Consider the following 142,753-nt stretch of genomic DNA (forward strand, 5'->3'; position numbering starts at 1 on the left):
GCTTTCGTGTACAGGAAGTCAGATAGATGTGCGGCCGATGATGAGGTCGTGTCGCAAAATGTTCCCATCATGGCATAACGCATTTAAAGCGGCACTATTTAACGATTAGGCCGCGCGCGGCTTGTGCGGCGCATTGTCGCCCGGCATGACTGATATGTCAAAGTTGAAGACGGGGCGGAAAAAGCGGAGAAAGGAAATACCACACAGGCGCTGACACGGGGATCAATCCCATTGGCGTCATTTTAGCATTTGGACGTTTTGAATAAAAATGAGCGCGCTAGACGGTGGAGCGGTTTGATGAGGCCCGCGCAAAAGCCTCCGGGCCTCCTTTCTCTGCTCCTTCAGCGGCTCAAGAAAAGTCTTCTTTTTCACCCCTTTCACACGTCCCTTCCTCGCTTGCCCACTGTTGGTATTACAAAATCCCCTTTCACTCGCACCCTTGTCACCTGTCAGCTAAGCCAGGCCCGTTTGCAAGGTCTTTATCCTCCGTGCGCACACACACACATTCACAGATACATAGACACAAATCCCAAACGCACACACGCCCACCCACTCGCGCCCTTGCTCGCACACTGAAACCGCATGTCTGAGAGCTGTTACTCTGGCAGTTTAAAATTCATTACCCCTCTTCACTTTAACCAACGTCCACACTGGCGCAGAAAGGAGGGAGGGAAGAAGAAGAAGAAGAAGGGAAAGGTGCTCGCGTATCTGGTGTGTGTTGACCTCACTTGCGTGTGGAGCTGCTCTCTCTTAATGCACGGAAGCCCGAGCGCAATTAATACAATTGTACAAAAAAATAAATGTTATGATGACCGCCCTGAGCTTACAGAGTTTAAGTGTTAATAGTTATGATAATGCTAATCATATTGACAGAATGTGCGTGAGGTAATAACGGAATAATATGTTTACTTGTAGTGGTGAACCGCATTGTGGTTAAAGTTGTTAAAGCTAACGCTAAATGTTCAACTCCTCGAGAGGGGCCAAACATAACATCGGTCAATTTTCACATTTATTCACTATATTCCGAGCTACAGCAATTTAAAAAAGAATACAATTACTCTTATGTGTTTATGTTATGGCTAGGTCATTCATTTGAAGGATTGACTTTCCTTATTAAAAAAATCACTTAAAAACAATGTATTTATTTATAGATTAACATGCTTAAGTAACATTTTGGTAACTTTGACAATTGTATTAAAATTATACTTAATATATTAATAAACAAAGCAATGTTACATGGCTATTGTTAATTGTAATATTCCTAAAGGGAAATCATTTAATATATATATTTTTTAATTTTGAATATAATTTACAATTATTTTTTCCCCCTTCATATCAATCATTTTTGTAAAAAAAAAATGTTTCCTTTATCTTATTTGGTATAAGTTAAAATAATAAAATATTAATAAAAATAATGATAAAATAACAACCATGTAATATGTTAACAAATGTACAAAATATAGATTATTATTGTTAATAATAATAACAATCTGGACATCTGTTTAAATAGTTTTTTCCTTAGGTTCTATTTCCTTTAAAGGCATATCAATACATTTATTATTTATTTTCGATTCTCAATCCATCATTCGTGACATTTTGTCAACTTTAATGATTGTTCTCAACATTCAATGCAAAAGCCCCCTGCCCCCATTGCATGCTATTACTAACCAGTAGCATTTAACAGAAAAAAGGCATTCATTCATTCATTGAGGTTTGACTAATAATCACAGTTAGTAAGTGATTTAAAAAAACACACAATTATTTAGTTATTTATTCATTTATTTCTTTGTCCTGTTCGGCTGTTAGGTCAAGCAGAACGGAAAATCTGTATACCTTTTATGCCGGAACAGTCTTACTGTGTCACTTCCGCTGTGGTATTATAATTGAGGTTTATTGAGAATCAGACTTGATCAGTCGAACAGAACAAAGTTTCAAGAAGGGAGAAGAGAAACAAAGACACAAGACAAAGCGCTAATTGTAAACAGGATGAGAGAAGTTAAATCACGACATAATCGACAACAATGAAACATTAAATATGAGTGTTGCATGGGGCTGTAGTGCGACACCCTGTGAGGGAAGGACAGGACAAGATGGAGTAGTTAGTAGGCGAATTATACCCCAGGAATATGGTTGTACGCAGGCACATGCCATTCAAATGTGTGCACTTAAACAATAAGTATATACCTATGGCATTGTGATTGCTCATATGCGTGATCAATATGATATATTGTTATATTTGATCTTTGTTGGTTATTACTGTGTAATAAAGGATTATTGTGTGTTAAATTGCACCCATCCGTTTTCTGCAGCGCTTGTACCCATTGGGACCGCGAGCAAACGGGACAAGATTCATTCCAAAGCATGAGTTTAAATGTGATTGGTTCATTCTGAACGCAGCCACATCCCGGGTATAAGTGGGTGTGCGCACTTGTGCAACCACAATATCTCACTTGTTTAATTTTACGTCCCTCTTGGGAAGATTTTTTTTTCCCAATTGAGTTGTACAGGTTATAGGTCACAGCGGTGGTGGAAAAAGTTTGTAAATGTTTTATATTGGCCTCATTTATTCATACCAGAAAGACCTCGCATTTCTACCGGGGTGTGTAGACTTATTCTTTATTGATGGGATTCTTTGCGGAGGTCATTTCCGTGAAAGCCTGCGCAGCAGCTGTACAGATGTGAGCTTAAGCCGTGAGGACGGCGCACGGCGACGGCCGTAGCGAGGCTGCGGGGTCGCCCGGCTGTATCGCCCGGCGCGCCAGACATAAACACACACGAGGGGGGTCACGGGGTCAATCGGGCCTTCTCTGCGGCCGTCGAGACGAGATGGATCCCTCAATCAATGGGTCAGCGTTGCATTGTCCAGGGACGCAAATTGATTTATCAGGCCTCGTCGTACTCATGGACCTTTAAGGTTTTCACGCCGTATTTCAAGAAGCACATGCACGCGTAGGAAGACGTCCTCTTGTCACATTTGCCTGTGTCAACCTTGAAATGAAAATATTAAGATGTCACAAAATCAGAGGAAAATTATTATCATCTTCATTACACTTTGTAATTGCATTTTGGAATAGAACGTAAAAACTGATATTTCACAATTATCAATTTATAAAAACCTCCATTTTTTTTTTTGCCACTCCCAGTTGAAGTTTCCTGTCATACTCAACATGAGACAAAGGAATACACATTGAATCTGCTTAGCTCAATGTTAGCAAACATGCTAACAACTAGCATGTATGTGGGGTGTGTCATAACGCAACGGATATTTGAAGACAAACGTGGGGCAACATGTAGGCAGACAATATCATAACACTCACAGGCATATATTCTTTATTATTTGCGTAAAAAAAACGGATATAACTGCAGCTCCCTGAGTCACTTGCAAAAGTTGTGAATGTCTTCTTCGTTTGTGTCTTCATGACTGCATTATACTGCCGCTTGGTGGCCAAGTCGTGCAGAGCAGAAGGCGAACTGTTTCATTCTTTAAATGCTATTTAATTTTGTCATTCTGATTTAGTTTTATGAATTACAATATAATACAGTGCTATTTTCCTTCTGAAATAATGACACATCCCAATTTTATTTTTTGGTGGGGGGGGGGGGGGGGGGGGGTTGGAACAGATTAGTGGCATTTTCATTCATTTCAATGTGGAAGGATGATTTGCAATCCGGCTTTTTTGGAGTAATGAGCATAGTCACGGCACAACTCAAACTCGCATCTCACGTGTTGCCCACTGTAAAATAAAATATTATTCACATCCTAAAATGCTAAATATCAATTAAAAAATAAAAAATAAAGTAATAAAGTAATAAAATAAAAAAAATATTATTTTATATTATATATAATAATATAAAATAATATTTTAAATAATATTTTATATTTAATTATATATATATCATCATATATATAATATATAATATTATATATATATAAAAATAGAGTTTAAATCCTGTGTGTGTGTGTGAAATGGCATCATCAAATACGTTTTTTTAAAATTGTATTTCTCGTCATACAGATAATTAGTAAATAAAAGATAAAATGATAGAAAAATATAAAAATATAAACATTTCTTGTAATATATATTTTAAAGGAATAGTCACTGATGGTGTTGTGGTACATTTTCCTGACTTGCTGATTGGGTAATATAATACCCTCCAAAACAGATCTATCCGAAAACATTTGTCTTCATGGGTGGCTGATATATATTTTGGGAAAATGAAAACCTTAATTGTTTGTCTACATGTGCTGTTGCATGGTTTGTGTTCAAATATCAGTTGCTCAAATCGTTATAACACAACACAACGATGCTAGTTTAATGAGCCCGTCTATGCCATTTTGCATCGTGTGTTAGCACTAAGCTCGTGGACTTTTGTAAGTGTTTGCACGTTGATTAAATACACGGCGTGCAATTCTCTTTGTTTTTATGTTTAGTTTTACAGTAAAGTTCAAGTGGGCGTGGCAATCAACAGCTTGAAACCAGCACTTGGCGTCTTTTGTATTGCAGGTCAAAAAAGGTGGCAACTCGGAAGTTGGGATACCCTGTACGTGAAAATAGACTGTGTTCAATGTTTCCATTTATGTCCAATGTGTTGTTTTTTGTGACAGCGGTAGTGTTTTCTGGTAAAAAACAAATAAAATAAAATAAAACAAATGAATTAAAAAAGAAAACCTTCCCTTTAATTGGTCTCCTTTATAGAAATGCTCGTTTGTTGCCACTCGTGAGCGTAACGTGGTAGAAAAGCGAAACTCGAACATCTTCCCGTGCACAGAAAGGAGTGCGGCCCCATTACGCGCTCACTCCACATGAGATGACTTCAACCTCGTCCAAGAGGGTCCACCGCGCATCTTGAGTGGTCCTGAGCCCTCGGGCCGGGCCCGCTGAAGAATGCCCTGAATGTCCCGAGCGCGCTCGCAACGCAAGACGGGCCCATCGCCTACCAATATACGAACACTCCACCGGATTACTCGCCGGAATTCTTAAGTGCGTGTGTACGAGGGGTTTGTGTGAAAAGAAAATAGGCGCGAGTGCGCAAGGTGAAGACGACGGAAACGAACAACTGAGGTTTTGTTCTGGTTTGAACGGAACGGGGGGGGGGGGGGGCTGGGATTGGGGGCGCGACGTCTCCTGGCCGCTAATACAGCTGCTAATTGTTGCTAATCACATGCAAATGATCACTTCGCACAAGACTTTCACCGGCGTTGAATCAACTTGGATTTTGTTTTCATCCGCAATACGCACGTGACAATGATTGACTTGAATTGGATTTTTTTCAGGTCGACGTAAGGCACACCTGCACAAACTCATTCATCTATTTATTTATTATATTTAGAGCTAAGCAAGTGTTTTATGGTGAGAGTCGTATTCACTTTTGAAAAATCAATATGTGTTTATTCGATGTTGATGGGCGAACGTAACTTTAGAAATAATAATAGAAAATATGTATTTTTTGTGGGTTTGATTTATTTATTAATTTATTCCTTTTTCTGTACAAAGATAGTAGATCTATTTTTTTTTATTTTAAACTTTAACCACGTATATTTTTAATGGATTTGTTACTTGAGTAGTTTTATCGGAAACAATATATTTTTTATTTCTTAATTCATCTATTATTAGTGAAGCTACTTTTGTAACTTTTTACAAAAAAATACATTTATCTGCTGATTAATTTTGGCAAAATCTATATAAACTATATCTATATAAATCTATATAAACTATATAAAAAACCAATTCATTTTATGCTGATTTCCTTTGGTAAATTTGGCAAAAATAATATTTACTTTCATTTGTTACGCTATATATTAAGTGGCTTTAATAATAAAAACAAATATTTGATCATTTATATGCTGTGTTACTTTAGTTACATTTCATGAAACACTGCATTATTTGTTATTATTTTGTTGAGTACTAATTGTACCTTAGTAAAACATGTATTTACATGTGTGTTGAGGTACTTATTAACTATTTCTTTTCTTTTTTTTTTACATGCTGAGTTACAGTTTTAAAAGTAAGACAATAGTCTTACTTTATTGTTATTAACACTTAACAAAAGCTCTCATCATAGTTGGACTGTTTTGTCTATTGTCAAGTAACTATCATCAAGTTTTTTGTTTTGCTTTCGTTTTTTTTACGGCCTGCGCATGTTCACGAGTACCTCTCTGACAGTGCCAATCATAATTGAGTATGAATTTATTTATGTTTTTTAATCTTTCAGTGGTGGAATCTTCGATACAACACATATATCGCATGTCATTAGATTGCCCAAGTGTACCTAATGAAGAGTCCGGTGTGTGTATTTTCAAGCTGCACTTTTCCAAGTGTCCCCGGGCACACGTGGATTCCAGCTTTGTCTTCTGCGGGGACTGATCTTGTTACCCTGAAGATGGACTGTGAACAACGTGGACTTTGACTCCTTCATCCAATTTGCTGGTGTTGATGTACAAAAGTCGTGCGTCGCCCCCCGACAGTGTAAAGAAAGACTTTTTGAACCCGGACATACTCCCAAATTGTGCCACAAAAGGGACTGGTAGACATTTTCGCTTTTGTTCCCCCCCCCCCCCCCCCCCCCCCCCCCCCCCCCCCCCCCCCTGGTTGATAGCACCTTTGGAAAAGTTACACTCACCTTGGCTTTATTGACAAGTGGTTCTAACACTGACGAGTGAACAGATCACATGACAACAATGCACAAAATCAAAACAAAGTTAGGAAAACAAAAAGAAATTGTGGAAAGTAAGTGAAGGTAAGTCTTTTGTTTCAGGCCTGTTGGAAGAATCGTCATTATTATTGTTGTTTCACTCTTCTCCAAAGACACCAGCCATAAAAAAAAAACAACCACACGATTTTAGCAAGTGCAAACGATCATGTCATCGATACTCGCTATGCTCATTAGCGTAGCATACACAGGAAGTCAGCTATCTCGCGTGCCGCGTTGGTCACGTGACGTTCCGCGTATGGCGGGACTGACTTGGTGCTGGAAGCGTGGCCGCAGGGTTAGCGATGCTTTTAGGGTTCGGGTTAAGGTACGTTGAGCCTCGGAGTTCGGGTTAGCGTTATGCACCCTAACCCCTAACCGGAGCAAAAACATCACTATGCCAAACCCGAACCCCGACCCAATCGGTTATCATTTGTAACAACTGAAAATCCCCAAGAATTCCCTCGTACCTGTCTTCTTTCTATTGGTCCTCGTTTCTCACCGACTTGGTCTTTCAATGTCCCCCCCGTCTCAACCTCCACTCCAATTCCTGGCCTGCCCCGCGGACTGCGTGTCTCCAGCTCTTCCTGATTGGTCACGGGGATTTTGTGTGCGCGTGAAGGCACCTTGGCTGCTCCGCCCTCATACGGTGGAGGTTTTTAACTCGTGTCAAAGGCGCACGCGCATTGTCTGCACATGACTTCTTTGGCGTTACATGGAAAGAGGCCAAGAGAGGAGACATAATCAAATAATCTCCCCCCTCCCGAGCCTCCTTGGATGCGAGAGCCACAGGCTCGTCTTCAAAGAGTTGTGGGATTGCGCATTGTTGAGGAATGAACGAGCAAGATGAGCTTTTTTTCCTTCTTTTTGTTGTGGTGGAGGGTTCAAAATACGCGATGCCACGTCGACATTCATGTCAAACTGAAACCGAAGCTACGAAACGACGACTGTCTCTCGAGGTGAGAGAGGGAGCGACGCCGTGAGAAGAAATTCGATGCGACGTGACATGAGACCAAATCGGATGAGGCGAGATAGTTGATCAAACGGGATGGCATGAGAATCAATCGAATTAGATGAGATGAAACTCATTTAGACCTGATCAATCGAAGTGAGACAAAGTGAGAGGAAATGGAATTCGATGAAATTCGATGCGAGCGGATCAGTTGAGGAGATTCGATCGATGATATCGGTATCGTCGTGCCGCGAGATGAGAGGAAATTTGGTGAGTTTCGAGATCGGGAGAAAGGTCGGGATGCCATAGATATGATATGAAATTCAAGCGTACAAAATGAATGTTTAAGTGGATGAAAATCAATTGACATGAGAGATTGAGATGGATTCATAGTAGATTTCGATGAGATGCGCCGAGATGAAAGGGGACAAGGCACGTTCCGAAGAAATGAGATTCAAGTCGCTGAAGTGAGAAAAAGTCTGGGTGATGTGCGAGTAAAAAAAAAAAAAACAACAAAAAAAAGGAAGAAAGTAGATGGCATGAGATTAATCCAAAATCAGATGACATCAAATAGGATTCAATGAAATGAAATAAACTTCAGATACATTGAGATGAGACGAAATGAGAACGGGTGACCAATCGCGTCGCTCGTATCGCAAGGCGCCGCTGCCTTCGCCGCGCCCCTCGAAACGATTCATCATACGTAATTCATTTGACACATAGCAACAAAAAGCACAGAAGCAAAACAAACAAAAAAACACAAGTGGCAGTCTCACAGTTAAATGTCAGTATATCATCATAAATATACCCAAAAAAAATGCATGCCGAGATGTATCCCGCGCTAAAAAGCAAACTTTCAATGTGTTTGCTTTCAAATCTTAACTAAACATTTACAGCCAAATGCAACTAGTAATCCCACACTGCTGATTCGTCACCCCCACACACACACACACACACAAACACACACACACATTCCCATTCGTGTGTGTCATCATCGTGCGAGTGGATGTGCGACGCTGCTCGTGGCTCTGCCGAGTGTTTTCCAACGGTCTGACACCTGCAGCTCTTCATACTCAAAATGCAAATCCCCTCCGTGATCCGCTCTCAGATCATATCAAGCTACAGTTTTCTTTTTTTAAACCGCGGCTAAAAAGACCATATTACTGTATATGGAGCACATATCAGAAAAAAAAAAAAGCATTTTCTTCTTGTTTCGTGCTAAAAGGGAGTCAGCACCTCTGATCAACCCCAGATAAAGTTCAAATGTTCTAGTAGGCTTTTCAATCAATGGGGGAAAAAGTTTTGAATTGAAAAATCTTGGTTTTGATATCACCAGAACCTAACATTTGAACAGGGTGTGTAGACTTTTTCTATCCGCCGAATGCATGCAATGCAACGATACTGTCGCCGCCTTGTTGGCAGCGCAGGACGTGGAAATGAGATGTTTACCGTCGAGAGGGTGAAATTGCGAAGATATACGGACCATTTGAAGTTAGACTTAGAGACCTCGTTGAACTCCAACGATGAATCGATTTTCCAAAACAGTTGTTAATTGTTGCTCCTCTCATAACAATTAAGCGGAGCGAGAGTTCAGTAAGGAGCCAATGGCGAGCGGAGAGGCGAGAAGCAGGTGCAAGCAAGCAAGCGAGCCTGAGCCTGCTGCAAGAGGAGCTCACGTGAGCGCGACGCTCAATCCCCGACAAACCTTCTGTGTCTGGCAGCTCAGCTTCAACTCTGACCTCACGAGGGGGGGGGGGGGGGCTCTACTCAGAGAGTGGGCTTCTCCTCCACACCGGAGCCGAATAAAGTGCGGCGTTATTTGTGTTAACGTGTCGCCCAGTAAAAAAAAAAAAAAAAAAAAAAAAAACGCTTGTTTGAGAGTTGCCTCTCAGCTCTCTGGTGCCACCAACTGGCTGGTGTGGGAAGTTCACGGACTGGTTTACAGCTCCACGTTGTGGCTGTCCAATGAAAAGCATTTGTTATTATTATTTAGCTCAAGGGCCTGCTCTGTTTTTTTTTTTATTTATTTGGCCAACAGGGCATTGACATTATTAAGAGTCTAATAATATTTGCTGCATTCATTTAGCCTTTTATTCCCCTAAAAAGGGCTATTCAAAATGGATTATTTGTTTATTAATTTGTCTCATTAGGTAATTGTTTGGTTGATTTTTTTTGTATATAGAAAAACAAGTAAAGTGTACAATTTTAGTAATTATTTGATTAAATAATCGGTTGATTAATTTTGATGAAATGAAATGTCAATAGCTATAATAGATAAAGAATGAAAATTAATTATTATTTTATTATTAAGACATATTTTTGCATACACATCTGAAACTTTTTCATTTTATTAAATAATTGGTTAATGAATTATAATTAAATTAATTGTGAATAATGTCACTGATAAAAAGCCAAATGAATAATTTTACACATTGTATTTATTTTATGAAGCAATTTTTTAAATTAAATTAAATTAAATTGATTACAAAAAAACATTACAAATGAGAATGAATTATTACTCCATTATTAAATAAACAATTATAAAAAGTTAAAAATTATATTATGAAATAATTTGTTCATTATTATTTGTATCATAATCAGCAATTTGACATATTTAATGTATACTTTGTAATCATTTGGTTTATTATTCATATTTTTTTTTCTTCAACATATTTTACATTTTTAAACGGTGCCATGAAAAAGTATTGGCCCCCTTCTCAAGTTCTTCTATTTTTGCATCGTGTCCCCACTTAAATGTTTAAGATCATCAGACAAATGTCACCCAAGTGCACTTAAAATGCTGTTTTCAATCAGTGATTTTTTTTATTTGTATTTCTTTTTCTTTTTTATGAAGGGGGGACAAAAACTATTCAAAGCTATCAAGTCCTGTGTGAAAAAGTAACGGCGCCCAAAACCTAAGAACTGCTTGGGCCATCCTCAGCAGCGACAACTGAAATCACGCGTAATTCTCCAAGTGGCGATGAGTCTTGCAAATCTCTGTGGAGATCATTTTGGCGCACTCTTCCTTGCAGAAATCTTGGAATTCAGCAAAAATGGAAAGTTTTTGAGCATTCTCCTTCACGATTTGCTGGCAACGAGCAGAATTCATTGTTCTGTCAATCACAGCGAGTTGTCCAGGCCGCGAAGGAGCAAAGCAGCCCAAGACCAATCGCAGTTCTGAAATGTCTTTGGATTGCTTGAACGGGTCTGGAGGTGTGGAGGTAACCAGGCTTGGGTGTGATCAGTGAAAATGAACAGTTGTGATGAGCCACGATTAATTCATGATATAACAAGGGGGGTCATTACTTTTTCACACAGGACCAGGTAACTTTGAATCGTTTCCCCCCCCCCCACCCCGTTAATAAATGAAATGAAATGAAATGACCAAAAACAGCATTTTAAGCTCACTTGGCTTGTATTTGTTTATTGGCATCTGTTTGACGATCTTAAACATGAAGGTGGGGAAACTATGCAAGAAGGGGGGCCAAGACCTTTTCACGGCACCGCAAGTGATCATTTTTGTATTTCGCCTTTTGTGAAGGTGTACCTAATGAAGTGACCGGTGAGTGCGGTCGACGGGCGCCACCGTGCGGTGAGAACGTGCAAGCTGCATCACCCTTGAAGAGGAGCATCAGTTTGGATCATGTCGAGGGAAAACCTATGCATGGTACCGCGTTGTTGTCCTCGTAAATACTATCTTAGGTTGTTTCTATAAAGTGCATTTTTCCAGATTTACATTTTGTATTATCACTGTCATATCTTAAATGGTCACATAATCTGTTCCCAGGTCGTGGTAAAACTTTACTAACGGTTCTTAGTAGGTTTTTTGTCATTGTTTTTTTTTTTTTTTAACATTCTTAAGTGTAAAAATAAGCTGGGCACGGTGCATGGCAAAAACAACACAACACTACCTTAACTTTTGATGAAATTTTGCGGCCTGTTTAGCATCCTTGGAACCACAAAGGGGCCACTGAAAGCCAAAGAAAAAGCACACCCCGAGAGCTTGTCTTGATACCGAATGGTGTGAAATGCATGGGTGGACGGACAGATTGAATGAATCGTGTACTTCAGGGCATACGTTTTGGTTTGTTTGTTTGTTTGTTTGTTTGTTTGTTTTTCCAGAGCCGTATAGCTGAAGTGTTTCTGTTTCTCTACATTCCAAGGTCGGTTTCAGCACATTTGGTGCGTTTTTCGGTGCGCATGTTGAAGACTGGACCCACGTCGACGTTCGCGTGTCTTTTATGACCCCGGCACGTGCGTCCTTTAAACGTCCCCCAGCGGTGTGAGCTGCGCGTCGTCGGACTTCCTCGTGAACTTCAACCTCGGATATTTACTCAGCCTCGTGCGCGGGTTCGACCGGCGGCGGCTCCATCAGCTCCGAACTCTCGCGATACGACGACCCCTCCTTCATTTATGAAGGCGCGCGTGAGGGTGGGGTGCGCATCGCCCACTTTCCGGGAGGATCTGCGTGCGTGTGGTCTCCTAAAAGGTCTCGTGGAAGCGCGCAGCCATGTCGGACGCGGTGATCAGTTTCATGAAGGACTTCTTGGCCGGCGGCGTGGCCGCCGCCATCTCCAAGACGGCCGTGGCTCCCATCGAGAGAGTCAAACTCTTACTGCAGGTAATGAAAAGATCAACTGTTCGGCCTAATAATTACGTGCGTCATTTGTGCGTCAAGCGTGTCAAGATGGAGATGGGGCCCAAAAAAAATAAATAAAAAATGCAGCTGCCGAAAATAATCAACCACATTTTGGTGCGTAACCTGTGCGTAAAAAGTGAGAGCAAGTGCTGAAATGAATCAAGCTACTCTTCCCGTGCGTCATTTGTGCGTAAGGGTTGGTGACGTCGTGTGTCGGTTATTTTTTTTTAATTATTTTTTTACGCACAGCATTGGTGGCGCTCCCGGTGGCGAGTTACGCGAATCCGCCGTTGAAGCGCCCGTCTTACGCACAAACTTGAATATTGAACTCAGAAGCAGCGAAAAGCGACGCGCTAAATTTAACTTCGGTGAGCTGTAACTTCATACTCGGACCGTTCTCGAGTGACACTCGGCGACCCACAAATATTGGGACACTGGCAGGAAGTGACAAATAGAGGTCAGTGATGTGTTGGACTGTACTAATAACTCACTTCACCATATTTTTTTCTCTCCATAGGAAGTCATGGGGGGCGGGGGGAGGGGGCGCACCTGCAAAGTCCATAAAAGAGCATTTTCACTGGTGGTGGCAGCACTTCCTACTTCATACATCAATGACTGTGCGGCTCCGGGCATGCGGTGCAAACGAGATGAGAATACATTTGTCATTTTACAAGTGGTAGATAAAGAGGATGAAGTTGCAATACAGTATGACAAGAGTCAAAGTAGTAGTGTTACACCCATAAAGTTGTAAATGATACAAGAAAAAGTTGGCATTCTCAAAGAATGAAGTCAAAATTGTGCAACAAAAATGGATCTTAAACATGAGAAAATAATTGTAGTAATATTACAATCATACACTTGCGCAAAAACAATTCAAATTTTATGAGAATCAAGAATAGTGTTGTTATATTACGCCAAAAAAAAAAAAAAAAAAAATCAAAGTAATCGAGAATAAATTTGTAATATCACCAGGGAAATGTTGGCATGTAGCGGGAATAATGTTGTAATATGACGACCATAAAGTTGTGATTATACAAGAAAATGTTGGCGTTCTACAAGAATCAAGTCAAAATATTGTGAGAAAAAGTTGTCATGTTATGAGAAAATTCGAAAATAAATGACAAGAATAAAGTTAGAATACTAGGAAAAAAATGTTTATGTTGAGGAGAATAAAATGGGCACTTACAAGAGAAAAAAACATGAACATTTATTGTGAATAAAGTCATAATATGGCAATAAAGAAAGAGTTGGAATTTGACAAAAATCTAGTGAAAATCTTCTTCTTGTTTTCCTTTGGGCTCGTCCCTTTCGGGGGTCGCCCCAGCGCGTCGTCCTCGGCCGTCCCTCTGATGAGCTCATTTCTAAGTTTATCCAACCCGGTCACTCCGAGAGCGAACCTCAACATCTTCATTTCCGCCGCCTCCAGCTCTGCTTCCTGTTGCCTCTTCACTGCCACTGTCTCTAATCCGTCCATCGTGGCTGGCCTCACCACTGTTTTATCAACTTCTATATATTCTGTATAAATTGACATATATTCTGTTTTACTTCAGCTCTTTGCTTTGCAGTGCATGCCATCATGCTCCACGGGGATTCCAGTCTAACCTCATCTGTCAGCCTATCCATCACCACTGCAAACAGGAAGCCACGCTCTCCCCTACTCCCCTACCCCTACCTTACATTCGGTAACCTCCTTCAGATGACATCGTCTGCACAAGATGTAATCCACCTGCGTGCTTCTCCCTCCGCTCTTGTAGGTCACCTTATGTTCCTGCCTCTTCTGGAAAAAAGTGGTCACCACAGCCATTTGCATCCTTTTTGCAAAGTCTATCACCATCTGTCCCTCCAAGTTCCTTTCCTGGATGCCGTACTTACCCATCACTTCTTCATCACCCCTATTTTCTTCACCAACATGTCCGTTACAATCTGCACCAATCACGACTCTCTTTCTGTCCGGGATGCTCAGAATTACTTCGTCTAGCTCCTTCCGGAATTTCTCTTTCACCTCTCGGTCACATCGTACCTGTGGGGCACAGCCACTAATCACATTATACATAAGACCCTCAATTTCAAGTTTCAGCCTCGTCACTCGATCTGATACTCTTTTCACCTCCAAGACATTCTTAGCCAACGCTTCTTTTAAAATAACCCCGACTCCATTTCTCTTCCCATCTCCACCATGGTCAAATAATTTCAACCCTGCCCCTAAACTTCTAGCCTTACTGCCTTTCCACCTGCTCTCCTGGACACACAAAATATCAACCTTTCTCGTAATCATCATGTCAACCAACTCCCGAGATTTTCCTGTCATAGTCCCAACATTCAAAGTCCCCACGTTCAGTTCTAGGCTCTGTGCTTTCCTCTTCCCTTTCTGCCGAAGAACCCGCTTTCCACCTCCTCTTCTTCTTTGACTTCGACCCACAGTAGCTGAATTTCCAACGGCGCCTCTGCATTTATTCGGGCTTGGGACCGGCCTACAGTTTGCATTGGCTCGGGCTGCATTAAAATCCAGTCAAAATACAGTATTATATTTTAAATAAACATTTTGTTTCAGGGTCAAAGCTTTTTTTTTTTTATATATCTATAACTATTCAGGCACTGTTTTCAACATTCTTAACTGTCCTACAACTGTAAAAAGAAGCTAACCATGTCATTGACCTAATATTGTCGTTGCTTAAGTCATATTTGAATATTTTGGGAAAACAAGAAAAAACTCAATATTAGCAACTTCATTGTTATGTTTTTTTTTTTAATTGATTTGGTAACAGTGAGTTAGATGTGATTTAGGCAATTATGCTACTAGGCTAACAATTTACAAATAACGGAAATAATTTCCACTGGTCAACATTTGTAACATTCTTAACTGTCATACAAGTGTAAGAATAAGTTAACTGCTGTTGGTATGAAGACACGTCCACTCCGGCTTTTATTTTATTTGTTTTCATACGAGGGTACTTTTTTTATAAACTCCGAGGGCCTCGGAAGGAAACCCAGAAATGGCAAAATAACCGGGTGGCGGCGAATTTCATCAGGACGGGAAATATTTCAAGTTGCCGCTGCGCCAGGAGTGTTGCGAAAACTAGACAAGCATTTTTTGTCGAGGCTTAGGACAGATAACTGCGTGCCGACCAGCTGGTTACTCGGAGTGGGATTCGAACAACGGCCCATTTGAACGTCAGTCCAGCGCTTGAACCATCTCGGCTATCCCGGTGGCGATGACGAAGGGGGGTGGGAGGACATTCCAAGTCCGTCCAAGATACCGGCCTTGATTTACGAGCATAACTTCTTCTTTGGCCGCACTCGTAACTCAAAACACTCGTATCTCAAATGTCTTTTTTTCAATGTTTCCCAAGGAAATGAATAGAAATGTAATTCATTTGTTCCAGCCTCGATTTAAAAAAAAGAGAAAAAAAACACTCAACAGTTTTGTAATTTATATATTTAAAAAAAGTAATAACATGATTGAAATGTAAAAGAAAGAATGTAAAGAATTAAACAGTTTTGGCATCATGATTTCATGCTTCAATTCAATGGGCATTTGTACTGCTCCGTGTGCGCACGCTTTGGCCACCAGGGGCAGTGTAACACTTAAATAATAAATACACAAATAGGTTGCAGTGAACTAGTGAGCATTGAACTTCAACACCGACTTGAACTTGCACAAATTGAGCGTCATTTAACTCGCGGGAGCTCACAGTATACCGTGTTCTCTCGCAATATCGCGGTTTCACCGATTGTGGATTCAGCGCGATGCCTGATTTTCTATTTTTTTTTTCATAGTCATATCACACGTAATTCGCCATATCGCGGGATTTTGAGCGTATGCTGTAACTTTTCTGCGGTAAAATAAATACTTCTTGGCCTAAAACATTTAATCTGTAAAAAAACAAAAAAAAAAAAAAAAAAACTACAAGATTAAAACACATATTACACGGAATACAATTTCAAGTGTACAGTGCTACTGTATATGTTTAGTATGTTTAAGAATTTAAAGTGTGTTTAAGCATATCGAAAGGATAAGAGTATAGTAGAGGTTAACGGGAGTGTGGAGAAGATGAATTAGAGTGTAGGGAGGGTCATACTACTTAAAAATATGGATAAATAAAATAAATCAAAACAAATATGGTCGCTAGTTGGCACATTTCAACGGGGAATTACTGCTTCAAATGAATGTATTCCATGATTTATTTGTGCAGGTCCAGCATGCCAGCAAGCAGATCACAGCTGAGATGCAGTACAAGGGCATCATGGACTGTGTGGTTCGGATCCCAAAGGAACAAGGCTTTCTGTCCTTCTGGAGGGGCAACCTGGCCAACGTCATCCGGTACTTCCCCACCCAGGCCCTCAACTTCGCCTTCAAAGACAAGTACAAGAAGATCTTCCTGGGCGGCGTGGACCAGAAGACACAGTTCTGGCGCTACTTCGCCGGCAACCTGGCGTCGGGCGGCGCGGCCGGCGCCACCTCGTTGTGCTTCGTCTACCCCCTGGACTTCGCCAGGACGCGGCTGGCCGCCGATATCGGCAAGGGCGCGGCCGAGAGGGAGTTCACCGGCCTGGGGAACTGTATCACGAAGATCTTTAAGACGGACGGCCTCAAGGGGCTCTACCAGGGTTTCAACGTGTCCGTGCAGGGCATCGTCATCTACAGGGCCGCGTACTTCGGCTGCTTCGACACAGCGAAAGGCAAGGAAATCTACAAACTGTCGTGTAGTGGTTCACATAGCTGACTCAGTCCTGGGTGCAGTCGTCTGGGAAACTGGAGAAATGTAGGGCTGCAACGATGAATCCGATAACTCGAATAATCCGATGACAAAAAAAGGTTCAAGCAGAATCTCTGCCTCGAAGCTTCACAGGGATGATTCCACACGGACTAATGTCACTGTAGTCGTATGTACTGAAGGCTGGTTAGCGGGGAGCCAGGAGGAAAGAGTCCGTCAACGACAAATTCAAATAGTGTAGTTGCGCTAGCAGACGGCGTCAAATGGTAAGTTGTAAATGAGTTTTGCGACGCTACCCAAGCAACTACCATCACCACAAGGTAGGTAGCTTAACTACACCCGTTTGTAATTGACCACATCATCGCTACGTAGCCCAACTCCACTCATTCGTAATTGATCACGTCGCCGCAAGGTAGCGCCACTACAGTTAATTTGCCGCTTGCTACATCACCGCAACTGCACGTATTTATAATGTACCACCTAACCACTGGGTCGGATAACTACGCTCGTTTGTAATTTACTACCTCGGCACTAGGTAGCACAGCTACACTCATTTGTAATCGTACCACTTCATTGCTAGGTCGTGCGACGACACTCATTTGTAATTTAATACTTCACCGCTAGGTAGCATGACTACAAAAATATGTAATTTAGGGCTGGATTGCACTGATTATGTAACCTAACGACTTCATAATAATAATAATAATAATGTACCACTTCTCTGTGAGGTAGGGCAACCACAATCATTTGCAATTTTTCAATTTACTACTCGGTCGCCCAACTGCACTAATTTGTAATTCACCACTGCCCCATGAGGTAGCGCAACTCCAGTAACTTTACTGCCTGGTCACACAGCTACATTTATTTCGAAGTTAAAGCACAAATTACAACTTAATATAGTCGTACTACCTAGCCGTGACGTGGCAAGTTACAAATGTGTGCAAAACGGGCCCATTGGTTACCTCGACAGTAGTCAAGGAGCGGACTGACATATCTTCAACGAGTTGCCATTTGTGCGTCGCGGAACCTCGAACCGTGGACCTCGGGTTGAAAGGCCCAAATCCTTACAGATGACTAGTATCAAAAACGTTTCCTTATCAACAAAAAAAGGTTGAATCTTGTTGTTTTTGATCATACTGTAGCTAAGTCAGGTAACCAAAATATAAGGAACGGCTCTCCTACAATACAGTGCACTTCTATTAGTAATTGTATGACCTGGCTCAGGTGTGCCTAATGCTTTGACTTCTGAAGGTATGCTTGTGGTGACTGAGCGCTTCCCCCACTCCCCGACAGGAATGCTTCCCGATCCCAAGAACGCACACATCGTGGTCAGCTGGATGATCGCCCAGACGGTGACGGCCTCGGCCGGCCTGGTGTCGTACCCCTTCGACACCGTCAGACGTCGCATGATGATGCAGTCCGGTCGCAAAGGAGGTGAGCTCGCCGCTAAACACGCGACTTTGACATCGCCGCGGGCGATTCATCGATTTCATTAACTCGAGCTTGCTAAGCAGAACGATTTTGTTTTGAAATCGGCTTGATTGACGGCGTCCGCAGCTCACGTGCACTTTGCTCGCTGCTCAAGCGTGCTATTTATTTAAACGCACACAATAGGTAAGCATAAAATGTACAGAAAATACATAATGCTATAAACATGTTTTATTAGTTTAAGCGAGTGATTTTCGAGCGCACTGTTCGTGACTAATGTTATCCAGTGTCGTGCAGCTGACATCATGTACAGCGGCACGATTGATTGCTGGAGGAAGATCCTCAAGGACGAAGGCTCCAAAGCCTTCTTCAAGGGCGCCTGGTCCAACGTGATCAGAGGAATGGGCGGAGCCTTCGTGCTGGTGCTGTACGACGAGATCAAGAAGTACACATAGGCCAGCCCGCGTCGCCACGGAAACCCTCCGGGATGCTCGCTAGTCTTAAATCTGCTCTTAACACGCGTGTGGCAGCCCCGAAAAGATGGTGGGCATATACTCCGCAGCCACAACATTAGGTACACCTGCATAATGCAATACATCGAATGCGATTGGATTATGCGGGTGTACCTAACGAAGTGGCCGGGGGATGACAAGGTGACCTCGCCGCTGCCAAGGTCGACTGTAACCAGCAACTGTCGGAAGAATAAACATTTACCGTTTCTCACCATTTGTTGCCATGAAAACGTGCTGTCAAATGAATACAAAGTGCTATTTACATTTGAAAATATATTTAATAAGAGCAATTTAATGAACACTTAAATTCATAATTTAATGTATCACACATTAGAATGTTTATTTTTTTGAAATATGACTATCACTTATGTAACTTTAATACATAATCAACATTTATTTGACACATTTTTCAACAAAACTTTTTTTAATTCGACACTTATTGGTATCTTTATGTGCTGTCAAATGATTACAAATTGGTTTTTACAATAAATTAAAATTCACAATGTTATAAACTTTAATACATTACTTAACTGCTGTCAAAGGAACACAAAGCGGGACTTACATTTGTTTTAAATCCCAAATTTATTGAACATTTCATTTGAACCAAATGTTTTTGTTTCACGACTTTTTAATGGCAATTTTGTCGTTAACCTGCTGCCGAATCAAAACAAAGTGGCATTTACATTGAATAAAGTTCAAAATACCTCGATACATTTTTTGACGTCACTACTTTTGTGCCGATTGCCTGGTTCCTTCTACTTTGAATTTTAGCCGATGACCACTGATGACTAGAAAAAGCAGTTGAATTTTCCACAGTAGAATATTTGGATTTTGCATTCAATAAATAAAATAAAGTGAAAACCACCACCATTCAAAATAAATTTACCGCGAGTGTTGTTTTCCTGTTCCTTTTAATTTTTGCCCCCCCCCCCCCCCTCCCAAAAAAAAAAAAAAATCATCACACAAACACCTTATTTAAAAGTAAATTAAAAAGCAGATATCCTTGTTAATTTGGCTGTTAGCTATTAGTTTTTTTTATTATTATGATTGCTAAATTGGTGCTTCTATAGCAGATTTTCCACACAAACACCAAATCAATGGAAACTACAATAAAAACAGGTAGGATTTTTTAAAAATGTATTTTATATTAAATTCTTGCCACTATATGGCCAGTTTAAATGCATTTTCTACAGCATATGTGTGAGTTTCTATAAATCACACACCTGATTGAATCAACAGAAAACATTTTTTTTTGTAAGTTGTCTGTTCCGCACCTTTTTATTTTTAAATTGGTGATGCCGTATGACCAAGTTTTTGATTTTTACATATACAAATTTTAAAAAATATATATTTCTGGTACATTTTTCAGTTCAGTCTTGTTTTGAAATAATCATTTCCTTAGGTAAAAATAGACAAGTTTATTCATTAAATTAAAGACACATGCATACTAAACTGTACATATAAGAAGCCTAACAACAAAATGGCGGGCGGGCGGCGAGGAGCGCTTTGGACCTGGCTGCGTTGGAGCTGACAGAGGTGGCCCGTGTTCCCATCTGGGACGCGCTGCCTCGAATGGAGCTCATGCCGGCCACTGTGGATGACGACAACACGACACATCTGTCACGTGGACACGGCACATCCCCCATTCGCATTCCAACATGTCATATTTCAATTATGGGGAACATACCTTGACAGGGGACATAAGTATGGAAAATGTACTTTTTAGGATGAAATTAAACCATCACCAACCGTAAACGACCACCATAAATCTCTGGCTCGTTTTGATGAAATGTCTGAGCAAAACAGTTCTGTGAATTTTGCTAGAATATGATGTCACAGTGGGCTCATTTACATAACGACCGCCTCCACATTGAGTTCCTCCACCAACGACTTGAGTGCTAGGCTGGGTGAAGATCCTCATTACACTGTCTGAAATACATGCAGAGGCAGCCGCCATCCCCCAGGAGTGTTATCGTGTCAAACCGAAAAGGTGAGCGGAGCTGTAGTGCAGATTATTTTAAGATTTTGATGAGGGCGCACATACTTAATTTATTGATTTTGATGAGGGCGCACATACTTAAAATGTCAGGCGAAGTTGTCGACTAGGAGAGGAGGGATTTGTGTTTGCGCACGCGTTTGGTGCACCCACTCATTAAGAATTGTATCGGTGCGTCCTCCTCCAATTACATTACACTGCATACTATTTTGCTTTTTTACTTCAGTCGGCAGCCACACTTCCGCGAGTAGTACCCTCTAACCTTGTCGCAACACCCAAGCTCGGGTCCCGGCCATCACTTCATCAAAAGCCATACTCGCCATTGGCGTCGCGTCGTGTTAGAAGGGGAAGGGTGAGCAGTGGCTCGTTTGCATGAGATCGGACCGCTCGATCAAAACAAGACGTGCCGAGCTTCATGAAACCTTTTGCTGACATTTTGGTGTGTGTTGAGGTCGTACCGCTGGATGGAAGTATGTTGGTGGCGGCGTCGCACACTTCACACGGCGTGGCCTGATATCTGGCTTGACGCTGGTAGTCGGACAGCTGGTTGGAACGCTTGAGCGTCGGCGTCGACTTGACGTACTCCAACCGCTTCAGGAGTGCCTGCAAAGAAAGCGACGCACATACAGCGCGGCGCACTCCAAGAAGGACCATTCAAACAAGCAACGCGTCAACATTAATTACTTATCCTGCTGTGTCAGTAGGCCACAACGCCACAAGACTGAAAAGCATAGCATGACGCCTCTCAAATCTTTAAAGTGAACTCACGCCGGTTTGTCTTAACATTAAGAGACGTGAGGGACCGGAGCGATGAACACACGTGACCACATATTCAATTACTGCGCCCCAGGAAAAGACCGCGACAATGAGGTGAAAGCGTGAACACTCTGCAGCATACAGTATGAATTACGACTAATCACTATCACGCAACATGTGGGGAGAAAAGATCAGAGGAAAACTAATTCATTTCATTCATTCATTCATACAACATATGACATAATGACATACATGTCATTATGGTGTTATGATCTATTTTGGGCCATGTCGCACAGCACTACTTGGGCTATTGTTAAAATCATGTTGGAAATTAAGTCAGCATACATTTTATACATCATATTAAAAATATGAGTGTTGTTTGTATTCTAAAAAGAGAAAAGCAGTACAAAAAAAATCCTAAATGGTGTTAAGTTAAAAAAACGTTACATAAAATCAAATATTGAAGTCATAAAAAAACAATACATTAGATCGCAATTCTTACCTTTAGTATTCCCCTTGCATTAGAGTAACAGCTTTTAATGTTTTGGTGTTATGATGTAATTCTGTCATGTTTGTAAAGGTTACCGTAGATTATGAGTAGTGAAGCTTGACTTGAGGAAAATCATGAATTGAAATCGCAATATCTGCAAGAAAAATCTCTTGAAGATAAGGTAGCGTGACATAATTAGGAGCTATATTGCAAAATCAATGTTCTTGGCCCACGCCTACGAATATTTAAAATACCAACTCGCGCGCATGACGTGACTACGGAAAAGCATCCAAGGATTCTGTTAAGCCACGATTCTGTGTGCTTAACAGTAGTTTTTCAGCTATGCAGATCATAAAGAGCACACCACTATTACCAATATGTATAAATGGGGAAAGGAAGGGAAAAAAACACAGAGGTTGGACTTTCCTATAATATCACAGTGTGGTCCTGCAGTGGTGCACCACCACCCTCGCCACCTGTTGCCATCCGTCCAGTGTCTTCTTTCGATGTGCCCGCGGTCGCTAGAACCCAGCTGAGCAACCACTTACACTAGAACTTAAAAGTCAGCAGTGGACTCATTCCAGCACTAGCATAACAGAAAATGTCATATACTGCGATAACGATAGGGCAAAATCTGTTATGACGTGCGCATATTTGGAAATCTAAAAGCTACGGGATCGAAATTTGACACTTGTGTAGTGATATGTGATTATACTAGACGATACGATACATCGCGATATCAATTATGTCGCACCTGTGTCCCAATCTCAAGAGGTCAAAATTTGTCATTTAAGTTTGCAGAGTTGGACATCAGACAATTTTACGAAATTGATATCTGGCCCGTGTGTAGCATTGGAGAGCAAAGACGCCGGACTCACTTGGTTGTCCTTATCGATGCGTTTCTGCTCCCGCATGCGGTTGACGGAGCTGTGGGGGACGTGGGGAGTGGTGCTCTTGCGGCTGAACTGGTTCACGATGGAGCCGGGCGCTAAGGAGATGCGGGAGAGCACCCGCAGCAGTCGCTGATTCTCGTGGTCGATGCGCCGCACCTCGTTGTTGTTGAAGGTGAAGTTCTTCCTGCTCGGCCGTCCTCTGCAGTGAAGGATCAGGTTGTCCTGCATGACGCTCCCACTGGCAAACGAGTCCGTGTCTAGAAGATTGGAAGTAATATTGTTCATCCTCGATGGCAAATTCACTTCATTCGCTTCTACCAACCAATCATCTGTGTGATTTATATTCAGTATACAAGTTTGTTATTATCATACTCATTTTTCGAATTGTGATTTATATTCATCTTTCAAGGAATGCAGAGACCCAACACATATTCACGTTTTGGCACCTGGAGATGCATCTAACGGCAGATTTTTTAAAAATAATAATTTTCAGGGGCGGGGAAACAATTTTATATCCCTGCTTATTCAAGAATTTTCAAGGTTAAACCAAATTTACTGTATTTATGTTTCCCCCCCAATGTAATTATAACGAGAGTCAATTATTTGCGGATTAGCAAAATTTATTAACATGTCGAGTATTAACAAGAAATCCAGTTGTTTCATCTGCGTTGCGTTTTGGACCGAAGCTTGAAAAGCGGCATCCTAGCCATTTACAACCCAAATGATCTTGCAAACCCGATGAAAGGATGTCAAATATTACAAATATAAAAAATGAAATTGAAATAGCTGTGGCATGGGACCTTTAAGAGCAGTTTTCCCCTACATTGAAGCGCATTGTTAATTTTCAAACTGTGGATAGTTTGAAGTTTATTGCTTACAATACTACATAAACGTTTAAGGACCCAAACCTGTCCCTCGTTTTTGATGAACACTTGTGCCTACTATGCTCCCGTTAATGTTGGTCATGGTGGGACTTCGAGAGCCAAGCAGCATATTTTCTCCATTGTTAAATGCTAATTGGTGTGAAAAAGGCTTGAGAACAACTCATGTCAAATATTTTGTTCCCCCCAGTAGTTGACAGTGTAATTTTGAGGACTCTTAGTGCACCTGCATTCAAAGTCCCCTGCGGACGAAGGATGCTGTTGGCTCGGGTCGGGGGCGCACTCCCCCGCCGCTGACCCTTGGCGCCGCCTTCCTCGGGCTCCGCAAACTGGAGGTGCTGGAACGTCGAGGAGACCGGACTGACCTCGTCCCTCAGCGTGTAGTCCGACGCTTCGGCGAGGGACGGCCTGTTCGACGCCCTGCTGGGGACGCGGGCGGACGGCGCTCGGCCTCTCCTCCGCGAGCCTCCCGGCGAGCTGAACCGGCTCGAGACGGTGGAAGAGGAACTCGGCGGCCGCTTGGCTCGGGGGGACTGCTCGCTGAAAGCCTCCGACGCCGAGTGCGAGGCTGCGGGTGGCTCCCGGTTGTCGTCCGTGCCGCTGTTGCTGTTGCTGTTCTCCTCGTCTCCTGCCGCCTCGCTGGCCAGAAAAGCCACGAACGAGCCGCTGGGCGTCCGGGCGGGCACGTCTTCTTCCGCTTCATTTTCCTCGCTGCCGCCTCCGCCTCCCGCTCCCGCTCCGCCTCCGCCTCGGTCTTCGTCGCGGTCACTGTCAAAAAAGGAGTGGTCGACGTCGCCCTCCAAGTCGCTTGGGTTGAACATGGCAGACCCGGCGACGCTCGAGCGCGGTGTTCAAAAGCAGGAAGACAAGCCGAGAGGGAGCCCCCTGACGTCACTTCCTGGCAACGGTTGCCAGATCGCTGCCTCGCAGGTGAACATTTCAAGCTCCGAGCGAGGCCGGAGCAGCCTTGAAGAGAGCCCCGACTCTGTTTTAAAAAGCGCATCGTCGCCCTCACGCACGTTGTACAAAAAGTGACACAACGGTTTTAATCAAAGCCGCACACCAATGACGGCTCACAATTACATCAGCGTGTCACTTCTGCCGCTCAAAGGCCTTACGTGTTGATGTCAGCGGATTTAAAGGCTTATGTCAACCCCTGACGAAGAGTCGCAGACGACGTGTTGTTGCAATTGCACCGTTTTCCCACTAGATGTCACTCGTAATCAATATACAGGGTCTCCTCGTTTTATGAGTTTGTACGTAGGTCGAAAGGCGCCGTGGTCTAGCACCAGTGGTTCTCGAACTTCTTACACAAGTATCACCAACATTCAAATACAGTCAAACAGTAGACCAAACTCAGTTGGCCGAAGTGTTCATCGAGGCAGACGTTTTATTCCTAAAAAGTGAATTGAATATTATTGTAAGCCGCTGTAACAATAAGCAGTTTGAACATTGCACTTGACTATAGGACAATAAAGTGTACTTAAATGATTAGATTAAAATGTATTGCACATAAGTTAAATACAAAATTGCACTCCAATAAGTTTTAAAACAAACAGTTCCAAACGATTAAATGCAAATGTACTGTATTTGAAAGTTAAATACAACTGAACTGTAAAAGTACATACCACTAGAAGGAGGCGAACTTTTAGAATCACTGGTCTATCACTAACACACCAGTTGTGGCAAAAGTACTCACTGCTGCACTTGTGTTTAAAACAACCCCCCCCCCCCCCCACCCAAAAAAAAAAAAATAACTTTGGTAAAAGTACTGATTAATCTCCTTTACATACGGAAGTAAAAAAAAAAAAAAAAAAAGTAGCCCTTGAGATATACTTAATGCTCCATGGGCAATGTTTCTCATCTATGTTGTTGCTGTCCCTGTTTTCCCACCTTGTAAGTCTCCATTCCCAAGATTTCAATCAGTCAAGAGCTCATCCACGGTTAACTTCACCTCTCTCTTATTTACGTCTTTTTGTTTTCGTGTCGTCATTTGCAGAGGTTGAAAAGAGTAAAAATCCTATTTTGACAAAGTAAGGCGTAAACTCCAAGAAACTTAGATACCTGGAAAATGTACTTTGGTGCAGAAACAAAGAAATTGTACCCCGCCTCTTGCCCAAATTCAATTGGCATAGGTTTCGGATCATCTGTAAGGACAAGATGATATTTTGTGTAATAATCAACTTGTTTGGGCAAAAGAAATCTGAGCCCATGAACATTCCAAAATAGAATCTTAATGTGAGTCAATTTTATGTGGACATAAAAGTTACATTACTGCCACCTGCAGCTCAAATGAAAGCAGCTGTTGAATTACTTTTGAGATTTTGTAATCCATTTCGGGTAGATTATTGGCAGTAATTTGATGGATCAATTTAATTGGTCAGGTCAGCGATGTAGACTTACCAGCCACATCATTAGCGCAATCTAATTAGATCCAATAAGATTACATTATGCATGTATATGCTGTAATTCCTATGGATGTGTTTCAAATCTTTTTGCCACCTGATGTAGCTAAAGTACTGAAAATAACAGTCCAGTGGACGCAGTGGCTATTTGCAGTGATAGCGTCTGAACAAAAAGCGACTGCAAATAATCGATGCTCTCCTAAAAGTGACGCTAACTGCCTGCATTGATCGTATAAGCAATAAATATACCACAAACTATGATCCCAAAACACTTGAATAGCATTTCAAACATATTCAAACATTGCTGTGTATTTCAAAATACAATAAACAGATTACAGCTAAGAAAGCACATAGAACTACGTGTGTACAGTACTTGTACGTGCACATCAACAATTCTTATGATGATGAAAAATGTGCTGGCGTTGAAGCCGTGTTTAGTCCAATTTTGGCGAAACTATCGCGAGCCAAAAGCAGCCACAGCAAACATGGGCTCCGTCATCTTATCGATCCACTCCCGTTGACTGTCAATCACAAATCTAATGCCATCCAACCATTTCCTGTCTCAATTAAAAAACAATTAAACACAGTAAGTATCATACATAGTGTAGAAAGTATTTTGCCACAAAAAAAACCCCAATACTTTTTGTTTTTTGCCGCGTTAATGTCTTGCAAATACCAGAGGTTAGTTGGGGGGGGAAAATAAAATAAAAATTCCCGAATACATGAATTTCCGAATGCCAAACCTTGAATATGCAGGGAGTGGTCCACTGTATTATAAACAGCTTTCAGTGTGATGCAGCGCAGTTACATACCACTCCAGACTAAAATCACAATAATAACCATGTTATTGAATGAATACCTCTCTGACTCACACTGGAAAATAAGCATTATTATCTTTGTAAAAGTCAAGCTCTTGTATTGGATCTTATAAGACTGTGCATCTAAGGTACCCAATGAAGTGGCTAGTAGGTTTAGCATGACATGATTTTGGTGATTTGGAATTTTACATCGTCATTGCTGTGCATCAGATTGCTTTTGGTCTCTGGGGGAGACACATATTATAATATGCGGTTTGATCCCAAAACTCTGATCCTTTCCAGCCACACCAGCCCTGAAGAAAACACCAGAGACACAAAAACCGAGGTCAACAATGTGTGTACTAGAGATGGACTGTAGAGAAGCAGCAATTGCTTTCAAGGCCCACCTTGTCTGTGATGACCTGCAAGTCCTCTGCGCCTGTGTAATGAGGGTCCAGGATGAGGAAGCGAATCTGCCCGGTGGTCTCGCTCCACGCAACGCCCAGGATGGTGTGGGCTAAGACCCCACCACCTGCAAGGGACAATGAACCTTTACATGGCAAACCTCAACGTATTTTCAACAAACGGGTGCGTGATGCATCTCAATACATATGAATAACATCACAACCTAATTCATATCTGTCGTTCGATTCAAAAAGTGAACCAAATTATTTTAATAATTATAACTTATATTTTAATATAATTATAACTACTACTGCACTCGCATTGAATATATATCCGATTTATATCCACACGGAAGATATCTGTGTCAGATTTGGAAAAAAATATGAAATGTACTATTCACATTGGCATGAGAAAAAAAATCAGATACGGGAATTTCTCGTGTATAATTCGCACCCATGTATAATACGCACCTCCAAAGTTGACCTAAAAATTCTGGAAAACCCTTCTACCTATGTAAAATGCATTTTTACAACGCATGGTTTTGCTTCTACCCATATGATCAAAACATTGAAGTGTTATCTGTATTTTGTTTGACTTATTCTGTAGTTAAGCACTTTATTTGAACATGTAATACTTTTTTTTATTTACTTGCTCTTATTTTGAAATTCACAGCCCTACTTTTATTTAGTAAATGAGAAGACACACAGGTGTGCTCATGTGTTTGATTACCCAGGCAGAATTTGGAAGATGGGTACAATTCTTTAAAGAAAACATGAAGGGCCAGGCGAAACACATTACATTTTATTTTAATGGGATTAAAATTAAACTCAAGCATTTCAGAAAAGCGTTATCATTCAACAAAACATAACCATAAAAAAATGTATGATGGTTGTTGTTGGGTGATCAGTCATACTTAAAAAACAGTATTTCACAAATTCTGGCAGGATATGTAAACTTATGAGCACAACTGCACATATATGCAGTCATACGTACCCCTGTCATATTGGAATGAAAGTGCAGGCTACACCTTTTTCGTAACCACTAGGTGGCGGTGGCATATGAGAATGAAAGTGTACACCTTTCTCATATCCTCTAGGTGGTGGCGGCATATTGGAATTAAAGTGTAGAGCTTTTTCATAACCTCCAGATGGTGACATACATTTATAAAATATGAGTTTTCTTTCCATTTGCCCCTATACCTGTGTATAATGCGCACTATTGACATTTTACAATTTGTTAGGGGGAAAAAAATGCACATTATACACGAGAAATTACGGTACGTAACATGGGCAAAAAAATAAATAAATCAGAATTGACATGAAAAGTGAACATAGCCTTATACATCACAGCAAACTAAAACCACATTAATAACCACCGCTGAATTAATACCTAACAGTGTGAATTAAAATGTAACATTATCTTTGTAAAAATATATTTTAATGGCTCAAATAAGATTGTAGTGGTGTACCCAATGAAGTGGATGCTGAGTGCCTATTTTCAAACATGTTTAAACCTCAAAGTGAAGAGCTCACCAATCATCACAGGAGTCCCCTCAGACAGGAAGTGGTTGGCCAATTCTCTGCCTTTGGAGGCCATCTCAGAACCCTGACTGAAAGTACAAGTGTTCATCATTACATAAGTCTGTGATATGAATGCATCAGACAGGCTGCAAAGCAGAGAGACAAACCTAACAAACAAGATCTTGGATGTGACCCCGAGGAGTTGGTTGAGGACAGCGTGAACTTCGAAGGATCCAATCCACTGACGAGATCCCACAAAGGATCCTGGTTTGTCTCCAACATCCACTAAAGCCTAAAAAAAAATTATATGCGGTAATAAACTACAATGGAAGTCAATAAAGGTTTGGTAGCAATGTAATTGCTCATTAAAGCTACAGTGCTGCCTGAACAATGTCAGTGTAGTATCGCAATTCACAAGATGGCAGGAAATGACCATGAAATGGTATCCGGGCACATTAAGTTCTTACAACATTTTACCTACAGTCATCATCGGCTGAGCTCATCATTTCAAGACTTTTTCCATCGATACAACTCAAATAAAAGAAAAAATGGAAATCTTTTCGCGATAATATATAGCAAACTGTTCAGAATTAACCAATCACATGCAAACTGTTGTTAAATGGGAGTCAGCACTCACTTGCCAAGATGCTACCATTTAGAAGAGCCTCTGATATACAGTAAATCAAGTTCAGATGTTCAAGTAGGCTTTTCCTGACATTTTTGTAGTCACATGTTAAAGCACAAGCCATTTATTTTTCAATAGCATGAAAAGTGTGTCCAAACGTTTGACTGGTAGTGTACCTGAATTAAGTTACAGTATTATTCACATTCCATCTATGGAGCTTTTTTTTTTTTTTTTGCTCATGTTTTTAAAAAACATTTTGGGACAAATATGATGCAGTATTTATTGGTTTCTTATGGGGGAATTCATAAAAAAAAAAAAAAAATCCGTCCCATTCACGGTACCTGCTGGATCTCTTTGTGAGTGGGCACGGCCCGCTCCACGTAGCCTTGCCGCTGGAACCAGGAGCAGATGGTCTGCAGGGAGCGATAAGCGCAGCCCCAGCCGTTGTCGTCCAAGCGGTCCTGCATGTAGTGGTGGTAACTGTACAGCCCCTGCACCAAGTACACCTGCAACACACAGAAATCATCAGCAATGCCATTTCGGAGCGCATCCGAGTAACTACTTAAATGGTTTTACCCTTCCGTCGTCCAAGGTAGGATGCGTGAGAGCCAGGTGAGGGTTTCGGAGGTAACCGTCTTTGTAGGGTTCATTGGGGAAGTGATAAGCGTTGGCTCTTCTAAAATAGGGTCGGTCTTCCGGTAACTCAAAGCGCTCGTGCAGCTCCTACTCAAGCAGAGGTTGTGTGCAAAAAAACAAAGGAAAACACTCAATAATCAATATTAAAATATGACACGCTTTGTGATGGTTCTGATTTTTTATTTATTTTTTTAAACTTGGAATTTCACTTCCAAACAGCAACGGGGGCTGTTTTTAGGGGGCAACCGATCTGCCATTGTTTGCTGAAAAACTAATATATTTTCTGTTTTTGTGCTCACAGTTTAGTCAAGGTTGATGTGAGATAAGGAATTTGAGACTTAGGTAATGATTTGACACTATCTGGTAGGGGTGGGTAAAAATATCATTGCAATTCTTTCCCTCGCAATTCAATATTGATTCAGCAAATCCTCTGAATGAATTCACCTCTTGTCCAGTGGGGGGCGCTTTGCGTGTAATTTGCGTTGTATGGACGGAAGCCGCACTCGACCAAATAACAACAAAAAGGCAACTAAAGCAAGCGGCTGAGGCAGCAGCACTGTGAAATGAGCAATTTAAACTTTTACATCTGACAACTGGGCTCACTTTGGATTCCTCTGTCAATCCGGAACGCAGGAAATGGACAAAAGATACACAATACACAATAACAAAAAAAAAAACACACATCAGAAGTCACCGTAGGTAAAACAGCCGTTTTGGAGTAATTTCAGTCGGCAGAATGAGCGGCACTGGTTTGACTTCCACAGCGACTGACCTCTATATGCGCAACTATCACTTCTCATTTCATTTCTAACGAGTCAGAATTCGTGTCAAATGTTCTGCAGACTCGCGCCCTGCACAATTAAAGTAACAGCAATTGTCACAATGCTACTTAATTGGGTATGACTTAAAAACCCTGCCAATAATAATAATAACAGTAACCCTAACCCTAATAAGTAGGAAATACTGTTTAAGTGTAATTTAACTGACATTTTTTTTTTTTTTTTTTTTTTTTAACCACGGCGCCATCTACTGGTTCTTGTGTGGCACTCCACCGCTGTCATTGACATACCTTACGCTGGGCCTCTAGCCGGCAGTCGGGCACCCCAGCAGGATAGACGGCCGTCACCAGTCCTTTGGACTCCGGAAGCAGGAAGTGGAAAGGCTCTGGGACCGACAGCGTCGATCCCTTCGCGTGGCGCAACATCTCTCGCTCCATATCATGCAGCTGATGTGTTAGCGCCTCCAACAGGCGCTCACAGGCACTGCATAATGAGATAACGGCACGATTAAAATGGAAGTTTTAGCCTGGCGACCAGTTCAGGGTGCACCCCGCCTCTCGCCCGAAGATGGCTGGGATAGGCTCCAGCACACCCGCGACCCTTGTGAGGATAAAGCAGTAGGGAGAGTAGCATCTGCTCCATTTGCACACTGATTGAGGAGTATCTGTAACATTTGCACAACCAACATTGTCCCAGATGATCGCACTACTCGTCACTTTAAACCGCATACACTCCTTGAAGTCTCAGCGCCCTTTGCACAATGGTCATTGCACCGGACTATTGCAATATTAGTCATTCGAACTGCTCTAAGTGCTAGAGGACTCTGCATCTTTTTGCACAATTGTTTTTTGTCAATGTCTTTATGTCTCCAAAGTGTTCTGTAAATTGACTGTCTGTTGTACTAGAGCGGCTCCAACTACCGGAGACAAATTCCTTGTGTGTTTTGGACATACTTGGCAAATAAAGATGATTCTGATTCTGATTCTGAAATTGGATGGATGGATTGACTGTTCTTTGAAAGTGAAATTGATCTTTTAATTGCGACCGTTACCCTTTGATGGTGTCAGTGCAGGAGATGCAGACAACACAGTCCATGGGAAGGACTGTAGACAGGAAGTAGGACTTCCGGATGGTTCTGCAGAGGATGGGTGCAGGGAGGGGACCGAGCTTTGTCACCTCCGTCATTAGGTTAAGGCTGATCACCCGCTAGTGGCAAAAAAAAATCATTAAAAAATGTGATAAGTACATATGTACATATTTCCACTGCTGTTCACATGTATATTCTATATAATGTTTTTTTCCCCCCAATAATTGCGATCAGCAATGAATGAACATTGCATAGTAGACTGTACATCGCGTATATTTATCTTACTCTATAGCGCTCACATTTTACCTGTAGAAATAGACACTCCTGCTGACATTTATGCTGAACATCAATCTGCATTCAATTGCCTTGGACTTGTGACGTGTAATGACAAAGTTGAATGTAATCTATTTCCAAAGTGTAGCACTGTTAATACAGCAGGAAAGAAAATGATAAAATACAGAATGCCCACATACCGTTGCAGAGCTCTTTTTGCCCTTCTTCGCAGACCTTTTGCCAGCTATTTCTCGTTCCTCTGTCCTGAAATGTAAGTCAAACATAGAATGGAAACAAATGGATTGTGCGTAAGAAAATAACAAAAACAACTTACTCTATCCACTTATGTAGCTCTTCACACGGTGTGCTTGGAGTTATTTCTTTCGGCGTCACGTGAACACGTTTGTTGGGCCAAATCACAACTGGGCTGTCCCGGACTCTCAGGACACAGGATTCAGAGTTCACGTGAGAACGTAGGTTCTCAAATGTTCTTGAGATGGCTTTGCGCATGATCGTCACTGAAAGAAATATTTAGAATATGCCTGATACATATTTATTGTTACATACAGTATATGAGAGGTAGTACGATGATAAAAATGATAGTTTCTTCTTAGAGTTGAGCTGTTTTCATCCATCCAGCCAATTTCGATGACCTCACGAGGGTCGCGGGCCTATCCCAGCTGACTTTGGGCGAGAGGTGGTTTACAACGTGGACTAGTTACTGGTTAACCGCATGGCGGGCACACACACACACAAAACACACTCACGTTCACACCAATGGACAATTTAGAGTCTTCAAGGAACCTAACGTGCATCTATTGTAAAATGTGGGAGAAAGCACGAGTGCCAAGAGGAAACTTGTTTTCAAACAATGTTAAGATTCGTTTAACCTTACAGGCTTCCGTCATTGAGTAGAGAACTACGTTTTTATTAATACATATTTGATGATGTTCCGCCGTACCATCTGTGCTGTCCAGGAGACATTTGAGCTCCAGAGGTCCTCTCACACGGAGAAAGTCTCCTGGCTCGAATCTGTTTGAATCAACAATCTGTAACAGAACAAAACAAGTCAAAGGTTTTGTATTCGCTGTAATTAGGCGGCTAGGGACAACGTGCTACCCACTTGACAGCTCTCTACGCGACAATAACAAATCGGGTTAACATTATCACAGTAACATGCGGGTTTTTAAATGATTTTGATGCCCACCATGGTCAGGTTTTGTTGGGGGAAAAAAGGCAGAAACGCGAAGCTGGGTTGTTTAGCCACAGGAGGCTGCCATGTCAGTCACGTGATAGTTTTCAAACGTGTCTCTTTCCGCGATAGCTGATTGGACCACAATATCATCGCACCCGCCCACTGCTGTTGCATTCATGTTTACTCGTAATTTTAACCGTTCGTCTAAAACTGGCTATAACGATGGAGTACTACTGTTATAAACGTAAAGATTCCTGAAGATATGAAAAGCCCTTCACACTTTATTTGACAAAAGTGCACACAAGACACAAATGAATAAAAACGATATTCCTACATTTCACTAGTTCTGTCTCTGTGTTCATATAACCCTAGGGAGGACATACTATGCATTTTATTCACAATTTAAAACAGTTCCCCGGTGTCCTAATAGTAGCTCTGTGGCGCTGTCGTCAAAATACCCTAAGGACAAATAATTATATGGGAATTTGGCCTGTTTTAGAGGGCAGATCTGTTTCATGCACTCACTCATTCAAGGATTCAAAATGTTCATTGTCATATGCAGAGTAAAAACACAACAGTAGCACCGAGCAAATATTCCGTCCCACACACTGCTGGTTTAGTGTCTTGCATAAAGTAAAAAAACTGAGCTGGATCTCGCCGCCGCCTTCCTACAAGCGTGTGGCCATCTCCTCTTCGGCCTTCGCGGCGGCCGGCTGCTTGCTTTCATCAGCGGAAGCAGAATCCAGCACCTGCTGCAGGTGTGGTGCATCATGACATCGCCTCTGTCACACTGAAAAATGCAACGGACAAGCACTTTGAGAGAAATGAGAGATGCAATTTAATAAAGAACAGTTCAACCACAAGCAGGCTAGCGGCTGCTACAGTAAGAAATGCCTCACTATTTTTCATAAGTGAAGTCATATACAAAAACATGAACAGGAGGTTATCCACCAAACATATGTTTTGCGATACTATATTGGTGAGAGAGAGAGAGAGAGAGAGATAGAGAGATAATGAGCAGAATAGAATACATAACAACTCAGCCCGAACATGATTACCACCATATTAGCAGAATGCCATGTGATTGGCTGAGAACACAGTGCATTGGTGTGTATTTTCCATCATACATAGTACCTTTATGGAAGTAGAGAAAATAAATAATGTAAGCATTCAAGGGGAATAGAGTTCATGTCTTGCCAGGTCGTAATGTATCTATTTGATCAACAACAATAATGTCTCCTGACCAGAGAACCCAGGGGGATTGAATAGGCTGTCATATAATGTATATATTCAAATTCAACATTTATACATGCGTGTCTCTACTGGTGGGTCAGCAGCGTCCAGTAGGATGGAGTGAGGCATACGATATCTAATTATTCCAGCATCAGTGTCCATGTCGCCCTTCTTATGCAACATGAGATAACGTGCATTAACATTTTTTTTTTTTTTTTTTTTTGCATTGACATTTGTAGTTTTTTTTTTTAAATTTCCTGCCTGTTCGTAGGGGGAAACCAATTCTAGGACAGTAGCGGCTCTCACGGAGAAGAGTGAAAGAGTTTCCTCGCGCACGGCCTGTTTGCCTCGGGCGACGACACGGCAGCCATGCATGCAAGACCGGCCAGATTGAGTGGACACAGCATTGGAGGTACCGCATAGTACTCACAAGTGGGAGCTCTACAGCCTCCATCGCAGCTAAAACTTCACCGTTATACAAATATTTTGCATTTCTACTGAATGCTATTTTTTGATGAATATTTTTTTTTAAATTCTGGCTAAGACAATGCTCGAGTAGGCATTTTAAAAGCTTAAAGAAAATACATTTACTGTCCCTTGTCATCACAACAAAGTGCATTAGGTTCAATGAAGATGGGCAATAATTTCAAATATTTACATGATGCTCTTTAAAAAGCCCACAGTAGGAAATGCAATGCATTTTTTACTGTTGAGGGACCCCTTAAAAAGAGAGCATAATCTTTAAAAACAATTACAAGATCCCAATTCTTGTTACAAGGAATTAAATGTTTGCCTTATAAGCATTCCGTTTATTTACTTAACTGCAGGGTGACCAGGCACTTACACAGCGGTTGACTAGTTAGCACGTCCACCGCACAGTTCGGAGGTCGTGGGTTCGTATCCATGTGCGATTTGCATGTTCTCCGTGTGCTAAACCAATTTCCTCCCACATTCCAAAAACGTGCCCATTAGGTTAACAAAATATTTTTAATTGTCTGTAGGTGTGAATGTGATGGTCCGTGAGTGTGCCACTCCTTCTGGTTTGCCCGTCTTGGCCATCTGGGGGCAGTATGAGACAGACGTATGGATATGCCTCTTCTCAGCTCCACGCAGATGATAAAGAATACATGACTGTGAGTACTGTTGTATTGTTTTATGTTTTTTTTTTTTTACTTGTTATTTCAACTCCAACAAACACGTCGGCTCTACAGATGCCACGTCTGCTCGACAGGAAGTGTGTAAAGTGATATTGCGAGACATGGTTGTGTCAGTAATTAAAGCTATATTTTTGTTGTGAGTGAAAAAAAATGAAGCATCTATTTGAAGTGTGGTATTTAAGTGTTTTCAAGCGGACATAATGAATTGGTGCGAAGGCCACTATTTGATGATATACGGTATGTTATTCTGCAACATTTGCATCGCAACATCGTCACGTCTCGGCTGAAAAAAACAAAACAATCGATGGCGGAGGATTTACTGCATGTATGTGTCGAACATGGTACAATCGGGAACCAGTTTTCGCTTGGCATCAACTGCGTGCAGCTCAAGCTGCAAGCTGGAATCTATTGCTGTTTATTTCTGGCGGAATCTCACCGTGTCGAGCTTGATTTGCGACAGGACCGTTGCTATCGTCATGGAGTTTTGTATCAGGATCTGGGCACGGCCTAAATATAGTATGTGGCTAGCACTGTGTGCTGGAAACGCAAGGCGCACATACAGTACACGACCAACAGGAAGACGTAAGCATAGAGTATATCTTTTCCTCGCGTGTGATGACACTTGGCCAGATGCATGTATACATTGTGAGCACGTAGTGAAGTATTTGTGTTATTTTTCAGCTCGAGAATTCCTGATAGATGGCTATGTAATGTGTATATACAGTATGTACATAATGTTTAGTAATGAGGCTACAAGGTGTGTGTGTGTGGGGGGGGGGGGGGGGGGGGATTGGGGAGGTTGGGGGGGATAAATAGCACGAGATAGTGATTGGAAGTACTGGTCCGAAGTTTGGAGACACTTTTTTTATGCTACTGGATGGGAAAGTGTATTGCTCAACAATACATGTCAATACCTGTCTAAACGTGCATACTCATTTTTAACATCTTAACCAATGTTTTGAAATGTGACATGCTGCTAATTAAGATAATAATTTCAATCTGGCAATCATTTTCCAATATTTTTTTCTTTAATTACACCAACCCATTACAAGAGTTAACAAAGATAACGGCACTTTAATTACAACGCAGAAAATTTCAAGTAAACTATAACAGCATTAATGTTACTCATGAGTATGAATCATTTAGATTAGTGCAAAGATTTGGTTACTCAGGAATTCCTGAACCTTGATTTTAACTGCAATTGCCCTGTTGGGCTCTACAAATGGTACAGTGGAATTGACCGGGGTGTTACGATATCACGTAAGTCACAGTGCAACATAAATCACCCGTAATTGTGACAATTAGATCAGACAGACATTCGACAAACTATTATTTACATGAACACACACGAAAGACAAGAATTAACATCCTTATGACTGCAACAATTCAACACTGCATGGTGCAATGCATTCTGGGAACAGTGTGCCTTCAGAGGATGTTTTTTTATGGCCACTGGATATTTGTGTTTTGTAACAGTTATCTGTAAATTGTACAGAGAAATATGACTCTTTTAACATATTTGTAAAATAGAGGATTTTACAGCATTTCGTTGTAAATATCCATCCATCCATTTTCTGAGCCGCTTCTCCTCACGAGGTTCGCGGGTGTGCTGGAGCCTATCCCAGCTGTCATCGGGCAGGAGGCGGGGTACACCCTGAACTGGTTGCCAGCCAATCGCAGGGCACATACAAACAAACAACCATTCGCACTCACAGTCATGCCTACGGGCAATTTAGAGTCTTCAATTAATGCATGTTTTTGGGACGTAGTAGGAAACCGGAATGCCCGGAGAAAACCCACGCAGGCACGGGGAGAACATGCAAACTCCACACAGGCGGGGATGGGGATTGAACCCCACACCTCAGAGCTGTGAGGCTGACGCTCTAACCAGTCGGCCACCGTGCCGCAGTTGTAAATATGTTTTTTTTTTTAACAGTGTGGGCAACACTGAACTAGACAGAGCCATTTTCGTTCGTTTTCCTCATTAGGGTTGAGGGTGAGCCCGAGCCTAGCCTGGTCGACTTTGAACGAGAGGCGGGCTAAACCCTGAGCTGGTCGCAAGCCAATCGCCAATCAAGCATTCCCAGTCACATTCACTCCGATCGGCAATTTAGAGCCTTTCAAAGAACCTGACATGCATGTTTTTGGAATGTGGGAGGAAGCTGGAGTAGACTGGAGAACACCCACGCGAGCACCGGGGAGAACATGCAAACTCCACACATGTAGGCTGGAGCTGAGATTCAAACTAGGACATCAGACCTGTGTGGCAGATGTGCTAACCACTCCCCCACCACGCTGGAGCCAAATGCACTAAAGTGAAGGAGGGGGGGGGGGGGGGGGGGGGGCAGTACATTGCATGCGAGAAGTCGTCTGGAAATAACGTCTCCTTGCTGACAGGTCGCTCAGCTCCACCAGCCGTGCTTGTGCATGGATTGGCCTGCAGCTCTTTTGCCTGCAACACACACACACACACACACACACACCTCCACCCCTCCTTCTGGTGCTTATTAGCTTTTGTGTGTGTGTGTGTGTGTGTAACTCACGCTCTGTACCCCCATCAGTCCAAAGAAGCAGCATCCAGGAGAACATCGCATCGCGCCTCGGATGAGGTGGTTGAGGATTTAGCGAGGGAGGGATGCAAAAATAAAAAATAAAAATACTACTAAAATGCGCACACCAGAGGATGGCATTGTGGAGCGTGTGTCTGCATGCACAATGAGCTCAGCGCCTGTGGGGTGAGGACATCGCAGCACCAGTGAAGATGTTCTGCGCCAGGCTGAAGGAGCTGAAGATATCCGGAGAGTGTCCTTTCTCCAAAAGCAACCAGCAGCAGAAGGAAGAAGATGAAGAGCAGCAGCAGCAGCGTGGAGATGATACCGGGGAGAGCTCCGCCGTGCACGGCAGGAGAATTGCGCACCATCCCGCTCCCAGACTGAGGAGCAGCAGAGCCAAAGTCAACCTACATACGCTCGGAGAGAGCATTCGCAAACTGGCTTGTCCCCAGGTGGGTGCGCTAAATCGAAGGAGCCTCTTTGAGAAACCAAAATCCAAATTGGCTGCCATTTTAGGATTGTTCTATTTATCAACCAACCCTCCCTCATTAAAAACGCATCTCATCAACTTCAACATACAGTTTCAGAGGCTGCACGCTGCCGTCCAAAGAATGATGAGGCAAAGCAGGGAATCTGAAAGGTAATATTTGAGATACAACTTCCATCAAGACGTCAGCTGCAGCTCTGCAGTTCATGAGAGCCCCGAAGAATAAGCCGGGGAACATTTTTTGTTTGTTTGTTATCAGGGGCCAGTTGACTTTATAAAATCCTCCAAGGGCCGTAACAGTAACAATAATAATGACTTTAATTATAAATTCAAAACAGAACGGCATACATGACATAAAACGAGAGAATCACATCCAAAGATCAAAATCCAAACAAACAGCCTCTATCGTTGGAACCAGAAGCTGACATACACTACATAAAAAAGACATGCATTCAAAATTGTCTGTTTAAAATCTTATGTTTCACACAAGACGTTTTCATGAGCTACCAAAGATGACTACTTCGGATTTTTAGGCTTTTCCACCATTAATGTGAGCAATTTAATTATTAAAAAAACATATATTTTTTTCCCGCTTTGTAGCAGAAGTTAGTAGGTTTTGGGCTAACACTGACAACTACATTAAGACATTTTACCCCCCCTCAAATATTTTTTTTCCTTCAGACTTGAGTTGTACATGTTATATGTCACATTAATGGTGGAAAAAGTTTTGGAATGATTTATCTTGGTTTCATTTTTGATAATCCACTGTTGACTCGCACCCATGCGTGAAGGATTACAACACAAATTTATTATGTCTGTGTGTGTATTTTGGGCAGGTCAGCCAAATAAATGCAGGAAAGCGTGGCTTTTGGCACGTTTCGGTCCATCGGGCAGACAAAACAGTCGAGTTGAGTTTTTGTTGGAATCGATAGTTAAATCACTTATTATTCCGCAAAGCTTAAGTTGAATCATTTCACAATTGCGCTGGCCTTGCTATTTCTAAACGACTTATAACGACAAATCCCGTTTGCGAAAATGTTGCAAATTCGTCTGCCGTTCATATTCTCATGCTCGGTATCATTCTTATATAACAATTCGTATCAGTTGTTCCTTGTGAAATCTGCTGCAGACGGATTTGTAGTCCATTGATGACTAATTATTGAAATTGTTTGCAGCGTTGTAGTTTGTTGCACAGACTGCAGAGAAGAACCGGAGCATTTATTGGAGATGATGACCGCTCACTCGGCCAAAACAGGTAACCTCAAACTGGACACCAATAACATAATCTACCAGTCAATATTTGGACTCCTCAACTTTTCATTCAATAATTTGAGGAAGTGAATCCAATCTTTTGGCTGATCCTGTACAGACATACTGTAAATCGAAAAAAAAGTTGTGTTGTTTGTTCGTTTGCGACTAAGAAACTGAAACTACTTCCTGGTTCAAACAGGTGAGCAGTGCCATCCTAATTGATGAATCCCGTTTATCCAGATCCTCACCAAAATGTAGTTTGTTCTACCTTGCGGCCATACACCACCGATTATATTATTCTTTTATGGCGAAACACTGAAGAAACAACATTTTGCTACCATTTAAAGTAGTCAGTATACAGTTTGAGGATGCGCCACAGATGCTCGGTTTCGGGGTGTCGGCCATCTTTATGTCGAGCAACCAGTCCTTTTGTGATTCCCTCAGACAGTTCTTTGCTGTCAGCTGCAACATCGAACATCCAGCGACCAATATGAGAGAGCGTGAGAGCGATAGCAGCAAATTTAACACACCTGCTCGCCTATTTCACTTCTGAGACATTGTAACACTAATGAGTCACATGACACTGGGGAGATTAGTGGCTTCATTAGGCTTTGGTGTCACCAGTTTGGACATTAAGAGCTATTTGTTGAGTTATTTTGAGGCTACAGTAAATTTACACTGCTTTCAAAGCTATGCTTTGACGACCTGACATTGTAGAAAAGTGTCATTTCTTCAGTGTTGTTCCAAGAAAAGATATGCTTAAAGATTGGCAAAAATGTGAAGGGGCGTACTCACTTTAGTGGGCTACTATGTGCAACTTTTTGTCGTCACTTCTCGTATCCCGCAGCGATCCCGATGGAGGCCTTGAGAGTGTCTCTCGGCGAGGAGCTCTTCCACATGTGCTACGAGGAGGACGGGCACATTTTGCGGGTGGTGGGGGGCGCGCTTCACGACTTCCTCAACAGCTTCAACGTGCTGCTGAAGCAGAGCAACGCGGCCCGAGCAGACGGAGGGGATTGTGTAAACCAAGCATCCGTGCTTTGCTTAGACAAAGATCCGGGTCTGCTCACTGTCCACTTCTTCAACCCTCGCGCCACCACCGAGCTCTTCTTCCCTGGGGTCATCAAGGCAGCCGCCCGTCTGCTGTATCACACCGCTGTGGATGTGTTGATGGACCCCCCCGGCGCCAAAGACAGCATCCTTCAATCCAACCCGCAGCACAGTCTTCTATACACAGTGGTTGTCAAGGGGGATAAAAACCTGAGCCCCAGTCCTCTGCGGGCGACCTCAGCTGGGACCCTTCCTACCTCTCTGTTTTCCACTATCTTCCCCTTCCATCTCATCCTGGACCAGGACCTGGTCCTAGTGCAAATCGGACACGGGCTCAGAAAGCGACTGAGCAGGAAGGACGGACTTCGGCGTGCTTCGACCTTCCAAGAACACTTCTCCATCGTGTGCCCTCAGATCAAATGTACATTTCAAGGCATCCTGACCATGCTCAACACCCAGTTTGTCCTTCGGATCAAGCACGGGGTCTCCGGATCTGACAACACAGTAAAGGTACGTCCGAAACTCCACCAATCAGGTGTCTCTTGGTTGGTTTAAGTCGAGCTTATTCGCAGCACCACTCAGCCTGAGGTGGAGATCAACATTCTACCACCAGCCGAGATCTCAGGCAAATGTCAGAGGCTTTTTCTCCATCAAAGGCTCAGTCTGCCTCGCGCTATTTATGGACGGGTGCAACCGGTCGCCATGACAAGAACTGAAAAGTCTCTGTGAGTAAACACTGATGCCTATTTGTTTGAATATCCTCACAGTAGCAGGAAGAGCTGTTTCGTGAGGCAATAATACAAGTACAGTAATCCCTCGCTATCCACAGGAGCTAGGGACTCAACCTTAAAGTGAACAGCGATGAAAACCAAGAGCTGTTGCCTATATTAATAGTTCAAACCATAAATACACCAGTAAATGAGTTTAATATCATTTCAAAGTCATCTGACAAAATTACCCTTAGAAATAAATGGCTGACAGATTACGGACTGATTGATTTGGGAAAAAATGTGCTGGAAGTGTGCATATCCAGGCAATTGCGGCGAAGAGGGTCTCTGGAACTTCCACGAATAACTCAGGCTAAACTTGGACCCTCCTGGCATACAAAGCTTATCTCTCAGTCGAGATGTATCACTTCAACATACTTCCTTGAGACCTATTCCTTTTTCGACAAGGCTTTGGCGCCATCTTTTGTCATCGTAGAATATCAGCAAATAGAGGAGTATAGGGTCCCTCAAAAAAATCTCAAAATTGTTTCCATCTGTAACTTAAAATGCCCTTGACTAAGTCTGTTAGTTCCAGAATTGGCCACGATTGATTACTGGCGCTGTGGTGCAATGCAGGCAGAGAATGGGACTGACGTATTTCGAGGCCGCGGATATACAACACAACTAGATCCAGTTCCAAAGGACGTGCCTCTCTTGCCTACGTGGCGGCCATTTGAATGTGGGGCAACGACGTGGCGGCCGTATGTCGATGGTTCTATTGTCTATTGTACATAGAGCAGAGAGCGTTAACTCTGAGGAACAGAAAACACAAACCTTTTGAGTCTGGACGTGCTATTTTTGGGACACTAAACGTTTTTTAAATGTTTTTTTTTTTAATCAAACTGTTCGCCTTTGACAATGGATATAGAACTAGGAAGCACACTAATTACTTGCCTATGATGAGTGCTGTATGGCAACGATGTCACCATGACCAAACACACCGACATGGTTAGTTTGGATAAAATGTGAAACTTGTTTTTAAATATCTTTTTAAAAATATTTATTGAAAATAACTGTACTGTACTGGGTGTTTTAGGCCAGGAAAATGTAACAGACAATCGGCTATATCGGACAACTCCAACCCCACTCCCCCCCATCCCCCCTCCCCAATGCCCCCCCGCACCTAATAGTCAATTCTGTCAAACGGACTGTTTTTTTGGGGGGACCCTATCCTCCATTGTTTGCTGAAAAACTCACCTTTTCACAGTTTTTTACCCTTACTATGACATTCTAGGCGGCACGGTGGACGACTGGTTAGAGCGTCAGCCTCACAGTTCTGAGGACCCGGGTTCAATCCCCGGCCCCGCCTGTGTGGAGTTTGCATGTTCTCCCCGTGCCTGCGTGGCACGGGGAGAACATGCCTCCCACATCCCAAAAACATGCATTAATTGGAGACTCTAAATTGCCCGTAGGCATGACTGTGAGTGCGAATGGTTGTTTGTTTCTATGTGCCTTGCGATTGGCTGGCAACCAGTTCAGGGTGTATCCCGCCTCCTGCCCGATGACAGCTGGGATAGGCTCCAGCACGCTCGTGAGGAGAAGCGGCTCAGAAAATGGATGGATGGATGACATTCTAAGATGCCACAAGATGGCGCCAAAGCCCTGTCAAAAAAGGAATTGGTCTCAAGGAAGTATGTTGAAGTGATACATTTCGATTGAGAGATAAGATTGTATTTTTGCTATAATGTAATATCTAGGTTCCACTATATATTGAATGTGAATTTTTACTTGCTATTTTGGGTGCCTCCGAGAGGCCTTGGCACCCTTAGCATGTGCTAATCTCACCTTGCGGGCGAACTGGCCCTGCTTTACTGTAAATAAAACAGTGTCATTCCAAATAGTTCCAACATAGCTGAGTCCGGGGGAGTTTGCAGTCATTACAGTGTGTTAAAACTGAGCATTTGAAAGCTAACATGGTATAAAGGTCATTATACCTCCTTGAGTAGATTGCGTTGGAATGAACTCAGGTCAATTCAGCGACCCTTACTCCTAAGGTCCTTTGCGTCACAGGTGAGCACAGCACAGCTTTTGTGCGTCTTTCCACCAGAGAGTTACGGTATGAGTCCTCCGTAGCAGCCGTGGGAGAGGGCCAGCATGCTCCTTTGGCTGCAACATTTCCCCATGTGTTCAGATCGTCAAATCGTGTTGGAGAACATCCTTGAGGCGGGGTCTTCCCCCATGGACCTGCTTGTGGTATAGAATGAATTTTGGCAAGCAGATGTCATCCATGCGAGATATATACAGTAACCAGTCAAGCGGAGAAGACGTATTGGGTATAAATTTGAAGAGCCGTTTTTCTCCCTACGCGACTGAACTTCCAGATTACAGCCATAATTATCAAGGTTAACCCTGATTTATAGCTGCACCGAGAGGTTCCATAGGTTGTTCCACTGTACCTTATGGTGTACAGTATTTGTTCCAGAAAGTGCATAAAGAAAAGGGACAACACAAAGTTTGGCCTTCATCCATCTTCTGATTCATGTCAGCCCATGAGAAGTTCAGATCGGTTCAGTATTTACTTTATTGTCCCAAAGGGAAAACTCGTTTTGTAGACAGGGTAAAACGACAGTCAAGACAGTTTAGAATCAGTTCACACAATGCAGTCAAGACTTTTGAAGAATACTGTCGATACATCATTGAGAAAAGACATACCGTTGCCATATCAAAACAAAGACACAAAAGCTAATGCACCGATCATAGTTTAGCTCTTTGTGGCATTGTGCAAATTTAGCAATGTTATTGCTCTGGGGAGAAAGGAGACTCCGATATATAGGGGCTCTCTATACTGTATATCTAGTTCTAACCTCAAAGGAAGAAGAGGATGTCCTTCATAGTCCAGTCTGGCTTTGGAACAGTTGCTTTTCAAAAATCACCATCAGAGGAGTCTGTTGGGCACTAATAAGCTTGCCAGCCACCTTCACAACATCAGCCATGTGCCTTTTTTCTGTCACCCCATTGCACGAGTCCAGAAAAGCAAAAGTACGAACAGACTAGATACAAGTCTCAGTTCCAACTTTTGGACATGTGTTGCCTTGGTTCAAGCAAGAACAATTGACTTAACTTACAGTATATTCGAACCAAGATGGTCAAGATAACTGAGTTTAGGTGTCAGCGCTATAATATAATATAGATATAGCTATAAATTAATATAATATCTAATATATATGTAGGTAGCTAAAGACAGACGCTGGCATGGCCATAGTTACCGATGTAATTATGAAGCACAACAGTTTTGTGAACAATGTCCCGCATGTGTCTGTTCTATCCGAAGGGCTCAGGCGAAGAAATGCTCACTGTACTGGTATGCCTAAGTGAGAATATTCTTTGGGCTGTTGGGATAAAGCATTTTTTTGACGTTGTGTACATACTTTCATAAATTACAGTTTTCAAGGTGTTGAAGAATTGTCTTAGTATTCCATTAAAATGAGCATAGTTTGTAGCTAAAGACAATGCATGATCTCTTTTGTAACTGAAGATAAGACCAAAGGTCTTCATCCAGATTCCCAGGACAAGACACTGGATACTCCAATCCGTAGCAGAATGGTGATGTTAAAGACAAAGTGGACTTTGGTTGGATGGCATTTGTCAAGTTTAGAAATAGGATTCCGCGCAATATAAATAAATATTCTGGCTCTGGCATGGCTGACGCAGTTGCACACTGTAGAGCTGCCAATACTTTGTGTTCCGAGTCATGCAGTATGTCCTGGGAAAGCTTATTGATTTGTGCGTGATGTCCAAAGGACACAGGAAAAACAATATTTCTTTAAGTGAACTAAACTGTGCATTACATTCTTCCTGACAGCTTCGAATCAACTGATTTGTCTTTTCAGCTCATGGACCTCAAGGGCCAAATGATCTACGTTTCCGAGTCCAACGTGATCTTGTTCTTGGGCTCGCCGTGTGTGGATAAGCTGGAGGAGCTAACGGGCCGCGGCCTCTACCTGTCCGACATCCCCATTCACAACGCACTGCGCGACGTGGTCCTGGTCGGCGAGCAGGCCAAAGCGCAGGACGGCCTGAAGAAGCGTCTCAGCAAGGCCAAAGCGGCATTGGAGCAGGCCCACCAGGCGCTTGAGGAGGAAAAGAAGAAGACCGTGGACCTCCTGTTCTCCATCTTCCCCGGCACCGTAGCTCAGCAGCTGTGGCAGGGCCAGACGGTCCAAGCCAAGAATTTTGAGCGGGTCACCTTGCTGTTTTCTGACCTGGTGGGCTTCACAGCCGTTTGCTCGCACTGCACGCCTATGCAAGTGATCACCATGCTCAACGAGCTGTACACCAGGTTTGACCACCATTGTGGGGAGCTTGATGTTTACAAGGTAGGCTAGAGTACTTTCTTTGAATAGTACAATGACGACATGTTTCCACTAAGGCATACATGTCAAACTCAGGCCCGGGGGGGGTCAAATTTGGCCCAGGATGTAATTCTATTTGGCCCGCAAGACCATGTTTTTTTCAAGACACTTTATCAACTCCTAGACTGGGACTATTAATAGTTTGAAGTTTGTTTTTTTATTGATCGACATTTTTATTTTGTTGGGTTGTTTTGTTGTTGGCCTTTGAAAAAAGATTTACATCAAAAAGAAAGGTAGTAGGAGATAGATAAATAGAAGATGAAGAGACGGATTCATGTTATCTATTTAAATACAAAATAACAAACAAATACTACTGATTTCTTTTATCGCAAATTTGATTTGTTCGTGTTTATAATATTAAAGTTTGTTTATTCCGGATTCAGTGTTTAAGCAAAAAGTAAGTTTGTTGTCATATGATAAACTTTAAAGCAACATTTCTGGAAAGAAGGGAAACATGCACATCGCAGTGATTTTTCATTAAATATTTGAGTTTGACACCCCTGCACTAAGTGGTACATCTGGAATCAGTTAATCCGCACAATAATATACGCAGCCTACTTCTGCATTCAGTAAAACAGGTCGAAGTACTTCCTCCCCCCGCTCGGGTGAGTAGCGATGGTGAACGTGACTTAGAAGCCATACGGAACTTCAAACATCTACAATGTCTTATTTTTAGCAGCATGTCACCACAAAGCCAACAAAGATAACAATAGCTGATGTTTAGGTTATGAAATGGAACTGAATTTCAATTTATTTCATGAGGAAAATGGATTTGATATGCATTCAGATGGCAATTCAGTTTGAGTTGAGCTTGGTCATGGAATGAATTAAACTCAAGTCACTTTATAGTGTAACATCATAAAATTACACCGATGGCTGCAAAGCAGCACTTTCACATTAAAACAGACACATGCACCGCGGTTCCCAGTGGATGAAAAACAAATCAAATCACTGACTAAAAACATGTCTGCCGCTGGCTGCTTCCATTCTTTCAACCTTTTATTGTGATTGGATGAGTAAGTTGAGGGCTCGGGCAAGTGGAAGGAGGTCGGGTATTGTGAGCGTGTGTCTACTGTTTGCGGGAAGAAGGTTGACGGTTGAGAGAAACACGAGTTCGATGTTTTCTTTGGCGACATTTACCATTCACTTTTACAAAAAAAGAGGTTATTGATCGACCACTACAGTGTATCTTCCGTCTTTTTACTGTTACAGGGTAGCGTTTGCCGTTTGATGCATTTTCTGATGGTTAACGAGGATTTATGGCTGCTCATCAGCTAGGACTAGCGGGTGCCTTTTCAGTTGCCTGTGGAAAAAAAGCACTTGTGCTTTTGTCATAGCATATTTTGCAAGGGATTGTGTTACCGTCCCCATTTTTAGTGATTATTGCCACACGCTTGAGGTACTGCTGCTAGTTTGCTGCGTGAACCCACCGCTTGTTGACTTCAGTGAGGCGTTTTGTGTCGTTGCCAAAACATGTGATTGGCAATTAATTGACCTCAAATTATCACGATCCTTGCTGAGTGGTAAAGTCGACACTTCCGCTCGTCGTTTCAACCCCTACTACAGCGTGCGTGTAGCTAGCTAGCTAAGCATACATTCCGAAGATGCATCTTCCTTTGATGCCACAATTTACATAACAGCGAATGGTTGTTTGTTTATATGTGGCCTGCGATTGTCTGCCGACCAGTTCAGGATGTGCCCCGCCTCTCGCTCGGAGATTGCTGGGTTTGGCTCCAGCACGCCCGCGACCCGAGTGAGGATAAATCGGAATGGAAGATGAATGAATGAATGAAGGAGTTCAGTCTTTGTATATGAATTAGCGAGGAGGTGATGGGGCGGACGGGCCTGTTTGCTCACGAGCTAGCTAGTGCCCCGGGCCTCTCGTCGTGGTGTGGAAAGCCCCGCGACGAACCGGTGGGATAGATTCCAGCCACCGGACGCTTTAAGTGGATATTTCGTGGCTCAAACTTGTGGGGATGTGCCTGCATAAGCAAGATGCTAGACGGAGTATCATCCATTTTGCAGCGAGGCGTGCTTTCGCGCATTCAGTGGACACACCAATTGATGTTTCACGATTTTGACGGCTCATTTTATATACATGGCTTGACAGCAGATTCATAATTGAATATAGCAGATAGTTGCGTCAGATTTACGCGCTGCAGTGATTCTCATCAAATACCTGCAGACTGACGCCGAGTGTGTGTATCAGGCAATGGTGAGGGCTGCCAAAGGCTGGATGCTATAAACAACATGTCAGCGAAGCCTTAACAAAGATCTAGCTGCCTGTTTGACGAATGCATCGTAAAGACGCAAGGAAGCTCCTTCAGGGCCTCTTCCACTCCACGTGTATATAGCTAAAAATAGTTCCACTTTGTCTGTGTCACATAGTTGTCGAGTGCTCTCTGGTTACATGAAAGAAAAAGACGGCATTTAAACGGCAAAGGATGAAGTACAATTGGAATTTTATGGCTGCCGGCTTTCAGTACTCTTGGCTTGCCCTGAAGGATGGAAGACAGACTGCCTTCCACTTCGCTACGCTTCTTGTTTTGTTGATAATTTCTATTTTCAATACATTTTGTAATGTTTACGTTGACACAGATGATAACTATCCCTAATTGGATGCATTTTTATTTTTATTTTTTTACATAAAGCATTAACTGTGTTAAGAAAAGTTCCAAATCTAAACATTTAGCATTATTATTTAATTTTATTATTTAATTTTATCTGAAATTAATCATCTTTTTTAATTTTATCTGAAATTTCCCATAATCCCCCAAAAATGCCCAACATAAAATAATACCAATAATAGTATCCTTTCTTCTCCATTTATACATTCTCTTTGTAGTTTGAACCGCTTATAGATGAAAAATGAGCTTTGAAGTTTTCCTTTACCAAGAAACACGTCACGATCACAGTGTGCATGACGTCACTCGCATTGCTATAAGCTAAGTTTAAAGTCAACAAGCAACTGTAGCGTCCGCTGGTGAGTAAAACACGTACAGAAAGAATGGTTTCAACTGGAATAACTTTAAAAGACTCTCTGGGCATTTTCAACCCAAATTAACTTTCAAAGGACATCAAAGATTATAAAAAAATAATGTAAAAGAAATTATGGAAGGGGACCTTTAATACATATAAAATGTAATTTTAATAACACATTTATCAATACAAATAATAAATGCATTTATTGTAACTTATGATAAGTTAGACTTGAACACCCCTTAAGGAGAAATTCAATATACACGGTTATATTTTCCAACAGTATGCTTTATTAAGATAGAACAATAACACTACGATGATGATAACGATGATGACGATGATGATGATGGGCAGCAATATAGACAGTGGTAAGTGGTGAGCACATCCGCCTCACAGTTTGAAGGTTGGATGTTCAAATCCCTACGCTTACATGGTGGATTTACTCCGGGTACTCCGGCTTCCTCCCACATTCCAAAAAACATGCATGTTCGCTTAATTAAAGACTTTAAATTGTGTTCAAGTGTGGATGGGAATGCAAATTGCTGTTTGTGTGGGCCCTGCAATTGGCCGGAAACCGGGCCATGATATACCCCCAAAGTCAGCTGGGATAAACTCCAACACACCTGCGACCCGAATGAGGATGAGCGGTATGGATGGATGGATGCATGCATGTATAAGTGTAAGACTAATGCAGTATATTCCAAAACTAAACATTTCTGGAAGTACACCAACAACAGCAACATCTACCCGAACCTAATCATAGCGTAATAAAACATGCTATTGTAATGTGCTGTGTTCAGGTGGAGACCATTGGGGATGCGTATTGTGTCGCCGGTGGCCTGCATAAGGAGAGTGACACTCATGCAGTCCAGATTGCACTGATGGCCTTAAAGATGATGGAGCTTTCCGATGAAGTCAAGACGCCAACTGGAGAACCAATACAGGTGAGGAAACAGCTTTCATACGGATACCAGGAAATAGCCACTCCCATTTGGAAACGAGTGCAGACCGCCACCAAAAATCCATCCATCCATCCATCCATTTTCAACACCGCTTATCCTGGTTAGGGTCACGGGACGCTGGAGCCTATCCCAGCTGACTTCGGGCGAAAGGCGGACTACACCCTGGACTGGTCGCTAGTCAGTCGCAGGGCACATATAGACACGGACAACCATTCGCACTCACATTCACACCGTCACTGAGTGGGAACTGAACCCACGCTGCCTGCACCAAAGTCAGGCGAGTGTACCACTAGACCATCAGTGACCCACCAAAAATCCTAAAACAAAAACTCACAAGTAAGAAAATAATCAGTGAAGGAGCTTTTGGGTAATCCTGCTGGCAAACGAAATAATCCAGATCACTCTCATAATGTAATGGATTGTTCTTTGGGTATTTATCTAGCATTCCGCACTGAACAGCATAAAAGACACGGCTCGTGTGCTAATGCTATTTCTAAGTAAGTTGTATAACATACCTCATACTACCTTTTATAAACTTGAGGTCCTCTACATGCAGACTCCAGCTTAGATAAACAGTTGTGCTTCTTAATCAGCACAACTTTTGGGGTCATTATGGCAGCCCTTTTTGGTCTTTACGGTAATAATTGTAGGCATCCAGCATATGTGCACGCCAATCACATGCACAAACAGAAAATGCTTTTAAAGCTATTTAGTTCACAATATTTGGTGAGATCTATTTTATACTTACAGTATTTACTTTATTTTTCCATTTTAAGACGCTCTGGGATGCCTTGGGCAAAAGCTCCTTTATGCTATTTTATTAGTCATTCCAGTTGAATAAGAAAGCCAGTAAAATATTTGGGAATACCCTAGAAATGTATGTGTAGGAAACGTATAAAAGCGAGCGGACTTACGCTTGATATGTAAATGTTTTGCAGATGCGTATCGGCCTGCACACTGGATCAGTGCTGGCCGGTGTAGTCGGAGTGAGGATGCCACGTTATTGCCTTTTCGGAAATAACGTCACCCTGGCCAACAAGTTTGAGTCGTGCAGCCAACCTCGAAAGATCAACATCAGCCCCACGACGCACAGGTGACATCTCCGCTAGTATTTATGACAATGTCATACCGTCATCCGTTTCCAAGGTTACCGAAGGGAAAGAACGCATGTACAGACAGGAAACTGAAAGTCAAGAGGAGCGCTGCGTTTCCTCGGGTGTCCAGTCAGTTGCCACATTGATTCATGTTTTATTTGTGTACTCTTTGTCCCAGATTGCTGAAGGAGCGTCCAGAGTTTGTTTTCATTCCCAGGAGCAGGCAGGAGCTTCCGGCCAACTTCCCGGAGGACATTCCTGGTGTTTGTTACTTTTTAGAGGCCTCCTTCAAATCTTCACAACTGAAACGGAAATGAAGTCCAGCCGCCGCAGAGAGGCTCCTGACTCTTCTTTACGAACACTCATATCAGTGCTTCTATATTAGAGTTGTCCAGATCTTGATGTCGCTAAGTGTCTGTGTCTTGCGGTCATTTCAAAATGAAGTGGACCCCCGCTATTAGCGAGAGATGGAGACTGAGCTTTCCGCGAGTAAGTGACGCTCTCATAAAAGTGATTATAATTTCCGTATTAATCGTTTAAACCAGGGGTGTCAAACTCATTTTTGTGGTGGACCACATCGTAGGTATGGTTTACCTCGGAGGGCCGTTATGACTGAACTAGGGATGGGCGAGTACCGATGCCAGGTGTCGGCATCGGTCTGATACCGCCCACATTTCAAGGTAGATGGTACTTGCGAATGCTGCCGATACCAACCACAGATACTTAAGGCAAAAAAACAAACAAACAAACAAACAAAAATCTGACATAAAGTCCTACACGGCAGTAGTTGGCACTACACTGCGACCTTTGACACATCGGTGATTCATTATGTGGGTCAGAAAGAAAGGTCTTTGTTCACAATTATCTGTCATTGTGTGAATTGAAATTTGATATATCAAAAGTACTCGTCATATTGGTATCGGTCAGTATTTAGGAGTGAATACTTGGACTGGTTATCAGTCCGAAAACAAGTTGTATTGAACAACCTTACTATGAACCCATACAAATGACACCCAAATATTATTGCATCGTTCCAACACATTAATGAATAACTAGTTTTGAAATTAGAAGTCAGTAAAAAATAGTTTATACATTAGTAATTCAGTAATACTTTTTTCAATTTATTTTAAAGGGGGATTGGTAAAAAATAAAAAATAAATTAAAAAAGTAACAACAATTCTGATGATGATAAAGAATTACTGTAGCAAAGCAAGTCCAGTATAAAACAAAGAACATTTGAGTTACAGGAGTTACATCGATGGTGCCGATGCTGTGGGGCGGCCTGTGCTGTTGAGAAATGCCGCTAGGCCAAAACAGCAGTTATGCGTGCTTCGGTGTTTACTGACCTGAAGTGACAACACGAACTGGCGGTAGTAGATGGGTTGTAATATATTGCAATACAATATCGTATGTACTGCAGACGGTATTTTCCCACGGGAAAAAAAATTCGATTTGGCGTTTTTCAGCCAATAACGGAGGTAAGGTTAAAAACAAGAGAAAGGTGAATTCACGTATACAGGCGGGGGTCCACTGTGCAATTATGCAGCATTGACGAAAACTGGGAAGTCAACTTGGACCCTCAACATAAGAGCTCCAATCTGAGAGTTTAACGTTGTTATAAATGCACCGCAACCATCAATGCACCCCCAGCTTCACAACGACACTTTCAAACATAATACACAATGGAACCTTTGAGGTTTTTTTTTTATCGGCTCCGTGACACTGGTTTACTTTCAAGTTGCTGTGATTCCAAAACTATTTTTTTGCCCATAGCAAATAATGAAGTCAAACAATTAATTCTAGGCTAAAACCATTCAACCTTAATTAACCGAACTGTACAGGGAATGTTTTAATGGACATTTGAACCCTCCCAACCATCATAGCATAAAAATCAATTTAAATTTTTGTTGAAAAAACTAAGCACGAAGTGTCACATTACACATGAGATTTTCAATTTGAAGTTTTGGTTGACTTTTAAGACATGCATTCTTTTTTCAGATGTGTATATTAAACTCTAAATTTCACCACTTTGGGGGTATTCAACTTCGGAGCAATGTTGTGTATAAGTTATGGTAGCATTTGAACAAAACCCCAACAACGCAATAAGTAGCCTGATGCACTTCCTTATCGCGGCTGTCAGCCATTTTTATTTCTGCCGTGCAATCCGACCTTCTAAGGTCCATTTAGAAATATCCCCTCCTCCCCAGCAGTCTTGAATGCAGCATTAATACCGAGTTTATTTTGATTGGACCTCTAAATATCAAGGCATCAGTGTTTGATCGGACACGAGTCTTGTAATATTGTCCATCTGTGCAGACAATCACTGCAGGACGAGTCAGTTCTAAAAATATTAATTTCAAACCCTAATTTAAGGCACTGATTTTCTTTCTTTAGACTGTTTTTGTTATATTTTAAAAAAAATTTTTTTATTAAGATTGCAATGCAAAAAGAAATTAATTATACCAAAAAGTACTAGTGACATATGAAAAAAGTATAGGTGACAATTTAGAATCTATATATTTAGACTATATAGATTCTAAATTATTTTCCAATGCTAAGCTAGAATGAGAACAAAATATTTTTTAACCTAGATTTCTCCCGTTTTGGAACTTTCTGTCTTCCTGCTTTCACCTTGACAGGACTGGGAAATGTTAACAACAACAAAAAAACATTGAATTGGCTCAGTGTATTGTCAATATTTTGGAAAAGAGGTCAAAAACATACATATCGACTTATAAAGTTTTACAATGTATCTACAATCAAGATTCACAGAGCAGACTCAGGTGCCTTATGGAAGCACGATCGGACATGTTTGTGTAAAAAATAAAAATAAAAATAAAAAAAGTTGATCACTGTTTCTTCCGATATGAATGCAAGCCAAATTATTCCATCAAAGTATATATTTTAAATACATTCATTATACATTCCTGTAGTGCAGTTTCCTAGTAAAGTATTTTTACTGTTTTCACTCTACACGTTTATACTCTATTTATTACATTGTTTTCATAGCACAAAGAGCATATAAGACAAGAATACAATGAATGTCCTTCAGTCACTCATAAGGTTGTGCTTTAATTGTTACTGTAATGTAAACAAGAGTGCAATAAATATAAGATCAAATGACCGTGAGTCCGAATCCTTTATTTTGCACGACAAATGCTAATATAAAATGAAGAAACATAAATAAACCATCATTACTGTTTATTGTGATTGATTGCTTTTGTGATTTAAGAAGGCATCCACCTTAGTCAAGGTGGAGGGAATTATGAACAGTGATAAAAATGCCCGCATATTTTTCATATCACAAAAATCAGGCATTTGAACGGGTGTGTAGACTTGATGTGTAAAGAGTTAGTGGGTTTGTATATATGAATATCCAGTGTTTACTGTATATGTCGTGAAACAGCAGCACTCACACTGTGCACAGGCTCTGGTTCACTAGCATCGTCATTCTAAACAAATGAGGCTGAGTTCTCATTGGGCCGCTGCGGCGTTACGCAACGAGCGTTCTGACGCGCGATTGGACGAGCGTGTTGCCAATCATGACTGATGGAGCGAGGAGGCGTGGACACAGCGAAGACGAGCAGCATCTGTACCAAACGATGACGTTCCTGTCCAAAGCGGCGCTTTTTGCTTAAGAAAAAAAAAAAGGGAGCGAAAGGAAGAGCAGCCAGCATTATGGTACGTAAATGTTGTGCTTCATGTTTTAACGCTGGCAAGACGGCGACGTATCTTTTTTTTCGTAGCGTTCCTTGCCCGGTTGTTCCGTTATTCCTCGGTATAACAGGTGAACACAATCTGACACTGCACCCTTAAAACTTGTCAAGCGTGCGTCGCCGACTTCAATGCATCGGAAAGTGGTCACGTGTGCTGCTGTTGTTGTTGTTGTTTGTCATGGATTTATTTACAGTATGGCTTTGTGAATCACGCCTTGGAGCTGCTGGTTTTGAGGAATTATGGGCCGGAAGTGTGGGAAGACATCAAGTGAGTGTTTACTGTTATATATATCTATCTATATATAGAGATATATATATATTTATGATTATTCGGCTCGTGTTGGCATATAAAAATGTTTGACTGGAAGCAGACACACAGGCCCACTGGTGCTTGCTTTTAATGATTAACAAACAAGATCAAACCACAGGCTCACACTAGGAAAAATAATAAAATTTTATTGAACTTGTTTAAATAACTGACTCCCAGTTGACTCATAATATTATTGTTGTTATAAATAAACAACGAAAAGTATGATTTCAGAAGCTGGTGAGTTGAATTATTATTATTATTATTTTTTTTTTACTTATGATGATGAAGATATTCGTAAATGTCTATCCACCAATACTGTGATTTACACTGCAGGTCCAGTTGCCCGATTCCGGTGATCTACTCTCAAGCAGGGCCGGTTCTAGGAATTCATACTTGAGGGGGCAGGCAAATTGGAGGCGTCACGTGACGGCATATTTGCATTTTATTTTATTATTTATTCTCATTATTTATTATGCCGCTAACTTAGCGATTGCTACACAGCCTCTGTCACTAGTTAACATTGCGTAAAACACTAGTAACACGCAGGTACTGTTTATTGTTAACAGGGCACTTGTTATGTGTAGTTGTGTGTCGCGTCGCGCTCGTCATTAAAGCACACAGCCGAACAAACTTATGATCCTGGACACACACTATTTTCCATGGACTGCATCGCAAATCACGTGAACGGAACCACTCCTATTGCAAAAATACAAATGAACATAACACTAAAAAAATGCTTAAGGTACCCAAATTTAATAGATAAACCCTTTGTAGGGCACTCATGAAAATACTTGCAAATGCAAGATTTGTGTGATCCCCCCCCCTTATGTTTTTTTCCTTGAATTCAGTTCTTTTCTCTTCATGCATTTTAGTTGTGTGGATGTGTGTGTGTGTGTGGTTTCAAAGAGAACGACAAAAAAGTACAAATAGGCAAACGCACATAGCATAGGCTCTCAAAGTACACTTTGCACATTTACAAAGCAAATCTTATGTATAGTGACAATAAAAGGCATTCTGTGATATTAAAACGGGATTAAGCTGCTAGCAACACTCGAGAAGCAAAAACAGCACTTCCAGCTTGTGCTCTTATTTTGAAACTGAAAATTGCACCAGATCCAGTGGAGGACTGACGTAGCTTGACACGGCAGGTTCACCGAACGTCACATTCGCGCAGATCACGTAAATGATACTGAATTAGGCTTCTTTCAAAATGTAGATAAAAAAAATCCGATATGTATCTGGCATCCGCCAATGTGAGTGCAGCATAAACACACTCTCGCAATACACTGATTGGTGGTCCAAACAAAACAAACACATTGAAAAAAACGCCCAAACTACAGCGAAAACAGCCAATGAAATATGGTCTAAATACTGTATGCTACATTAGATGTGCAAAATAATTGCACATCTAATAATTGCAGCCAGTGGCGTAATGAGGGAAACAACAGGAATTGGATCGCATAGAGGCATCAGAATTGGGCACTAGGACCTCCAGTGTAAATCCAGTTATGAATCCATGATAATAATTGTTCATAGTTGCCAACACAGTATAATTCCTATTCCAAATATATTTGCACTTTCACAAAAATTACAGTGGAACTTCTCTGAGGGTCAAAGACAAAGAAGATGCTAGTCGACCTCCGATTTGGCCTTTTGTAAAAATAGCCAAATATAAAGCAAACCACATGCATAATGAATCCTGAATATATTTGTTGTAATTCATTTTATCATTTGGTCATAAATTATTTGAAGCAACCCCCCCAAAAAATAGGATCAGGATCTTGAGGATAGCAGAAGATATTTTAACTGACTGCAATCAATGTGACTTTTCTCTCTCCCCTTGAGAAGGTTTAGGATTCGGTTTATGTAAATGGAACCAATTAAAAAAAAATTGTTTGATTTACCCAAAAATCGAGATGAGAGCTTTTTCATTTTGAACTTTTCAGTTAGACACCTGGTAACTGTTGTAATTTGTGGAAATTGCAAATTGATCCCTGACTCAGAAAACAGAATGTGTTTTATTTTGGGTTGAGTTGTTGCAAATGTTTGAAAAAAAAAAAAAAAAAGCTGTGGGAAAAAACCTGCGGATTGCTGAAAAGAATGTGCCAGAAGTGGCCTTTTAAATGTGTCGCTCTTGAGCGCCTCCCTTTCTATTGCAGTATAATGTCAACATGACATTTTTGAGCACGCGCTCTCCATCGCGCCCTGAACCCGCCACGACCCGAAAGGGAGGAAAAAAAAAAAAAAAAAGTAGAAGCGAAAAGTTAGGAGCAGCAGCTGTCTTGTGTAAATGTTTCCAAAGTTGTTATTCTCCTCGGTGCAGACAAACCGCATGTCACTGATATCTCATATACAATTTATCACTTTCCTTTGTCTCAATTTAATAATTGACAAATGAATCCCTATTTTCCATGGAAAAACTTTTATGGTATGTTTTTTCACCTGCTACGGGTTCTAGTGAAGTGGCCATAAATCATGTTTGTTTCCTCAGCCTAAGCAGAACTAATTACAGCCTCATTACGTTTTCTCTTAGCTAACGATGCTGTAGCGCACAGTGATACGCACGAGTGGCTCCAGATTTAAACCTGATGAACAGTTCAGCTAGCAAGTGCAATTACCTTTTCACGTGTAAAATGAATGAAGACACGTGGACCTCTGGTATGACATGAATTTCCTCTTCAGGAGGGAAGCGCAACTCGACATCGAGGGCCAGTTCCTCGTCCGAATCATTTACGATGACACCAAAACGTACGATCTTGTCGCCGCCGCCAGCAAAGTTCTCGGTAGGTTTTGTTCTCTTATTTGTTGCGGCACAATTAACAACGCGAGCGTCACAATAACGGTTTGGAATCAAAATGAAGTATTACAAATAAATTGGATTACAAGCATATACTTCGCATTTACCATCTAATTAGATCTGTATTAAAAACTCTGCCTTTATTATTAAACGTTTATTTGCTATTCACAATTTCACCTATTTTCATTTTCGTGGCTCCTATCCTCAGCTATTTGCTGAAAAACGGAGTTGCGATTTCTGTAACATTCTGTAAAACCCTAAGATGCCATAAGATGGCGCCAAATCCCTCGCTAATAGGAATGTGGTAATTTGTGTCAAGGAAGTACCGTATGTTGATGTGAAACATCTTGATTTACAGACTGCAATCTTTTTATGTCGGCGAGGAGCAAAGTTTAGCCTGGGTTGTTAGGGGAAGTTACAGAGATGCTTTTGTATAAACGCCCACTTCCGGTACATTTTTCAGAAAGCAAGTCATCGGTAAGCCATTTATTTTGAAAAGTAATATTGTAAGATGAGTGTTGAAATGTTATTGAAATGTTTTGGAATTATAGTTTGTGGTATATTTATGGTTCAAACTACTTGTACCCAACTGTAAATCCATCCCTCGCTCTGTTCACGGCAGTGCTCGCTCAGGCCCCGTCAATTCACTGTATATGTCTTAATTTTACAGTTACCATCAATTGGAGGATGCCTCCTGGGATAGTAGTTGTCTGTTACGATGCATTTTTAATTATGTTTGTGAAGGCAACATTTTTGCTACAGCTCTCGTATTGGATTTCATAACTTGTACTCGATAGTGTACGCCCACATGGACGTGGAAGCCAATATATGAATGAGTTGAGTACTAATATTATTTACCTATTGCAGTCTTAGGTTTGTGTAAAAAAAAAAAACTCGAATTAGTCAATTTTGAGCACCGTATATCCCAAGCGACCACTCTCCTGAGGTCTCGATTGTTTTTTTGGTTTTTTTTGCATTCCAGAAATTGACGCGGGAGACATCCTGCAGATGTTCGGGAAGATGTTCTTTGAATTTTGCCAAGAGTCGGGATACGACACCATCTTGCGGGTGCTGGGATCTAACGTTCGCGAATTCCTTCAGGTAAAAGCCTCTTTAGAAAGCCTGCGACAGAGAGCATGTTTTACAACCACACGGTTGTTGTTGGGGGCGGGAAGGGAAGAAACTGTTACTTTGGATGAATAGGACACTTCATCCACACAAGAATGTTTTTAGCTGATAACAACGGAATCATTCTGGGGCCAAAAACAGAATGTGTGAAAAGTAGAAGTTAGGTAAAACAGTGCGACCTTCTTTATCATAAGGCCCTTTCACACTGCCCACCAAAGCAGTCTGCCCTCCGTTGTCTGTGCAACGATGCAGAATGGGGAATATGCCAGCCTCCTGACGTACTGCAGCGTCAAAGGCGTAAACAAGTGCGGCACTCTGCTTTTATGTAACCGGATAGCGGAAGTGTGTGAAGTTAAAAACACCACAGGCTCAATTCCCATGCCCCTTTGAGCTGAAAGCAATTGTCGCTTTTCAAAAAGTATTCAGGTGCTGGTATCGCCAGGCGGTTAACTGTCTGAATGCCAAAGGCCGCATCAGCTGTGTGAAAGCGCACTACAAACACGGAAAAATCCCAATTCGGTGAGTTCTGTGTGAAAAGTACAAGGGAATGATGCACCAAATGCAGTGTGAATGCAGCTCAAATTTACTACATTGTTACTGCGTCCGAATTGAACGTTGTCTCTTAACAGGGAGGAAAGTAAACATTTTAACTAAAACAACCAGGTTTCATGGAAGTACAGAGGTGCCTTGACTTACGAGTGCCCAAACTTTTTTACGTGTAAGTGGTGGCGAGTGACAAATCCTCTCTTGGTCCTTTCTCTGCTTTCTGTTGCGAGCCAAAACTTGAGATACGAGCAACTTTTAGAAACGTCGTCGATCCGGTGACGAGAAAAACAAATGGAGCGATTAAGGTACCGTAATAAATCTATTTTCTCATGGATGTCAGCTCATGACACAACAATTCCCAATTCAATTCCCATGGAAAGTTTCCAATTTGAAAAGGTTTCCAAAATTCCCGATCCTACAGAATATTTGAATACCATCGTTTGTTTCCTGATGTTTCTCAGAATTTGGACGCCCTCCACGACCACCTGGGCACCATCTATCCCGGTATGAGGGCTCCCTCGTTCCGTTGCACGGACGCGGAGAAGGGCAACAATCTAATCCTTCACTACTACTCGGAGCGAGAAGGCCTGCAGGACATCGTGATTGGCATCATTAAAACGGTCGCACAGCAAATCCATGGCACGGAGATAGAGATGAAGGTCTGCTTTGCCCTTTTTTGCACGCAATTGTTTTGTTTTTTGTTTTTTTACCCGCTTTTTCCTGGATCCTTTGTAATTGACAAGTGCAGAGGAGGGAGTAGATATATTATGAGGACTGAACCACATGAAGGCCAAAGTGGTAGTGACACTTTTTTGGATAATATCTGTGACAAGGGGGATATTTTTAGATCCAAGAAATAATGCCTCTCGCACAGAGTATTTTCAGGATGATTCCATTTGTTCGAACTCTAGTCATCCATCATTTTTAACCATTTATATGCTAATAAGACAACGATCCTCATCCTCCAATGACTAACTAATGACGTGTGATGGGAAAATGTTTCGCCAAGCATGCTCTCCATTTGCTGCCTTCTAAGCGTTTGATACAGACCGGATCATTTATTTTTCAGCGTTGTGTGCGCGTGTGTGTAATGAAAGCACAGGAAGAAAAAAATTAAAACGGCAGGCGTTCCAAATGTGAGACCCAATCTGGGGAAATATTAGCCATGGTTGCCGTGGAAACAGGGCGCAGAGATGGCAGCCTGACGTCAGTGTGCCTTATGCCAGCACTGATTAATGTCATGGTCGCCACTCCTAATTCTACTATAATAGACTTGAGATTAATGCATATTGCACTAATATTGTGAGGGTGAATTATTTAATTAAGGACTACTTAGAACCACGGTACGGTTCCGATCAGTCAACACCTTATTCAGTATCAATCTTAAAGCTGTCCGAAGTATGAAGTATTCCCTCGTAAATCCATGACCCATCAGTCTAGACCGGCGAGCGCCCCTTCCCTTTCTGTTGCAGTCGTTAGCAACTATGCTACCAGTCTCCTCGAGCAAATTTACACTTCCCCTTCCCAAGAATGGCCAAACGAAAGATGGAAAAACGGTTAACTTCCGAGACAGGTGGGAGGCAGATTGTCTGTTCACGAAAGTAAAAGACAGACCTGTTTGTCGTGTGCGGAGCGACGTGGCTGTAACAAAGAATATAACATAATTGAATGAATGTTTTTTTTAAATGCCCTGTATCAACTTCTAGAGTTTGAAGATTGGATTTTTATTGAAGGGCATTCTTATTTTTTATTGAAGGGCATTCTTTTGTTGTTGGCCTTTTAAAAAAGATTTACAATTAAAAAAAAAAGGTAGTTGCATATCGATAAATAGAAGATGGAGAGAGAGAAGAATTCATGTTATCTATTTAAATACAAAACAACAAACAAATACCACTGATGTCTTTTATCGCAAATTTTATTTCTTGTGTTTATAATATTAAAGTTAGTTTATTCTAGATTCATCAGAAGTTTCATCTCAAACTTGAACTTCAGATGATCCAGCCCAAAAGCGAGGAGTGCGACCACATCAAGTTCCTGATTGAGGAAAAGGACTCGGAGGAAGAGGCCTTCTACGAGGACCTGGACGGCTTCGAGGAGAACGGCACGCAGGAGACGCGCATCAGCCCGTACACCTTTTGCAAGGCCTTCCCCTTTCACCTGATGTTCGACAAAGACCTGATGCTCACGCAGTGCGGCAACGCCATTTACCGAGTGCTACCTCAGGTCTGCTCGCCATGAAGCGAAACTATCGCATTCATCACGGGGCAATCGGTTGTTACGGGGCCGCTGACCGTTTGGCCACCTGCATTGTGTATACATAATCATTTCTAATCTGGTGCATCTGAATTATGCATCTTTTAATTTCCCCCTGCCTCTTAGCTCCAACCTGGCGCCTGCATCCTCCCTTCGGTTTTCTCCCTGGTCCGCCCGCACATTGACTTCAGCTACCATGGCATTCTTTCCCACATCAACACAGTCTTTGTCCTGCGAAGCAAGGTAGAATCATGAATAAGAACTGGCATTAACTGCTTATGGTATTTCAATATCTATGTTTTTTAAATAGGACCTTCTGTCCTATTTAAGAAGAAAAAATTACGTATATGTTTTCAATTCAAACGAAATGATGGTCCCAGTGGCTCGCAGTGTATTTTTAGCAATAACGGAAAAAAATCCTTTCAATTTCAAAATAAAAAGCGAGGTGAAGTGGCGCCCTGTTTTTAGGCTTGTTTCGTGGAGGGAACATTCAATGAAATATTCATAAAGCTGGTGTAACCCTGGCAGGAGGGTCTGCTAAATGTGGAGACGGTGGAGAACGAGGACGAGCTGACGGGGGTCGAGATCAGCTGTCTGCGGTTAAAAGGCCAGATGATTTATTTGCCCGAAGCCGAGAACATCCTCTTTCTTTGCTCGCCCAGGTAAGTTTACACTGCATCTCAGTGTTCACAGCTCATTCTTGCTTTGTTATGTTGGTCATTGATTTTTTTTCCAACGGTCCAAATGTGTGCAAGCGTACGGCCACGCACGAGCACAGAAACCTGCAAATTACTGATTATATTCTCTTGTCACCTACATTAGCCTTGCTGGCCACTGTATAAGCATTGGGAAATATTGGAACGAGGAGATCAGAGTTCAAGAGAGCTCGTCCTCGCAGAATGACGACACTTTTATAGCAGAGAACAAAAGATCCATCATCACGCTAAAGGTTGCTACCCAGCATTAAATTAAGATAATATAGGATTAAAACAGAAGTCAGAAAAGGTTCACACAAGCCTCTTTCCGCTCAGAGATCATGAAAAAAACTGCAGCACCAGAGCCGTCATTTATACGCCTTTGCCTTTTTCTAAGTACCCAGCAAAGGGCAATATCGTCGCAACTGTGCGCAACACGGCATCCCGCAATCAGATAATTAGTTGCGTGATGACATCAGCGCAGCAGTTTGGTTTGACGTAGAAACTAGTTGTCGGGACAGTCACAATTGCTTTCAAAACGACAGGGCAGAAGAAGTGAGTGTTAGGTGTTACTTCACAACTCGGTCCCGTTTGCGGAATAACCTTACACACAGGTGGCGTCCCACCTCTGTTACGCACTCTGGTGCCACCTCAGAAGCTGCAAAATTGCCTCGTCGCCTTCAAAATCAGAATCCTCTTTATTTGCGGTGTCTTACCCGTTTACTGAAGCGACTTTGAATAAAAGGCCCCTTTTATAATGGAAGTGTAAAAGGGCTCTATAGACAACAAAGTGATAATATATAGGGCAAGGAACCATATTTGCTTAAAAAGATAAAAAATCATAAAACCACACTATGAGACAGGATAACCCCCCAGTCAATCAGAAAAGTATGATAATTACAAAAAACGTCAAATATCATGACTAAGTATATGATACTGATGTTAAAGTAGGGCTGAAACGATTAATCAAATAACTCGAAAAAAAAATAGGTTTATTTAGACAGAGAAAATCCAAAGTTTGGGATCATTTCACATTTAACAAGGAAGATAAAGTGCAATGTGTCTACCGTTAAGCAGGACTTGCGTAGTACAACAGCACAAATATGATTGCCAACACTAGGTAACATATCGAAGTTAGCTAATTGAAAGAAGCCTGCCACCTCTAGTTAGAGCGTATTGTAATACCCCTGCAAGTGATCAAGGTGAGACGCAGCCACCAGTGCACTTTCAATCGCTTCATAGAAGAAACAGTAACAAAAGACACGCAATACATTCATACACGAGCCTCTATGGCCACAACTGCCGCTGAGGCACTCAATGCGCATACTGGCTAATTTGAGCTAGCAACAGCCAACTACACGCTCGTTCGCTGATGCACATGTCATTCGCCAGGCCAGGCCAGGCCAGGCCCCCGCCTTTTAAAGTCACAAACATTCAAAGTCACATTAATACAGATTCCAAGTGGACGAAAATAATACTTGCACTTCACACGCACATTTTGTACTGGTGTTTAATGAAGCAAAATCTATTTGTGTCGTATTACTTGATTAATTAATGGGATAATTACTAGATTACTCGATTCTAAAAAATATTTGATAGCTGCAGCCTTAATTATAAGTGTACAAAAAAAAAGTGGGGTGGTGGGGGAAGTTTGATAATGGACTAACAATAAATTTGTGAAGTATTTCTATGTTTTGTGTTGGGCCCTGATAAATTACCCTAAAATGAAATGCCTAATGGTCGGCGCTGAAAAAATTCCTAGTTCTGGGGTAAAGATCAAATGGCCCGAACGCACTATAAGGCAGCTGTTTATAGTTTTCCCTGATCCAAAAAGTTAAGGGCACAAAAGGAGTACTGTACATTTGCTAGGACTACAGGAATGACAAGACATTCCGCCACTAATAAATAATTCAATTCAATAAGCAGCTGATCGGGTGCAGACAGGATAATCGTGGCCACACTGCTGATTGCGTGTACGATATCATTGTATGCTTATTAAGCCTAATTGAAGAATTTGGTGGTTGTTTTTCCTCCACTGACACAAACACTAACATATATATATATTACTAAACCGTCATCCCCGCCTTGTTTGCCGTCGTTTCATAAGTGTGATGAACCTGGACGACCTGACGCGAAGGGGCCTGTACCTGAGCGACATCCCGCTGCACGACGCCACGCGAGACCTGGTGCTGCTGGGCGAGCAGTTCCGCGAGGAGTACAAGCTGACCCAGGAACTGGAGATTCTCACCGACCGCCTGCAGCACACACTGCGGGCCCTGGAGGACGAGAAGAAGAAGACGGACAGGTTGGACTGTTTTTCTTCAAATATGTTCTTAAATTCCATGAATAGTCTACATTGCAGATTTCTTTTTTTTTTTGGTGGGGGCATATATATATTGTCTGCCGCTAAAATCGTTCTCTATTGGTTGTTACAGTACAAAAATCATTTGACGCAATGGCGGCAAGCCAGCAGGAATGTCCAGTTTGGAATTATTTGAAGGAAAATAAAGTGCAATGTGTGCCATTACGGCATGTGTACGATCGCCACAAGTTGGCAACGTATCGATGGTAGCTAAAAGCGACCCGATGGCCACAACTAACGTCGAGTCTTTTATTGATGGGATAATCGGTAAAATATTCTATAAATATTTCACAGCTGCATCCCTTGAAAAATGAGAAATGCCTTCGCACAACCCAAAAGGCCAAAGCTATTGATTGTCCTTAGAAATGATTCACCAGATTCCTCGCAAATATTTGGCTGCAAACAACAGAAAAAAATGAAACAAAAATTAAAAAAAAGAGAAAGACTTCCCCAAAGGCCAAACAATCCTAAAATGGACTTGCGCCAAATTGGTCATTGTCACCTCCAGCCTGTGCTTGAATTTTGACATTATTGTCACATAAAAATCTAAGGTCCAGTGTGTGTAATCTTGTATTTAAAAAGAAACTAAGCAAACATCTTTTAAACACGCCGCTCTATGCCGCTCAGTCACGCTGAAGTGTCAGCAAGGTGAGAATGTATCGATTCTCAGTGAGTCTGACCTTCCACTCAAGGCTTTGGCGTTTTTCATTTGGCAGGAAGGGAGCAGCACTTACTGGCTTTAAAAGAAAGAAAAAAAGACTTGCAAGTGCTGGATGCATGAGTTATTAATGTCAGTGTTGTCCAATTGGATGGTGCCTCATGCTGCAAATATGGATAACAATGCAAAACAAAAATCAAGTGTCATGTGATGTTTCAGTATCTCATATTAACAACATTTCTCTTATTATTATTTTATTTTTATTTTTTTTAAATGTTAAAAGTCCTTATACAGTTAAAGATTTTATGATGGCAACGAGAAATTAATTCACTTATAATTGATCCACAATCAAACGAATGGTGGTGAAAGTAGACAGACCAAAAAAGCTGGACTTTGAAGGCTCCACTGTATTAGATTTTTGCGTGCCTCAAAGCTTTGAAATGAGCCTCCATGATCTAAGTGGTTGCCATAGAAACAGCACTCTTCCATCCAAACGCAGCCAGCATGTAGAAATGACCGAAAGGTGGCGGGTGAGCGAATGAAAGCTCCCATCCAAAAGGACGACCTTCATTCTGGCCACTCGACAACATAATCATTCGTCTTCCTCATTCTACTTCTTCTTCTTTCCTCTCTCAGATTGCTGTACTCCGTCCTGCCGCCGTCGGTTGCCAACGAACTGAGACACAAGCGTCCCGTCCCGGCCAAGCGCTACGACAACGTCACCATTCTTTTCAGCGGCATCGTGGGCTTCAACGCCTTCTGCAGCAAGCACGCCTCCGCCGAGGGCGCCATCAAGATCGTTAATCTGCTCAACGACGTTTACACCCGCTTCGACATCTTGACCGACTCGCGCAAGAACCCTTATGTATACAAGGTTGGAAAGTCACTTGTTGAAATATGACTGTTTCTTTTTACTGACTTTGACTTAGGACAGAAAAAAAATACAACTTTACTTTTTTTTGCAAGATTATGATTTTTATTTTTTTCAAACGAAAAAATACGATTTTATCCTTGTAAGATTCAGAATTTTTTTCTTTGAATTGATTCGACTTAATTCTCATAAGATAATGCTTGTTTCCCCCTTCCCTTCCCTTGAAATAATTAGACTTTGTTCTCATGAGATGATTTTTTCCCCCTCCCAAAAATACAACTTTATCCAAATATAATTACAACTTTTGTTTAGAGTTTAAAAAAAAAATCGTAGAATTGACTTTTACTTGAAAAAATATCACTTTATGCTAATTTGATTGCGTCATTTCCTCCACCGATTGCGTCATTTCCGCCACCGCACCCGCCCCCAATTTGATTTTATTCTCATAAGATTATGCATTTGTTCTCGTAGTTAGGTTTGGCCCTAAATTATGCTCCTTATTTTTGAATGTTGCAGTAACGGTCTGGTACAAAAACGTGACGTAACGACCCTGATTGCGTGCTGGCGAACGACTATTTATAGTGGTTGACTTGAGTTTTTCGCCGGGGGAACAGTAGTATGGACTTGTAAATAACACAGAGCGGCTTTCGAGAGTGAGCGCAGTACTTTAGAAGCCTCGTGTGGCAGATTTACATTTCAGGCTTTCAGACAAGAATGCACTTGAAGGAGTCAAACAGACCCCAGCCACTTCCAGCTAAGCCTCCGTTGGCTTCAGGCACTGGGTCACCAAAAGAAGTAATATTTACTCTAGGAGCTGAATGGCTTGGTGGTCCCGTTGCTTTTGCAAGCCCCCTCTACTCCAATGTTTCGAAGCTGATGTAAGTGTTTATCAGCGGGCTTAATTTTGGCTGCTTTGTGTATTTTAAGACATTAAACTCCTTCAGTGGGCTTACACGATGCACTTTTCAAATAAGGCAAATAGTCTCACTGGAAGCTGAGGAATATTTTCTACGCAGGTGGAGACGGTGGGCGACAAGTACATGACGGTAAGCGGCCTGCCTGAGCCGTGCACGCACCACGCGAAATCGATCTGCCACCTTGCGCTCGACATGTTGGAGATCGCCGGACAAGTCAAAGTGGACGACGAGCCCGTACAGGTGGGATTTGGCCACTTGTACAGGTGTGTCCCAGTAAATTGGGATAGATTAGAAAAGGTGATTTAGTTCATTGGTTCCATTTAAAAACAAAAAACTCATTAGATGGCCTCACATTCACTGCCATTGACGGCTTTAGAAGTCCAATATCTATGTTAACTGGGAAGGCTGGCAGTGAATGAGTTAAACACCGTTTAACAGTAAAATACTTTTTATACTAAATTGTATATTAAACATCATTTTGATTATTTCTTATTTAGTATTCAAATTTCTTGAGATGGTGAATTTTCTGTAAGCTACAACCAAAGCCAGGACATATTTCACTCCGTTTGTAATGAATCGAGAGGTACTGTACATCTCAATAAATTAGAATAGCGTCAAAAGTTATGTAATTCAATTTAAAAGTGAAACTCATAGAGATGCACTATATACAGAGTGAAATATTTCATGATTGTTTTAACACAGTATGTATAATTTTAATGATTATCGCTTACAGCAAATGAAAACCCAAATTGAACCATCTTCATAAACTAGATATAACGTAACAAACAAACAAGAAACCATGGAAAAGGATTTTTAATGTGGTAATTAGGCAGGAATTTGCCTTCTGAAAAAGTATTTTCCCATGTGTTTAATGAATTTATATAAGGTTTGAATACTGAAATAAATTGACTTTTCGACCATATTCTTATTTATTGAGATGTAGCTGTATATAATACATTGGAACCTCCATTTATGAATGACCCGGTTCACAAACAATTCGGTTTAATTGGGAAAAATAGCACTCTATGATATTGTACTTCATAAAAACATGGAGTGATAACAGATAAATACAATGTAAAAAATTAAACAGTTTGTGCATCATGATTTAATGCTGCAGTCCAACTCACAGTGCTCCTCCTCCTGGTGTGCCCGCCTTGGCCACCTGGGATGCAGTGTAATACTGTACAGTCATGCAGACACAAACCAAGAATAGTTGCCTCTACCACTACTACTGAACGTGACTCAGTAAGATGCTGTAATATTAGTTTTCATAGAGGATCAAGAATATTAGCCTGTGAGTATTTTAAGCTTATCTGTCTACATGTGGGGCGGCACGGTGGCCGACTGGTTAGAGCGTCAGCCTCACGGTTCTGAGGACCCGGGTTCAATCCCAGGCCCCGCCTGTGTGGAGTTTGCATGTTCTCCCCGTGTCTGCGTGGGTTTTCTCCGGGCACTCCGGTTTCCTCCCACATCCCAAAAACATGCATTAATTGGAGACTCTAAATTGCCTGTAGGTGTGACTGTGAGTGCGAATGGTTGTTTGTTGTTTGTTTGTTTGTATGTGCCCTGCGATTGGCTGGCAACCAGGTCAGGGTGTACCCCGCCTCCTGTCCGATGACAGCTGGGATTGGCTCCAGCACGCCCGCGACCCTAGTGAGGAAAAGCGGCTCAGAAAATGGATGGATGGATGTCTGCATGTGTTGCCCCACCGTTTCCGCTCAAATACCCGTTGCTTGAACCGTTCTAAAACTGCAAGTATCAATGCTAACCGTTTGCATGTCAATGGTGTTTTGCATTGTTTGTTAGCATTAAGCTAAGCGTGTATCTCAAGACAGCACTCTACTACATTACATCTCAATGTGTCCAATAAAACATACCACTGAGATTCATACAAAAAACGTGTTAGTTACATTTTTTCTTTTCGACTTTAAATCTACTCTCGGTGATTGTTATTGTATCACTGACTGCAGCGCATGTCTGCTTTAAGAAAAGCTTGTTTATTTTGGCCAGACACTGAAGAGGAGTGGAATTTCAGAGCAAAAACACTCAAATCATCTCACACTACTGAGCTAAAAATAGATTCTCATTCATCTCGTACACAAGAGCGACGTCACGCTCTGAAGACCACCACAGTGCCCACCGCTTGACACGGAAATAGTCGGTTGATTACTTACAAAGTGCCTCTTCTGGAGCTGTTTTGGAAACGTTGTTGTTGTTTTTTGCAGATTACCATCGGGATCCACACGGGGGAGGTGGTGACGGGGGTGATTGGCCAGAGGATGCCTCGGTACTGCCTGTTTGGCAACACGGTCAACCTCACAAGCCGCACGGAAACCACCGGTGAAAAGGGCAAAATCAATGTGTCAGAGTATACTTACAGGTGAGAAAGGGCCCGCTCATGTGTGTCGTGAAATTCCCTTGATTAACTACGGGTGACAAGTGTAAAAATGACCAACTGTTTACTGAGCCGGTGCTCCCGAGAAATCGTTAAAAAAAAAAAGATATTTATTGTTATTGATGGCAAACAACGCATATCTTTATTTCAAGAATAACCTTTTTAAACAATAGGCTTTAACACCATAAAAGTCATGCTAAAATATGTATCTGAGCAACGGGCTAAGCTAGGGGGTCTGCTAGCTTTAGCATGATTAAGAAAACATTTGAACATGACTGCTAAAGATCTCATACCAAAGCACAAAGAATCACATACCGACGATTGGGGCAAATTGGAGCATTTTCCCTCCCTTGTGGTCAAAGTCAGCAAAGGTCCGATTGTCGAATGTCTCCAAACGATTATCCTGCGTGACTGACATGTGAGAGGGCATCAAAACTGCTGGGAAAATACAGAGAAGAAGAAATAGAAGATGCTAGGCTAAATGTTAGCTTATCTGGTAATGCTATTTCAGTGCTTATATTTTGATAAATGACATGCGAGACATGCCTATACAGGGTGTTTCGAAGTCACTATTTTGAATCTGTATGTGTATTAACAAAAATATAAGTGACTTTACGGACACAACAAGAAAGAGTAGTAGAAGAAGAAATAGAAGAAGCTAGGCTAAATGTTAGCTTATCTTGTAATTGCATTGCAGTGCTTTTCTTTTGGTGAATGTCTTGCGAGACTCATTATACAAGGTTTTGAGAAGTCAGTTTTTATCGTGCCAAATGTCAGCGCATATCTTGAAAATCTCATTAGTCGGGTCACTTGTATGTGAAGACTATGTTTGTACAGTGTTTAAGGAAGTGAGCCCTGCTGCCAAAAGCCCTGTATTAACAGACGCCTCCCCAAAATGGTTTGTAATTGCGCGTCGATGCCACAAGATAGCAGCAAAGCATTACTTTTCATTAAAACGGGTTATGGCCTCAGTCCCTTGGCACTTAGATGCCACAGGATGGCACCAAAGCAATCATTTTATATTGGAAAGTGCAAAAACAGCCAATTGGTGAGGATATACCATAAGCGATTATTTTGAGGACGCAGCTAAAAAAAAAAAAAAAAACATGAGCCTCTTCCGTGTTCCAGGTGTTTGCAGTCCGCCGAGAACGCGGACCCTCAATTCCACCTGGCGTACCGAGGGCCCGTCACCATGAAGGGGAAGAAGGAGCCCATGAAGGTGTGGTTCCTGTCCAGACAGGAAGCCCACTGACACGCCCTCTTTGATCTTCAGCTCTATTCCATCCGACGGATCAAGTAGAAGGAAATGATGCAAAGGTTTTTGATGTAAAACTGTGCCCTTGTGCTTGGCCACATTCTCTAATATGCAGTCCATTTGTTATGACACTGTCATTGTTTTTGATGTCCGTTTATGTGAGGTCTTTTTCTCTCCTGTGTGTGTGCGTGTGCGGTTGCAGTCTGCCTCTGTCTATAATCTTTTACAACGTCGCTTTTGCAACTGTTGATCCTGTTGCGAGTAGAGATTAGGAACTGTTTAGAACAAACACGTACACAATAGAATGAGGACCATTACGAATGGTACCTGTTTGCAGATTGGTAGGCGGGAGAAGCCGTTTTTGTTAACCCGCCCTTTTTTCTCTCTCCTGTTTTGGACTGTCCAATATAAATAAAAGCACCTCCTTAATGTTGAGGTATTTAAATTAGTTTACAAATACACCTACAGTAAACAATGAAGGCACATAAATTATTACAATTTTGAGCATCAAGCTTCCAGGAAGCGAGCGTTGGAACAGTGTGCCGCTGCGCTTCATGAGGCCTCATTGACACATCGCTAAGTCATAGTCCACCACTCCAAATGAAAGCAAAAAAAGAAGGAAAAAAAATCCAGAAAATTATGGAATTTACCAAACGGTGATAATTCTACTGATGATGAGTCTGCTCCGTCTTGAGCCGAAGGTCACAAGCACAAGGTCGGACGGGATAAGCTCCAGCTCACCTGCGCCAAAAAAGACAACAGGACAAGAAGTATAGGACTTGGAAGGATGGATAATGTTAGTGCACCTAATTAATTGGCACACATGTTTATTACTACTATAGTGTTAATGCACATGTACCTTTTAGAGCAATTTTTTTTGGTTGATCTTATTTTGCCACAATATTGTATGTAACTTTTAGAAAATGCCCCAAATAAAGGCTTTTGAGCCCCTCACGAGTGAGTGCAATATGTATCATTCATAAAAGTTGTGATTAAATCACATATTAATCTTAAGGCCGTAATATTCAGAATTACAGTAAATATATGTATGGAAAACACTTCTTTATAGTAATATAAAACATAAAAACAGCCTCGAAACGTCGTATGTCGGGACCCGCAAGATTGGGAACAGAAAATGTGGTCATGTAATGTGGCAAGGGCTCCCTCTAGTGTCCATAAAACGAACAACCCCGTGTAAAATTGCGAAAGCAACAATTTTATTACACTTTATGAAGAAATTATAATATGGTGTTATTGTCCCAAGCAAGACATGAATTGATTTTGTGGCATCCGAGTTCAAAGGTAACATTGATAGGAAGGAACATGTCAGCATTATTTCCATTTTTAGCTGCTCAGCTCATCATACTGGTTAAGTGGTAGTATAAGTGTTATCTTAGTCCTTCCTGATAGCGTCTCCTGATTGCCGTACTGCGTGTGTACTATAGACACACACTTCAACACGGTGATAAAAAGACACTTTATTGACTGAAGAAGATGGCAATCAAACTGAGGTTGAGAGTGCAAACGTACAAAATGATAAGGGCCGCAAACAAAATGGTTGTCAAGTGTGCTGTGATCAAAAAAGAAAATTTTCCGGAAAGGATATCAAAACAATTATAGTATAATTATGTAGAAATGGGGGGAAAATAAAATAAAATATCAAATCATATATTGCCAATTACTGCCTTTTTTTAAAAACAATATTAGTCATTGTATAGTTCAGTTAGTTATATTTAACTTGAATATTTAGTTTAAAAAAAAAAAATCAGATTTATATGAACTAAAGCAGTAAAAACTGGATGGATTTCACTACAATAATTATAGTATGTATCAAATAAACAAATGTATTTTTTTTTTAAAAAAGCATTAGCAAAGTCTACTGGAAGTGGTGGTGCAACAATTAATCGATTAAAGTGCTTGTTATTGACACACAATAACTGCACGTGTGTGAGTGTGTCCCCTTTATCAAAGGTCCCCTGTATGAGCAGATGAAGGTCAAAGGTATCAGTGGAGTGTCGTTATCACCGTGACGGAAATTACAGGCCATCATGTCATCGTATCTCTACTTGGTGATAAGCAGCACCGTCCCCCCATTCGGTCTGTTCCATATAAATTGCGTTAAAAGTGGTTCAAATAAGGACACTGAGTACTAGAGTGGGCTAACTCTATTTTCGTCATTTAAGCGTAGAAATGAATTGAGAAAAGGCATAGGTTTCATGAAGACTGGTATGAAATGGAAATAACAGCCAAGTTAAAAGTTGAAACCCCCCCCCCCCCCAAAAAAACACAATTATAAATAGCTTATAAAGCAGTTATTAGCTGTGTATAAACCCTTTTATTAAAGTAGTAAGCGCTGCATTGTGACACAAGGCCCCGGCCCCCATTACGTGAACGGGCTGTGAATGTTTGAAGTGCTTCTCTCGCTTCTCTGCCAGCAAAAGTGTTCCAATCGCGAGAGGCGGCCGTGGGGTGGCGCTTAGCCGAGAAAGCTTGAGCTTTACACAGCCACATCAGCACTCAGATAGGTCGAGCAGATAAGAGCACTTTTAAAAGGACGCACGCTCACAGCACGCCTTTGCTTTGCTGCAGAGTCAGAACCCCCAACCCCCACCCCCCACCTGTGTCCACCCTCATCACCGCCACCGCCACCATGACTTTCAACGGCACCTGGAAAGTGGACCGCAATGACAACTATGACAAGTTCATGGAACAAATGGGTATGTGAGAAAACCGAAGGAAACTACTGGAATTCTCGTAATTCACTGGATTAGGTCGTGCGATTCTGTATTTGCTGAAGAACCACGTTTGTGACAGAAGCGGGTGTAATAATACATTTATATTTCCTTTGTAATTACTCTTTGTCACTGTACAGAACAGGTAAGCATTGGAAGTCACAATGACAAAAGGAACAACATAAAATGAGAATTTCCTTATTTTGAGGCGGTAAAATCTCGATGAAAATCATAAAAATATATATACATAAACATACAATTAAAATATATTAAACATTATAATAATATGTAATTATAATTGAATACCATTATCATGCAACATTTGGAAAACAAAGTCTGAATGATTTCAAATGGGTTATTTATGCTATAATATTGAGAGTTAAAATGTGCTTTTGTTTTTTATATTGAACATTTTTATAGCTATTTTCCCTTGGAAAATAATAAACTTTTAGTCAACTTATTTTCTTTATTATTTATTGATTTTCTTTTCACCAACGTGCTACTCTAATGGGACGGGAGAAAAAGTGATTTGATTTAAGTTAGAAACTACCATTCCCTATTACAATATTATTACAATCTTCGACTGCAGTGATTGTTAAAATGTGGTAAGTGTCCTCTAGTGGTAAATAAAAACATCACGCAGTTACATTTTCATACTACATAATTTAAATTTTAGTGGCTTCAACTTTTTTTTTAAATTGTTTTATATCCAGTTCAGTATTTTTTTTTAGTACAGTTCAGTTGCATTTAACACATTTGCATTATATTTCGAAATATTTATTTAAAGAGGTAAAATTTTGATTTAACTTTTAGAAAGCGTTAGTTTTTGTTTTTTTTAACTCCTATATTAAAGCACAGTGATAATGTTCAAATTCAGCATAACGTTACAGTGGCTAACATCCATCCATCCATCCATTTTCTGAGCCGCTTCTCCTCACTAGGGTCGCGGGCATGCTGGAGCCTATCCCTGCTGTCATCGGGCAGGAGGCGGGGTACACCCTGAACTGGTTGCCAGCCAATCGCAGAGCACATAGAAACAAACAACCATTGGCACTCACAGTCACGCCTACGGGCAACTTAGAGTCTCCAATTAATGCGTGTTTTTGGGATGTGGGAGGAAACCGGAGTGCCCGGAGAAAACCCACGCAGGCACGGGGAGAACATGCAAACTCCACACAGGCGGGGCCGGGGATTGAACCCGGGTCCTCAGAACTGTGAGGCTGGCGCTCTAACCAGTCGGCCAACGTGCCGCCCAGTGGCTAACAAAAATATAAAATATACTTTGTGGGAAGAGAGCCTTTTTTTGATGAACACTCAGGTCTACTACATTATTTTATTTTAAAGTTGGACAGTATGGTTGTTCTTGAGTACTTTCTGAGGTGATACCTGGTGTAAAAAATGTTGATAACCACTGTTCTACTGCATCAAGCAAGTGGGTGTGCCGAGTAATGTCAAATCATGTCTACAAGCTGAATACATGAGTAAATATGCAACGTGAACGCACATGCGCGGAGCCGCTGTGTCAGTCGGGCTTTTATTACACACACACAAAATAAAAAATAAAATAATAATAAAAAAGCCGCACCTGGAACATGTGGTTTGTGTGTGTTGACAGGTATCAACTTGGTGAAGAGGAAACTGGCCTCCCACGACAACTTGAAAATCACCATCGAGCAGAACGGAGACAAGTTCCACGTGAAGGAGAGCAGCAATTTCCGCACCCTGGAAATCGACTTCACCCTGGGGGTCAACTTCGACTACAGCCTGGCCGACGGCACGGAAGTATCTGTGAGTAAACAAACAGGGCACTAAATGCTACCAATGACGTTTACTTGGCTGCTCGTGCTCCGAATCGATCACCTCAAACTTTGACCCTTGTGGGCTGAAAAATTGGAAAATTGCAGAAGAACGTAAACTACAACAAAAAGCAAGGGGCATGTACATGTTGTAATAAATTCCATTATCGGTCCTGTGTGTATCTCAAAAGGTTGACTCTTTGCCATCACAAAATAAATCCCACAAAAAAAAGGCAAAAGAAAAAGCAACACACAAAGTATGGCTTGTGGGTGACAGATGGCCGCTCAGTTGTTTAATCCGGCCCACCAAGCATTTACTTGATCAAGAGTATTGCTGAAATATTTGTTGCATTAAAATGCATTTTTTTTCCTTTTTACTTTTTGTCTTGCTGACAGACCACAGGGAAGTGTTAACGACGCTGCCAAATTTGAACAGTTAAAAAAATAATAATAAATCGCCAAGTGTACAAAATGAGGTGTCAAAATGGTGAAAAATCAAGCCGTTGTTTACGCTCTCCGCTGATTGCGCTAAAACCTGAAGCCGTGCTCAACTGTCAATCAGATACCACTATGTGTAGCATATTTATTATTTTTGTATTTTATTTATGGTCAAATTGTGAGTTATAGGACTATAGTGACATTCTAGTTTCGAGGTTCTACTGTATATGCTAATAGTACATTACTTTTAAATTCCCATTAATTCCCATGTAGTTTCCGACGACAGCACGGCGGTACATTCGTCTCACAGTTGTGGGGTTGGGGGTTTTAATCCGTGCTCCGGCCTTCATGTGTGGACTTTGCATGTACTCCCTGTACTTGCGTGGGTTTTCTATGAGTACTCTGGCTTCCTCAAACATACCAAAAACATGCATGTCAGGTTCTTTATGCATAGTTGCGAATGTGAGTGTGAATGGTTGTTGTCTACTGTATACGTGCCCTACGATTGGTTGGCGACGAGTCCAGAGTGTACCCCGCCTCCGGCCTTGAGTCAGCTGGGATCGGCTGCAGGACGACCAAAAAAATGATTGGAAGTTTTTGTTTTTTTTTACGATGAAAATACTGAAAGTAAAACCCACTTGCAGGGCTCATGGGCGCTGGAGGGCGACACGATGAAGGGCACCTTCACCAGGAAAGACAACGGCAAGCAACTGATAACCACGAGAGTGGTGCAGGGAGATGAGCTCATCCAGGTGGGGCACCTTCAAACACACATTCCACAGTTTGATTCTTGTGACTTAGCATGACTTTAACAGCTTTTGTTGTCTTCTGCCCACAGAGCTACAGCTATGATGGCGTGGACGCTAAAAGGATTTTCAAGAGGGCTTAGGTTGAAGCAACCTTGTGAGGCGGTTACAGAGAAGATTGTGTGGCGTACTCGAAGTAGACCAGCACAACTTGTACAAAGTGCACTGTGTGCCATGCTTAAAGTATGTACAAAAAAAAACATATATATATATTTTAATTGCACTGGCTTTATGACTTTGCTGTAATAAATAAGTATACTATACCAGACTCTTCTTGTTGTTATTTAATCGTAAAGCAGCAGTTAAGGCCCCAAAATGTGTCTTGGACCAATTTCTATTGAGTTATAAAATGCATTTGTTGTAATTCAAGTCTGAATTTGTTTGTTCTTTATATTAAAGATGGACCAAAGAGACAAAATAGTATTATTAACAAGCCAGACAATGATTATTGAATAAAAATAAAAAACTGAAAAAAATCGTAAAACGTGTGCAGGCTTCAAAATGGCGAACAGTTGAGACGTTCTCGTGAATGTTGCACAACACTCCGTGACAAGCAGGTAGCCAAGGTGGCATCGATTATTGAGTTGATTTGAATAAATTCACATCCTGGGGCGGAGCCAAATCCCCAAATTAGGGGCTGGAGCTGAAACAGGAAGAAAGAGGAAAAGTGACACCATTTCAGAGTGATACAATAATTTATTCAACAGTAATAAATAAAAAATAAATATATATATTATCTACAAAAATATAAAGTGCAGACAGATCCTGGACGTTGTTTTCCCGAAATGGTGATGCTACTCGCACAGAGATGTGATCCACATGTACATACCGTGCAAGGCAGCATCGGTCGCTACCATGTAGAACCACAACCGCGCGTACACAAGGTCCGTGGGTGGGGGAATGAAAAATCAGCGTGATGACATCATCTCCAAACATTTTTAACAGACTCATGTACCGTACGTCCTCAAATAGTGGCCTTCGCTCTAATTTGTCAATAAACGTCTCCCTCATATAAATGAAAGCTATATTTTACTGTAATCATATTTCCACCAAGCGCTACAGTTTTGTGCCACACCCTGATTTCGGTTTTGCTCTGTAAATGGTGGGACTTCGTAGCAGTGCATTCAACAAAAAGAAAACAAACGTATACATTTGAAGGGGTGTCAAACTCATTTTCATTTTCACGGGCCAGATTGCTGTTTTCTTAATAGGGCGTTATCAATCATCACCGCATCGTATTAAAGGGGTGTCTTCAGATACGAGTGACCCAACTCACTCATCAACTCTCGGACGATTTTTTCACGTTTTGACTTACTTAAGATACGAGCGCTGTATGGTGGCAGGTGACTCAGATCACTCCACAACAAGTGGCAGTTTGACAGATATAATTATGAAATATTCTTCAAAAAAGACGCTTCAGTTGAAGGTTACTGTCAAACTAAACATAAAACGAAGAGAATTCCACGTTGTGTATTTGGAACAACCACGGATACACCGCGATCATACAATAGGAAACACCATATGCACGTGGGCTAACAATTAGCATCTATGTGGCAGTGTTGTTACCCTTTAAGCAACGGCAGCACGTGCAGACAGATAACATAACAATAGTCACAGGGATATATTCTTTATCCACTGCAAAGAGGAAAGCCGTTTTTCCGCCTTATATTGCCCCCATGTGGCCAAGGTGCACACATCAGAATGAGCAGCACAATGCATCGCAGCAGAAAGTGTGACAAGAACGGTTTAATTTCTTTGAATTCTGCTGTATGTTTTGATGAAGTATAATATTATAGTGTTATTTTTCTCATCAAAAACACATTACAAACATTTTTTTGTTTGTTTTCCAGCTGTGAAGGCTGGAACGACAGTCATTTCCATTCATTTCAAGGGGAACGATGATTTAAGATACGGGTGTGGTTATGGAATGAATGAAACTAATATCTCAAGGCAGCACTGTATCATTTTTAGCCCAGATTGGGATCTTGAGTATTGTTTCAATTTGTGGCATACAAAAATAGAACATGATCCAAATTTAAAAAAAAAAAAAAAGACCCTGGTGGGTTCAACATATCCGAAAAACACAGCGCATGGACTTACAGGCGTGCCGCAAGGGCAAACTATGTTGTCCATTAACATTGTAAAAATTCTCCATTGACCAATCAACAGACAGCATCATGTCCAGCTCAACCCTGATACAAACATTTCTATCACCAACAGACGCCTCCTGAAAAGGAACAATGCCTAATGCTTTCTGCAGTTAATTAAGTAAACAAACAGTCCACTAGTTGAGGAAATATGGTAATAATACGTCATGTGACAAGGGACAAAAAGCCCAACGTTTGAATAGTGTGAAACACAATGAGTGCAGTGGACTCCCGCTATTCACTATTGTAATATATATCCATCCATCCATCCATCCATCCATTTTCTGAGCCACTTCTCCTCACTAGGGTCGCGGGCGTGCTGGAGCCTATCCCAGCTGTCATCGGGCAGGAGGCAGGGTACACCCTGAACTGGTTGCCAGCCAATGGCATAAACAAACAACCATTTGCACTCACATTCACACCTACGGGCAATTTAGACTTGTCAATTATCTTAGCATGCATGTTTTTGGGATGTGGGAGGAAACCGGAGTGCCCGGAGAAAACCCACGCAGGCACGGGGAGAACATGCAAACTCCACACAGGCGGGGCCGGGGATTGAACCCGGGTCCTCAGAACTGTGAGGCAGACGCTCTAACCAGTCGCCCACTCTGCCGCCTGTAATATATATATTTTACAAAATTGTACTTCCTGTTTTTTTTTTTTTTTTTAAACCCCAAAATTCTTGAATAAGCGGGGCTAAACTGCCACCAAGCATTTTGGGGATTGGTTCTTCCACCCAGAAAACGAAGAACTAAAAGGAAAAAAAAAAGTTGAAAAAAAAATTGGAAAAAAATGGAAAAGGTTTGGAAAAAAGTGCCGAACAGCAAGTATGCAGGGGTCGACAGTACCTATCAGAACACTCATAAAAATGTCAAGGCACTCGTGATGCAACGGAAGACACGCCCGAGTGTAAAATACAACAAAATACAATAGAATTCTGTACACCGAGTGAAAGGAATTAGAAAGGAAAAGAAAAAAAAAATGAGAAAAGTGCTACATCGTCATCGGTGTGTCTAACAATGGCTTGAATAATCCTCTAAAACCACACAAACGAACACGCTATCCATTGGTAGAAGCACAACAGCACAATCAACTCGCTTGAAGGCATCCTTGTATCATGTCGCACACTCTCTTTTGGTAATAGTGGAGGGGGGTTGGGGGGGGGGGGGCGGAAAATGCACATATAAAGCGTGACGCATGTAAAAGTAAATATACACAATTAAAATAATTCCAATAAATATGTGTATAATTATGGCATGAGATAAGGTAAGGGGTTGGAACGGGATTGTATTAGAAATAGCTGAAGAAATGAATAAACACTCAAGAGGACAAAACGTTCGGTACACCGGCACGAATGTAATTCAATTTTCTTTGGGATCGCACCTTAAGATGAAGCATCTCATTTGCGAGGGGCTCCCCTTCCTCACTCCTAATAAAGATCATATTAAATTCATCTAACAATACATTTATTATCATGGTTGTACTTTGAAATGGTGTTTAACCACAAGGTGTTACGAATATTTCAAATGATTGTAGTATTATAATTATTATTATTTTTTTTACATTGAGATTTATTATGATTATTTTATAACAATATTATACATATTGTTACCCTAATAGCATAATTGTCAATTTAAACTTAGCATCACAATATCAATTAAAACAAATACCACTTTTTGGTAAGAAAATGTGCTTTTTTTTGTTATTTTTGTGCATATTTTTATTCATCCAGCTCATGGTAAGTCACAGGGTATTCATTTTTGAAATAACTTTAATACCAATCACATTTTGTCATTTTTTTTTTTTTTTTTTTTTTTAACATTTTACATTTTAAAACTTTAATCTAAGTATGATGCACTACAGTTAAATAGCCCTGCAAACAACCACAATAATAAAAATACTGCAAAATGAATAATTCTGCGACCGTGTGAATCAAAAGCGAGCTGTAAAGGCCAATTTGTTTGTCGTGAATTGGATTATTTTTCCCTTGACATGTGCTACATAAATATAAGATAAAAATAAAATAATAATTATAATTATAATGTGTACACATGTACCTAATGAAGTGTCCAATGAGTGCATGTTGTTTTTAGATATGTTTGGGAGAATACAGATGCAACAAAATCTTTACAAATGTCTAAATAACCTTATCAACTTAATGCATAGTATAACTATGGACAGTTTGTAAGTCCATGGTTTGCTTCATACGGTCATATTTACAACAGATGCATTCGTATAAACAAGAGAATAAGAACATTCAAGTGTTTAAAAAAAACAGTTGAAACTACAAACAGCAATCGGATTAGCACGTTTGAATACATATTGGATAGTCCATGTTGTTTTGGACTATTTTCATGCTCATGCTTTTGCTGTAACAAGCAAGCTAGTAAGACTTGGTAAAGGCCACATGCACATTTGGGGAATTTGTGGGACATTTTGAGAATTTGATCCCAGCATGACGTCGAACTGGCGTATTAATTTCATTTGTATCATTCAGCAAACGTGCGCACAGAAACGTAAACAGTACAATTGAATACGGGAAAACCATGGAGGGTAAAGCGCAAAAAGGTTTGCATCGTTTGTGGGCGGCTGGCATGCAACTTATTTGTACATATTCCCACGTGGAGGCCTTTAATCTGTTTGCAATCACTTCAAATCACTGACTCCACAAAATCTTTATCGACACATTTGTACGATCCTCCATCACTCATTAACGCTGGCAGGTCATAAAAAAGAAGCGATACGTGGCGCCAATTTGGACTTAGTGATAACGGCTTATGTTGCAATGTGACCTGCAGAAGTTTTTGGTTGCCCTCAAATACCCTCATAATGGATTTGAAATAAAACAATCAGCGTGATTGGAGTGGAGACTGAATTTTAATTTAAGATTATTCACAAAAACATGACTGTACCTCCATTTCAGGGGTTCAAAGGTATTCGGAGGTAAGTGCTATCATTGTCAGCAGCATTTGACTACCTGCCTTGCTTGCTACTCCTTTACGGCTCTTCAGTAAGTCAAATGCATCCTCTAATGGGTTTGGATCAGGCCACTGACTTGGCCATTGAAAAATATGTGAATTTGTTCACTTACAAATGTCTTGAGTTGCTTTCAACCCATAATACGGGTCATTATGCATCTATCCAATCGGTTTAGGCTGAACGTAAGCAGAGAGTATATATACAGTGGATATAAAAAGTCTACACCCCCCTTGAAAATGCCAAGCTTTGGAAAGCTAATTTCACAACTGTTTTCACCATAATGAGAACTATAACTTGTACAGTTGAATTGAACCAATAAAAAAAAAAAAATCTTTTCAAGAGGGGAAGTAAAAACAAACAACTGAGAAAATTTGGTTGCACAAGTGTGCACACCCTCTTATAACTGGGGCTCAAGCTAAATAGGAGTTGGCACACACCTGCCACCATTTAAAATGCCTCTGTTTAACCCCAGATAAAGTTCAGATGTTCGAGAAGACTTTCCCTGACATTTTTGTTGTCACATCTGATAGCACATGCCATTGTCTTGCTTTTTTAATGTCTCCTAACTTATGCTCATAGTTGCAAATATTTTAAACCCCCTGTTAATAGAGGTACTCTACATAAAATGACTGTAACTCTTGAAAATTAAAGGTCATATTTTTGTGAAAGTATTTTAAATTAACACTTCAATCACACTCCACTCTGGTTGTATATAAAGCCAATATCATAAAAACACTGATGGTGTATATTTTGCACTTCACCTCCCAATCTTTGATAAAGTTCAACCTGCAGGGAGCCACCATAGTGTAGTATTCATTCACAATGTCACTGCCTTCAGCATTGATGATGTAATGCTCTTCAGTGGGAATGTATGACATCATACTGCCGTGTCATCACAAGTTCATATCTAAAAGGACCGACACTCCGCAGTGTTCCGCTCCATTGCAGCACCTCTGCAGGTTTTTACCCAAAAAATTAGAACAACCAAAAAAAAAAAAAATATATATATATATATATATATATATATATATATATATATCATAAAATCTGATTTTGCATAATATGTCTAAAATAGGATTCAGTGTAAAACTGTCCAGATGGTGAAACAGGAAAAGTGGAAGACAAGTGCGTGCGTGCGAAAGAGAGCGTTAACAATGCATAAAACAATAAAGAACTTCTCCATCCATCCATCCATTTTCATTAGCGCTTATCCTCACTAGGGTCGCGGGGTGCTGGAGCCTAATCCCAGCTATCTTCGGGTGAGAGGCAGGGTACACCCTGAACTGGTCACCAGCCAATCGCAGGGCACATATAAACAAACCACCATCGCACTCACAGTCACACCTACGGGCAATTTAGAGTCTTCATTCAACCTACCACGCATGTTTTTGGGACGTGGGAGGAAACCGGAGATCCCGGAGAAAACCCACCCTGGCACGGGGAGAACATGCAAACTCCACACAGGCGGGGCCCGGATTTGAACCCCGGTCCCCAGAACTGTGAGGCAGCTGTGCAAACCAGTCGTCCACCGTGCCGGCTAAAGAACATCTTTCATATTTAAACGAAGCTTCACTTATAAGTGATGAGCTTGCTTAAATAAATTCCACTCAGTATAGAAGAGTCACGCTATGTGGACAAAATTATTTGGGACAGACTCATGATTAATTAATTAACCAATCAGGGGTTGCTGTTCTCATCTTGAATTTTAATTCATCTTAAGCGGGGTACACACATACCGATTTTTTTTAAATGTGAGAGACCCCACACATAAGGAGGAAAAGTGTGTGCTTACTGCTCTTATCATGTAATGACGATCACACCAGAGCAAACAAAATGATATCTCCAGCGACAATCGAGAGACAATCCAGATTGTCTTCCGTTATGCCAAGACAGACCTGTGAGAGGCAACATAGTGCCACAGGGCAGGGAAAATACAAAGAAGATAAAGAATAGTAGAAGAACAAAACAAGACAAAACTAAGGGTTTGGTCCGACAACAGCATAAGATTCAATTTGCTTCCTAATTGGCTATCGATACAATCACGGAGTCCGTGGCTCTGCTCAACAAGATATGCGATTGTAAACATTGCTAAGGTTTAACAATTACGATTGTTGTCCCTGACCAATTTTCGAGCAGATTGGGGAGGAGAAAAAATTAAATAAACACTCTTAACACAAACCACTCTAGTGCTATGTGATATGGACAAAATTTTATATCCCCATTTAGGTAATTTTATATTCTGATAAATATATAGAATAGAACTTACCGATAATTGTCACTGTCACAGGAGCAATGAAAGTCAGTACGACGAAAATCAGCATGCAGGAAACAGTTGGCTTGAGCGTAAATCAATTAGTCATACCTGGCGAGTGAGGCACAAGGATGACGTTATAGAAAGGCGACTGTTGCTGTTACCGTCTCGGACGCTACATTAGCATAGCAACATCGCTAACCCAATACATTAAAATCATGATATAAACGAGAGGAGCATATTGTACGTTAGATGTTTTCATAGTGTAATATCGCACAGCACTACCCCACACCACAGGATTAACGCTCAAGATAATCTTACAGAGACATCCAATAATCAGCCCTTTGATGACTTGGTGTGTACCCCGCTTTCATTTTGGACACTTCTAGGCATTGCGGGAAGAATTATGGATAAGGTCATAAAGGCAAGGTCCAGAAAGGCATGCTTGGGTGAGTGTGGTGCAGAATTTGAGGTCAATAACATTTAGGATGAACGACAACAATTGTAGCCAGGCCCAACATTGTAACAGATACACTCCGACCGACGCCTTATCATAACAGCAGCACATTTTCACTCCCTGCGGGTGTAACGGCACGTGGTCCCAACACTTTTGTCCACATAGTGTTATTTCCACCTCTGTAAACTCTTTGGCATCCATTTTCAATCTCATGTGACCGAACAGTTGATGCATGTAAACAAAACAAAAAGAGAGCGGGAGACTCATAAAAAGCCTCGTTCATCCAAGCCTTTGGCTGTCACTGGGTTCCATTTCGCGGTGGGCTTATTGCTCGTATTGCCTGGAAACAAATAAATGAAAGCGCATCAACAATCACAGACATCGTAGAACTGCAGTGATACCTTGAAGTTCCAAAGCGCCAAAAGTTGTATAAATTTGAGTTCCACCAGATTTTTTTGAATTTCAACCGTCATTGTAGGCAACTTCCACTACATCACACAAGACTTCAGCAGTAAATGCTATTTGCTGAGGAACTCACCTATTCACAGTTTTATGCTCTTTCTATAACAATATAAGATGCTAAAAGGAAAGTAGTAATTGGTGTCAAGGAAGTATGTTGAAGCGATATAGCGAGAAGGAACTAAGTTTAGCCTGGGTTGTTATGGAGAGTTTTTGCCACGTGAATATACAGGTGCACTTGCTGTGCATATTCTCAAAATCAAATCTGCAAGCAATTTATTTTTAAGACTATATTGTAAGATGAGTTTGGGTTGGTATTAAAGTATTTTGGGATCATAGTTGGTGTTATATTTATATAGGCAATTCTACATTTTTGGGCTGGGCATCAATTACTTCCGTGCTATGATAATGAACTGAGAAATTGATTTTTATCGCCAATGTATCACACGGTCAGTTGTGCACCTTACTCGCGCTTTGCTAACCACTCTGTCAGCATGGTGCAATAGTGGTTAGCATGTGTGCATCAGAGCTCTGAGGTTTCAGGTTCAAATCTCAGCTCAGCTCTTCCTGTGGGGATTTTGCTTGTTTCCCCCCATGTTTTAGGTTTTACCTGGGGTACAATCCAAAAACATGCATGTTAGATTCACTGAGGACTTGAAATTGTCCGTTGGTGGGAATTTGAGTGTGAATTGTTTATTGACCTGCGATTAGCTGTCAACCAGTCCAGGATCTACCCTGCCTCTTGCCCAAAAGTCAGCTGGGATAGGCTCCAGCTCACCCGTAACCCAGTGAGGACAAATACTGTAGAAAATGGATGGATGGGAAATTTTCTTTTGGAAACAACTGTATGGAGGTTCAGACTTTTTTCACAGAACTGATTGTTGCAGAACTTCGAGGTATCACTGTACAATGTGAGTGTCAGAACCAACTTACTTGATTCGGGTTTGGCTTTTGGCACGTCTTGCGTGTCGGACGAGAGCGTGTGCGAAATGTCCCTGTGCTCCGACAGGCCCGCGGCTCGCGGCACAGTGGCCGATAGCAGCAGAGGCCTCTGGTTGTGGTACTTGAGGCGGTACGTTTCCGTCATACAGTTGTCCACGTTGAAGTATGTGGTGAGAGAAACCTCCTGAGCCGGGGGCGCCTGCTCCGCTCGGCACCCTGCCACCAGTCTGTCATCGCTCTCGCACGACGACGGCGTGCTCCTCTCCGGATCCGAGCCAGACTTGGAACTGGCGTCCGAGAAGGTCCGCAGGCCGGAGATGTCGGTCTTCCTGTGGCGAGGGCTGGCCTGGAAAGGTTCTTGAAGCATCCTGGGGCGGAACACGGCATCGCTCGTTTCGCCCAGATGAGGGGAAAGCAGCTGGCCGGGTCGGAGGTGAGGCGAACCCGTGCCCGGTGTGCCCAGCTGGCGCTGAGGGTCTGCGGCGGCGTTGCCGGGGGGGTGGCGGTATGCCAGTGGGACGTGAGGACACTGCGGGTCAGAGGCGACGGCGGCGCCGGGGCGGTAAGCGTCTCTATCCTCGGGCTCGGAGAGAGCGAGGTCGTCTGAGCTGTTCCACTCGGAGCTGCTGGTCTTGGTGACGTGCCTCGAGGCCGCGCACTCCCCCGCGTGGCCTCGACCGCTTGTCAGCTCCTGCTGGTCGCTCTGCCTGTTATCCGTAGCCACGCACTCCCGCTCGCAAGTCTTTCTGCAAGTACTGGACGTGTACTTGCATTTGCGCCTGCACCACAGTCACAAACAATGACTTCATCGCACCAATTAAAAGACAATGTCGTGAGAATCCACAAAGACAACTGAACCCTTTCTCCAGTTCTCTGGATAGAGTACCCGCATTTCAGCGTTGTGCATTCGCATGACAATTTTAAAACGTTTTCCACCATGAATTTGACCAATAACTGAAATAACTATTGAATTTAAAAAACAATCTTTTAAAGAACCAAAATATTTGTGGTTGCGCCAACATACCTTTTGGAATGATGGCCAAAAAGTTCAACATTGGTTTCATCAGACCAGAACACATTCTCCCACATGTGTTTGGCAGATTTTGTTATTGTCCAATAAAACCAAGGTTGAACATTTTGGCCAAATGTTTGGTGCAAATACAACAGGGCTCATCACCAAAACAACAGGGAATCATGGTGGTAACAACATCCTGCTTTGGGTCTGCTTTTCTAGCACTGCGGCCTTAGACAAGGTGGAAGGAATTATAAACAATTCGAAATAGGAGTCAGTATTAGCACAAAACCTTCAGGCAATCTTTTTGACAACATTGTCATTAGTGACCAAAGGCTACGTTTACACTCCAGGGCACGATGTCCAATTTGGATGTTTTGTTCGATCCGATCCTTTTATGTAGTCATTCACGTCACAAAAACAAATGAGACTTGCACTGTGGACGGAATGCATTCGTGACGTCACACACATGCAAGGTGCTGTGTTTATTAAAGTAAATGCTCGTCAAGTCTCATCATGACGCATTTGTGGCAATTTCAAGGATTTGCTGCAACCGGAGCCAACATTTTCTTATATTTATCAGTAGTAAAGGATCTTTTTGTCACTGATTGTTTTCTGCTCCTTTGTCTGCCGTTTGTATTTGTCGCGCAGTCTGTTTTGTTGAACAATTGTGACGTTGGTGGCCTTTTGATGACGTATAGGTCGGATGAGCGCACCATGAGCATACATGTTGCAATCGCGTCAGATATATATCAGATTTATGAAAGCCTGAGTCGGATATGAAAAATCTGAATTGTACTGTACACATTGACATAAAAAAAAACAAAAAAAAACAAAAAGACAGTCGCATTGGGCAAAAAAACCCCCAAAAACAACAACTTTGAATTGACCTGCAGAGTGAACATAACCTAAGTGAAACTTCGCAAAAGTCTAAATATCAGTTTTGAATTGACTGTTGTTTAAATTTCATCACTGTCCACCAAAAAGTTACAGTTGATCTTGGATTAAACATGAAAGGTATTTAACAAATTCAGTCTTTGTGGAAAACGATGACCTGGATGATCAACAACCGACAGACACACTTTACGAGACTAATTCGTTAGAGAAATACCTTGAACCTGGACTGCACTTCAGATGTGAATGTGAAACCTGGTCATGGTTCTTTCCCTGAGGTTTTGCCTGATGTTTACCTGCAATAGAAGAAAGCAAGAAGAGAAATGGCGTGAAAGAGAATATAAAACATTTGCCGTAGTGTTCAAACATAAAAAAATAGTTTTTAAAAAAAAAAATCTGAAAATACACATCATCATGATTCAATGCATCACATCTATATATTTTGACAAAAACGAGGACTTCAACAGAATTATATGCCGCATTTCTTAAAACTGGGAATTCTGAAATAACAGCGAAACCAGTGCTTTTTTATAATGGGCATTCAATGTTCGTTTTGGGCCTTGCCGCTTACATGCAGTTATTTCTCAAGATTTTCTGACTATATTATGTATGGGCCTTAGATGACGAAATCCCTAAATTCCTTGCAGAGGTACGTTGAGAACCGTTGTTCTCAAACTGTCCTTCCATCCTTGCTTGTGAACAACTGAGCCTTTCGGGCATGCTCCTTTTATACCCAATCATGACACCCACCTGTTTCCAATTAACATGTTCACCTGTGGAATGTTCCGAACAGGAGTTATTTGAGCATTCCTCAACTTTCCCAGTCTTTTGTTGCCCTTGTCCCAGTTTGGTTGAAATGTGTTGCAGGCATCAAATTCCAAATTTTATAGATAGATAGATAGATGATGTTGATGTATGATGTGTAATTCTAACAAACGAGAAGACTTGCAGACACAAGATGGCAGCATCAGCAAGGTGTCACCCACACTAGACTTGCACACAGCTGGATGCGAATGTCAGCACCAGGCACGCACGGCGGCGAATTCCATTCCCTTTTAAAAATAGATGTGTTATTTTTTTGTTTCTTTCCACCTTGACTGTTGCCTTGCAGAGGTGCCTGCCAGGATAAAAGTTGTTGCTCGGCGTCACCGTGCAGCAACGGGAAAGATATTTGTGACGGTGCCAGCGGCCGTGTCCAGCCGTGCTTTCTGCATGAGCTCAGTGGGATTATCATCAGATTAAAGGCTGCTGGGTGAGGAGGTTATAGAAAGACAGTCCTTGCTGAGATGCCAACCTCTGGCATTCACTACATTTTCGTTTACACACAATCACTGTCATTAGAAGTGCAAGATAACACCTCCCACGATTTAAATAGTGCTGACTGAACACGCATGTGCACTTATTTTCACTTTATGGGCAATGTTTGTTCATTTGAACAAGAGTTTTATGGAGCCGGGAAAAGCTGAAGAGGCCTAGAAAAAAATACTTGGAACATACCATTGTGTGATGGAGACAACGTTCCAGTGGATTTTTCATCGCCTGCCTTTGGGTGCAGCTGGCTGAAAGTAAAAAGCAGACATGACAACTAATTTCAATATGTTTTCAATAAACTGACACGGCACAAGAGACACACGAACAATGTGTGGTGGGAGGCCAAATACTCAAAAGGTCAAGATAAAGGGTTAAACTAGGAGGGATTTTGCACCAAACAACTGGGATTGTGACCACTGTTGGATTACTGTTGTTGACTAATTGATCCCTGATAATTCAGTCAATTGGGTGGAAAGTGATGAAATTGTGCCTTGAAATAATTGAGAAAAAAATTGAGTCTGTGATGATTCTAATATATTTTCACTCATAGCAGCACCTCCTCACCAAGCCAACAAATTACTGTACTCTTGTGAATTAGCGTGCGGTTCCTTGTGTGAGCACACACAGCCGACATGGCGACTTTTTTGCCAAACACTAATCGACCCTTGCCTGTGTTGTATGCAACGGTTATCAGAAGCTAAAGCCGATAGCCTTGATAATGAATCATAATCACACAGTGGACTAATTGACTGCTGAGAATTCAGGTGATTGCATTAACGGAATTGTTGATTAATCATGTCTTGAATCAATTGAGGCCAAATGGAGTGCAGTACTTGGGTGTAATCAAGTTAATTCAAGCTTAACGATTTTGCTGTCTGAAGACGAACAAGGTGACGTTCACTAAAGCCCATATCTGGTGCTACGGCACAACTCATCCAGCAGCATTATTCTGCCCAATGCGAGACTGGCATGGAACCAGTACCTGAAAACATCCAGAGGGAGATGAATTACTCTGTTATTGTAAATGACTACTGTATTGTGTAAATGAGCTGTTAATACAGCCTGATGATGTGTGTACTTGTCATCTTATATGACAAATAAAACTAAAAATGCATGGCTGTAGACAACCATATTGTATCCCACTAGGCATTCTCCATATTTTGTAAATGATACTGTACAATGTACCCTAAAGGTTGTTCAATAAAACAATCAGGTTTTAATTCTGAAGTCACCTCAAATAGAACTTTTACCTGCTTTTGAATGACAACGAATCGATGTCATCATAAGTGAAGAAAGTGATGCTATTTTTGGCCCATGCTGAGATCAAGTACTGTTCTAAAAAAAAAAAGATTTCAATGTGATACAAAAATAAAACCGTGTTCTCCACGCAATAAAATTTTTGGGCAGTAGCTGACAGACAACTGTGAATCCAGTGAATACAAATGTGTGGCACAAAGCTTTTGGGCAGGCTCCCAGAAACACGATTATATATACAATAAAGTATGATTAGTTTTGAATCAATTTCTGATTCACTACAAAACCTCACAAAAAAAGTAAAAATTTATCAATGCAGCAAAATCGATCAACAAAGTTGTATTATGTCCTCGTCATATCACAGATTTGTGGCATCACTTGTTGGTAGGCAGATTTCATAAGGCTCAATCTCATAGCTGAGTATTGGCCAATGAAAATATAGCATATGCCAGTCCAGGTCACCAGGCTGGCGTAGTGACAAACGAGGGGCTTTACTCCAAAATGCCTCCAAAAACATCACTATAAGGATTATGAGACTTAAACATATGTGGGAAATCGCAACTCTGTATTAAATTAATATTTATTTATTTAAATGTCTTTATTAATATTTAAATCCCCCCCCCCCCCCGCCAATATATATATATATATATATATATATATAATACATTTCCAATGTAATTATAATGGACGTCAATTATTCGCAGATTTTCACTACTCCCAATTGGGCCTGGTCCCTATCCACCACGAATAGCGGAGATCAACTGTAAACAGCTCAACAGCAGTGGGAACCTGACAACATTTTCTGGACCAGCCATGGGGAAAAGTCCAACAGATTTTGATAAACTCAAAATGGTTGAATGAGATGGTAGAATCAGTCTCTGTATGGTCTGAACTCCTGTTTCCATTCCACTGTTCTATTGAGCAAAACAATGTTGTCCAGGAAGTGTGCCACACCACGGATGTAGCTACCTTCCCATAGTTGACATCATATTGTTTCTCTTTAGACAACAAACAGTTGCAGACAAGTAATGTATTCCATTTTCCTTCAAGATTCAAATACTTAGTTCCACAATCGATTAACCGTTGACTTGATTATTATAGCCATCCTGAGTAGTAAGTACATTTCCTTGTGTGTTAGAAAAAGAACGGGACTGTGTTCGGAATCATTCACTTCTTCCCAACACCCTGATCACTATAATGCCATTTTTATATCAGTCAAATGAAAAATTGTTTTTGAAAAGTATTCCAGCGCAAGTTCAACATCGCTGTTGCATAATTAAAAGTACGGGATCAACCTCAGCTGACATGAAGTTAAAATAATGTCTTTTCATGCCCAGTCATACTGTAGTATGTACAGTATAGTCATTAAACATTCCTAACACTGTTCATGTATTTTTACTCAATCTGTTATTTTACACATATGTTTTAACATGCGGCATGGTGCACGACTGGTTGGAGCGTCTGCCTCACAGTTCTGAGGACCGGGGTTCAATCCCCGGCCCCGCCTGTGTGGAGTTTGCATGTTCTCCCCGTGCCTGCGTGGGTTTTCTCCAGGCACTCCAGTTTCCTCCCACATCCCAAAAACATGCATGGTAGGTTAATTGACGACTCTAAATTGCCCGTAGGTGTGAATGTGAGTGCGAATGGTTGTTTGTTTGTATGTGCCCTGCGATTGGCAACCAGTTCAGGAATGCCCGATGATAGCTGGGATAGGCTCCAGGACACCCGCGACCCTAGTGAAGAGAAGCGGCTCAGAAAATAGATGGATGGATGGATGGATGGATGTTTTAACATAATATGATTTAGTATTTCTATATTTGAGTGCATTTGTTTAAACAACACACCTTGCTGTATGCACCTTGTGCCTGGATCAGACTACAATATTTTAGCCCGGTATTGGCTTGTTAAGTGAGTGATTTTATAATTTTTTAAAATTAATTTATTTATTTTTTAAAGATCGGGCCCGACACATTTTGTCAGGAATGACAAAACTCCTTGTAGTGTCACATAATCCATGACCAACAATTTGGCCTTGTGACACCAAAAGGAAAAGTGTAGCATGGTTACTTTTTATTTTATATCTTCTGTGTCCTCCAGCATATCACCTGACGTCGATCAATACGATTGCATCTTGTAACGGTGCATCGTCTGCCTTGCTCAGCGTTGTCAAGATTTTTTCGCGAGAGTGAAATAGTGGATAGGAAGTGATTTCCGAACACAGCACCCAAGTGTTTCTTACCTTTGGAACTGGGTTTCCGTTGCTGACCTCTGCTCTTTCACCGCAAAGCCATCAACGCCGGGCGAGTCAGGATTAGTGGATCCGCTACTGAGCCGGTCGCTGCTCTCATATCCCGACTCGGTCCTCTGGATGGTCCAGGTGTCACTCCGCAGCAGCGTCTTGGCGCCCCCCGTCAGCCTGCCGCCCCTCTGCTGGGTGGCCCTGCTGTCCGATTCCACTGAGCTGTGGCTCTCCGTCTCGTGACGTTGCTCGTCTTCGTAAATGGTCATCAAACACTTCTGCTTGCGATCCTCCCTGGTCCGTGCATGCTCCCGCTCGCGATCCCGACCTTGTTCGGCCTGCGCTCGTTCTGTCTTGCCGCGCCGAGGGCTGTCGTGCTGCTGTTGACGACGCTGCTCGAGCTCGTTGAGAACAGTATCCACATTTAGCACCTCACGAATGGGTCTCCAGGTGGACTTGCACTTATTCCGGCTTCCTCCACTCCCGCTGTTTTCCCACTGATCATGGCAGCTGTCCTGGTCAGAACGACTGGGCGAGGGGTGATTCTTCCTGCCGTGCCCGCCAGCCTGCGTGGGTCGGAATTGCCCACGTGCTTCCTGAGATGCTCTGACCGAATGGCTTGTTGACTTCTCATTGCGGGGATAGCTTTTACATTTCTGTTCCCTTGGTCCGTTCTCGGGAGGAGACGAGGATCTTGTGTGGGTCATATCTACAGAACAAATGAACAAACATTTTTGATCAATATTTTTTATTATTTTTTGTGATGACATTTTTTCCCCACAACTTAAAACAGTCCCCAGATGTCTGAAATGAAATGTTTGTGACATGCTTTGGTCAAAATACTGTATACTCGGGATGTCCTGATCCAAGTTTTTCACTCCCGATCCGATACTGCAGCCTTGAGTTTTGGCAAATACCGGTCTGATCCGATTTTAGCAATAATCATACATATTTTACTTATTTTGTACTATAGAATATTAGAAAAGGCTTGATCAAGTGATATTACGCAAACACACAACAATGATCAGTAACAGTAGGTATGAGAAAAACTGACCCATTTAGTAACCAACAGGTTACATAAAGTTACTGCTGTGCACATCTTGATGTCTGAGGGGCACGGAATGAGATACACATTTGCAAGAACAAAAAGTAGAAGACGTCGGATTGAATATTGTTGTGTTTTTCACATTTTGAAGAATATATGCAAGACTATTGCTATGTTGCCTGTTTGCATGTTTATACAGCGTTTGTGTCCAATATTCACTATTTTGAGATATACAATTGCCGCGATTTTCGTTAGCTCATCAATGGTGTTTTTCATTCATTGTGTTAGCTTTGAGATAGCGATTTTTGTGAACCTGTTTGTGATGTATTTGATAATTCAATAAGTGTAATTATTTTATGTCTGTTCAGTTTTACAGTAAACATCAACTGGAGTGTCAATAAACAACTTTTGGCCAGCAAGATTCACTCTTACTCCTTGCTATTATATTAGCACTTTAGCAAGCTGTTGTTTTGATCACGTGGGCTCTGCATGCCGTCCGGGCGCTGCTGGATAGACGTGCTGGAGCGAAATCCGATCCGATCCTTGTTTTGCTGATATCTGACTGATTTCCGACCTCAAAGATCGGATTGGGACACCCCTAAAATATACTGCAAATATCCTCGCATATTCATGGTTTACGATTCACGAATTCACCAATTTGCGTCTCTTTCTGTGGAACATGTCCCCAGCAAATTGCTTTTGTGCTCTTTCTGTAGTGCCCTAAAATGCCACAAGATACCGCCAAAGCCCTGTCTAAATCGGAAAAGGGTACAGTAATTGGTGTCAAGGAAGTGTGTTTAAGTGATGCAACTTGACTGAAAGACAAGCTTTATATGTCGGGATGGAGCTAAATTTAACCTGGGTTGTTAGTGGAAGTTACAGTTTCTTTGCTGCATGTACATGTACACGCACACTTCCGGTGTATCTTTTTCGAAACCAAATAATCTGTCTTTTGGGATCATAGTTTCTGATATATTTACATTCAAAACTATCAAAATGCGGAGTTATAAACATATTGGCGGGTGTCAATTACTCGCAATTTTTCTCTATTCATTGCAGGGCTCAGTCCCGATCCTATTACTGTACTTCAAGGATCAAGAATTAAAGTATCATCTGGTTTTATACTTGATGAGTAGACAGGTACCCCAGAGACAGAGCATAATACGTCCCCTTTAATGGTCTAATCATACAAAAATACAATATGCTGTACCTTTGGGGTGGGAAGCATCTATTCTCGTGTGCACTCTGTCCTTTTTTGTGGTTTCACTGACTCTCTGAAAATTCTCCATAAAAGCTTCCTGGAATCTGTTTGGACTGCAGAGGGGATTTTTCACTGAATAGAAAAAAAAAAGACATTGAAATGCCAGATGAGTGGTTGGCACTACAGTCCTCTTGATGATATTGTGATTTATTTACTCGACCCTGTATGTTCTTGTTACTCTCCTCAGTGTGTTTGCATTGCACACATTAGTCTAATTGCTGACATAGCTTGCTTTATTTATTTCATCCATGCATCCATTTTCTGAGCCGCTTATCCTCACAAGGGTTGCGGGCGTGCTGGAGCCTATCCCAGCTATCTTTGGGCAGGAGGCGGGGTACACCCTGAACTGGTTGCCAGCCAATTGCAGGGCACACATAAACAAACAACCATTCGCACTCACATTCACACCTATGGGCAATTTAGAGTCTTCAATCAACCTACCACACATGTTTTTGGGATGTAGGAGGAAACCGGAGTGCCTGGAGAAAACCCACGCAGGCACAGGGAGAACATGCAAACTCCACACAGGCGGGGCTGGCGTGTTTACGTCCAACCTTTCGTGGTAGCACTAGCTTGCTAGGCTATGTAACATTTTATTGCCTGCTTGTGAGCCGTATCGTATTAATAGTACGTGAACATACCTCAAGCAAGCCTTAAACGAATGTCCTCTCCTGTCTTGAGCACCGGTGACAACCAACACACGTTTTCCCCCATTTTGTCCTTCTAATACAAAGTTGACATGCTTCACTCTTGTTGCCGTCGCCACGGTAACGAGTGTATTAGAGTTGGCAAGATAAAGCCCAATGATCGTAAAAAACGGGATGCGGTGGTATCGGAATACACAATTTTATTGCAGTAGTCAATCATGAAAGAGCAAATTTGTCTTGTAGTCTGAACCGGGCATTAAGTGTTGCCTGTCTCCGACGTGTTGTCTGTCCCACACCGCCGACATGTTTATTTATTCATTTTTTTACATTTTATTGTTTTTTTTTCAATAACTTCATTGGCCGTCAGATATTTACAGTACTTCGTCAAAAAACACGTCACAAGGCTAAAAATAAACTAACCTTTGGATTCAAATATTCTGTGCACGCGGCGACGCGGAATAAATGTATTTTGCAGAGCCGATCAATGACGTCATTGATTGGATTGGCGAAATATGACATTAAAGCCGATCAGCCGATCATCATAAAATGCTAAATATTGGCTGATACCGATCAGCCCGATAAAATCGGTGTATAGTCTAGTTGTTACCCTTTAAGAAACGATATATCTGAACACAAAATCTACAACATGTAACAGACCATATAAGAATACTCACAGGCATATATTTAAGAACGACTAATATTATGGTGTGCTATTTTTCTCATTAAAAATCACATAACAACAGCCTGGATTTGAACGCCCAATCTCAGGCAGATGTGCTAACCCCTCGGCTACCGTGCCGCTCATCATTAAATATGTCCTGTTTACAAGAAATGTTTTTGTTTTTGTTTTTCTACCAATGTGGGCAAAACGGTGTCACCACAGTCCATATCAAACTGTGATTTTGGGGCATACCGTTTCACCACCAGTAAATATTTATTTGACGCCCAAAATGTTTTTACTGCATAAAGCAGGACAGCATTGGTGAGCATCTGGTGCATGTGGAGATTTAGTAGATAAAAGAGCCCCAAAGTCAACCTAAAACCTGTTCTTCCATTATAATTTATCGCTAAATTGTGAGCAGCACACAATACACCACACTCACCTCTTTCCTTTGTGCTGTGCAGAATGATTGCATAATGCAGGAGCCTCATTAGCAAAGTGAAATCATTAACTCTGCTAAATATACTGACACTTTCACCAACGTGCCTGTGGTGTTTTTGTCTCCTGTGTGCAGCGTGAACAAAAACAATTATATGAACTTTGAATACTTCAAGTGCTAATGTTTTTCCCCTCTCATCTAGCTCTATAATGATGCAAACTGCAACCAAAGTCATACATCAACCAGTGTTAAATCAATAACCTTCAAAAGTAAGCATTACTTAGTAAAGGCAGAATGTTTGACACAGCTCTTGTATTGGATCTCATGTACCTAACACTGTTATTGTCAATATGTCCATTTTAAAAAGTACACAGCACATAAAATAAAAAAAGACCACACAACTCACATACTTTCACTAAAACAGGACTCAGTCCCATGCCAGTCAAAGCGTGCGGGCGCCACACTAAAGCAAAACAATCCATGGGAACTGGCGTGACTCCATCGTCAAACAAAACGAGCGGTGAAATAAAGCGTGGCCAAACATGAAATGTCCATGCAGCGGGCTAAGAAGAGTGAGAGCGCATGAGTAGTACGCTGCAGGGCCACAGGAGCAGGGATTAGGCAGGAAGGCGTGGGTGGTAATCTGCATGCAACAGAGACATCATCCTCATGTCAAATTTAAACCAGCATGCGCGCGCACACACACACACAAACACACACACACACTTAAATCCTGAGCACAGTCACAACTCCCATTTGTAAGGTCCCATCAGAATTTTCTTACGTTATTGATGATTTCAGTTATGCTTTCAAATCATTATTGGGCTTTAATTAACTAATTAAAATTCCCTCCCTTGCTGTCAAGATAGAGTTGAATACTCTTCATTTTATTTTACTGTTCTGTATCACTATTTTATCAGCAAGCATCGAAGGATTAACCCAACATGCATACTTAGCTTTTTCTTTGTCTTTCTTATTTTTTTTTTTTCCAACAGAAGAAGCGGCCTCAACAAGGTATGCTAAGTGAAGAAGAATATACACCGGAAGCAGTCAAATTCCAGTGTATTTCATACACGTCACTAATCACTTTTACTATGGCGAGCGCTTAACTTCTTGTTACTCTTGTCTGACAATGTAGAATGTTGAAAATGTGAAATGAGTCTGCAACACAACTACAACGTTGTAATAGCAGTTCATTTATTTTTATACTTGTCAGACAGTACAGGTAGCTAGTAACGAGCTACATTAACTTAGTTACATTTCCTCAAGTAACTTTGGATGAACTGAACTTGTCAGAGTAGTCTAATGCGACATACTTTTAACTTTTACTTGAGCATTCAGTGTTCAGAAAAATGCTACTCTTTCTCCTTTACATTGAGCTACATTCTACTTGCTACTTGCATTTTTATCGACAGGTATTTTTTGCTTCTGCATATTTTTTGCTTCTGCATTTTTTGCTTCTTAGCATAAAGCTAAGCGGACCTTCCTAACGCAACGCAATCTAGTTGTTTTAAATACACGTTTAATTCGCTTTGTTTTATGTTTACTATAACAGTAATATTCAACTGGGAGTGGTATTAAACAGCTTGAAGCCTCATTTTTTTTCATTTTGATGAATTGATGAATCAATATTTGCAAAAAATGCTGCTCATTGTGAAGTGAGTAGAATTAAGTTCACTGCGACCATACAGTGCGTGTATCTCAAGTTTGCGCTTGCAAGACAAAGCAAAAAAAATGACGGCTCATATCTAAAGAATCTGTTGGGTCACTGGTATCTCAAGGCACCATTGTAGAGTTTAAATGGCAGACTGGGCGGAGGAAAAATGTCTCGTGGCTCATCTAGTCTCCACAACACTGCAGGGCAACCCGTTTGCAACATGCGGCAAGTCTCCACACTTTAATATATCTGAGAGACTCTTTATGTGCTTGGATAGGTGCTGCTGTTTTGCTTAGCAACATAGTTCAAACGGAATCAGCAGTTCATGCTTCTATGTCTGTGTGTGAAAAATAATGACACTCACTGTGTTTTTTTTTTTTTGCTCAACTGGACAATGTACCCACTGACTGAGATACAGCTACTAAAACAATGTGACATTCATTAATAAAGTGTGCTAGTAACGTCCTTACCTGTCACCTCACCGTTGACTTGGCCTTTGTATCGAGGGCACATGGTGGTCTGCTTAGGTGCATCCTCGTTAGACACTGGCGTGCCCTCAGGATTCGTGTAAAACAGAAGAAGTGGTTGGAAGTGTCCCCTGACGCATTTAGAAGCCACATCTTTCCATTTGGAACCAATCTGGGAATAAGAACACTCAGTTTTAAGAGCAATTACCTCACTCAGTGATGATGGCTAGATGAAACACACAGCAGAAGCCCTCACCTCTTTTACAGTGGCGTCATCAAAAAACATCCATTTGGAAGATTTGGTGTGATAAGCGAAGGCCGAATAATGTTTGCTGGAGAAACAAATCATTCCCACCAGATGGAGCTCAGTCCGCTTGGCATTTTCATCAGTGACACGGTTGAAAAGCTAAACAAAGACAAAATATACGGATATTTGAAGCTGACTTTGGAATGGTCACCAGGCAATCGCAGGGCACATACAGTGCAGTATATACAAAGACGCATTCACACTCACGTTCACACCTATAGACAATTTTGAGTTTTTGAAATGTGAGCGGAAGGCTGGAGAAAACGCACACAAGCAAGGGGAGAACATGCAAACTACACATAGGAAAGGCCAGAAACCAGACACTTTCAACTGTGAGGCAGTTGACTGCTAATTACTTGTACACTGCGCTACATCATTCGAGAGTAAAATATTCTCCACATATGTTTACATAATAGTGAACAGAAGACTGGCTGCCTGGACAGCTATTCGAGGGCTAAAAATAGCATCCGGTAGGGATTTGAAAATCATTTTCGTGATGCATATTTGCATTAACAATGGTTGACTGAAAATGAAGTAAAAGTATTGGATAAATAAATAAATAACATGCGCATAAGGATTCCTTATGTCCCACCTCCCTGCATGATGTTTTTATAGTGATTGGCCAGCATTTCAGGCACTGCTTGTGCAACATTGGACAGTCTCACATGACAGTCATTATAGCAGCAACACTGACCTCCAAAAAGGCTGTCAAAAAAGGAATGTGCCAACTGAATTTTTACAACGAAAGGTATCAATAACATTAATGTATTGTTCTTGATATTTTCTGGACAAATAAATAGTAATTTCGTTTTAGTCCTCTCTCAGACTTTTTAATTTTATTTGAATGAATAGTTCAGAAAAGTGGCGAAAAATTCCTAGGTAGATTAAAATTACTATTTGGGTTGTGTTTTATAATTTAAAAAAAACATTTCAAATCAACACTTTTCCATTTCTATCAACTACGACTGAGTAGCCACTGTGATGTCATTTAGCATTTGCAATCTAGTTATGCACAGTGTACGAGCGTCTTTCTCTGTGCATCAAATATTGTAATTATCTTAACAACATCTTTAGTCAGATTAGGTTTGCTATCATACATTATAACAACTTACTCCACACAAATTCAAGCGTGGGCCGAGTGACCGGATGACATCGTCCGTCAGATCGGATTGCTCTGCATCCCAAACGAATCCAATGGTGACAATCTCTGGACAGTTCATGAGCACCCGACGGATCTTGATGCTTTGACCGCAGTCTCTCTGTAAAATATTGTCACAATAAGCTTGAGAGAAATTCGAAAAATCCTAAAAATCAACATTCGAACACCAAAAATGTTTGTACAAATTGGAATTCTACTGAGATCTTAGTGAAAGCATGCCTCAAACATGTGGACATCACACTTAAGACCTACGTGATGTAATTCGGAAAGTCTTCAGGGTAGCTTCTCAAAAAATGAACTCAACAGCAGTAACGTACACCGAATTTGTATGCCAACTGCCAATAAACGGCAGAGGAAGAAGCATGTTGTCAATAAGCTAATTGGCCAACTCAATTACATGTTGATGAATGTGCACTGTTTTTATTTACAAATTAATACTGTAGCATACACTGAAATTGAAGTTCATGCAATGGGGTCAGGTATGTTATTGTCAGGCGCTAGCTAACTAGCAAGTGCGTGACTGGCTAACTACTATTGTTATCAAATATTTGACACATTTGCGACATGACTTACTACACATGCTTCATACATTTTAAATTGTGTTTTAGCATAACTCGATGTATCATCTATCTAAAAATCTTGTGAGATTGTTTTGCTTTAACCGACGACAATAACAATGACAACTTTTTGTTTCAGATAATGAAAAAAAGTTTTTAAAACTTTGACACGATATGATTTTCATTGGACAGGAACGGCATTCATCCAACAGAATACATTTTGTTGAAGTATTGCCTGCAATCCAAACAAAAGGTCAGCAAGCATCACAGAAAAGTCCATTTGAACTTTGAGGTTATACTGTTCAGTATAACAAAAAAAACAACCCCGACAACTAATATCTCTAACTATAGTGTTTGGGATAGTTGGAAAACATGTGGGAGATAGCTAGCCTAGCTTAGCACAGAGCAGTGGCGGGGGCTATTTTGCTCCTCTTTTTAGTCCAAAGCCAGAAAATGTTAGCTTTACAACAAGACAGATGACAAGAAAACCTAAATCTATCACTCACAATAGCAGAATAACAGCAGTTTCCGGAACAAAAACTCATCTTTGCTCTACTAAATCACGGACCAAAGCAGCAGCAGCAGCAGCAGCAGCAAATACAGATGAGGGAGTAAACAGAGGCTAAGCCCTTGCTGCTATTTATATCCTAACGCCAGTCTAGCACGGTTTCCTTCCTTCAAGAGCACAGCATGTACTCTTAAAAGTTCACTCATTCATAATGGCGTGAAATGTCATAAGCGAATGTAGAAGTGAAGGAGCTATTGCAATTGGTGCCATTTTGTTCCACAATAAATGGTAGTAAAATGATCATGATCATCATCATCAAAATGACATACGGGGCAGCTGCGCAGGTCGCCTGTGTTGTTTGCTGCCTGCAGCAATTCTCCAAACATGTCCGACCTGAGACGCTTGGTCCGCGCCATTGTGCGGTCCACCTGTTGGCTGCACATAGACACACACAGTGTACATTACAACCGTGTTCTTTTAATCATTTTTAACTGATCATAAGCCGATTATAAACCAGAAAACGCATCACAATACTCAACATGAGGTCACTCTCTTCTTTAATTGGACTAAGGAGAAAAACAAGGCTAATAAACTAAATATTGAACAAAAATTGGAATTTGTCAAAAACTTAATAGTTGTTAATAACTAGTTAATAGTTAATAGTTGTATCTCTTATTTATGCTTGGTTTATTATTACTTTAGGTTTATTATTACCTCAGGCAAGTCGTCGTGTGTTGGCGAGGCTATATTTACACTGTGCCCCGTTTCAGACAACGCAGGGGAATGGGATGGACAAATGCGCAGGCCGCAATTCCCCTGGATGCCTGGCGTGAGGTTAAAATTGTCAAAACATTTGCCACAGCAGTCACTGTGCAGATGAGAAACCGAGTTGCCCGTAATTAAAGTGGCTCTCAAATATGCTGTAATTGTGTATTTTGACCAGAGAACACCAGAAACCAGAGAACACCAGAGACCTTTTCTTCAGACACCTCAAAAGGACCAACATGTAGAATGAATATACAGGCTTCATAAAAGGAGTACTGTAGCATTTTTAAAGCCCAACAGTAAGTCAAGTACCCACCACAGAGCAGTGGTTGAGACATAGTGTACCAACTCTGTGAAAGGGTGAGGGTCCGACGATGCGCCACAGCAGCGACACACAAACTGCAATACAAGACATGAGTACACATTTTTAATGACACATATAGAGTGCAATGCGGGTGGTGGGGGCAGGGGGGTACATGTTGAATATGCAACGTACCTGCTCGTAAAGCATCATGGCAAACTTCTGATGGGTGATGCAGGATTTGGAGGAGCAAGAGTCGGGGGCCGTGTCTGAGACGATGTGCAGATGAATGCGCTCCAGGATATTCTCCTAAGGTGACAAATGAGTGTGTCTACTTGAGCTGATAGTGTAACTGTCAAACATTCTAAGTAATTTGTAAAATTTCAATAATGCTTGTATGTGTTCTGTCCGATTTTCTCACAGACCCTGTCCTTCCTTTGTTGTGACGGGGGGCAGTGAAGTACTGTATGACTTTTTTTCATATTCAGCTGATAGCGCTGACATGGAAGTAGTCTACTTACTGGAAGTGGTGCACAGCCTGCCAATTGACTTTCATTCAAGACACCACTTGATCAAATATCAGTACTGTCTACGGTATTCGATTTTGGAATAGGAGCCAAAGGTAACTGTCAACATACAAAGCACTCGGCAGCGTCGTCCATGAGGCCAAGTTGGAAGCGTTGCTCATCTTTGAAAGTTTCGGCGAGGGCGTTACGCAGGCTGTCCGAGGGCAGCACGCGCTCACGACTCTGCTGGAACTGACTGAATATGCTCTGGAACCCCACCAAAACAAACAAACAACCAACAGTCATTTAAGAAACAAACAAACAAACAAAAAACGTTTCACCTCAAAATGAATGGTCAGTGTGACAAACCTTCAATGCGCAGAAAATGCAGGAATCACCCAGACAAAAGTGCCCTGAGAGGTGCCTCAGACTTCTCCTGAAAATGTCCAGCTGCCAAAGCACCTGGGAAGCATGAACAACATCATATAATACTTTAATTTTCACTTGCAAACCTCTAATTGAGTGTCTAATGCTAAAAAATACTGTCAGTCCCCCCCCCCCCCCCCCAAATGCACTTAAAGAAAATTATGACTGTCATTTGCACAGGTTCCCCCAAAAACATGCATCTGTTGGTCTCTTAAGGGTCATAATAGGAAATCTCAAAACAGTAGCTTGGTTTACATGGAGCCTAATATTCGGATTAGAATTGGGTTAGAAGGCTAAATTTAATTTAAAAAAACACTCCATATAAACCCCTAAATCAGAATGAACAGGCTGAAACATAATGGAATTTAATTTTGTTTCACAGGGGTAGAAAACTTTTCTCAAACTGATCAAAAGTTAACATTTTTGCCATGTTAACGGTATATCGGAATGTTGTCAGGCTGCGTTCTGTCTGTCTTGACGTAAATGCACAGTGACGTCTTCATGTACTCACTAAAAAATATGGCGGCTTCCAAAGCGAGCAAACAGAACTAGTCTGCGACGGACACCTAATACAAAATCTCAAAGAACCAAACATTATTGTTTACTTAGTCGGTAGGAAACGAGGAATGTGAAACTATTTTTCAAACGTTTATGAAAAATAGCTTACTGACATATACACACAGTGAGCTACTTCCAATCACTGGCCCTGTGTAGAATGACAGGCAGGTACACCACTCAATCGTTGAATGACGAGACAACACATTTGGCCAATGACGGTATAGTAATACTGGATGGAGGTGGGAGCTTTTGAAATGTCCCAAATTAAACGCAAACGAGGTCATGAATAATGAAAAACTGTTTGCTCTTTGTACCTACAGTGCAGTTAAGAAAAAGGACACCGGGTCACCCAAACGGGCTCAGGAATAGACAGCTAGCTAGCGTTGAACTAGCTGAGCTACAGCCAGCAAACTTGCTAGCTTGAAACCAGCTAATGTAAAGCCAGTAAACTAGCTACTTTGTAGCTTTTCAAACAGTACACAAAGACGCAAAAAACAAGTAGAATAATGAGTATTCACCTGAACAGCGCTGTTCAAGAAGCAACTATTCTGTCCGGGCTCATTCAGGAGGCCTTTGGTGAGAGCCAGAGACAACATGCTGCCAGGCTGGTAGGACTTCTTCAGGCCTCCTCCTCCTCCAGGCTTCTTAAACATCTTCACCCATGCCATGGAGTTAGAGCCTGCAGCTGGAAACACACAACCAGGCCTCTTTCAAAGCCATTGAAAGGTAAGTAATGTCACAATACAGTGTGATGGAGTTTATATTGTATTAATTTTGAGTGTTTTAGAAGCCAGTTATGTCTTTTAAGCATGAGTGAGCAACCTATGGCACGTGGGCAATATATGACCCCAGGAGAGTATTGGATCTGGCCTGCCATGCAATTCTCCAAACAAATAAAACCTCCGAGGAATGTAACCCATAAATTGCCGCTGTCGGGCGGAATCCTCGCAGCTTTATTTTTTCAGGGAATAAAAAAAAAAAAAAAGCGCAATTTTGATTTTCAACACTTTAGATTGGCTAATAATTTGTAAAAATAACAGACCCTTGTGGTGACTAAAATATGAAATTAACCAAATTTGGATATAGGCGTTTTCCAGCCAATGACGAAATGCTCATAATACACATTAAAGCTAAAAGATGTAACTTCTGTTGCTCCCTAAACTGGAATTCAGTATTTCAACATCAGATACCGTCGCTTCAATATGACGTAGGGGGGCCCTTGTATGTGATGGTTTTACAACATTCTACAACATATTTATTGCTTTGAAGGACAGCCATTTGGGAAAAAAGATGGATTCTTCAGAAGAAGCAATTGCTGTAAATTCACTATTATTGCTGCGTTTGGTGCATGCATTGCTCGGTCGTAGCTAACGTTGTTTATTTGTAACTATTATTTTGTATTCTTAACTTATTAAAGATTCTTTACAAGAATATCTTTCTTTAAGAAGAAAAAAAAACACCCATAGCTGAGATCATGTAAGCACAGCAAACTAGATGAGATTAAATCAACAACCCCCTCATATTTACATTATTTCATTAATTTTATAGTGTTTCCAGAGTAATCGTTTTATAGGATTTCAACAACTAAAAATGTAATGCTTTACAACAAAAAAATAATGCCCATGCCCTAATTATTTGAGACTGACTCAGCAGTGCCTTAAATATCGTTACTATTTTATTCATTTTAGATTACTTCAAGATGTTTTTATTTATATTAACAATGACACTAAAGATGGTTGGAACAATTCATGTCAAGTTCTTCAGTCCTCTTTATTTTGCCTCAATAGCTTCAGGACATGATTAATCAATAACATAATATCGATTATTATTATTATTTTTTAAGAACTGCGCTGCCTGGACCAATAGGGCTGCTGAATGTACTTTTGTCCAAAACAGTCACTGTGGCCCAAACATATCCTGTGTCGTACAAGTGAGCGCACGTGCTAAATTCGGAAGGATTATTATTATCATTGCTGCATAGCACCATAAGTAGAAGTGGATATAAATTCATGTTTGACACAGTAAATTTTATGACATCACTAATCCAAATGACTGAATTGGAGGCATGCCACATGAATCATCATGTCCTCTACCTTCTCCCGACTGTGGGGGGGACTTGCTGCCGTTGGACATGCTGGGATGTGGGAGCTGGTTGGTCTTTGGCTCCATCCATCTCATCACCACGCTCCTGCAGAGCGCTTGATTGAAAGCATTCTCGGCTTCAGCCGCAGGGCATCTCCGTACACGCGCCTCTAGACATTGAAAGGCGGCCGGTCTGAAAGTTATAGGAAGTGTTAGACTGTATGTGCAAGACAAACAAGTGCCAAATTCAAGAACAGTGAACCCTCGTGGATAGGAATCAGCCCTGCAGTAAATAGCAAACAGTGAGAAATTGGCCCAGCCCTCCACAGTGGCGGTTCTAGGGGGGGGACCAGTGCCCCCCTTAGACAGGGCTTGGTTGTAGTGTTGCAAGTTCTAAACGCAGCGTAAATACACGCAGAGGAACCTCAATAACAGTGAGCCGTACTTTGCCCACCTCTGGACCAAACCAATTACTCCTTCCTACCTTAACTTCTGGTGGCTAGATGGATGGATGGATGGATGGATGGATGGATGGATGGATGGCTGTGAAGTATCATAAAAACATCTGATGCCCCTGCATGCACGCAGCATTTCTATCTCCCTCACACTCTTTACTCACATACAGTTGTACAGGTGAGACAAAATATTTGAGGCATTGGAGCATAGACCTCAAGTCCAAAGTTTCTACCACAAGAATAAATCACTGCTTTAACAACGTGTGAATGGGCACTATGTATTTGGTGATATTCAGTGCCATTGACTCTGTGATTGCCTTACAGCAGGCTCCTTTTTTGTCATCCACAAAAGAAAGTGACAATTATTCTGCTCATGTTGTCCGTTTCTTAGCAGAAATTAAACTCGTTAGTCCCTTTTTTTAAGAAAAAATAGTCCCGAGTACAGTTGGAAAAGTCACTACATATAGTGACCAAATCAGTAAGTCGGCAACACTTTTGTAAACTAACTCCTCTCTGTTCGCAGCCACGTTGTTCGTGTAAGCAGTCCACGTTAGCTAGGGTTGAAGCATATACATTGTAATTCTATTAAATTTGATTAAGTTCCTTCCTACTAAAAAGGTCATTAATATTTAGGTTAAAATGTTAAAAAAGAACAATTGCTCCGGCATTTAGGGGTGCACATGGTTGCTGTAAGTCAAACATCCCTGAAGTTGTACAATTTGGGATTTATCCAATTTTGAAATTTGGGGTAAAAAATAGGCCTTCAAAGTTGCACAAAACATCACACACTAGTAAGTACATCAATTGCGTATATCGCGAGACTTCGAGGATTTACTCTCAATGTGTTTTGCTTTTTTATGGAGGGGGGGGTCGCGGGGGGGGGGGGGGGGGGGGGGGGGGGGGTTTGAAGCCTTTTTTTTTCACCACTTTTTCCAAAAGATGTGGACTCAACACGGAGTGTTAAGAGAAGAAGCATGTGAAAAGAGAAGACTATTCACATAAAGTTGATATTTTACTATGAGAGAGCCGTCAGGGACACCCAGTAATTCAGCATTACCTCTCACACGCACAACTGAAATGCTCTCATTCACACAAGTGAATTTTCTTTCGTTCACATGCAGTGTACAAGTGCTTTAACACTCATGAAAAGCTTTGACATTCTACAGTAAAAGACTCTCACATAAACAACCCCAAATTTGTATTGCTCTTCTGAGTGTGTGTTAAAATCTCTGAATGTTAAGAATCATTAACGTTAAAATGTTACGTGAACGGTTTTACGGTATTTCCTCTAAGACCGAACAAATTGAGCAGGGTCACAGAATGGATTGCGTTCTCACCTTAGATGTTCCGCTGCAATGCTCGATTTTGATTGACGATGTCAGAGAAGTATACACATTTAATGTTGTTGTTGTTGTTGTTGTTGTTGTTAACATGGTTGCAGTTTGCAGTGGTGTACAACTGCACTGCATCACTCTGAGGGCTGTTTCCAGAATTTCTGACACCAGCAGAATTGTTGATACAGCACTTGTTTTGGATCCCATTAGATTGTGTCGATTGCGCCAGTGAGTGTGGCCTACGTATATACACATCATTAAAATGTAAACAGTAGCATGTACAGTGTGAAATGAAGCATGCGGTATCACAGTCGTTCTCTTTAATGCCAAATGTTCCCCAACCAAGGGCTAGAATTATATATTTTGCTAATCAAATTCCATATTTGGGTCTTGAGTTGGAAAAGTTGTCACAGTTTGATTTTAATTGTGGTATTCTGTGCAAATGCTTAATAGGTACTAACTTGAAGTAGTACAAGTGAAAAGTTTAAGGTTAAGGTTTTGTGATAGTTACCTCATGTATGTATAAGATATGGGAAGTATGAAAGCAACCACAATAATAAACATGCCATTAAATTACCTCTGACTCTGTCAAGCAAATCTGAGGCTTTTTTTTTGTCAACCAGATATTGTATTGGATTGTGCAGGTGTACCTAATGAAGTGTCTAGTGACTGTTTAAACCATATCAGCTACCACAAGCATTACTAAGATTAAATCGAAGTGCATTCAAATAAAAACATTTAAATGGATCATTCATCTATCAGTCAGTGGGGGTGAAGAAGAGCACATTTAAAAATTTCAACAAGCTTTGCACTGGATCATTAATCTTTTATGGCCATAATGAATTATCACTTTGATGGGATGAAGAAGGGGAGCGCCCATCAATAATAATAGAGAGACGTTTTTTCCAAATGACACTTTTGACTTATGGCACACTGTGGTGGAATAAATGCAAATAAAATTGAATTTATAAAATATTAACAAAAATGCAATTAAAATAAAGATACATCTCTTAAAAAATAGAAACATTCAATAAAATGTAAAATAATATTAAAATATTATATATATATATATGTAAAATACATTTTAAATAAAATTTTAAATGTAAAATAGGACACAGCCTGAATACTAAAAATAAATAAATAATGAGTGTCGTGATTTTAACTTTGGCGTGCAAACTGAACCCATAATTAACATGCTGATTCCACTCACTGGTGTCCCTGCACATCGATTAAATGAATAATCACTGTGTTCATTATCTACGTCCACAACTAAAGTCACCCTTGGGCGCCAGTGCCCCCCACATGTTTTTGCACCATGCACTCTGTGACACCATGTGATGTCGTTAAAGGGGGAGAGAAAGGAGAGGGGGGGGGGGGGTATTTACACGATTGTGACATAACAACCTTGCTTTGCCTTCTCTGTGATGAATTTGCATTGAAAACAACATGCATGTCGATCATGTGTGCATTCAAAACAAGCTGCAGCTTTGCCGGAGAGTGCCGCCGCATGGCAAAACAAAAATAAAATAAAAATTAAAATCGTGCCGCAACTTGCATGGCTGCTCCTTATAGCAAAAACAAGAGGCGTGCAGACTTACCTTTTAAACAAAATGGCAATGCAGGACCACCAAAATGGGATACCAGTGCCAGCATCCAATCGGTTATTTTTGCTTTTTTGTTTGTTTGTTTGTTTTGTTTTTGTTTTGTTGCGCCAAATCCTGCGAATCCGACGCGGGGCTAGGAGTATGAGGGACGCCTACTGCAGATACGTGCAGCGCTTTCTGTCATAGTGCACCATTGGCAATCCCTCCGACACGCAGGGCTGCAGCCTCAACCCTCCGCCTGGTGCCCGGGACACTTTAATTTCGCTTAAAATTCCCCCCCACCCCACCCCACCCATCCGTTCGCTTTCCCCCCTTCAGTGTGCGAGTGATAAACGAGGCCAGTGATGGTTTGTGGCCAGAGTGTCCGACGCGGATTAGTGATGTTTGGAGACTTGTGAGGTCAAACTCCGCCCCTAGTGTCGCCTCAAGTGCACTGCCTCTATGCGTGTGCGTGTGTGTGCGTGTGTGTGTGTGTGTGCTGGAGGAGCAGCATGAGGAGGAGGAAGGTCAGACTTGCAACTTGTCATGATGATGATGAGAGAAGACATCACATGACTGCGCCCGTTTCATAATCATGCAGCAGTGTGGGGACTAAGCCCCCTCTCTCTCTCTCTCTGCACATGCCTGTGCTTTGTGAAGGCTCAAATGCCAGGTAACGTGATGGAGCATCCCCCCACCACCCCCCTGTTAAACATCATGCACCCATTCGCTATTTGATGAAATAGCCGGAATTATTGAATCCATTAGCCTTTATTGCCATTGTAGTGCACAACAACATTAAACCAACGTGGGATAGTGGGGCCAGATGGAGGATCCTGCAGGGTCCAGGTCAGCAAAAACCAAAACAATAAAACATGTGACAGTCGCATCACTGCTACAGTTCTTTGACAGACAGCGGAACCTCTGAGGTCAAATCCAATCCATTCCAGATGTTGGATATTTAAACGTTCACAAACACAATTGAATTGGCAGCACAATGCAGTAGTGGTTAACATTTCTGCCTCACAGTTGTGGGGTTTCATTTGTCCATAGGTACGAATGTGAGTGTTATTTATTTATTTTGTTTGTCTATATGTGCCCCACGATCGGCCGGTGACCAGTCGAGGGTGTACCCCACCTCTCGCTCAAAGTCAGCTCTGATGGGCTCCAGGCTCAACCGCAACCCTAATGAGGACAAGTGCTATAAAAAAAAAAAATAAAAATAAAAATGGATGGATGGACTGATGGATTTTTGTACAATTCCAAATGGTGATGTTCTATGAGGGGTTCCACTGCATGTTTATTTTTACAGCCCCCCCCCCCCCCCCAACAAAAAAGATCCAAATCATTCCCATTAATTATCACTGTGCATATCAGCGCTCTGGTTTCATTTGGGCACAGTATCAGTTGGCTCAGTATCAGGACTGTGTGTCCAGAACAGAGTTTATGATACAATGCTTGTATTGCATCTCCTTGGATCAAGTGTATCTAAGAAAGTGCCCACTGAGAGTAGATCAGTGTAATGGACAGCAAGTCTATGGTAAAGTCAAGAAAGTGGAGCATGTGTGTGTCTGTTTATAGCGTTGTCTCTCATCACACGTCCCCACAGAGACGTGAGGCCTTCTTCCTCTGCTCTTATTAGTTTAATTGCCGCTCAGCTCGTCGGGGACGTCCTCTCTTGTGACGAGCCCGCGCCAACTTTGTAATGTCCCTCCATCTGTCCGCTCTCGGCGCTACAAAGAAACATGACGCGCACTGACGCTGTGCGCTCGTCTATATTGTTTCCATTTGTATCATCGCCAAAATTAGACGGCCGGCATCACCGCTTACGAAAATGTTTGCACTCGTTTCTGTGATGCAGTGGACTAAGATGTTCATTAACATGTTTGTTGTTTTTTGTTTTTTTTGCTGGTTTGAGTTCCATAATGAGTCAAAGTCAGGGGTGAGCAAACTTTTGTGCCCTACGACCTCATTTGATTTTTAAAACAGACAAATGGGCAAGATGATTCATAGATGGTAAGAAAAAAAAAGTTAAAATGTGTATTTAAAATATATAAAATAGATTATTTTTAAAATAGAAGAGTCAGAACACCCCTCACAATGCATCTGTGGGATCATCTCATTTCTCTAATTGCAATTTAGAGTATAGTGTATAACAGTAATATTGTTTAATATTGTTCCAAAAATGTGAGTTTGTTAGCCGGATTACGCACAAATTTACACACATTTTTGGAGGGTTGGCATGTGTGCCGAGCAGCAACCCATGAAAAGTTCATGACGATACGAATAAAAGTATGGCTAAATATTTTATTTTCACTGTTTGTTTGGCCGTTACGGTCCACGTGCATCGGGGCCAAGTGTTGATCAAACAGATCCAGCAGATGGCGCTGTATAGACAGGCCTGGAGTAAATCTTACAACACATCTTAACACAAGCCACGGTCCATAGCCTTTCCACTTAAACAGGTGTGCACACTTGTGCAATCACATTACCTCAGTTGTTTATTTTAACTCAGCCCTCAAAAATATTTTTTTAATTGAGTTGCAGAGTTAAACTCAATAGGTCACATTCATGGTGGATCTTTTTAAAATGATTTATCTTGGCTACATTTTTTTTGTCTCACAAAAACCTGGCATTTGAACAGGGGTGTGTAGACTTTCTATATCCACTGTAAGCATTCAATTGGAATTGAGCACTTGGACCTGCACTGTGAAGCCAACTCATATGTGGACGGGACACACAAACTAAACTGCCGTCCTACTTTTTTCATTTTTCCTCTTGTTGATTGTGTGACATCCACAAAGAAGCTGTATTCTTTATTTACATGACGGGCACAAGCACTGCCAACTCTTATGGGATCATTTGCAGCACATTCCATTCTCTATTTACATGACGTCAAAGACATTAATCAACTGAGGGATAGTTGAGTGAAACATTTCCTCGTCCGTTGCGTGGGGAGAGCAAAAAAATGGGACCCGTGCGAGCCACTGGACCGCCGTCGTTCCGAGACCTGCTTACAGGTCTTCCGACTCGGGGACTTGGATGGACTCCAGGGTGATTGTGGGTAGGATGAGGTGGGTGCCTTCAGATATCCATCCCTGGGCGCTTCTGTTGAAGGTGGGCTTCTTTATTCCCGGCTCCTGGAGCTCTGGGTACTTCGGAGGGTTCAGGTCCAGCTCTGGAAGTTTGAATGTTATTCCTCGCGGCGCTTTCTCAAAGCCGCCATAAGGTGTCGCCACCCTGTAATGTACATCAAATATCAAGTGTATCCTGTTCTTTTACATTTTCACCACTTAAAATGGACACTTTTCTCACCTGTTGAAGCTTTTGTACTCGGGAAGTTCTGGTCGAGGGTCTATTTCGGGCATCCTTGGTTTGAAAGTGTCAGCGAGGCCTGGATCGTTGATGATGGCCTCCTCCCAGGGTGAGTGGTAGCATTTGGGCATAGAGGCTGCATTTAACTTTTCTGCGTTTGTATCTATCGAAGAAACGCACAATTTTCGCTGTAACCAGTTGTGGCTCTGCTTGAGGGGCAGGAGTGGCAGTGCCCCACCAGTTGGTCTTTTTATATTTATAGAGCACCATAGTGTTGTTTTGGGAGAAACCCACGGCGTATAATAGACCAGAGGCGGGCAAAGTACGTCCCGCAGGCCACGAGCATTTACTTTTTAAGAGTCCTGTAATATTTGTTGCATTTATTTGGCCTTTTTCCCTCAAATTGGTGATATCAAATGTAGTCCCTCCATTTTAAAAAAAATATATACATATATCTCATTTAATAATTTGTTAATTTATTTCTTGTAAATAATAAAAATATAGCCATTTTTAATTATCCATTTAAAAGTAGATTCATGTTATTATATAATTGGTTCATTAATTATACAGTGTTGCCTTGCGTTTGATATGTGTTGAATTCGTTTCATGACCACACTTTCTTTCCCCTTTGAAATTGTTTGGTGATGCCATTAATCCATTGTTTTAGATACACAGTGTGAAATTTCCTAATTTCAGTCCTAATTTTTGAACATATCCCAGTGAGTTTGCCACCAAAATAAATGACAAATGGCACAGTAATTGTTTGTCTCAGTATTGTATGTAAAACCCTTATCGACCATCGTTAACAAACCGATTGTCTGGATCTGTGTTTTGTGAAGTTTTCTGTTTTTCCCCTTAATCTGCCTGCCCTCTCACAATAGGAACTAAAAGGCCATCCCTTTTTGCCTTGAACGTTGATGAAATTACCATAGCAGGTCTCAACACATTTTGTCTTCCTTTTTATCAAGCTGCTGCGCCTCCCCTCAAGTCATGTTGAAACTGGAATTACAAAAGCCCATAACGTAGGAGAATGTTCTGGTATTAAAAACAGCACTGATCATAACGGGACGTTTTGGGATCATAACGATTGTAACAGTTCAGTTTGAAGATGTGAGGTTCATGAGTGGAATTATGACCGGCGAGCCCTTAGCCTTGGCAGGCTGACTTGTCCATCATGATGATCTTAGGTCTTATAATAGCGCATACTTGAAGTGTACACTCATCATGTAACATGTCCGCATGGGGTGGCAACCCTTCAAGACTAAGCTCAGTGGCGTTTGATGGCTCACATGAGAAGAAACCATTCAATTACTCATTGTTTTAAAAAACTAGAAACAGCCGCACAGCTGTAGAATCAAGCAGCTGTAGAAGAGCCAAGCCCTCTCTCTTATCATTTTACAGTGTGTTGTCTTTTTTTTTTGAGGGAGGGGGGGGGGGGGGGGGGGTTATGACAACATTACATAATCGGTAGCTCATGCTTGAGTGTTTGGCAGTAGGTCTTATTTTTAGCGCACGGTGGAGCAGTGACAGTGGGGGGGAAATATGGATGGCAAAATCATCACACACAAAAAAATGACGGCGCGAAATATCAGCGTAATAAATGATGAGGGAACGCATTTAAATCCTTGCTAATGCTGTAAATCACGTTTCTCCACACTGGACTCACATTTCAAAAGCCTCGCATGATGGAAGAGGAGTGAGGTATTTTGAGAGGGCTGTAGGATTTAAATGTTGGATGTTCGAAATCACAGTTTACGCGTGTATATATAATCACATTTCCCCATTGAAATGAATTGAAATTCCATTAAAAAGCCCCCCACCCAAAAAAACATTTTCTTTGTTAAGTAGTTAAATATTGTAAAATATATATACAGTTTTCCCTCGCCATATCGCGGTTCACCTATCGGTCATTCAGTGCATAGTGGATTTTTTTTTTCATACTCATATCGCACATAATTTGCCATAACATATTTTGAGTGTGTGCTGTAATTTGTCTCAAGGCCCCACTGTATCATGTACAGTAAATGGCAATTGAATGGATCATGACAGTTGCGAGTCAATACTTCACATTAGGAGCAAACGGCACCATTACCTGGAACGGTTTCATCTGGATTAGGAGTATGGCCATTGGTTGGCGCATCCACTTTAATTTCAATCATGTGTGCACTCTGGGCAAGAATATCATTCTGCAAAACACAGTAAAGACTATCAGCTCAAGTTCAAGTCGACAGCCTTGACTTGTATGCGCTTAGACACACGCGCGCGCACGCACACACACACACACACACACACACACACACACACACACACACACATCCACAGACACTGATAAACATGGAAGTAGCTTGTCAGCTAAGTGTCCTGAGGAGGCTCTTGCAGAAGGCTCCCATTCCTCTTATCATCATCGTGTTGTCACAAAAGTGCACAACACGACAAACAACTGCGTTTGCTGTGGCGGTGGCGAACTCACGTTCAGCTGCGCGTTGGCCTCGTTCTGTATGCTTTCGAACGTGTACTTTTCCGAGCGTCTCTGGCGCATCTTGAACAGGCGGGAGCCTCTGTTGGAGAGCAGCGACAGCTCCTCCAGCATGATGTCTTTGGGAGTGCTGTGCTTCTTTCCCAGATCCATCACGTCGCCTGGTGATCACGAGCAACAATGCAGAAGCAACATGTACTGGAGCCCATGTACAGTTCATTCGGTCTGTGACCATAATCATTTATCACCATTGAAATGAATGGAATACCAGTAATCCGTTCTAGATCCCCAAACAACACTAACACAACTTTTTGTAGCTTGTGCTTGAAATCTATCGTGCTATAGTATTGTACTTTATGAAAAAAATATATATAAACATTGAATCCATGTGCATCATCATGATTTCATGCTTTAATTCATTGTACCACTCTTTCTGGTGTGTGCGGTTTAGCCACCGGGGGCAGTATAATACATGCAGACATACTACAGCCCCAATTCCAATGAAGTTGGGACGTTGTGTTAAACATAAGTAAAAACAGAATACAATAATTTGCAAATCATATTCAACCTATATTTAATTGACTACACTTCAAAGACAAGATATTTAATGTTCAAACTGATCAACTTTATTGTTTTTAGCAAATAATCATTAACTTGGAATTTTATGGCTGCAACACGTTCCAAAAAAGCTGAGACAGGGTCATGTTTACCACTGTGTTACATCACCTTTTCTTTTAACAACATTCAATCAATGTTTGGGAACTGAGGACAATAATTGTTGAAGCTTTGCAGGTGGAATTCTTCCCCATTCTTGCTTGATGTACATCTTCAGCTGTTCAACAGTCCGGGGTCTGCGTTGTCGTATTTTACGCTTCATAATGCGCCACACATATTCAATGGGAGACAGGTCGGGACTGCAGGCAGGCGAGTCTAGTACCCGCACTCTTTTACAACGAAGCCAGGCTGTTGTAACACGTGCAGAATGTGGTTTGGCATTGTCTTGCTGAAATAAGCAGGGGCGTCCATGAAAAAGACATTGCTTGGATGGCAGCGTATGTTTCTCCAAAACCTGTATGTACCTTTCAGCATTAATGGTGCCTTCACAGATGTGTACGTTACCCATGCCATTGGCACTAACACAGCCCCATACCATCACAGATACTGGCTTTTGAACTTTGCGTCCATAACAGTCCGGATGGTGCTTTTCCTCTTTGCCCCAGAGGACACGACGTCCACAATTTCCAAAAACAATTTGAAATGTGGACTCGTTGGACCACAGAACACTTTTCCACTTTGCGTCAGTCCATCTTAGATGAGCTCGGGCCCAGAGAAGCCGGGTGTTCTGGGTGTTGTTGATAAATGGCTTTTGCTTTGCATAGTAGAGTTTCAAGTTACACTTACGGATGTAGCGCCGAACTGTATTTACTGACATTGGTTTTCTGAAGTGTTCCTGAGCCCATGTGGTGATATCCTTTACACATTGATGTCGGTTTTTGATGCAGTGCCGCCTGAGGGATCGAAGGTCACGGGCATTCGATGTTGCCGCTTACATGCAGTGATTTCTCCAGATTCTCTGAACCTTTTGATGATATTATGGACTGTAGATGATGAAATCCCTAAATTCCTTGCAATTGTACGTTGAGGAACATTGTCCTTAAACTTTTTGACCATTTTCTCACGCACTTGTTCACAAAGAGGTGAACCTCGCCCCATCGTTGCTTGTGAATGACTAAGCAATTCAGGGAAGCTCCTTTTCTACCCAATCATGGCACCCACCTGTTCCCAATTAGCCTGTTCACCTGTGGGATGTTCCAAACAGGTGTTTGATGAGCATTCCTCAACTTTCTCAGTTTTTTTTGCCGCCTGTCCCATCTTTTTTGGAATGTGTTGCAGGCATAAAATTCTAGGTTAATGATTATTTTCTAAAAACAATAAAGTTTATTAGTTTGAACATTAAATATCTTGTCTTTGTAGTGTATTCAATTAAATATATGTTGAACATGATTTGCAAATCAATGTATTCTGTTTTTATTTATGTTTAACACAATGACCCAACTTCACTGGAATTGGGTTTGTACATGTAGATTTGATGATGAAACATAGAAGACCGTCGCAATTAAGCTGCAGTAATATTAGTCGTATATGCCCGTGAGGATTGTTGTATGCGCTGTCTGCATGCGTTGCTACCGTTTGTGTTTAAATATAAGTTGTTTTACAGTTTATAACTAGAGTGCTATCAATGCTAGTTTTGGTAGCCCGTCTATGTCGTTTTTCATTATGCTGTTTCCATTAAGATAGCAGACTTTAAGGCAACGTTATGTGTGTTGCTGAAACGCACATGTAGTTCCCTTTTTTTTTTTTTTTTTTTTTTTGATATTTTAAGGTTTACAATAAACTTAACTGGGAGTTACATTGACCTCCTTTTTTAAACAACAGAATTGTTCACTATCTGCTGCTCTGTGGCTCATCAAAGATTCAACTCACAACTTACAGCGCACAATATAAATTGAAATACTCTACTATGTATGACAGCCACAATAAATAACAATAAACCTGCAAAACAAATTTTTAAAAAAGTCAATTTGTAAAGTGTACGCCCAAACATCTTTTTTTTAGATCCTGCTATTGGTTGGTAACAGCTCTGTTTTTCTTTCCTTGATCAGCACCACCAAGCAAAAGTGTCAAATAAAAAGCGGATACAGAGGTAAATTATGTACCTTTTGGAAGAAATTTTAACTGTTCTGCCTGTCATTATATATCACTGGCATCAATAGCTGGACAATATGTTATTTTGTGTTCATAAATGATCATTTTGGACCCATTAAATGAAATTAATTTCCTGCGGCACAGCTGACGATCTCTCACGGCGCACAAATATGCTACGGCTCTCTGGTCAGGAATCACTGACTTGATTGATTGATACTCTTACCCCTATCGCTACCTCCTCATAATCCTATATAACAGCAGTACCTTGGATTTTAATGAAAAGAAAGAAAAAGTTCAACAAGTACCAGAAACAGAACCAAAACAACCATATAAAACACCTATACCTATATTATGTGCATAATGTATTTATTGTTCCGTATAAGAGTAATAACTACGAAATTCACGTGAAAAATTTTAAAGGGTCTTCTGACTCTTGCAAGTTCACAAGCCATTTTTTTTTAAATGTAAAAAAAAATTGGGCAGAGGAAAGAGGTCAACAGTTTAAAGTTAAAAAACAAATAAAACCATTTTAAAATTAGAGAGAATTGCCCCCCTAAAATAAATTTGGGTTTTTGTTTCGAAATTTTGAAATATATAAATGTGTATTTATTTAGGTTTATACTACTTTTCATATTTTGCAAAGCTCATTTGTTTGTATTTGTTCTTAAACTTAAGTATATCGTAACTGTAACTTGTTGCATTTTTTCATACGTCATTTCCTAAAAGTTGCATGTCATATGAGCCCTGTCATGGAAAATGAGTTGGGACCGTGGCGCAGAATTAGTTTCGATGTGACAGAATGGCGGCCAGCTGTCGCAGAGCTTCACGGCTGCACACATTTGGCCCTCAAGTTCCCTTCCTCCAGCCCTTGCCATGCCCCACCCACGAACCACCCAGAAATAGAGTCTTGCAAAGGGCAAAGACAAAAGCACTGGCTTCTATGGGTGGCAAATCATCCCCTTAGCTTATTTATGGCAAGATTGAGCCCTGACATTTTGCACTCGTATTCCTCAGAGGGATATTGTATTGTTGCAGCAGTGTCGTGTTTGCCTGGGACGTGCGCCATACCGTTGGTACTGTGGACCTCTCGACAAATAGCTGCTGCATGCTTCTTCTTCTCTCCAGCTGGCATTGTACAGAATTGTGACATTGTGGGTCCTGGCAAGGTTGTTGTTGAGTGCAACGGGAGTGCTGGAAACACATACGGGACGCTCCGTGAGGTTGTTTGGACTTTTAATACATGACAGCGTTGACCAGGTGCCATTTTTGTGATAAGCTACCATAGTGAAAGCCTTGAATGGGTCATAATCATGACACTGAAAGGGTTACAATAATTGCTAAAAATCAGACAAAAATTTTGGGTAGGTATATTAATTAAGTAATATATACCAGTATATATGGTTTTTTTTTAAACTTAAAATGTCCAACTTTACTTCATCATTATACTCATCAATATATTATCAATATACAATATATCTTTTCATTACATTTTATCATAACTTTCCCATTCTGAGTCTGTTTGTGTTCTTTTGACCCTTTTTTCAGTCTCACTGAGATGTCGAAAGTGTACATTTTAACTGAATGTAAAACATTTTCCTTAATGTACATTTAATTTCGATATTAATTTGACTAGATATTGAACATTTTATTACGGTACAAGCAATATGTATTTTCAGACTTGAGATTTTTTTTAATAAAAAATATTGTTCCTTGTTACAGAAATCTGCGATATTTAATGCTACATTTGCCTCGTTAAAATTGTACCATGCAATGCATTTACAGTAGTACTTTTTATTTTTTAAATGTATTACATATTCAAAAGGCGTTGTTATAACAGGACTGGGACACACACATTTTAATCCTACAGCTGTCCCGCCGGTTCGATATTTATTCATATGAGCATTGCATGTTAGCGGTAACTTTGCAGGAGAAAACATTGCAAATTGTGTTGTTTTATTTTCAATTGGAAGTGTTTTGTTCTTTATAAGCAGATTACTGCATTCAAAGACAGTGTTTACGCATAAGATATTTATTGGACTTGCCATAATGCGGCACAATTTAAATACAATAATCAAATGCACCGATAAAAAGGAAGTACAGTATTCTATGAAATTAAGAATATTTACTGTGCGCCATGTTGGATCCCAACTAAATGCATCTTATCAACTTTAAACAAGAGACATGATATTTGGGAAAAGCAACAATTAGAGCACAATGACGTACATACAAATTAATAAAACGTCTGCCTTGTGTTTTGCGTACCTGTGATGGTGTCCCGAGCGTGCGGACTGTATCCTTGAGAGAAAAAGCGGGCGACGCTCAGAGAGGTCAACTTGCACTCGCCGGTTTGATCTTCGCTGATCTTCACACTCACGGACACTAAAGCCACACTGCCAGTGTGTCTCTCTGTCTGTTGTGCATGGAATGCGACTTGCATCAATAGGCTAAATATAACCTGACAAACACTCCAAAGCACTCTCAAACACCATCCGGCAATGGTAGAGGATGGAACGAGACAAGTCCTCCGATGAGAACTTCAACCTCCTCCAGAGATAAAACCATCTACTTGTCGGAATGTTCACAGTCAACATGTCTCACAGGGTTAAAACCTACACAGTAACATGTCTTCAAGTTATGCAACTTATTCTTGATATACAGAGAACAGCAGCCCTCATTGAGAGGATTGCTGCAAAAAAAAACTGAGACGGGCAGCAAAAGACTGGGAATGTTGAGGAATGCTAAAAAAAAAAAAAAAAAAAGAACAATGTGGAGCATTCCACAGGTGAACAGTCATGACTGGGTATAAAAGGAGCAACCCCAAAAGGCTCAGTTGTTCGCAAGCAAGGATGGGGTGAGGTTCACCACTTTGGGAACAACTGCGTTAGTAATGTACAATTGCATTTAATTTAGGGATTTCAGTATTTCCACACAATGTTCTTTGCACGTGATGCCATCTATGCTATCTAAGGCCCTCCTGAAGCAAAACAACCCCACAACATGATGCTGCCCTTATTTCAAAGTTGGGAAGGTGTTCTCAGGTTTGCAAGCTTCCCTCTTTTTACTCCAAACATAACGATACTCATTATAACCAAAGAACAAAATTTTAGTTTTGTCAGACCGCAGGACATGTCTCCAAAAATTAAGGTCTTTGTCTCTGTGTGCATTTCCAATTGTAATCCATCTGTTTTATGTTTCTTTTGGAGTAATGGCTTCTTTCTGACAGAATGGCCCTTCAGCCCATGTCGGTACAGTAATCGTTTCACTGTGGCTAATGACACTCTTACCAGTTTCAGCCAACATCTTCACAAAGTCTATTGCTTTTGTTCTTGGGTTGACACATTTCGACACATGAGCACATTTCGGACCAAAGCACGTTCTCTGGGACACAGAACCCGTCCCCTTCCTGAGTGGTATGGACATTCCCATGGCATTTATATTTGTGTATATGGCACCTTCAGGTATCTGGAAATTGCACCCAAGGATGAACCAAACTTGTGCAGTGTACAATTCTCTTCCTGATATCTTAGCTGATTAGTTTTGAATTTCCCCTGATGTTGCACAAAGAAGCAGTGTGTTTCAGGTGTGCCTACTTAAAATACATTCTAGAAGCCAAAATCAAGGGAATTCATATGACAATAAGCTTGCTTGACTGGAATACTCTCCATTAAATAGATTGCAATTGAACCAATAGAATGCACTAGTCACACAAAACGTCTTTATGACATCACTCAATATGCCAGCCCATCCTACTACAAACAATTCGGAAGGATTAAGTCTGTTTATGTGTTTTGCTTTTTCTTTGGCTTGGCAAGGGGTATGAGAACCAGTCCAAAACTCAGAAGAGAAGAACATAAGAGAAAAATAAATTTAAAAAAAGGAAATCACGCTAAGGCGACATGATGAGATAAGGCGACACGAGGCGCAGACGGATTCATCAGCGTCATCCAAACAATCGGAGGAGCGAATAACAAATGAGAGGAGCCAGCACGTTGAATCTCCCACACCCCCACAAAACGCAAAACTCACGCTCTACTTTCCTATATTCTCTGATAGGTGTGACAGGACAGGATGAAGACTATTGTCAATATTGGAATCCAAGGCACACCACGCCAATATCTTCCTCCCACCCACCCCTCGTCTGAAACCACTGTCCACGAAGATGCGAAGGGCCCCTCCTCCACCCATGAAGAACCTTATCTGCGAATCTGACTTATATCTGTGGGGTCTTTTCCAGAATAAGTCAGACCCCTATGGAGATCAGGCATTTTTGATCCCTGTAATTACAAGGGACAGAAAGTTGGTCAAAGAAATATGGCACAAAAAAAGTGGAACTACAAACTTAATGAGGATAAAATGTGAATCTATCAAACCATTGTCTCCAGTTATCTCAGCGAGACTAGCGCTTTTCAACATCAGGTCACTGGGTAATAAATCAATGTTGATTAATGACATCATTAAAACCTATGATCTGGACTTTTTGTTGCCAAATGAAACGTGGTTAACAGAAAGTAGCTGTAATACCATTTTAAATGAGGCAACACCAGCAAATTTTTATTTTATGAACAAGTTTCGAATAGGGAAAAAAGATGTTGCTATTCCTGTTATTTTAAATTATTATTTCAGTGTAAAGAAATTATACTGGGTGATTTTAGCTCTTTTTAATATCTCTGTTTTTTAGTTAAAGGTGACCCAAAGGTTATTGTTTTAATAATTTATAGGCCTCCAAGATACAATAGAAAATTTATGGAGGACTTTTCAGAACTGCTGTCAGTTGTTTGTACTGACTACAACTATTTTGTTATAACGGGAGCCTTAAACATTCATGTTGACAATAACATGGGGGGAATCTAAAGAACTCTCTGCTATACTAGACACATTTGACCTCTTTCAACATATTAAGAGTCCAACCCACACTTAAGGCCACATCTTAGACCTGGTCATCTCTAAGGATGTTGAAATTCTATCAATTGGCATTAAGGATATGGCTATTTCTGACCATTTTTGTGTATTCTTTGAATTACAGATTCTTCCAAAAGTTCAGACAACCTCTATGTCTATTAAGAAAAGGTACATAAATGGGAGTACCGCCACTAAGTTTATGGAGACCATTACTGTGCCACAAACTGTGAATGCTGAGACAGTTGATGAACTTTTGGATTTCACCTGTAAAATGTCAAATGTCATGAATGCTGTCGCTCCTATTAAAACTAAGACAATCTTGAGGTGACTTAGAACACTGTGGAGGAGCACAACGATGGTAAAGACCTCAAAATCAAAGTGTAGGAAAGCAGAACATCAGTGGAGAGAAACTAAACTCCAAATTGACTATGACCTCTACAGACAAAGTCTTTGTAATTTTAACCAAGAGTTAGTCAGGGCTCGAGAGCAACACTTTTCTGAAATCATCAGTAAGAACTTCAACAATACTCTCGAATACTCGAATCTGATAGCTCGAGAACTCCTAACAGCAGATAAATGCAATGAATTTGCTTGTTATTTTAGTGAAAAAATACAATCCATCAGGTTAAATATCAACAAAATGATAAAATGATACTCCTTCTGAAACCACCCAGGAAAAACTCTATTACCATGTCAGAATTTGATACAGTTGACCAAAAAACTGTAGTGAAAACGGTTCAGCAGCTGAAACCATCAATGAGCTGTCGAGACTCAATACCATCTGACTTTTTCTGTGCTCGCTGTACCATCTGACTTTTTCTGTGCTCGCTGATTTGCAGCAAATAATCAATTGCTCACTTCAGTCAGGCGAGTTTCCTAAAGCTCTTAAAGTAGCTGCCATTAAGCCTCAGCTAGAAAAAAAAAGAACGCTGGACGCTTCCCTTTCATAGCCAAGATGGTTGCGAAAGTTATTTTTCATCAACTCAGCAATTTGTTGAACTTAAATTGACTTTTTGACAAATTTCAATCAGCTTTCCGAACTCATCACAGTACAGAATCTGCTCTTATCAAAATGCTAAATGATATAAGGTTGAATACTGACTCAGGAAATGTGTCAATTCTGGTCTTATTCGACCTCAGTGCGGCTTTTGATACGGTAGATCATAATATACTGCTAAACAGTTTGGAAACATGTGTAGGACTGAATGGAACACTCCTTAAATGGTTCAGGTCCTACCTGGAGGAAAGGAGTTATTTTGTAACCATTGGAAGTGTTCAATCTCATCGAAAAGCAATGACCTATGGGGTCCCTCAAGGGTCGGTTCTTGGACCCCTCCTGTTCAGCCTGTATATGCTACCCTTGGGTCAAATTCTTCAGAACTTTTGACTTTCATAGCTATGCAGATGACACACAGTTATATCTAGCAGTGTCTCCAGATGACTACAGTTCAATTGAGGTGTTGTGTCACTGTCTAAAACAGATAAATAACTGGATCAGCCAAAATTTTCTTCGATTAAACCACAATAAAACTGAGAATTGGTTTTGGCAATAAATAAAAGAGTATTGCTGTTCGTAAATACCTGGAGTTAGTCTCTTTAAAAAACAAAGGACAAGTCCAAAATCTTGGTGTTCTGATAGATTCAATTACTAAAACTGCCTTCTACCATCTGAAGAACATATCCATAGCGAAGGCTTGCATGTGTCAAGCAGACCAGGAGAAGCTCAACCATGCTTTTATCTCAAGTAGACTTGACTATTGTAATGGTCTTCTGACTGGACTGCCTAAGAAGAGCTTTAAACAGCTGCAGCTCATTCAGAATGCTGCAGCTCGGGTTCTGACCAGAACAAAGAGGTCAGAGCTTATTACTCCAATTCTAAAGTCTTTACAGTGGCTTCCAGTCAGCTTTAGAATGGATTTTAAAGTTCTGCTACTGGTCTATAAATCACTAAAAGGTTTAGGTCCGGAATACATAAATGAAATGCTAATGCAATATAAATCCAGTAGGGCTCTGAGATCGACAGACACAGGTCAAATAGTGGAGCACAGAGTCCAAGGCAAACATGGTGAAGCAGCATTTAGATATTATGCTGCACACAAATGGAATAAGTTGCCAACAGAAGCGACGTCAGCCCCAAGTGTGCATGTTTTTAAGTCCAGGTTAAAAACACAACCACCAAAAATAAACATATACCCCCCTGCAATACAAAACCATTTTGGGTACCTTCGCATCAGAGAATGATGATGTTTTTACCTCTCAAATCTATTGCTAGATATTAATAGAAAGTAAAATAAGTCCACTTTGTCCACAACATTTTCAAGTTTAATACTGCACGTATATAATTTCTCCAAAAGGTGCTAACATTTTCAATGTACATGTGATTCTCCACATCAGTGACACAAAAAGGATGACTATGCATGCAACACACACATGCGCACACACCTCTCCTAAATCCAATTTTAAAAGCTTAACATGCTGACTCGAGGTTCATTTTCATGTTGAGAAAACACTCTTAGAAAATGAGAGTCACACACAAATGGGGTAAAATGTCCACTCATTATACGTTATCTGCTCTTGAACACTCCAACGTGAAATAACCTTAAAATGTGTGAAGCACTGTAAAAATGGTGAAATGAAAAATTGCTTATGTAACAGTCGTCGCAATTAAAGTTTAGTGTCATGTGTCACCAACAGCACGAGTGGCAAAATGTTTCTGACAGTCATCTAAAGCATTACATATTGCCTAGAAGCGTTTCAATATGGCTCATAAAGTAATTTCGGATCAGCAACACACTAAATCAATTTAAATGTTTTTTTTCCCTGTATAAGCCAATCACAGGGCACGTTGATAGCCATACATTTTCAGACAAATGAACAATTTCGGGTCTTCAATGACCATAACATGCATTTTTGTGGGAAGAAAACCCACAGAAGCACTGGCAGAACATGCAAAATCAACAGAGGGAGGCCTTAACCGAGATTCAAAGCCAGAACCTCAGAACTGTGAGGCAGACGTGTTAAACACTTTCTTCACTGTGCTGCCCCAAAGTGTGACCCTGCTTATATAATTCTGGGCTTATCAGCAGACTTAAGTGGCTGGGCTGGTCTAAAAGGAGGCCCGTAGACTGCTGTTGATTTGTCACGTGCACATTTCACCCTCATAGGCGCTGAGGTCACGTAAGCCGAGTCCGTATGACAGTGACCCTGACTCGCAAGTGGTGGATCAAGTGACACCCTGCGCTTCCATTCCTCCGGGGGCTCGGGCAGGGACCTGCGGGGCCCCGCGGCCTGGACACGTGAGGCAATCGGCGACAAGGCGCTCTGGATCGAGAAGGCGTCGTCCACTGAACCGAAGGGGCTCCTTGATGCGGCCTCCCAAGGTGTGGGCGGCTTGTAGGACGCTCGCTGAAGAGACGCTCGATGTTGCTGTGCTGAGGAAAGACTTGAGCGAGGGTTCTGTGTGCCCACAAGAGACATAGGCCCAGAAGAAGAGGAGCGCCTGGGCAGGCTAAGGGAGCGGCTTCTACCTTGTCCCTGAAAGAAAATACACTGAGTCAGTGATTCCCAACCCCGCTTCTATACAGGAGATCATCAGGTGTGCTGCAGGAAATCATCCAATTTCACTCAAATTTGTCTGAATACTATTATTTATTCATTACAAATACCTTTTTGTTTATGTCATTAAGCCAGCGATGTCGGTTACCACTGCAAAAAAAGAAATCTGCTCTGAATTCCCTTACCTGGCTAAATAAAGGTTAAATAAAAAGAAAATAAATTGAATTAGCTTCCGCTAGATGGCAGAATGTTTCCACCAGTTGCCATTCATACAACAGCATAAGTCATGGCTTCCTGCCAGTTATCAGCTTTGTGTTCAACTCGACAGGTCTATTTGTGAAGAAATTAAGACGAGACCATTGTTATTTTAGTTTTGGGACATTTTTGTATGGTGTGTTGCCGTGAGATTTTTCTCATGTAAAAAAAAAAAAAAAAAAAAAAAAAGTGCCCTGGCTCAATAAAGGTTGGGAAGCACTTAAGTGTCCAGTAAGTACTGCACTGAATTGTTTTAAAGCAGTTTTGTTGACTTTGCTGCCATCCCCTGGCCACGCTATTTTTTTTACTTACATGTTTGTCTAATGAAATTATATTAATTTCAAATAGTATAAGTGTATGCACATAAACGTATTCCTATCGTGTCTATTTTTTTAAAATGTATTTGTTTTTTACATTGACATTGGACCATTTGTATTATGTGTGTATTATAAATTTTGTCTCCCTTGAGGAAAATGTACAGACTTACAAACATTATGTATTAATCTGTTGGTTTGTTTACTGTAGTAGAATACAGTATGGGGTGGTTGTCACTGTTGCCTGGCAACGGCAAGAAGCTTCCGGGTTCTATACCATAGGACTCCTGCCTCTGTTTAGTCTAAGCTAACTGTCTTTGACAGGGGTAAAATGACACTATCGTAATGTGTTGTTTCATTAAAAAGTAAATACTCTTATACTTTATGTAAATGCAATATAAACATAATGTTTGGCGGTTTCTTGTTGCTAGGCAGAATGAGTGACGTCACCAGTAAATGGAATACGAACAACCAGTTGCTAGTTAGCGTGTTAAAGGTTCATGGCACTTGCGAAGTGTAAGTAGTAAACGTACTGTATAAACGTAAGTACAGCAAATGGTCAGAAGTATTCTAACTAGGTGTTGTGTTGTTATTGTATTGTATAGATGTATATGTATATAATGACAAAAGAAACTCCACTAAGACTTTATTCTAACTGGAAAGGACTGGTAATCATTTTTCTTCAATTTCACCACACCGCTAAATACAAATGAGGAAGGGCTTAAGTAATATTGTGTGATGCTCTTAGTTATTGAGCTAGCATTGAAAGAATTTTGGCTAAAGTTTGACAGAGCCCCCTATAGTAATTAATAAATTGCTTGTTGGCCAGTTTGGTGTGCTAATTACACTCTCTTAGCTGATATTCTGATTTCAGTCTTAACAAATTTCTGTTCAGCTTAATAGAGACTGCCGTCCCAAACATGAAAATAAAATATTTACGTGGCTTTTGTCACATACATAAATTACAAAGTTGTGTTGTTCTGGGTTTAAGTTGATACCACAAATAATAGGTTCGGGTAGCAGATCGTAGGGGCAGGAAAGGAAAACAGATGAGTGGAAAAAGCACAGATAAAAAAAAAAACAGTAGCTGGACACAGAGGAAGTGCACAAGAATGAGAAAAGAGAAATTTTAATTGTGCTGAAAACAAGATGTGCATGAAAGAGTTCCATATGAGAAAGACAGACACAAGGAGATAAAGACAATATATATATATATTTTAAATCACCAAATGTGCCACGTAAGGATTTGCGCAATCAAATTTCTACAATATATTGAACTTCTTTGGCAAAAAAAAAAAAAAAATAGGATACAAAATGTCTGATGACTTTCGGAATGAGATTGAAGGAATCTAAATTTATATCTAAGAAGTGCATGCAGTTTTCTCCCAAACACACCTTATTGTTAAATATATTCAATCAGCACATACAGTATGAGTTACTGTGAAACAAAGGATTCATTATACATGAAAATGTACGATACATTGTCACTGCTTATCATTATTTAGGTGATATTTTGTCTTTCTGAATATGCATGTTAAAACAAAATATCTTAAGATATTTGTTGAAGTATCCTGTACACGTAAGCACTTCTTAAGAATTATTCATTGTTCTCTTTGACTTCCTGTTTGAACAACTTTCAGGAAGATGATTTAGCAAAGCTTGAGGTTTGTATTCCACAGAAGCATGCTCAAGCTCATACTATGACACATGCTGTCAAGTGAAACATTTTATAGGCTGCTTTTCTTTCAACAACCATGTCCCATCATCACAGTGTTGATTGAATCGCCACAGCAAAGCTATTTCTGGAGCTAATTTAGCATCGCAACAGGCCTCCAGTGTTTGGTTGTTGCTACCGACTTCTTAGCAGAGAAGTTTGGCCGAGGAGCCAGTTGACGTTGAGCAATTAAAGATGCAGGTGAGAAAGATGAAGCTAAGCCGCCATCTCTAGATGGCTGCTGGAAAGGCGTGCTTGCAGCATGAATGCTTGGTGATTGCTTGGCGCTTGTCTGATGGCCAGTGTGCTTTTCATCCAAGTGACCGCCAACGGCGAGAAGCTCAGCCGATTTGGTGTTTTGCCGAGCAGGTGAGTTTGATGAACTTACCGGTCCAGAGGACTTAGCTGAGGTCTTAGCAGAGGCCTCTGACTTGCTTTCAAAATCAGGCTCTGTGATATTAGGAGAATGAGAATGGGCAGACCTTTGTTTGAGTTTTTTGGTCATCATAAACTTTGAAGGCGGGGCGGGTTTAGCGGTGGGGCTTTTAGCCTCTGGAACTGCATCATAGTGGAACAGTGATGAGTCCAAATGATACGGCTGATGTTTCATGATATCTAAAGTGTTGAGCTGCTTTGGGACTGATTTTGGTGTCGCTGTGTTTTTCATTAACGGTGCTGTTTTTACTGCTGGTGGATTATAAAAAGGGGAGTGAAGTGGATTGTAAAATAAAGATGGTGGTGCGCGAATATTGGATGAATATCTCCAGGAGTTGGGTAAGGACATTGTTGGAGAGGGGCATCTTGTCTGGTTTGCTGTTGGATCGCCGACAACAAACTTCTCCATTCTGGACTGTCTTTTGGAAAACAACTCTGCACCTTTTCCCATCGTGGTGCGATTATCAGCGGCGCGATCAAAACCTCCACCAAAAACTTGACCTTTTGGCGGAACCAGTGATATTTTTGGTGTGAATGATTTCATTGGTTTTGGTGGACAAGAGGCAACAGAACTTGATGCATTGTCTTGCTTGCACCTACTGATTGACTGTGGGTGAATTGGGCTGAAACTAGGACCGTGTGTCTGCATACTCACAACGGATCTTGGCAGAGGTTTGTTCCAGCTACTCGTGGTTGGCTGAACATGAGGCTGAGAAGAGGAGCTGACTGATGCCCGGCCAACGGCAGGTGTTTGAATTGCTGCCTGGGCTCGATCTGCTTCCCAGCATTTGGCCAACTTTTGAGGTTGAGAGCAGTCCTGATCAAAGTAATGGTGCTGTCTCTGGGGTCCCCCAAGATACTTAGGTTGTGTCACTGAACTCCTTGGAGGAATACAGGGTTCACTAGGAGGGCCTCTTAACCAAGGTGGGCTCTTTGGATAGATAGCAGGCTTTGGTGCAACCGGGGGTGGGTTCTTAAGTTTAATAGCTCTGGGTTGCATGAAGTTACAAGCTTCAGCACCGAGGCTAAAGCAGTCTTCTTCTGACTCCGTATAAGCTCTGCTTTCCCGAGGGTCTGATCCTTGTTTGGTTGTCTGGTGCTGTTTGCCCGAGCTTTTACGCCTTGACTCTGGAAGGCTGCAGGTCTTTATTGCCGGAACAGATATTCGCTCATCTCTGGAGGCTATGATGTCTCCAGTCGGAGACCAAACCTGTCGGTTTGGGACGATAGGAACTGGTGCCTTGAATATTAACTCTGCTTTTTTTCTCACTGGAACAGCACCAGCAGGCATGCTGGGATCAGCTGGCCCAACTTGGGCTCCTAAAAAGGGCTTCGCTGTCCTGTTTGAAACCAAAGATCTTTGCTGGTTCATCTGATGAATGTGTCTATCCATGTAGTTTCCCTGTTCAGATTGATCATGCATTTTGCTCATGTCATACATATTGTTTGCTACTGTATATCCAGGTTCTGACCGTGCTTTCAAATGTAATCCTTTATTATAGCGTTCTTGCTGCAAAAGTACTTCTTCCATACGTTTACGACGGTGCGCAAACATCAAAACTCCTTTTCCTTTTGTCCCAGGTAACACTTCCATTTCTTGAAATCTTCCCCAATTCATACTTAATTCATGCTGGCGGTGATATATCGAGGATTCCTCTTCAAACTCGGAATCGCTGGTCCCGACAAAATCCAATACCCCTTCTTGTATTTCCTCTGCTTCTTCTTCCAATTGGTCTTCACTGTCAAACTTACTGTCACCAGTCCCGTAACTTACAAGTGTGTACTTCTTCACCCTTTGCCGGCGTTTTTTGAACAGCAGGGCTCCCTTATTTTGGGGGTTGGGTGCATCGGTCAGAAGGCGAGCGATTCGCTTACATTTGGACTTGGTCTCCTTAACCTGCCTTTGTGATTGGCTTTCATCTTGACCAAACCCTAAGCCAAAGACAGGGAAAAAGGATGAACACGTCAATGCAAATACAACTATTGGTCTTGGAGACTAACTCTCTGATTATATTTATTAACACTGTAGGTCTCGTAATATCCTACCTCAGCCATCTTTGTTAATTGTCACTTTCATATGAAGTATAGGTAAACTCACTAATAGGAAGTCACTGACAACTTGTAAAGCTTCTATTGCAAAAGCAAGCATTCTAATAAAAGCATCATATTCACTTACAGCTAATTTAGGGAGGTGTGTCAGGCAGGCAAAGTAGAGAGCTCACTTCGGACGAAGGATCGGATGACAGACTGGTGAACACATGCTGGTGTCCATCAAAAACGGTTTTGCCGGCTTCATCGTGTGGTCATATATTATTCTTATCCCACTCTAGCTATTAAAGCCATGGGAATTTTCTGTCTTCCTCAAATAGGCTCTGCATTACCATATCAAAATAACTATCATCGACTATCATTGGAGACCTGTTTCACTGTTTTAAATGCATTCTTTACTTCATTTAATGATGACATTTTAAAGAAAAGGGATATTATGACTTGCTATAGTTCAGTTAATAAATGCACCTATTTCAAATTTGAATATAAGCAACCACTAACTGTACAGTTTGTGCTACCACTACCATCCGATATCAACAGGATTTTACAGTTGAGAGTAGAAGCGCGATATTGTACTTACGTGTACACCTTGCCCTGCGACTGTCCTGTCTGCACAGAACTGTGTCAGACTCTGAGTTCCACTTCTCTGTCTGCACAGCCCCCTCATCTGAGATTCCAAAGGAAACTGCAGCAGGTGGTGCCTCACTGCTCCCTCCTTCCTCAGAAGATTGAACCCTCCTGTTCCCAGTCCCTTGGCCCTGCCTATTACCGGCCTTCGGGGGCTCATCACCAGTGGTCAGGGTCGAGGCCGAGGCCATTTCAGGATCATGTCCGAGGGAGGAGGACGATGAAAGTGAGAGAGGCCTTGGCATTTGTCCACTGTGAGCGTCATGGCACTCTGATTTTGAGAACAGTGACGGTGTTGAGGTAGTTGGTGAGGTTTTGACGTGTGGTATCTCTCTTGGGTCAGTCAGGTAAATATCCTCTTTTTGGTTTGAATCTTCTTCCTCACGCCCGCTCAGGTCATACAAGGACCTTTGTTCACAAACCACTTTTGGGTCTTGTGATTCTAACAGTTCTGGGTGCCCAGCATCAGACTTGAGGAAAGAAAATGTTTGTGTGTCCAAGCTTCTGTCTACATCACTGAATTCCACTTCACCATAGAACTCTGTCGGGGATTCACTGATACGACTTGCTTGGGAACCATCAGAGCCCGACCAAGAGAGCGAGGCATCTATGTTCTCTGGATCCTCAGGTTCCGGTTCCATTTCTGATTCACTTACGAAGTCCTGAGCGTCACCAACAATACCTTAGATATAAGACAAACATCTGTTTATACTTGTTTTTCATTGCTAAGATTAAGATATTCAAGGATCACACTTCTAGCTAAGTAATTGTTGAGTCACAGGTCTTATAGGGAGTGCAACTTTGCTTTTCCAGTTTCATTCGAGCTCTAAATGGAATGGTATGTAATATCATGAGGAAAATAGCCTTCCCGTCCAAGGGCACAGAAAAACAATTGGGTGGATGCTCTCCAAGTAGTCCTGTTTATAAAGGGAGGGTTGCTGTCACCTTAACAAGTGCTGCAGCAACAACATTTCCATTTATGACCGACAAACTGGACTATTTGTTTCATATGTTGAGGAAATGGTATTATGTATGCCCACAACTAAAACCATTGTTTATTAGTCAATGGTGTTATAAAATGGCAATACATTTTTAGCTGAATCAAAAAGGCTTGTCACCAGTGACATTGGCATTGTCATGGTTTGTGTATTTTAGATTACATTTAGTTTAGTTTCATGTGTTCCTGTGTCCCACGTTCATGTCTTGTCTTGCGCGTGAGATTTTTGTTTCCACCTGTTCTTGTTAACCCTGTTCCTTGTGTCAACCAATCAGCTCCCTGCAATCACATGTGCCTTGTCCAGGCGTTTGTCATTCTCTCGTCAGTCTGTTTGTATTTAGTTCCCTGGTTTTGTTCAGTCTGTGGGTTCATTATGGTTGCTGTAAGTCACGTCCCTAGTCATGTCTTGTTTCCTGCTTTGATTGTTAAATTGATTTGGGACTTTTAAGTTAGTATTTAGATTTTTCCATGTGCCTTGGTTGCCTTTTTTTGTAAATAAATTATTTTTTGAGATGCCTGCATTCCCGCCTTGCCTCCTGTTTCCCTGCATTTGGGTCCACCGCCTTCTTGCCGAACTCCACCACAAAAACCCGCTACTCTGACAAGCTGGGCACACAGTCATGACAGTCTCCATCCTTTGCCACAAGATGGTGTCATAGTAGTGGTTATTCTTTGAGCTAAGCTTGACGCGTCAGTTAAAATGTCGGCCCTATCCGCAGGGTAGACAAACACAAATGGTTAAAAAGGAACCTGGTAGGGCTCAGTGATAATTTGGTGAAAAATAAGAAACAATCTTTCAGAGTGTTTATTTTTTTCATTGCCTGTGGTTTAGTTTAAGAGTCTGCTTTGACATTTGGCCGTGTTTTATTTGTACACATGTAATTTGAAGACTAAACTGGCAGACTCAGGTGAGGGGTGTGGAGAATTGTGAGACTATTCTCAATTTATTCAACAAAGTTGCACCCTAAATCACATAGTGTCATAGATTGCTAACACTGAATCTTTGGTTTGTATGCAAGATATATGATGTGCAACTTTGTTTGTGTTGCAATTTAGGACAACACATACATGATTGCATCAGACTACTACAACAGAAGTTGTACAGGCTTTTGCATACTGTCCCCCTCTCTTCACACTTGGTTCCACTTCATTTTACCACTCAAGACTTGCTTTGGTGCAAGAATTTCTGCTTCCAAGTAAGGCATTACATTTGCTATGATTGCCCAGCTCCATGGCAACAGGAAGTTGGCATCCTTGAAAAAAATGAGTGATCTTTTGCTCACAGGCATGACCCCCTTCAGGAGTGTCAGATTAGATGTTTCCATGGTATTACCTCAGCCAAGGAGGTGATGCTTTTAGTGACGTTAAAGTGTGTTTTGAGTAGGATTACCTAAAGGTTGTGGTTGATGGACATAAACCAAACTATGGAGTTTGGGGTTATCTACGGAGAAGCTTGGTGGAGGTTTACACTTATTTCGTTTGCCCTAGTCTAGAGCTCATATCATCAAGTATTGTAACAGAACCCAAGTGACACATACAGATCTGTCTTTAAATAGATATAACAGCAGTATGATGTTTTTAAAGCAAAAAACAAAAATTGGAAACTAAAAATAATATTACTCCTAGATTCTGTTGCTAGACATTCAATAGAATGATCACATTAGAAAATAAATCTACAACAGGAAATGTAATTAATAATTTGAATTGTCTACAGTATTCACATACATACTGTACATGCATACACTACACAGTATGTGTGAGTATGTGCAGTATACTGTCTTGTATATGTATGTACAATGTATATGTACTAAAACCTACCAGAGACAATAATCCGTTGCACATCAAGCACATTTTTACATACAGTTACTTCAGTAATTTTCAGGGTTTAACAAGAGAATTCAATGGACAAATGGCTACTTACAATTATTCATAGTTCATTTCTCGTCCTTGAAATAACTCCTCGTCCATCATGAGTTGATATGGAGCTTTGTACTCTTTATATCCTTCTTGTTTGAGGGCCCATAGATGGAAAATTTGAATCCAAGCACAGAATAGATGAATTAAGTAGAATAACAGATGTTTGGGTCACCGACCAACTGGCTGGAGTGCTGCTTAGCTCCTTCTCTACTCTATTTAAAGAGCGAGAAGAGATGTCGATGCTCCCCTGGACACAGTTGAGTTAGCATCTCACATGGCTCCAGCAAGGACAAATCATGCCCTTGACTACAGCATGTATAGACCACTTTTCAAATGTGCATTTATATTACAATCAAAGATTAGACTTTTTATAGACTGATTTGCATGAAATCAGCTCTTTAAACTAACACTTCACTCTCTTTGGCAGGATGTCTTTAAATGGATGTGGGGGGGAGGGGGGGGGGGGTCAGTTTGCAAACCACAAATTAAAAGCTGTTAACCATGATTTGAAATCTATTTGAGTTCTCAACAGTTGACGTCACCCAAGGAACAAGCATTGTCCATCCTGTCCATCCTGTCAATCATCTATTCATTCATTTTCTACAACACTTCTCCTATTCACGCCATGGGTTAGGTGGAGCCAATCCCATCCACCTTTGGGCAAGAGGTGGGGACACAGTCAGTCAGGTTGCTAGTCAGTCCGAAGGCATTAAGCAAGACTCATTTGTCTTAATTGACTGCACTGACTTGGTTTGAATGTGTAAAAAGAGTGAACAATGGTCCAATAGCCTAAATCACTGGTTTGATGAAAGAATAACAGTGTATCTGTCTCTTCTATTGTGAAGCATACACGCATGTCTAGGGGGATTATGTGCAAATTAGGTAACATTCAAGTCGGCCTTTACCCACCACACATCACTAAAATGCAAAAAAAAAAAAAAACAATGGTTAAGGGAATTTGTAATTATTAACATTGCAATGATAAATCTTACCTTGCTCAGGGCAGAGCACACTCTACTTCTTCTTTGTGGAAGCGACCCAAAATGAAGTTTGACAACATACTCTCAGAAATTGGCGGGGTTGGAAAATTCCAAATTAAGTTAATCTTGATCCAGGTCCTATCTCGAATCACACTGCCTTGTCACTTCCTGCTGAATAACTTCATGGCGGGGGTTCCCTCTCACCACTGCAACATCAGCACTCTGGATAACTTAAACATCTCCTCAAATTTAACTTGGGAACAGAAGCTGGCCATTGGTATTCCAACAGAGATGGATGGGACTCTGAGCTCCTGTCTGATGTTCTCCAAGCCTCGACTTCCACGCCTGTTGAACAGCAGTGGGGAGCCATCGGTTGTTCACTGTCAAAATGGATGGGTGTACAGCAAAAGAGATTTTAAATCAACATTGGCAACAGAGGTAAGTTAGCTTTTCTTTATTTTGTCATTCAAGTCAAATTTAATTTATATAGCGGCAAGTCACATCAAACGTCATTTTAAGGCACTTTACATATGGAGCAGGTGTAGCGCCACGCTCCCACATTAAGAAACCTACTGAACCCTGCATGAGCAGGCACAAGATGACGTTGACCCAAAAAGAAAAAACACTCCTTCTAAGGAAGAAACCATGAACAAGCCCGAGACGCAGTGTGAGGTGGCCTCCTGCCTCGACCAGTCAGATTGAGATAGATGAATAGAGGAGGGGGCAGCAAGCAGAGAGAAAGAGCGATAAAGTAGAGGGATTGTATAGGAAAGTGTGCGTACTGTATTAATTGTATTACCAATAATAATGCTATGCTGATAAGCAGAATTAATGGTATCACGGTGGTGCCTTGTGATACAAGTGACCCAATTTATGAGTTATATATATTGTATATATATATATATATATATATATATGTGTGTGTGTGTATATATATATATATATATATATATATATTTTTTTTTTTATATATATATATCTTCATTTGCAGGCACAATCTTGAGCTACAAGCGCTGTGTCATGGCAGTAAATTCAATTCACAATAAGCAACACTTAGAAAACAAGTGACCATTTCATCAAAAATAAAAAAGAGGTTTCAAGTTGTCTAGCGCCACTCCCAACTAAAACTAAACATACATTAAATTATGTATTTTATATTTAAAAATGACTAAACTAGGTTGCCTTAAGAACGGCCTGCTATCTTAATGTTAACATATAATGGTAACTCCCATTAACATGCTAACAGTGAGCGTCGATTGTCGCGGTTTGACAGCCCTTTAAGCAACACATATTTGAACACAAATGATGGAACAACACATGTAGCCAAATGATATAACTATACTTACATGAATATATACTGTATAGTCTTCATCCTGTATTAAAAATGACTAATATTATAACAACTTATTCATTTTTGTCTGTACAGCAGGGGTCACCAACATGGTGCTCATGGGCTTGTTCTAAAATTAGCTCACCAGAGATGGGACATTATGATTTTCTAGGAATGTTGTAGACGTGATCAATAGAAAATGTAAACCGTTGCAGAGATTTAAAGAAATTGGACTATTACTGTTGTTGATACAGCGGTTGTTGTGCCCATTGTTTTCTCATCCCCTTGACTTGACTTAACATTGTTTTTGTTTTTTCTTTCCTGCCAGGGGAAATCATTTTTGATAACTGCTGTGATAGAACATTAACATGAGTAATGTTTTCACCTAGACCAATAAAATTATTAATAGTGAGATGTAATCAAAGGTAATTTAAGCAAATTTGTTAGTTCAGAAGTGTATATTAGACTGGTAGTCCTTCGACTTTATCAGCACCCAAGAAGTAGCTCTCAGTTTCAAAAACACTTGGTGACCCCTGCTGGACAGTATTATACTGCCTCCTGGTGGCCAAGGCTGCCACAGCAGAAGGAGTAGCACACTGAATTGGACTGAAGCATTAAATCATGATGCATAAAATGTTTTAATGCTTTATGTACTATTTAATTATGTTATTATTCTGCTTTTATAACTGTACAAAATTTCAGAGTGCTATTTCTTCTGATTAAAAACAAAAGATGGGCTTTTTTGGCGGGGATGATGGAACAGATTAATGGCATTTCCATTTATTTCAATGGGTAAAAGATGATTTTGACTTACGAGTGTGGTCACGGAAAAAATTACATTTGCATCTCAAGGCACCACTGGACTACGACGAAATGAATTGGAGCAAAGTGTTGCTGTTGTTGGCTCCACTACTGGAATCGCAGGCACCTACTACTGGTCAAAGGGGGAAAGGAACAACAAATACATCCAAATTCAAGTCCAATTGACGGATTGCTTCCAAGTGTGAAAAATGATCATGATGAGGCGCATCTTTACCTTACACAGTACAATTGTCAAATATAATATTTTTGTTTCTTCACAGTGGGATCTGGTGTGCAGCAGGAAAGGTATGAATAAGGCAACGGCCACCATCTTCTTCACTGGTGTTATGTTAGGAGCCCCTTTGTTTGGATATCTTAGTGACAGGTAGATTGAACTAACCTTCTATGGTTCATGGAAAGTAGATATCTGTGTTCCAGTAAATAAAAGAGTATGCTTCTTTTTTTCTGACCAGGTTTGGGAGACGACGGCTGCTCCTGGTGTCCTATCTGACAACCATGACATTTGCCGTGCTAAGTGCACTCTCCACGTCTTACGTAATGTTTGTAATTATGCGTTTTTTTACTGGGATGTCAATTTCTGGAATAAGTATCATCTCTATTGTTCTAAGTACGTGAAAGCTATATTTTTCTTGGAGGCTAAATATTGCACCACATTGACTGACTATTCAGCCTTATACAGAGTTATTTTCCCAGATACAGAGTGGTTGGGCGTGGAACAGAGGACTCTCTTTGGTGTAATCTTCAGCCTTGATTGGACACTTGGAAACGCCATACTGGTTGGAATTGCACACATGATAAATGAGTGGAGGCTTCTCATTCTGGTCGTGACCTCGCCCCTGATATTGGCCCTGGTTGCTTGGAGGTATTCAAGGGTCAGAGATTCCAGTGTGCATGCAAATACTTTGGAGGTGACACCATTTATTTTTATTTATTTTCTTTATGTTCAGGTGGCTTCCAGAGTCTGGGAGGTGGCTCGTGGCTAATGGGAAGGTCGATGATGCCCATTATTACATTAATCAGTGTGCAGAAATGAACAACAGAAGCAAGTGCATGGCCAACATCACGCCAAGGGTACATTCTTACATATTTTTTTTTTTTTTTTTTTTTTTGCTTTGGTTCAGTCAGTGTAGAGGTGAGCATGCCGAAATCATTTGTGTCTTTGCTTTGCAGATGTTACTGGAATCTGTGGACACTGACGCCGATGACAACAAGTACACTTTTGTTGATCTTTTCAAAACAGCAAACATGAGGAAACTTGCCATATGCTCTGGGATTGTATGGTAAGTTTAGGTTTTTGAAGAATCGGTGATGGATACATGTCTCCACCTGTCGTACTCCCTTTGTCGCTGAGGAATTCATTGATATCGCGGGTATATCCGAAAACTGATTATGTGGCTGGAGCGCAAAGGTTACACCTTTGTTGAAGTTTTAAGACTGCTAATTTCAGATTTCTGGAATCGCAAATTAAATACTGTGTGTTAAATGGTAAGTAGTGACTGATGGTGTAGTGGTACACTCGCCTGACTTCGGTGCGGGCAGCGTGGGTACAGTTCCCACTCAGTGAGGGTATGAATGTGAGTGCGAATGGTCGTCCGTGTCTGTATGTGCCCTGCGACTGACTGGCGACCAGTTCAGGGTGTAGTCCGCCTTTCGCCCGAAGTCAGCTGGGATAGGCTCCAGCGGCCTGTGACCCTAACCAGGATAAGCGGTGTTGAAAATGGATGGATAAATGGTGAGTGTTAAAGGAGAGGTTATGTCTGGACAGAGCCAGCCTCCAGCCAATCAATGTCTGACTTACCCCACTAATGTCAGGGACTATATTTCCTTACAAATGTATGAAACTGCATGAAGGGTTAAGATCTTTAATGTGTTCAAGCTTTCATGTGTGCGTTCTCTTTTTTCAGGTTCGGAGTGGCGTTTACTTACTATGGGATAACTCTCAATATCAGCGGGTTTGGATTAAACCTGTACCTGACTCAATTCATATTTGCAATAATCGAACTGCCAATGAAAATTGGCCTTTATTTCTTATTGGAAAATATTGGGAAAAGGCTGGCTCAGGCAGGAACCTTGTTGTCGACCGGACTCTTCCTTTTCATCAACTTGTTTGTCTCGAAAGGTTTCCGTTCGTCATCGTTTTTAGTATAGGGCAGGATTTACATATAATATATCATCTGATCAATGTTTAAACATCCCTCAGATAAGTGGGTCATTCGTACGATTGTCGGACTCCTAGGCAAAGCCGTGTCAGAAGCGTCATTCACGATCATATTCTTCTACACAATTGAACTATATCCCACAGTCATACGGTTAGTCAGTAACGAACAATTTTTAATCTTCCAATCCGGTGTTGCATTACATGAACCTTTTTTATCATCCAGACAGAACGGTGTAGGCTACACTTCCTTTGTGGCGCGACTGGCTGTGTCCACATCGCCGCTGATTATGCTTCTTGAGGATCTTTGGCCTCTCCTCCCCCCTATGATTTACTGCGGAATGGCGGTCCTGTCTGGTTTCGTGGCGTTGCTCCTGCCTGAAACACAATATACCAGAATGCCCGAGTTCATTGAAGATATTGACAAACCAAGGTAAAGTGCTATAACCCCTTCTGGCATTGCTGCTCCTTTTTCACCGCACGGTACCTAGTCGGCTTAGCTCAGCTCCACTTGCTATCAATGCTTTTCTATTGGCAAGAAGATGCCATTTGAAGATGTTAGCAGTCGGCTATCTCGCTTCCTGTGGCAATTTGTACCCTTACCTTGGACACCAGCCACATGCTGCATGGGTTTGACAGTTTCCCGCAGTACAATTTTAAAGCCGAAAACACTACCATCACAAACTGTGGCAAGTGGAGCCGAGTTAAAAGTCCCATATTTTGGCTGTTGAGACCTCTCTAGAGTGAGTCTCTAACATGGACTTAGAATAAAAGAGTCAATTTCATTTGAAAAAAACACCTTGGTTTTGTCATACCAGAGTCCAGAAAAGGCCCGTCTGACAGATACTTCTGTTTGACCCAGTTCTGTATACGCTTTGTCCGTATTGGTGTTTGTTATGTTGACAGCGCGAGCTCTGGAGCGGAAAGGGAAGGCGGAGATCTTCGATAGTGACGTAGATAAGCTTGAGAAATTCAAATAGCCTGATTTCAGGCCTCTCAGCAAAAAAACACATCTGGAACTCAGGAATGCGTGGACGATTTTAATTCATATTTCACGTGTTTACTAAGACCCCATAGAGACAATATTACATCCCAAATAGTAACAAAAAGATGGTTTGACAAAATACTGTATTGTCCCTTTTAAGATGAGCTAAGCAAGTACTGTGCAGTGGAAAATTCATCTGAACATTTACTCCTGATGAAAAAAAAATAATAATAACATATTACCATTCAGATACTTGTCTGAGTATTTCTTGCATCGAATTACTAATCTACATTTTGTACACTTTACAGGGAGAAATTATCAAGGGGGAAGACAATCTAATGAAGAAAATAATTCATTGCTGTGTAGCGTGGCCATGTTGTATTTTCCGTCTGCACAAGGAGGCAAAGAACCGTGGAACTGCAAAAGTATTTGACAATAAAGTTTGAATACACAACAACTTGACTTTTCATTTTACTGGATTTAGGGGAGAAAGTAACCTTTGTAGGAGATCATTTGTACAGGGTGTCCATAAAGTCTCTCATGCAATTCAACAAATTTATTATGAAAGCAAATGAAAAGACTAATCTGTGAAAATTATTACAAACTAAGGGGTCCCTTAGTTTGTAATAATTACTTTGCTGCCTTTTGTGTGTGTGTGTGTGTGTGGACAGGAGGGCGTTTTTGATATTTGTTTCCATCCATAAAGTTCTTGCGCTCCCCACAAGTTGGCAGACACGGCCACAGTGGATGTCTTCCATACGTATTCGTACAGCTTTATCAATTTTGTTTCAATAAAACACAATACACATTGTGCCTTTTTCTGTATAGTAGCCATTTAATTCATCAACAGTGTACCTGAAATACACAAATGGAATGTGATTAAAACATTCGATAACCACTGACAGAACTAACTGATAAACATATATCATCAATTGCTTTTGTTTTGTTTTTTTTTAAATTAAGAGACGTTGTAGACACCGCGTATAATGTTTTCTCTTCAAAATACGAAATGTTTATTTGTCATGTGCACAGTCCAAACACAACAGTAACACTGAGCAATCAAATTCTCACTTTGCGAAAGTCCAAGTCCATACTGACATGCAAAATATTGTCAATACCCAACCAGTTTGATTCATCGGTGATAAAGCAGTGGTTTGGAATCACCCGACTTCGAATCAAATACAATCCCTGAAACAGATTTACATTTTGGCTTGAAAGTATAATCAAATATCAGAACATCTCAGTTTCTCTGTGGAAACTATTCTTCTATTCTTCATTATCCAATGCTCGAGAGGAGCCCAACTCACCATAATTGTGTAAGTAAGT

The 142,753-nt window shown here is 41.2% G+C and overlaps 10 protein-coding genes across 14 annotated transcripts; 5 read left to right on the forward strand and 5 right to left on the reverse strand.

The window, feature by feature from the left end:
* Window positions 1-12,130: 12,130 nt before the first annotated feature.
* On the forward strand, window positions 12,131-18,963 carry slc25a4 (solute carrier family 25 member 4). The gene is made up of 4 exons (XM_061679492.1): window positions 12,131-12,263; window positions 16,475-16,961; window positions 18,290-18,430; window positions 18,722-18,963. Exons 1-4 carry the CDS (start codon window positions 12,153-12,155, stop codon window positions 18,877-18,879), a joined length of 897 nt encoding a protein of 298 aa, XP_061535476.1. The 5' UTR covers window positions 12,131-12,152; the 3' UTR covers window positions 18,880-18,963.
* Window positions 18,964-19,936: 973 nt separating this feature from the next.
* cfap97 (cilia and flagella associated protein 97) lies at window positions 19,937-25,137 on the reverse strand. 3 transcript variants are annotated; one of them, XM_061678586.1, is made up of 4 exons: window positions 24,179-25,132; window positions 23,057-23,328; window positions 21,391-21,535; window positions 19,937-20,527 (listed from the first exon to the last, which is right to left on the reverse strand). In XM_061678586.1, the coding sequence occupies exons 1-4, from the start codon at window positions 24,771-24,773 to the stop codon at window positions 20,406-20,408; spliced, it is 1,134 nt and encodes a 377-aa protein (XP_061534570.1). In that variant the 5' UTR covers window positions 24,774-25,132; the 3' UTR covers window positions 19,937-20,405. The 3 variants fall into 3 exon arrangements, with proteins under 3 accessions (XP_061534570.1, XP_061534569.1, XP_061534571.1); XM_061678585.1 differs by lacking the exon at window positions 19,937-20,527 and having other exon boundaries at window positions 20,566-21,535; window positions 24,179-25,137; XM_061678587.1 differs by lacking the exon at window positions 19,937-20,527 and having other exon boundaries at window positions 21,442-21,570; window positions 24,179-25,134.
* A 578-nt stretch (window positions 25,138-25,715) lies between these two features.
* Window positions 25,716-33,825, reverse strand: ufsp2 (ufm1-specific peptidase 2). The gene is made up of 12 exons (XM_061678589.1): window positions 33,687-33,825; window positions 33,441-33,528; window positions 32,814-32,997; window positions 32,680-32,743; window positions 32,171-32,325; window positions 31,410-31,602; window positions 30,281-30,427; window positions 30,046-30,210; window positions 29,247-29,371; window positions 29,092-29,168; window positions 27,562-27,686; window positions 25,716-27,468 (listed from the first exon to the last, which is right to left on the reverse strand). Exons 1-12 carry the CDS (start codon window positions 33,687-33,689, stop codon window positions 27,382-27,384), a joined length of 1,413 nt encoding a protein of 470 aa, XP_061534573.1. The 5' UTR covers window positions 33,690-33,825; the 3' UTR covers window positions 25,716-27,381.
* A 4,806-nt stretch (window positions 33,826-38,631) lies between these two features.
* On the forward strand, window positions 38,632-54,610 carry gucy1a1 (guanylate cyclase 1 soluble subunit alpha 1). Its single transcript, XM_061678590.1, has 8 exons — window positions 38,632-39,068; window positions 39,198-39,256; window positions 40,279-40,358; window positions 41,202-41,914; window positions 46,002-46,487; window positions 50,303-50,446; window positions 51,403-51,557; window positions 51,737-54,610. The coding sequence occupies exons 1-8, from the start codon at window positions 38,826-38,828 to the stop codon at window positions 51,873-51,875; spliced, it is 2,019 nt and encodes a 672-aa protein (XP_061534574.1). The 5' UTR covers window positions 38,632-38,825; the 3' UTR covers window positions 51,876-54,610.
* Window positions 54,611-55,121: 511 nt separating this feature from the next.
* gucy1b1 (guanylate cyclase 1 soluble subunit beta 1) lies at window positions 55,122-72,415 on the forward strand. The gene is made up of 13 exons (XM_061678588.1): window positions 55,122-55,239; window positions 55,469-55,542; window positions 58,267-58,367; window positions 59,364-59,482; window positions 60,517-60,714; window positions 62,048-62,278; window positions 62,435-62,551; window positions 62,837-62,970; window positions 65,111-65,308; window positions 66,660-66,897; window positions 67,911-68,051; window positions 70,037-70,191; window positions 71,335-72,415. The coding sequence occupies exons 1-13, from the start codon at window positions 55,237-55,239 to the stop codon at window positions 71,456-71,458; spliced, it is 1,833 nt and encodes a 610-aa protein (XP_061534572.1). The 5' UTR covers window positions 55,122-55,236; the 3' UTR covers window positions 71,459-72,415.
* A 1,550-nt stretch (window positions 72,416-73,965) lies between these two features.
* On the forward strand, window positions 73,966-77,491 carry fabp2 (fatty acid binding protein 2, intestinal). Its single transcript, XM_061679847.1, has 4 exons — window positions 73,966-74,178; window positions 75,809-75,981; window positions 77,072-77,179; window positions 77,266-77,491. Exons 1-4 carry the CDS (start codon window positions 74,112-74,114, stop codon window positions 77,314-77,316), a joined length of 399 nt encoding a protein of 132 aa, XP_061535831.1. The 5' UTR covers window positions 73,966-74,111; the 3' UTR covers window positions 77,317-77,491.
* Window positions 77,492-83,412: 5,921 nt separating this feature from the next.
* Window positions 83,413-110,152, reverse strand: usp53b (ubiquitin specific peptidase 53b). 3 transcript variants are annotated; one of them, XM_061680636.1, is made up of 17 exons: window positions 109,912-110,152; window positions 106,536-106,717; window positions 104,961-105,127; window positions 103,828-103,920; window positions 103,591-103,725; window positions 103,148-103,261; window positions 102,968-103,050; window positions 102,216-102,321; window positions 100,775-100,921; window positions 99,612-99,761; window positions 99,359-99,527; window positions 95,434-95,556; window positions 93,179-93,887; window positions 89,872-89,933; window positions 88,592-88,670; window positions 86,460-87,247; window positions 83,413-85,407 (listed from the first exon to the last, which is right to left on the reverse strand). In XM_061680636.1, the coding sequence occupies exons 2-17, from the start codon at window positions 106,618-106,620 to the stop codon at window positions 85,331-85,333; spliced, it is 3,087 nt and encodes a 1,028-aa protein (XP_061536620.1). In that variant the 5' UTR covers window positions 106,621-106,717; window positions 109,912-110,152; the 3' UTR covers window positions 83,413-85,330. The 3 variants fall into 3 exon arrangements, with proteins under 3 accessions (XP_061536620.1, XP_061536623.1, XP_061536621.1); XM_061680639.1 differs by lacking the exon at window positions 95,434-95,556; XM_061680637.1 differs by lacking the exon at window positions 109,912-110,152 and having other exon boundaries at window positions 104,961-105,149; window positions 106,536-106,608.
* A 1,852-nt stretch (window positions 110,153-112,004) lies between these two features.
* Window positions 112,005-120,762, reverse strand: myoz2b (myozenin 2b). Its single transcript, XM_061679901.1, has 6 exons — window positions 120,656-120,762; window positions 119,462-119,584; window positions 115,682-115,848; window positions 115,304-115,397; window positions 113,212-113,374; window positions 112,005-113,136 (listed from the first exon to the last, which is right to left on the reverse strand). The coding sequence occupies exons 2-6, from the start codon at window positions 119,541-119,543 to the stop codon at window positions 112,911-112,913; spliced, it is 732 nt and encodes a 243-aa protein (XP_061535885.1). The 5' UTR covers window positions 119,544-119,584; window positions 120,656-120,762; the 3' UTR covers window positions 112,005-112,910.
* A 4,894-nt stretch (window positions 120,763-125,656) lies between these two features.
* Window positions 125,657-132,201, reverse strand: LOC133404616 (synaptopodin-2). The gene is made up of 3 exons (XM_061680672.1): window positions 132,195-132,201; window positions 131,441-131,497; window positions 125,657-126,826 (listed from the first exon to the last, which is right to left on the reverse strand). The coding sequence occupies exons 2-3, from the start codon at window positions 131,483-131,485 to the stop codon at window positions 126,353-126,355; spliced, it is 519 nt and encodes a 172-aa protein (XP_061536656.1). The 5' UTR covers window positions 131,486-131,497; window positions 132,195-132,201; the 3' UTR covers window positions 125,657-126,352.
* Window positions 132,202-136,198: 3,997 nt separating this feature from the next.
* Window positions 136,199-141,766, forward strand: LOC133404615 (solute carrier family 22 member 7-like). The gene is made up of 10 exons (XM_061680671.1): window positions 136,199-136,573; window positions 138,548-138,651; window positions 138,740-138,894; window positions 138,981-139,149; window positions 139,235-139,358; window positions 139,458-139,567; window positions 140,192-140,406; window positions 140,488-140,596; window positions 140,669-140,875; window positions 141,736-141,766. Exons 1-10 carry the CDS (start codon window positions 136,199-136,201, stop codon window positions 141,764-141,766), a joined length of 1,599 nt encoding a protein of 532 aa, XP_061536655.1.
* Window positions 141,767-142,753: the final 987 nt, after the last annotated feature.

This window comes from Phycodurus eques, chromosome 6 (genome assembly GCF_024500275.1).
Source record: "Phycodurus eques isolate BA_2022a chromosome 6, UOR_Pequ_1.1, whole genome shotgun sequence".
NCBI classification, from domain to species: Eukaryota; Metazoa; Chordata; class Actinopteri; order Syngnathiformes; family Syngnathidae; genus Phycodurus; species Phycodurus eques.

Bases quoted from the DNA above. Each gene is read 5' to 3' on its own strand.
- LOC133404615 (XM_061680671.1), top strand. From the start codon at position 136,199: ATGAAGTTTGACAACATACTCTCAGAAATTGGCGGGGTTGGAAAATTC. The intron at 136,574-138,547 runs GTAAGTTAGCTT...GTTTCTTCACAG, and splicing joins AATCAACATTGGCAACAGAG to TGGGATCTGGTGTGCAGCAG. The intron at 139,150-139,234 runs GTATTCAAGGGT...CTTTATGTTCAG, and splicing joins TTGGCCCTGGTTGCTTGGAG to GTGGCTTCCAGAGTCTGGGA.
- gucy1a1 (XM_061678590.1), top strand. From the start codon at position 38,826: ATGTTCTGCGCCAGGCTGAAGGAGCTGAAGATATCCGGAGAGTGTCCT. The intron at 40,359-41,201 runs GTAACCTCAAAC...CGTATCCCGCAG, and splicing joins CGCTCACTCGGCCAAAACAG to CGATCCCGATGGAGGCCTTG. The intron at 41,915-46,001 runs GTACGTCCGAAA...TTGTCTTTTCAG, and splicing joins GATCTGACAACACAGTAAAG to CTCATGGACCTCAAGGGCCA.
- fabp2 (XM_061679847.1), top strand. From the start codon at position 74,112: ATGACTTTCAACGGCACCTGGAAAGTGGACCGCAATGACAACTATGAC. The intron at 74,179-75,808 runs GTATGTGAGAAA...GTGTGTTGACAG, and splicing joins CAAGTTCATGGAACAAATGG to GTATCAACTTGGTGAAGAGG. The intron at 77,180-77,265 runs GTGGGGCACCTT...TTCTGCCCACAG, and splicing joins AGGGAGATGAGCTCATCCAG to AGCTACAGCTATGATGGCGT.
- myoz2b (XM_061679901.1), bottom strand. From the start codon at position 119,543: ATGTCACAATTCTGTACAATGCCAGCTGGAGAGAAGAAGAAGCATGCA. The intron at 115,398-115,681 runs GTGAGTTCGCCA...TGTGTTTTGCAG, and splicing joins AGGCCAACGCGCAGCTGAAC to AATGATATTCTTGCCCAGAG. The intron at 113,137-113,211 runs GTGAGAAAAGTG...TGTACATTACAG, and splicing joins GAGTACAAAAGCTTCAACAG to GGTGGCGACACCTTATGGCG.
- slc25a4 (XM_061679492.1), top strand. From the start codon at position 12,153: ATGTCGGACGCGGTGATCAGTTTCATGAAGGACTTCTTGGCCGGCGGC. The intron at 12,264-16,474 runs GTAATGAAAAGA...TTATTTGTGCAG, and splicing joins GAGTCAAACTCTTACTGCAG to GTCCAGCATGCCAGCAAGCA. The intron at 18,431-18,721 runs GTGAGCTCGCCG...AGTGTCGTGCAG, and splicing joins GCAGTCCGGTCGCAAAGGAG to CTGACATCATGTACAGCGGC.
- usp53b (XM_061680636.1), bottom strand. From the start codon at position 106,620: ATGAGATGGATGGAGCCAAAGACCAACCAGCTCCCACATCCCAGCATG. The intron at 103,262-103,590 runs GTATGTTGACAG...TTGTCACCTTAG, and splicing joins ACGACGCTGCCGAGTGCTTT to GAGAATATCCTGGAGCGCAT. The intron at 95,557-99,358 runs GTAAGGACGTTA...TTTTCTATTCAG, and splicing joins AGTCAACGGTGAGGTGACAG to TGAAAAATCCCCTCTGCAGT.
- gucy1b1 (XM_061678588.1), top strand. The intron at 62,552-62,836 runs GTAGAATCATGA...TAACCCTGGCAG, and splicing joins TCTTTGTCCTGCGAAGCAAG to GAGGGTCTGCTAAATGTGGA. The intron at 62,971-65,110 runs GTAAGTTTACAC...TCGTTTCATAAG, and splicing joins CTCTTTCTTTGCTCGCCCAG to TGTGATGAACCTGGACGACC.
- cfap97 (XM_061678585.1), bottom strand. From the start codon at position 24,773: ATGTTCAACCCAAGCGACTTGGAGGGCGACGTCGACCACTCCTTTTTT. The intron at 23,329-24,178 runs GTGCACTAAGAG...CCAATCTTCTAG, and splicing joins GCAGGGGACTTTGAATGCAG to ACACGGACTCGTTTGCCAGT. The intron at 21,536-23,056 runs GTGAGTCCGGCG...CTTTCTTTGCAG, and splicing joins GCATCGATAAGGACAACCAA to GCACTCCTGAAGCGGTTGGA.
- LOC133404616 (XM_061680672.1), bottom strand. From the start codon at position 131,485: ATGAAAGCCAATCACAAAGGCAGGTTAAGGAGACCAAGTCCAAAT. The intron at 126,827-131,440 runs GTAAGCGAATCG...ATTTTCTTTCAG, and splicing joins TAAGGAGACCAAGTCCAAAT to GGACAAGGTAGAAGCCGCTC.
- ufsp2 (XM_061678589.1), bottom strand. The intron at 32,998-33,440 runs GTACGGCGGAAC...TATTTCTTTCAG, and splicing joins TCTCCTGGACAGCACAGATG to TGACGATCATGCGCAAAGCC. The intron at 27,687-29,091 runs GTGAGCTCTTCA...TGTCCCTTGCAG, and splicing joins GGGGACTCCTGTGATGATTG to GTGGTGGGGTCTTAGCCCAC.